This window comes from Neoarius graeffei, chromosome 16 (assembly GCF_027579695.1).
Source record: "Neoarius graeffei isolate fNeoGra1 chromosome 16, fNeoGra1.pri, whole genome shotgun sequence".
In the NCBI taxonomy this organism is placed as follows: Eukaryota; Metazoa; Chordata; class Actinopteri; order Siluriformes; family Ariidae; genus Neoarius; species Neoarius graeffei.
This window is the reverse complement of record NC_083584.1, coordinates 50,181,853-50,326,031: the sequence shown is the minus strand read 5'-3', so window position 1 is coordinate 50,326,031 and position 144,179 is coordinate 50,181,853. Positions and strand designations below refer to the sequence as shown.

The 144,179-nt window shown below is 42.5% G+C and overlaps 1 protein-coding gene across 1 annotated transcript; it reads right to left on the bottom strand.

Moving 5' to 3' along the window:
* Positions 1–38,606: 38,606 nt before the first annotated feature.
* Positions 38,607–123,912, bottom strand: baiap3 (BAI1 associated protein 3). The gene is made up of 33 exons (XM_060942258.1): positions 123,773–123,912; positions 100,910–100,997; positions 96,742–96,819; positions 96,266–96,373; positions 89,011–89,070; positions 85,564–85,630; positions 79,103–79,316; positions 78,856–78,900; positions 78,639–78,716; positions 78,440–78,545; positions 78,070–78,177; positions 70,474–70,566; positions 70,277–70,380; positions 69,959–70,076; positions 67,666–67,790; positions 67,056–67,146; positions 66,899–66,955; positions 61,390–61,487; positions 61,035–61,086; positions 60,792–60,943; positions 60,427–60,550; positions 59,979–60,122; positions 59,778–59,873; positions 57,683–57,898; positions 47,928–47,996; positions 47,736–47,815; positions 47,414–47,522; positions 41,554–41,625; positions 41,387–41,470; positions 40,978–41,098; positions 40,617–40,740; positions 40,326–40,531; positions 38,607–38,718 (listed from the first exon to the last, which is right to left on the bottom strand). Exons 1-33 carry the CDS (start codon positions 123,910–123,912, stop codon positions 38,615–38,617), a joined length of 3,531 nt encoding a protein of 1,176 aa, XP_060798241.1. The 3' UTR covers positions 38,607–38,614.
* Positions 123,913–144,179: the final 20,267 nt, after the last annotated feature.

The window sequence follows — 144,179 nt, the reverse complement described above, 5'->3', positions numbered from 1 at the left end:
CTTTCATTAAAGAGTATAAAAGTATGAAAATACTGCAAATACTGATGCAAATACTGCCCTTTGTGTAGTTATGATTGTCTTTAGGCTTGCCATCCTTCCACTTGCAAGTAGTAAGTGATATGCACTGGGATCACACACACAGCGGCTCAGTCCCGAATCATGGCTTGTGCACTTCACTCGCGCGCTGTGTGAGCTGCGCAGGGCCGGAGTGCGCACCCTCCAGAGGGCACTCGCTGTTCAGGGCGGAGTGATTTGGAGCGCAGGATGCCTGCGGAGCCGAGCGTATCCGTGTATTGGTGTTGCTGTGTGCACGGCTAACGGTTTTAGTGTAAACGTGAATCGTTTTAAGAACGTTAATCTGATGATCCGCTGATTCGACGTAATGTAAACGTAGCCTTTGTTGGTCGACCACTCCTGGGGAGGGTAACAATGGTCTTGAATTTCCTCCATTTGTACACAATCTGTCTGACTGTGGATTGGCGGAGTCCAAACTCTTTAGAGATGGTTTTGTAACCTTTTCCAGCCTGATGAGCATCAACAACACTTTTTCTGAGGTCCTCAGAAATCTCCTTTGTTCGTGCCATGATACACTTCCACAAACATGTGTTGTGAAGATCAGACTTTGATAGATCCCTGTTCTTTAAATAAAACAGGGTGCCCACTCACACCTGATTGTCATCCCATTGATTGAAAACACCTGACTCTAATTTCACCTTCAAATTAACTGCTAATCCTAGAGGTTCACATACTTTTGCCACTCACAGATATGTAATATTGGATCATTTTCCTCAAATAAATAAATGACCGAGTATAATATTTTTGTCTCATTTGTTTAACTGGGTTCTCTTTATCTACTTTTAGGACTTGTGTGAAAATCTGATGATGTTTTAGGTCATGTTTATGCAGAAATATAGAACATTCTAAAGGGTTCACAAACTTTCAAGCACCATTGTATATAATTTTTTTTATACTAATACTGTTCGGTGGTTTAGCCATATGATGAGAATGGAGGACCAACGAATACCAAAGAAATGGTTCATCTGGAAACCTACGACTAAAAGACCCATAGGATGGCCAAGAAAGAGATGGATCCAAAACATTACTGAGTCACTCACAGCAAGACTGACATCTTTGGACTCTGTAATGGAAGCTGAATTATTTAAAGATTGGGATAAATTGAAAAAGCTTATCTTCTGACAGGTGCTAGGCCTATCAGGAGCTGGGTGAGCGGAACTAATACTGTATTCATACACTCTATACTCTATTTATACTAATACTGTATATTACTGGCAGAAAACTAGATTTTTGTTAAACAAAAAAAACCTAGAATTTTAATCCGGTTTCTAGAAACCAGCTAGGGTTTTACTGCCACACATATTTATTACATTGAAATTGGATATCGAGCAATGGGTGTATGTGTAAAATGCAATGATTTAGGTTGTACAGCGGTGTATAACGTATTTTGAGCAACTAAGCATATTGTGAGTTTTTGTGTTCACAATATACAGTACATGTGGCTTCTTTATATGTGGAATCTATCTATCTATCTATCTATCTATCTATCTATCTATCTATCTATCTATCTATCTATCTATCTATCTATCTATCCATCTATCTATCTATCTATCTATGACTTCAAGCATATGTATGAAAACTACTTGTGATATGAGACTGGTGTTTTATTTGCACATGTTCTTGTGATGAGGAGTATCATATTTTGTCATGCGGTAAAAGGAAAAATAGAGAGACCAAACCTTAAAGGTAACAGAAGAATTAACAGAATACAGGAAAAGAAGGCTCCTGTGGAGAGTGAAAGAGATTTAACCAGCACATGCTGTGGAGGGGGAAAGAGAGATTTTGTAAGGGTGTGATGAGACTCTGCAGGGTATCCAGCCAGATAGTCTGCTTGCAGACATCAGGATCCAGATGCTGTCCCAGCTGTGCTCTTCATTCCAAAATATATCCTCTTTGGAATTAAAGCCAGAGGGATATGCATTTTATATATATACACACACACACACACACACACACACACACACACACACACACACACACACACACACCCCCCAATGCTTGCAAACTTTGATCCTGTGAGGTCAGCAGCTTCAACCCATAATGCCTTGGTGTGTAGGGTATGTGAGAATTCTCCCTTTTCTGTGAATATTTTTCAGACTGCATTGCAGGAGTGTAACGAGATCCTGTTAAACACAACATGATAATAAATACTGGAAGGCTGAGAGCTCCAACTGAGTGATTTCTATTTTTCCCTTATTTCTGGCCTGCAGTGATGTGAGTATTATGATTACATGATGAGTGGAGGGTCTGTGCAGCGGGGCTTCAGTTCTGTCGAGCTGGTCTGGGTTGAAGAAAGTTACATAAGGTTTACTTTTAAAAAAATGAACAGAGAAAATAAGAACACACACGACTGGATCATGCATATACAGTTAGGTCCATATATATTTGGACACTGACACAAATTTTATTTTTTTACCTGTTTACTGAAACATATTCAAGTTATAGTTATATAATGGACATGGACATAAAGTCCAGACTTTCAGCTTTTATTTGAGGGTATCCACATTAAAATTGGATGAAGGGTTTAGGAGTTTCAGCTCCTTAACATTTGCCACCCTGTTTTTAAAGGGACCAAAAGTAATTGGACAATTGACTCAAAGGCTATTTCATGGGCAGGTGTGGGAAATTCCTTCGTTATGTCATTCTCAATTAAGCAGATAAAAGGCCTGGAGTTGATTTGAGGTGTGGTGCTTGCATTTGGAAGATTTTGCTGTGAAGAAAACATGCGGTCAAAGGAGCGCTCCATGCAGGTGAAACAAGCCATCCTTAAGCTGTGAAAACAGAAAAAACTCATCTGAGAAATTGCTACAATATTAGGAGTGGCAAAATCTACAGTTTGGTACATCCTGAGAAAGAAAGAAAGCACTGGTAAACTCATCAATGCAAAAAGGCCTGAACAATCACAGAAGACAACAGTAGTGGATGATCGCAGAATAATTTCCATGGTGAAGAGAAACCCCTTCACAACAGCCAACCAAGTGAACAACACTCTCCAGGAGGTAGGCGTATCAATATCCAAATCTATCACAAAGAGAAGACTGCATGAAAGTAAATACAGAGGGTTCACTGCACGGTGCAAGCCACTCATAAGCCTCAAGAATAAAAAGGCTAGATTGGACTTTGCTAAAAAACATCTAAAATAGCCAGCACAGTTCTGGAAGAACATTCTTTGGACAGATGAAACCAAGATCAACCTCTATCAGAATGATGAAAAGAAAAAAGTATGGCGAAAGCGTGGTACAACTCATGATCCAAAGCATACCACATCATCTGTAAAACACAGCGGAGGCAGTGTGATGGCTTGGGCATGCATGGCTGCCAGTGGCACTGGGTCACTAGGGTTTATTGATGATGTGACACAGGCAGGGCCGTCGACAGGGGGGGACAACCGGGTATTTTGTCCCGGGCCCAGGCATGAGGGGGGCCCAGAACTGGTCCCTCATGAAGATGCCATTAATCATTCTGTTTCATTTCAAAATGTGTTGATTTGGGGGAGAAAAATGTGCTATATTTGCATTCAATGAATGATTTCTGGTTCTTTTGCCTTTATTGTCTTCAAAAATAGATTCAAGAACCCACCTACCACCCCTAATGCAGAAATGGTTTGGTCTTTGATTAAGGCGCCAAATAACACGGCACTATTCCATCATAACGCTTCGACAATAAGCGTGCGAGCCCGTTTGCCAACATGCACAAGTCAGGAGCAAAGAAAAGAAAAGAGAAAAAGAGATGAAGAAGCCAAGAGCCTCAGGGGTTCACTGCATAGATATTTTAGAAAAGATTCAGATGATGCAGCAGGTGGTGAAGGCAGTGGGGCAGCTGAGCCAGGTAAGACACAGATAACTTTTTTCCAGCCCCGTAATGTAACCCCAGCATGCGCGACGCGCCATTCATAATTATAAAGTAGGGGATAGCAGGGTACACTGAGTGAACACTGAAATGCACAGGGCATTGAATTATTTCATAAACATATCGGTTTAATAACACTGTATTGTATATATCTCAATGAAGCAAAGAATAGCACATTGGCCCGCAATCATATCCAAATGTTTTAGGCACGCTTGCTGAGCTGCGCTGAGCTGGACTCCGGTTAGCTGAAAGCCCGTGGAACGCTGCCTCTTGTTAATTAAACCTTATTTTGTTGGAAATCATGTAGATACCACAGATGTGCGGTCAGGGTAGGCAGGGTAGGCACTGCCTACCTTAGGTAAATTTCATTAAAATAAAAACCAACACGTGTTTTTAAAAAATATATTGTTGAGAGTTCACAATGTGCAATATGGGTTTTTGATCGGTCTTCGGAGACGTAAATGTACTTTTAACAACTCATTTGTTCCAACTCAATGTTTTGGAACAAATGAGTTGTTAAAAGTACATTTACGTCTCCGAAGACCGATCAAAAACCCAAGTTATCGCACGACGCAAAGCACCCAGGCTTTGGCAGGTTGTCGCGGGAACGCGCAATCCTCCGCTCGCATTTCGAAGACCAGGGTAGGCTCCCTTTGGGTCTGCCTGTCTTGACTTCAACGCTGCCAATATAGGGGGGTTGCGCATGCGTATTATGTATCGCATAGACAGTCTATGGGGAGCAAAAGCTCAGCTTTTGCTGCAGCGGGAATACGCGAGCCAATCACAGCGGTCAAAATGAAAAATTGTTACATTGCACATGAAGTGCCTACTGTCTGTGCTATATGCCCCACACACTGTATTTTGAGCACGTTAGTGAAAACTTCACAGGTGAATATGTCTACAATTGCACACTTAAAGTGTTTCAACAAACTTGATTACCAGCAGAAGTTGCTTACAATCAATCGAGGTAGGCCAACACCCCCTCTTAACGATTTCCATCAGCGAAAGGGGCAGAAAATTGTACGTACATTCCAGCCGGAATGGTACAACAGAAAAGAGTGGCTTTGCGGGTGTGAAGTTAGCAAGTGTCTGTTCTGCTTCCCCTGTCTGCTGTTCTCCAAACAGCGTGACAATGTGTGGGTATGTGCCGGCTACACTGATTTAAACAACCTGCCCACTGCATTGGCCAAACATGAAAGATCAAATGTACACATCCAAAATCAAATAGCATTGAAAACATTTGGGAAGGGGACTCCAATAAATTTAGCTTTGGACGAGGCCAGTTGACTGCAAATTTCCGTGCATAATGCAAAAGTTCGCGAAAACCATGAGATACTAAAGGATTTGATTCGTGCCACTTGCTACCTTGCCAGGCAGGAGCTAGCATTTAGGGGGAGGGATGAAACCACTGATTCAGCTAACAGGGGGAATTATGTGGAGTTGTTAAACGCATTTGCGGAGAAAGATGAGCGTCTGAAGATGCATCTTGAAACATCATCGGTTTTCAGTGGTACATCTACCATAGCACCATCTAGCGTCTGTCTTTGAAAATAACGATTTGATTTGCTTTGATTTTTTTCCATCATTATTTTGAGTATAGGCCTACTATCTATCTATCTATCTATCTATCTATCTATCTATCTATCTATCTATCTATCTATCTATCTATCTATCTAATCACAGCATGAAAAAGTGCACAGCATGTGTCACTGCCTACCCTGCCATAGGGCTCACTGCACGCCACTGGATATGACGGCATGTGAAATTGCCAGCTAGATAGAGTTTAATGTAACGAATGGGCTATAAATGGGGTGTTTTGAGGTTAGTCTGTTGCAAAACATTAAACTTTCGCTTAGACTGGATACTCTTCAAACAATTCCCTTGCTCAAGTGAAAAATGATAGGCCTGTATGAAAAGCGCAATTAATTAAAGTAGCCTAATAAGCCCTAAATGAATAAAACAACCTCTGTTTTATTGTTGTTGCTTACATGTTAAGATTTTGAAATCTTCTCGGTCCAGTTCTATATCCAGGGAACGTTGTAATCCTTTTGGTTTATCCATAATAAACGTGTCAGCCCCCAGGTCAGATAGGCTAATGTTACGTGGTTGGGAGGGTGTCAATTTTTTTTGTAACATTCTAAATCGAGTACGGAAAGGACGTTTATGAAAAACAAGACCAAAAAATGCACTGAAAAACTCACTGTACACATCACTAGTGGTGATGCTTCTATGTTCAGATTTTGGGAAAGCCATAACTCCGTTCTCATTGAGGCCCAGTTCCATCCCGTAAACAATCATTTTGGTTTATCAACTACCTGCGCTCAAACATGTCACAGGAGAGGCTCAATGGGCTGGCTATGCTCTCTATAGAGCGCGAACTTGCAAAGAAGCTGGACTTCAATGACCTTATTGACGACTTTGCCACAGCAAAAGTCCGGCGCATTGCATTTCGCACCTGAATAGTTGCAGACTAAGGAAATGTTCAAACTGTAAATATGTTGAAATGTTGAAATAAAATGGTTGACTGTTATAATGGGCTTGGAATACCTGTTATTTAAGGGTTGGAGTGAATGGAGACTGTGAAAAGAGGGGTTGGGTGTGGGTGGTTGCTGTGTGGCGATGTGCGTACGCGTGTGTGTGTGTGTGTGGGGGGGGGGGGGGGGCACTCAGATTATTTTGGGGGGGGGGGGGGCCCACTCAGATTATTTTGTCCCGGGCCCAGCCAAAGCTGTCAACGGCCCTGGACACAGGACAGAAGCAGCCGGATGAATTCTGAGGTATTCAGAGACATACTGTGTGCTCAAATCCAGCCAAACTGATTGGTCGGCGTTTCATAATACAGATGGACAATGACCCAAAACATAAAGCCAAAGCAACCCAGGAGTTTATTAAAGCAAAGAAGTGGAATATTCTTGAATGGCCAAGTCAGTCACCTGATCCCAACCCAATTGAGCATGCATTTCACTTGTTAAAGACTAAACTTCAGACAGAAAGGCCCACAAACAAACAGCAACTGAAAACTGCTGCAGTAAAGGCCTGGCAGAGCATTAAAAAGGAGGAAACACAGCGTCTGGTGATGTCCATGAGTTCAAGACTTCAGGCAGTCATTGCCAACAAAGGGTTTTCAACCAAGTATTAGAAATGAACATTTTATTTACAATTATTTAATTTGTCCAATTACTTTTGAGCCCCTGAAATGAAGGGATTGTGTTTAAAAAATGCTTTAGTTCCTCACATTTGTATGCAATAATTTTGTTCAACCCACTGAATTAAAGCTGAAAGTCTGAACTTCAACTGCATCTGAATTGTTTTGTTCACAATTCATTGTAGTAATGTACAGAACCAAAATTAGAAAAATGTTGCCTCTGTCCAAATATTTATGGACCTAACTGTATTTCAGTTACATGCTTTACAAAACATGATGAGGTGTGTTTTGGATGTGTGTTCAACATGGAAAATGTCCTTCAGTCTCAGTGGGAGCTGTGAAAGCTGAGCATGATCATTACTGAAACATTGTGTTTCTGTGTGTTTTGAGAGAATGCTGAAATAACATTTGGACAGCTGCTCTACTTTCATCAGAAGTCATCCACTTGCTCCCTCCAGCAACATTAATTGCATCAATGCCCCCTGGAGGCCAGCTGGAAAAGGGGCAGTTTAGAGGTGACACTCCCATCTGGCTTTGGGAAATAAAAGCAGGTCTCTTCTGTGAAAATGGATGGCAGTGTATTAGGGTTATTGTCGGGGGGAAAGCCCCCAGAATTTCTGAGATTGAAGTCAGAAAGTTGTGAGAAAAAAAATGTGAACATTCTCTGAGACTATAAATCATATATAAAATATAAATTTTTGAGGAAAAAAAATCTGACAATAGTTTTTTCTGTGCATTACAGTGATGAGGGGGTAGAAAAAAAAAACTTTTTTTCCAAGAAAAAAACAACTCTGAATTTCCCAGATTAAAGTAATACATTTATGAGAAAAAAAACTTGGATATTCTCTGAGATTATTAATTCATAAATTTGTGAGGAAAAAAAATCTGAGATTAAAAAGTCACACATTTATGAAAAAAATAGTTCAGAAGGTGGTAGGTTTTTTAAATTATTTATTTATTTATTTATTTTGTCAAGGAACCAGATACCAGATCACTTCACTTTGCAAGGTTGGATCAATGCCATCACAACACAGACGTCACAGCTGAGCCGAGAGTTATAGAAAATGCAGTCGTTCCTCTTCGATTACACAATATAAAATAAAGAGCGAAGAGATTTTCAACTATATTTCCCAGAATGCAATGCAGCCTGGAAGCCTGTGAGTGCTGTCTCAGAGAATAATGGAGTTATTTCTCATAAACTTACGACTTTAATCTTGGAAATTCTTTTTTTTTTTCTTGGAAGATTACCCCCTCCTTCAACTTTTTTTTTTTTAAATACCTACAATGGCCCTAACATACTGTCATAAAAGTGTGTGTGTGTTTATTTTTAATTTATTTATCCATTTTTGGGGGGGTCACACAGCATCTAAAATCTGAATCAGACCCCTTTGCACTTCCATTATACTCATAAGTCAGTGTAACCACTCATGAGGGCCAGGGGAAGAAAAGAAAGAAGGCATTTCTGAGACTTGTTTATGGTGTTTGTAATAAGGTTGCAAAGGATTGCTCAGATACATTTATGCTTGGCTACTGTGCCTGCACCATTAATTTAAACTTTATTGCACAAGTATATTCACGACACAAATCTTCAAACTAGAGTAAGCCCAGCCAACTAACTTGACCAAAAAAAACCAAACCACCCTCTCACAAGTACAGAGTCGATACAGAGTGTGAAGTCAAATATTAAAGAAAAAGTAGACACGGCTGCACATTTAAACCCAAGAACTACGACTCTGCAAGCAACATATTTAATAGTGCAAGCAAATACTTAGTAGGTAACACTATTTTTCTTCCACCTCTCAAAAAAAAAGTAGTAGTATGTAAATTAGCTTTAATAAATTGCCTCCATGTCTGAATGCATGTGTGTGTGTTGCCCTCTGATGGACTCCTATCCCAGCTGGTGTATTCCCAGCTCACGTCCAGTGTTCCCAGGATAAGTTTTGGATCCACCACAACCCTGACTAGGAGGAAGTGGTTCTTCTTTTTCTAAAAAGACACATCAAAAAGTGAAAAACTAGTTATGTTATTTATGCTGGGATCAAACAATAGTTTTGTCTTTCACAATGATCACCATGTCAGATCAGACATGGTGCCATAAAATCTTGCTGTGTCTGACTGGCAACACTACAAGTTTGACCCTGACCAGATCTTCATTCATGTCTTCATGCGTCATCGTTGAGGAGGGTCAAGAAATAGACCTCGAACTCAAGATCATGGGATCTGAAATGGGGAAACACAAATCCAAAATGGTGGTCACTAGTAGCTCTACTAGTGTGGCCAGTGATACAATTTGAACAACAACAACAAAAAAACTTGATTAAATGAAAAAGTGTCAATTGAAAATTATCTTTCGAAGTGTGGTAAACGAAGGTTTCGGTGCTACAGTGCACACAACTACCAAACAATGCAAATTTGTTTGTAAATAATTTCTTACCTCCTGAAGTCTTTTATCACTTGGCAAAGAATGAAATGATAGTAGTCGATCAGTTGAATTGTTATTGCAGCCAGAAGCTGCGCAATAAATGTACCATATTGAGTTAAAGCTCAGATTTTGTAGTTCATGAATACAGATAATTCATGCAAACACATGAGGCGTGTAAGCATTTGTTTACCCATTTCAAACTACATGACCACAGCACTCCAATGGATCTGAGGAGGTCTATTGCCAATCGTGTCTACAGAAGGAGCGTCAAGCAACGTCATTGGAGATGTCAAACTAGGTGAGAAAATGCAAAAGAAATTCTGACATACTAGAGCTTTCGTCAGGGTGTCGTGGGGTCCCAGACACCACATCACTGTCCTTCAGATATGTCACACTACACAGCTTGTTTGTCATTCCTGATGTTCATGTTCAGGCCCAATACAAATAGTCGGCCATCACAAAATTATGTCAAAATCAGGCTGAAATTGTGCTGTATGATCCCGGCATTAGACATACACAATGTTCACAGATTTCGGTACAATTTGTATTTGCTTTTTACAAGTGAAGAAACATCCAGCCATCCATTATCCATAACTGCTTATCCTGTGCAAGGTCACAGGCAAGCTGAAGCCTATCCCAGCTGAAGCCTATCCCAGCTGACTACGGGTGAGATACACCCTGGACAAGTCACCAAGTCATCGCAGGGCTGATACATAAACAACCATTCACACCTATGGTCAATTTAGAGCCACCAGTTAGCCTAACCTGCACGTCTTTGGACTGTGGGGGAAACCGGAGCACCCGGAGGAAACCCATACAGACACAGGGAGAACGTGCAAACTCCACACAGAAAGGCCCCCATCGAACTCAGAACCTTCTTGCTGTGAGGTGACAGCGCTAACCACTACACCACCATGCCACCCAAGTTAAGAAACAACAAATCTCTTATTGCATTTTATAATGCTAATTCTTTATATTTCATTGTAATAGCATTTTTGTTTTGTTTGCTCTATTTAATTGATAACATTCAAGTTATTTGATTTTGGCAACATTTAAAAGAAAAAGCACAGCTTGAACTTGCTTCAAAAACTTGTGACTTAATATTTATCATGCAAATTAATTCTTACTCTTAAGCTAGTAACCTTTCTATTGCCTCCTCTATTTAAGTATCTTGGGTGAGTGGGCTGCTGAAGCCCTCAATTATATAAGGTTTCATAAGCTCCATGTGTTTGCTTTTATATTATTGCAAAATAAAAAAAAAACAAGGATTGAATGTTTGCCTCTACCTCATTACATTAATGTATTAATGTAATCTGTGCACTAAGCAAAACAAAAAAAAGAAAGGAAAAGAAATGCATGTACTTTGCTTGCGTTTGGATTTTTTTTCAGACAAATATTTCTATGACCGATATATAATTAGAATGGTTTTGAAACTGACTCTGTAAATGTCTGATGCTTTTGCTTGATTAGTCACGCCTTAGCAGAGGATGTCTGCTGACCTCAGGGTGAACCAGGAAGCTGCAGCCATGGCGACCAAATGACATTCTTCTTCCTTCTGTGGTGGTGTTCATGGAGATCTTTCTGGATGGACCAAACATCAAAGGGAAGAAGCTGTGGATCTTCAGGGGTTCTGTGACTGACCACTTGACCCACAAATGCCCTGCTTGTGGATAACCAAGACAGGAAATTAATTCAAGACTACAACAGGGGTTCTGTGTACAAACTATTCAGAAGACAGGTGGTGGATGGTGGGGTGCAATTCAAGAGCCGGAGTCCTATGCATTCAATTAAGACTCGAGTGGCCCTTCGAAGAGCAAATTAAACATCACTGATCAAGTTGTTTTGGAGTTCAGTTTAAAAGACAAGCAGGCAAAATATCTCATCCATTTATTATAAATCCTGTTTTGAGCCCACAGTTTCAAAAACATCAGTGAATTAAATGTATTACCATATATATGGCTATATGATATGATGTACTATCCTGCACATTTTAATACAACCCCGATTCCAAAAAAGTTGGGACAAAGTACAAATTGTAAATAAAAACGGAATCCAATGATGTAGAAGTTTCAAAATTCCATATTTTATTCAGAATAGAACATAGATGACATATCAAATGTTTAAACTGAGAAAATGTATCATTTAAAGAGAAAAATTAGGTGATTTTAAATTTCATGACAACAACACATCTCAAAAAAGTTGGGACAAGGCCATGTTTACCATTGTGAGACATCCCCTTTTCTCTTTACAACAGTCTGTAAACGTCTGGGGACTGAGGAGACAAGTTGCTCAAGTTTAGGGATAGGAATGTTAACCCATTCTTGTCTAATGTAGGATTCTAGTTGCTCAACTGTCTTAGGTCTTTTTTGTCGTATCTTCCGTTTTATGATGCGCCAAATGTTTTCTATGGGTGAAAGATCTGGACTGCAGGCTGGCCAGTTCAGTACCCGGACCCTTCTTCTACGCAGCCATGATGCTGTAATTGATGCAGTATGTGGTTTGGCATTGTCATGTTGGAAAATGCAAGGTCTTCCCTGAAAGAGACGTCGTCTGGATGGGAGCATATGTTGCTCTAGAACCTGGATATACCTTTCAGCATTGATGGTGTCTTTCCAGATGTGTAAGCTGCCCATGCCACATGCACTAATGCAACCCCATACCGTCAGAGATGCAGGCTTCTGAACTGAGCGCTGATAACAACTTGGGTCGTCCTTCTCCTCTTTAGTCCGAATGACACGGCGTCCCTGATTTCCATAAAGAACTTCAAATTTTGATTCGTCTGACCACAGAACAGTTTTCCACTTTGCCACAGTCCATTTTAAATGAGCCTTGGCCCAGAGAAGACGTCTGCGCTTCTGGATCATGTTTAGATACGGCTTCTTCTTTGAACTATAGAGTTTTAGCTGGCAATGGCAGATGGCACGGTGAATTGTGTTCACAGATAATGTTCTCTGGAAATATTCCTGAGCCCATTTTGTGATTTCCAATACAGAAGCATGCCTGTATGTGATGCAGTGCCGTCTAAGGGCCCGAAGATCACAGGCACCCAGTATGGTTTTCCGGCCTTGACCCTTACGCACAGAGATTCTTCCAGATTCTCTGAATCTTTTGATGATATTATGCACTGTAGATGCTATGTTCAAACTCTTTGCAATTTTACACTGTCGAACTCCTTTCTGATATTGCTACACTATTTGTCGGCACAGAATTAGGGGGATTGGTGATCCTCTTCCCATCTTTACTTCTGAGAGCCGCTGCCACTCCAAGATGCTCTTTTTATACCCAGTCATGTTAATGACCTATTGCCAATTGACCTAATGAGTTGCAATTTGGTCCTCCAGCTGTTCCTTTTTTGTACCTTTAACTTTTCCAGCCTCTTATTGCCCCTGTCCCAACTTTTTTGAGATGTGTTGCTGTCATGAAATTTCAAATGAGCCAATATTTGGCATGAAATTTCAAAATGTCTCACTTTCGGCATTTGATATGTTGTCTATGTTCTATTGTGAATACAATATCAGTTTTTGAGATTTGTAAATTATTGCATTCCGTTTTTATTTACAATTTGTACTTTGTCCCAACTTTTTTGGAATCGGGGTTGTAAGAGACACTCCACCTTTACGTGGAAGTGTGAATTTGGGATAAAACTACAACTAGCATGATTTTAAGACTTCATGTTCCTAAAGAGGTTAAGCCATTTAAAGTAGAACTTTTCAGTTCAGCAGTTAAAGTCCTGAAGGCTGCTTACTGGAGCAGAAGAACAAGCATGAGTATATGATTAGGGAGAAAAAGTGTATTGTGTTACAGAGTGTACTGCATTACTGTAAACATTTATGCTCATTGTCCTCACAACAATGTGCAACAACCACCTTTGGCTCATCCTCTCACTCCATCTCTCAAAATATTAGAGGAGTTAGCTCAGACTTTACAGAGTGAGTTACTCTTGCTTTTTCCTGGATTTACCCTTCTCATTTTGAGGCTTCTTTTTCTTATGTGCATCTTTATCCACACCTGATCGGATGAAAGACCCATGTGAGAGAGGTCGCTGTTTTGAGTTAAAAAGTTACTTGACCTGAGGTAGTGGACCAGTCATGCCACCTGGCTTTCCCATTTCAGTGCCAACCGTGAAAAATCAGATCGAACTTGTCTGGCTCTCCTTGAGCATTACAGATGGGTTAGGGATAATATTTAGTCTCTTACTCCAGACCTCATGACCTTCATGTACACATGCAGAACATGTGTTGCAACAAAGTGCAGAAAATTACCATTTATTAAAACATTTTTACCTGAACTGACAATATTAAAATTATGCTTACTTTACATCGTTCTTAATTTATGTATATTAGATCATTTTATTGGAGCAGTCTACTGTTGTTGCCGGAATGATACCTTAATGACATTGTCTGGGGTATGAATGGTCATTAAATATATGGTGATGTATTTTTGATTTCCTTTATTTTGTGACGTTTGTCACTCTTAAATCACTTGATTTATTGAAGAAAAAAATATTTATCCAACACCAACCGGACCTGTGTGAAAAGGTTAGTTAACCAATTATTCTTTCATTCATTGTCTATGCTGCTTATCCATTGCAATTCGCAGGGAAGCTGGAACCAATCGCAGCTGACATTGGGTGACAAGCAGAGTACACCCTGAACAGGTCTCCAGTCTATCATAGGGCTAACACAGAGAGACAGACAGCTGTTCATACTCACATTTAAACCTATGGGCAATTAGAGCAGCCAGTTGCCTGGCTACTAATTTACATATCTTTGGACTGTGGGAGGAAACTCACACAGGCATGAGGAGAACATGCAAAATCCAGACAGAAAGGCCCCAATCAACCAGCAGGTTCAAACCTGGAACGTTCTTGCTGTGAGGCAACAGTGCTAACCACTGCACCACTGTGCTGCTGCATAAAGCAACTAAAAACTTTATTATCTCACCCAGGAGAGTGTCCACCAGGGGGTGAGGTATTGTTTTTGGTGGGGATTCTTTGTTGGCAACATTACAGGAAAATGGCTGGACCAATCTTCAGGAAACTTTCAGGATAGATGGGCATTGGTCTCAAATAGAACCTCCAACATTTTGAGGGCCATCTGGTCACCAAAAAGGTCAAAATCATTTTTGGTGCAAATGGTGTCCAAATGGCCCGAATGTGTCCCAAATCACTCCCTCCATAGTGGACTATATAGTCAGGTTGCCATTTTGTAGTGCTGTCCAAATGTATAGTGAGCATTATTACACCCTATATAGTGCACACAATGTATCTCGAAAAGTAGTGCTGTGGCAAAGAAGAAAAAAAAAGTCATGGCAAAGAAGTTATCATTTAAATCAATGAGCTCACTATATAGTCCTCTATATAGTAATTTTCTATGTAGGGTGTAGTAGTGGATGAGTGATTTAGGACACAGTGGTTGTAACCAAATCAGCACTTCTCTTGATCAAGTTCGACTACCGTTCTATTTCTTGATAAACTTCAAAACTAATCAGAACTAGAAACAATAAGAGAAACCTCATTATAACTTTGTAGCATCGGAAGATAATCAGCAGATAAAAAGATAAATGAAGTTTACCTCATGGTTCGCCAAGGCTACTGAGTTGATATCAAATAAGTGGTTATAATAATATTAAGAAAATTTATCTTTTGGTTATAACAGCTTTTGTTTGGTCCTTCTGAAAAGTTAAATAAAATTTTTGTAAGGTTTTTGGCAGATATTTAGAGTCTTTACACTACATTTATGAAACAAAATGTTCTCATTGGTATTAATAACCTTGAAAGAACAGATCACACTTATGAGATTGAATCAGTTGTTATACAGGAACACTAAAATAAGTGCTACCAGGCAAGGTTTGTTTTGCCTGGCAACACTTGTTAATAATTGGGTTTAATTAGGCTAGACACACCCAGACTTGATTACTGCCAGCCCTGTTGAATCTATATATCACTTTCCACCAATGTGAAGTACACTAAAAAGGTTGACAAGCAGCATAGTTTACCCTGATGAAAATAAATTCCAGAAGAGATGAGAAAAAAAAATCCCCCCCGACACACACCTCAGTCAAACCATAGCAAGAGCCATCATCTTCAAATGGAAAAAAATATGTAAGTGTCGAATCTTCCCAGGAGTGGCTGGTCGACCAAAATTCCTCCAAGACTCATCCAGGAAGTCACAAAAGATCTCAGATAAAGTCAGCGTTCATGATCCCATCATTGGAAAGAGACTGGGCAAAAATGGTATCCATGTGAGAGCTACAGAAAGAAAACCACTGCTAACTAAGAGGAACATGAAGGCTTAGCTTACATTCCCCCCCCCCCCCCCCCAAAAAAAAAGTGGACTGGTGGATCAAAAGTGGAACTTTTTGGAAGACTTGCATGGCATTACATCTGGTACACAAATTTCAACTGCTCAAGGAGCAAGGACCAATATTAGAGAGAGGAAAAATCTCTCATCCTCTGAGCCAGATGAGCTGTGTTTTTCTAGTAGTTTTGTCTTTACAATGACTTACAGTGGCGCTTGAAATTTTGTCAACTCTTTAGAATTTTCTACATTTCTGCATAAATATGACCTAAAACATCAGATTTTCACAGAAATCCTAAAAGTAGATAAAGAGAACCCAGTTAAACAAATGAGACAAAAAAATATACTTGGTCATTTATTTATTGAGGAAAATGATCCAATATTACATATCTGTGAGTGGCAAAAGTATGTGAACCTCTGGGATGAGCAGGTAATTTGAAGGTGAAATTAGAGTCAGGTGTTTTCAATCAATGGGATGACAATCAGGTGTGAGTGGGCACCCTGTTTTATTTAAAGAACAGGGATCTATCAAAGTCTGAGCTTCACAACACATGTTTGTGGAAGTGTATCATGGCACGAGCAAAGCAGATTTCTGAGGACCTCCGAAAAAGCGATGTTGATGCTCATCAGGCTGGAAAAGGTTACAAAACCATCTCTGAAGAGTTTGGACTCCACCAATCCACAGTCAGATTGTGTACAAATGGAGGAAATTCAAGACCATTGTTACCCTCCCCAGGAGTGGTCAACCAACAAAGATCACTCCAAGAGCAAGGCATGTAATAGTCAGCGAGGTCACAAAGGACCCCAGGGTAACTAAGCAACTGAAGGCCTCTCACATTGGCTAATGTTCATGAGTCCACCATCAGGAGAACACTGAACAACAATCGTGTGCATGGCAGGGTTCCAAGGAGAAAGCCACTGCTCTCCAAAAAGAACATTGCTGCTCATCTGCAGTTTGCTAAAGATCACATAGACAAGCCAGAAGGCTATTGGAAAAATGTTTTGTGGACAGATGAGACCAAAATTGAACTTTTTGGTTTAAATGAGAAGCGTTATGTTTGGAGAAAAGAAAACACTGCATTCCAGCATAAGAACCTTATCCCATCTGTGAAACATGGTGGTGGTAGTATCATGGTTTGGGCCTGTTTTGCTGCATCTGGGCCAGAATGGCTTGCCATTGTTGATGGAACAATGAATTCTGAATTATGCAAGCAAATTCTAAAGAAAAATGTCAGGACATCTGTCCATGAAGTGAATCTCAAGAGAAGGTGGGTCATGCAGCAAGACAATGACCCTAAGCACACAAGTTGTTCTACCAAAGAATGGTTAAAGAAGAATAAAAGTTAATGTTTTGGAATGGCCAAGTCTAATTCCTGGACCTTAATCCAATCAAAATGTTGTGGAAGGACCTGAAGCGAGCAGTTCATGTGAGGAAACCCACCAACATCCCAGAGTTGAAGGTGTTCTGTATGGAGGAATGGACTAAAATTCCTCCAAGCCAGTGTGCAGGACTGATCAACAGTTACCGGAAACGTTTAGTTGCAGTTATTGCTGCACAAGGGGGGTCACACCAGATACTGAAAGCAAAGGTTCACATACTTTTGCCACTCACAGATATGTAATGTTTGATAATTTTCCTCAATAAATAAATGGCCAAGTATAATTGTCTCATTTGTTTAACTGGGTTCTCTTTATCTACTTTTAGGACTTGTGTGAAAATCTGATTTTTAGGTCATATTTATGCAGAAATATAGAAAATTCTAAAGGGTTCACAAACTTTCAGGCACCACTGTACTGCACTGGATCTAGGAACACAAAGAGTGATGCTCTTTCACATCAGTACGATGTTTCAGTTGCCCCCAAACCTGGCACTGGAGGAGGCTGTCATTCAGGCTCAGCAAACTGACTTGTCACCTTCCATGCCCAGATCTTACATTGGCAGCATTATGTTCTTTCATTGGGACACCAAGGGCCAGACAAGACCATGAAGTACATCTGCACCACCTCAGCAACTCCGGAGGCATCCAACTTGCATCTGGCTGACCAACATACCCCTAAAAACTCTTTCCTCACATCACTATGGGTTTCATTACTGGCTTACTGATTACAGAAGGTACTGTAATGCTACAGTATATCCCGAGGGTAGTAGACAGTTTCTTCACAGCAGTACACTCAGTTCCAATGATTTACTTCCACATCCAGGGCATGGTCTGGTACCATGGCATTCAGGCAGATATTGTATCCAACAGGAAACCTCAGTTTACCGCACGTTTCTGGAAAATATTTTAACATGACTGTCAGTCTGTCCTCAGGTCATCACCTACAATCTAGGAGGTGGCAGGTAAGGGGTGTAGAAGGGGTTGGAGGAGCACTCAGTTCTCTTAGGTGGGCCTCACAGGGTGTGTTAGGCTGAATGCAGATTTTGACCTCAGTTTTTCAGTCACACAGAGATTGAAGTGTGTAATATATATATATATATATATATATATATATATATATATATATATATATATATATATATATATTTCCCCCTTCATCTAATAATTTTACACAAGTAATAAGGTGCTTTACATTATCTTGATTTCACTAGTTAAAAACACTTTAAATATTTGAGTGCATTTAAAATTAACTACTTTTGCCTTTCCCCGAGTATGTTTTTGGCTTGGATACCTCCACTTTAACAGAGTAAAAAAAAAAAAGACATTATTTATACTTTCACTTAAGTATAATTTGTCAGTACTTTTTCTTCCCCTTGGAGAGGTTATATATACAAAGTCAGCTAGGAGAAGGTGGAGTTTCATGGTCTTTCCTCTAAACTGCAGCTATTTCACACATTCATTTCTTATCACCACCTGCACTCAATAGTATAATTGGGTTACTAACATTTTTCCTTATAAAAGGCTAACCCTCCATTGCCGTCATGTTTCATGACGATGGAGTTAAGCTGCTCTCTGTAAAGAAGTTGGGGGTTTCCAGTAAGAAAAGTCCAACTTCCACTAAGCAAGTTTCAGCATGGCCTAAGTAAAGCAGCCTTGCAGTTAATGACAGTTCAGTGAGCATAAATCTCCAGAGTAAACACATCTGTTGCGATATCATGACCATAATCCTGTGCTTGATACAGGTAAGAAAAGAACAGCCTGCATTCACTGCAGGAATAATCCCACAGAAGAAAGAAAAGCAGGACCAAGTTGCATCACAAACAGCCTCTTTTAGTGTTAGATGTCTGTGGGAGGATTAGATTTGCTTCAGAGCAGAAGTAGTGCTGGAGGATCAGAGTTTCGTTAAAAGCAGGAGCCACCTCTGAGAAGGGCACTCTGCCAACATTCCTCCCTCTCCTTAGACCAATTTCTCCACAGTCAGTGTTACCTTTCCAAAGAACGTGAGGAAAAGAGCTCCCAATACAAGAAAATGTTTCAGCTATTACTTAGAAAGTAATAGCCTGCAAGTTTGAGTTTCAGAGAAAGACAACTGAATTTTAGAGAAAACTGGGCTGTTTTACTTCTCGTTAAAAGATAAAATACATGCCTGATTATACCCCACCCAGTCTTTAGAGACACCAATTCTGAGTTCTGATATCATGAAAGCAGAATATTTGGTTTGGTATATACAGTGGGGTCCAAAAGTCTGAACATACTAGTGAAAATGCTGCACTCTTTCAGTTTAATGCAAAAGGTTTTCATTATAAATTATATTATCAGCAATAACCTGATTCAAAAGTAGAATCTTAGAACTATTTTACATGAATTTCATAGTTTTATTATTTTGAACAACCCTTTTTGCTATAATAGCAGTGTGCTCTGGAGCTGACACGGACTCCACAAGTTTGTGTAAAACCTGATGATCGATTTTTACATCAAATCTGTCAGTGTTGTCTGAACTCGTGCTTCAACAGAAGGGATAAGATTCATGGAAAATCTGATCTTTTGTATAAAAGGAGTTATGCACTGCACAAAATACCACAGGATCCAGAGATGGTTTTGCCCGGATATTTCAAACTATGGCCCATATCTGATGAAATCCATGTTGGATACTCTCCAATCATGGCATTATCAAAAAGTCTCCTGATACGATCCAGATATGATCCACATTCTTGCAATAATTTAAAAGAAAAAAAGATATCTCCGGGCGGCACGGTGGTGTAGTGCTTAGCGCTGTCGCCTCACAGCAAGAAGGTCCGGGTTCGAGCCCCGTGGCCCGTGAGGGCCTTTCTGTGCGGAGTTTGCATGTTCTCCCCGTGTCCGCATGGGTTTCCTCCGGGTGCTCCGGTTTCCCCCACAGTCCAAAGACATGCAGGTTAGGTTAACTGGTGACTCTAAATTGACCGTAGGTGTGAATGTGAGTGTGAATGGTTGTCTGTGTCTATGTGTCAGCCCTGTGATGACCTGGAGACTTGTCCAGGGTGTACCCCGCCTCTCGCCCGTAGTCAGCTGGGATAGGCTCCAGCTTGCCTGCGACCCTGTAGAACAGGATAAAGCAGCTAGAGATAATGAGATGAGATGAGAAAGATATCTCCAGATTCTTGGGATTTTGGCACAGTAGTGGTCAATATCACCCTTAAAAAATCCCAGATTTTCAATATGGTGTCAGACTGTTGGACCCCACTGAACCTTCATGTCAGAGACCAGAAATATTCCATTACATCACTCATTTCACGATATCTGCATGTTGGTCCTCATTAACATTTTTCTACACTCTGTCCTGGCCTCTGCAGAGCACACAGTCACAATCAGCCTGAGCGCTACATACCAGAGTTTCTTTACAGTATCTATAAATTTCTAGAAGGCATTATGGCTCTTTTCCATCATCCAAAAACATTCATTCATAAAGCCCTTTGCACTTGTACAGTATGTTTTATTACGTAACAGGCCCTGGCCTGCTCCTACATGACTTGAAGTGTACCATATGTTAAAAGTGATTCTATACTGCGATGAACCAGGATTAAAATGCAATCATGGCTCATCATAGCTCCTCCTCAGCCAAACAGAATATGGTTATTCGAGCTATGACATCCTCGAACAAGAGAACATAACTAACCTGATATCTGGGCAATCCATAACTGTACCGCAGGCTGTTGGTCATAGTGATAGACTGCGTAAGCAGGCAAGGAGCCATATGGTGCCCTGGAAGGCCCACACACCACTCGTAATGCCTAACAGAGCCTGACCAGCAGCAGGAGTTACTTAGAAATTAATAGCCCATAGCTCGCTTTATGGGCTGCTGCCAGGCAGCACAGAAAACATGTAGAGTCTTGACAAACCATACTTCTTACACATGCCTGCTTCAGAATGTACCACACTGGACCAGCCTTGAGTTTACTGTGTGACAAGCGATGAGAGATGACCTGAAAGATTAGCAGCAATCAATCAATCCATTTAAGGCTTGTCAGCCAATGGTTTCAAGCAGTTCAACAAAACACTTTTCTGAGTGGTGCAACAGAAAAGTATTAGACCTATCATCCAGAGAGTGCTAGTTTGAATCTTGATGATACCACAGCCATCCGTGGCCAAAAGCCTAAGTAGCCTAATATTGGCCTGTGCTCTCAGGGAGGAGTAGCATTCTCTATCTCCACTGTCAATTACAGCCAATCATGGATGGCAGATGGCACTCTCCTGAGTATGTTACATGGTCTAAGCAGCAGCTGGCGTCATGTACCTTGGAGACTGTGTGGTGAATGATGAAGTCTGTCCATCTATTATTGTGGTCCATTCTGATAGATTGGTCAAGGGATCTGGAACAGGTCAATAAACTCGTCTCGTCTCATCTTCTTCCACTTATCCAGGGCCAGGTCGTGGAGGCAGCAGTCTGAGCATGGAAGCCCAAACTTCCCTCTCCCCAGATGCCTCGGCCAGCTCCTCGGGAAGAACACCGAGGTGTTCCCAGGCCAGCCGAGAGACATAGTCCCTCCAGCATGTCCTGGGTCTTCCCCGGGGCCTCTTCCCGGGGGGACATGCCTGGAACACCTCCCCAGGGAGGCGTCCAGGAGGCATCCGAAAGAGATGCCTGAGCCACCTCAGCTGATTCCTCTCGATGTGGAGGAGCTCTACTCTGAGCTCCTCCTGAGTGACTGTGCTTCTCACCCTATCTCTAAGGGAGCGCCCAGCCACCCTGTGAAGGAAACTCATTTTGGCCTCTTGTATCCGTGATCTTGTTCTTTCAGTCATTACCCAAAGCTCATGACCATAGGTGAGAGTCGGAACGTAGATCGACCGGTAAATTGAGAGCTTCACCTTTTGGCTCAGCTCCTTCTTCACCACAACGGACCAGTAAAGCGACCGCATCACTGCGGAGGCTGCACCGATCTGCCTGTCAACCTCATGCTCTATCCTTCCCTCACTCGTGAACAAGATCCCAAGATACTTAAACTCCTCCACTTGAGACAGGACTTCTCCACCAACCTGGAGAGGGCAAGCCACCCTTTTCCGGTCAAGAACCATGGCCTCGGACTTGGAGGTGCTGATTCTCATCCCAGCCGCTTCACACTCGGCTACAAACCGCCCCAGTGCATGCAGAAGGTCCTGGTTTGAAGAAGCCAACAGGACAACATCATCCACAAAAAGCAGAGATAAAATCCTGTGGTTCCCAAACAGGATTCCTTCTGGCCCCTGGCTGCACCTAGAAATTCTGTCCATAAAAATTATGAACAGAACCAGTGACAAAGGGCAGCCCTGCCGGAGTCCAACATGCACTGGGAACACGTCTGACCTACTGCTGGCAATGCAAACCAGACTCCTGCTCCGTTCGTACAGGGACCGGACAGCCCTTAGCAAAGAGCCCCGAACCCCATACTCCCGAAGCACCCCCCACAGAATACCACGAGGGACATGGTCGAATGCCTTCTCCAGATCCACAAAGCACATGTGGACTGGTTGGGCAAACTCCCATGAACCCTCGAGCACCCTATGAAGGGTATAGAGCTGGTTCAGTGTTCCGTGACCAGGACGAAAACTGCATTGTTCCTCCTGGATCCGAGGTTTGACTATTGGCCAAATTCTCCTCTCCAGTACCCTGGAATAAACCTTCCCTGGGAGGCTGAGAAGTGTGATTCCCCTATAATTGGAGCACACTCTCCGGTCCCCTTTCTTAAAAAGAGGGACCACCACCTCAGTCTGCCACTCCAGAGGCACTGTCCCCGACCACCACGCAATGTTGCAGAGGCATGTCAGCCAAGACAGCCCCACAACATCCAGAGATTTGAGATACTCTGGGTCAATCTCATCCACCCCCGGTGCCTTGCCACCGAGGAGCTTACAAACCACCTCAGTGACTTTGGCTTGGGTAATGGATGAGTCCACCTCTGAGTCATCAGCCTCCACCTCCTCAATGGAAGACATGACAGTGGGATTGAGGAGATCCTCAAAATATTCCTTCCACCACCCGACAATGTCCCCAGTCAAGGTCAACAGCTCCCCACCTGCACTGTAAACAGTGTTGGCAGAGTACTGCTTCCCCCTCCTGAGGCGCTGGACGGTTTGCCAGAATTTCTTCGAGGCCAACCGATAGTCCTTCTCCATGGCCTCCCCGAACTCCTCCCAGTTCCGAGTTTTTGCCTCCGCAACTGCCCGAGCTGCGGCACGCCTGGCCTGCCGATACCCGTCAGCTGCCTCAGGAGTCTCAGAGGTCAATATGGCCCGATAGGACTCCTTCTTCAGCTTGACGGCATCACTTACTTCCAGCGTCCACCACCGGGTTCAGGGATTGCCGCCACGACAGGCACCAGAGACCTTGCGGCCACAGCTCCGAACAGCTGCATCTACAATGGAGGTAGAGAACATGGTCCACTCAGACTCAATGTCCCCTGCCGCCCTCAGAAGCTTGGAGAAGCTCTCCCGGAGGTGGGAGTTAAAGACCTCCCCGGCAGAGTGCTCGGCCAGACATTCCCAGCAGACCCTCACCATACGTTTGGGCCTGCCAGGTCTGTCTGGCTTCCTCCTCCACCAGCGGATCCAACTCACCACCAGGTGGTGATCAGTTGACAGCTCAGCCCCTCTCTTCACCCGAGTGTCCAAGACATAGGGCCGGAGATCACATGAAACGACAACAAAGTTGATCATCGACCTCTGACCTAAGGTGTCCTGGTGCCACGTGCACTTATGGACACCCCTATGCTCGAACATGGTGTTCGTTATGGACAAACTGTGACTAGCACAGAAGTCCAATAACAAAACACCACTCGGATTCAGATCGGGGAGGCCGTTCCTCCCAACCACGCCCCTCCAGGTGTCACTGTCATCGCCCACATGAGCAGTGAAGTCCCCCAGTAGAACAATGGAGTCCCCAGTCTGAGCACCTCTCAGTACCTCTCCCAGGGACTCCAAGAAGGCCGGATACTCTATACTGCTATTCGCCCGTAGGCACAAACAACAGCAAGAGCCCTCTCCCCAATCTGAAGGTGCAGAGAGGCAACCCTCTCGTTCACTGGGGTAAACTCCAACACATGGTGGCTGAGCTGGGGAGCTATAAGCAAGCCCACACCAGCCTGCCGCCGCTCACCATGGGTGACTCCAGAGAAGTGGAGAGTCCAGCCCCTTTCGAGGAGCTGGGTTCCAGAGCCCAAGCTGTGCGTGGAGGTGAGCCCGACTATCTCTAGCCGGTACCGCTCAACCTCCCGCACAAGCTCAGGCTCTCCCCCCCCAGCAAAGTGACATTCCATGTCCCAACAGCTGGCCACTGTGTTCGGGGATCAGGTCGTTGAGGCCCCTGCCTTCGACTGCCGCCCAATCCACACTGCACCGGCCCCCTATGGCTACCTCTGTGGGTGATGAACCCACAGGAGGTCGGGCCCACGTCACCGCTTCAGGCTGAGCCCGGCCGGGCCCCATGGGCAAAGGCCCAGCCACCAAGCACTCGCATACGAGCCCCAACCCCGGGCCTGGCTCCAGGTTGGGGCCCCGGCTGCACCATATTGGGCGATGTCACGGTCCTTGATCGATTATTCTCCATAAACTCAACATTGTGAAATGTCAGACATATTGTCAAAATTTATTATGTCTTGGAATAATGTTGCTAACAATGCTACTGAATCTAACACCATAATATAATAATACAGTATATAATATAAGCACATGGACAGAACACAAACTCTCAAGCTGGTATTTTGACCATTGCTTGCTATAATTAGGGGGAAAAATGCATGTTTTAGGAAAAAAGCATGACTATAGTGCAGACATTTCAATAAAAAAAGTACAATTCACAAATATCACACTAAATATTTACATAACAAAAATAATAAATCAAGCAGTTCACCACAAAATGAGTCCAGCTGGTCAAACAAATTAAGCTGTTTTATTGGTTGTACTAAATCTACAGTTAATCATCTTTAAAATAAGGGGACATTTGTTAATTTTGGTGTGGTCAATCCAGTGAAATAAGAAGCAATTTTTAATGTAACAGAACATCAAGTTTGGAGAAAATCAGCTGTAAAAACTTTGTGATGTGCAAACTGAAATTAATGCATAGCTCGCATGCATTTGTGTCAGAGTGCAGGCATTTACAGATGTATGTGCAGAGGAGAGTGGGATGCAAACTGTAGACAAAGCCAAATCATAAGACAGGAAGCATGGTCAGGAAACAAGTGAGGGTTGGTCGATCAGCAAACAGAACAGTAGAGGCAAGACAGATCACATAAACGGAGAGAGTAAGCAACGGTCAGAATAACAAGAGGCAGACAAAGAATGAAAGGCTTGGCGTGAACTGGAGAAACACAGAACAATACTTCACATAGCAGTACAGTGAGTGAGAAGCTTAAATAGTGTGACTATTAGTGGGATGAGTGGCAGCTGTCATCAATAGGCTGGTGACGGGGTGCTGTGGTTCTTGGGAGTTGTAGTTCAAAGAGTCCATATTTGTAGTTTGATTGTTCTCAACGGGTTTACTGACAATTTGGCCAACAAAACCATGTTTATTGGATGTTTTATGGTATAATATTTTAGTGACAGATTAAATAACATATTACAGCAAAATTAGAAAAATGATGTGGATCTTAGTTTGTATGCATTTCCTGTATGGGTTTCCTCCGGATGCTCTGGTTTCCTCCCACAGTCCAAAGACATGCTGATTAGGTCAACTAGCGACTCTAAATAACCCATATATGTGAATGTGTGTGAATAGTTGTTCGTCTCTGTGTTTGCCCTGTGACAGGTTGGTGACTTGTCCAGGGTGAACCCCACCTCTCACCCGGAGTCAGCTGGGATTGGCTCCAGCTTTCCCTGCAACACTGATAGATAAGTGATGTAGATATGGATGGATGGATGGATGGATGGATGGAAGGATATATGGATCGTTTTTTTGATGTACTCAAATCATTATATCTCAGAATGAACTTTTCTGGCACTGGATTCAATTCATTGTGACACTCCCGATACATTTAACACTGATGTATCACTAACTGGTTAACTTTAATTAGCTAGATAAAAGAACTTGGTAACAGTGAATACAATTTCAACAACAAGGGCATGTTGATCGGCTCACGTTTTGTCAGGTAGCTAACCGGAGAATAAATAAAATATCTTAGCTGTACAGCACCACCCTTAAATCTATCAATCTTCTTCTTCGGAAATCATTTTGCTTGCTTGGCTCTGTAACTATAATAATCTACTAGGCTCCTGGGAGGAGAATTTGCTTTTGCCTTGGAGGGGCTTTAAAAGATATTTCAGGAGTCATGATACGATTTGTAGTGTTAGAATATTCAGAATTCCAAAATTATATTAATGATTGAATCATTAACCTTTGTTTTCACTATCTTATGCACACAATATAATTTGAAAATAAGTCTCAAAAAAGGGGCGGCACGGTGGTGTAGTGGTTAGCGCTGTCACCTCACAGCAAGAAGGTCCTGGGTTCGAGCCCCGGGGCCGGCGAGGGCCTTTCTGTGTGGAGTTTGCATGTTCTCCCCGTGTCCACGTGGGTTTCCTCCGGGTGCTCCGGTTTCCCCCACAGTCCAAAGACATGCAGGTTAGGTTAACTGGTGACTCTAAATTGACCGTAGGTGTGAATGTGAGTGTGAATGGTTGTCTGTGTCTATGTGTCAGCCCTGTGATGACCTGGCGACTTGTCCAGGGTGTACCCCGCCTTTCGCCCGTAGTCAGCTGGGATAGGCTCCAGCTTGCCTGCGACCCTGTAGAAGGATAAAGCGGCTAGAGATAATGAGATGAGTTCATTATCTCTAGCCGCTTTATCCTTCTACAGGGTCGCAGGCAAGCTGGAGCCTATCCCAGCTGACTACGGGCGAAAGGCGGGGTACACCCTGGACAAGTCGCCAGGTCATCACAGGGCTGACACATAGACACAGACAACCATTCACACCTACAGTCAATTTTAGAGTCACCAGTTAACCTAACCTTCATGTCTTTGGACTGTGGGGGAAACCGGAGCACCCGGAGGAAACCCACGCGGACAACATGCAAACTCCACACAGAAAGGCCCTCGCCGGCCCCAGGGCTCGAACCCAGGACCTTCTTGCTGTGAGGCGACAGCGCTAACCACTACACCACCGTGCCACCGAGATGAGGCTCAAAAGAAAAATATTTATTTTGTTGAGAGGATGGATGGTTGTCATCAGTCGTTAATCAAAACAATGTAGAAATAACATTTCCTGGATTTTGCTTTTGTATGTTTGTTGTTTAAAAAGCTGGGAGCCCTGTATTTAATTCAGCTCTGTAATGTAGCTTATTGTGTGTACTGCTTCTGTAAATTATATATACAGAACCAGTCAAATGTTTGGACACACCTACTCATACATAGGTTTTTCTGTATTTTTCTCACATCAAAACTATGAAATAACATATGGAAGTGGCCCTCATCCAATCCTGGTGTGGCATGGTGGTGTAGTGGTTAACGCTGTCACCTGACAGCAAGAAGGTCCTGGGTTTGAGCCCCGTGGCCGGCGAGGGCCTTTCTGTGTGGAGTTTGCATGTTCTCCCCATGTCTGCATGGGTTTACTCCGGGTGCTCCGGTTTCCCCCACAGTCCAAAGACATGCAGGTTAGGCTAATTGGTGGCTCTAAATTGACCGTGAGTGTGAATGGTTGTTTGTCACAGCCCTGCGATAACCTGGTGACTTATCCAGGGTGTACCCCACCTCTCACCCATAGTCAGCTGGGATAGGCTCCAGCTTGCCTGCGACCCTGTAGAACAGGATGGGTGGCTGCAGGTAATGGATGGATGGATATGGATATATATATATATAAGAGAGAGGATATTACATGGTGGCATGAAGATATGAAGTTTATCTTTGAGTGGTGAATGTATATATAAATGAGTGATATATTTTTCAACATAAGAAGACAAATTTCATATCTTCACACCACCGTGTAATGTTCTTTATATGATATGAGCACATCCCAAAAAAAAAACCCCGTATGTTAATCAAAAGAATTTTAATTTTGAACCATTTCACCATTTTGACAATGCATGTCTAATTAGTGAGAAAACACTGGGAGTGACATCATCGGAGTGAAATATCAGGAAATGTCACTCAGATCCATGACATATTTTCATATAAAAATGCAAGTTTTTCAACACAAGAATATAAATTTCAAGCCAATGTGTGATTTTTCTTTTTATTATATAGACACATTCACAAACAAAAAGTACCCACATTTATCAAAACAATTCATCGATTTCCTCACGAGACATATATATATATATATATATATATATATATATATATATATATATATATATACAGTGGTGCTTGAAAGTTTGTGAACCCTTTAGAATCTTCTATATTTCTGCATAAATATGACCTAAAACATCATCAGATTTTCACACAAGTCCTAAAAATAGATAAAGAGAACCCAGTTAAACAAATGAAACAAAAATATTATACTCTGTCATTTATTTATTGAGGAAACTGATCCAATATTACATATCTGTGAGTGGCAAAAGTATGTGAACCTCTAGGATTAGCAGTTAATTTGAAGGTGAAATTAGAGTCAGGTGTTTTCAATCAATGGGATGTCAATCAGGTGTGAGTGGGGACGCTGTTTTATTTAAAGAACAGGGATCTATCAAAGTCTGATCTTCACAACACGTTTGTGGAAGTGTATCATGGCACGAACAAAGGAGATTTCTGAGGACCTCAGAAAAAGCGTTGTTGATGCTCATCAGGCTGGAAAAGGTTACAAAACCATCTCTAAAGAGTTTGGACTCCACCAATCCACAGTCAGACAGATTGTGTACAAATGGAGGAAATTCAAGACCATTGTTATCCTCCCCTGGAGTGGTCGACCAGCAAAGATCACTCCAAGAGCAAGGCGTGTAATAGTTGGCGAGGTCACAAAGGACCCCAGGGTAACTTCTAAGCAACTGAAGGCCTCTCTCACATTGGCTAATGTTAATGTTCATGAGTCCACCATCAGGAGAACACTGAACAACAATGGTGTGCATGGCAGGGTTGCAAGGAGAAAGCCACCGCTCTCCAAAAAGAACATTGCTGCTCCTCTGCTGTTTGCGAAAGATCACGTGGAAGAGCCAGAAGGCTATTGGAAAAATGTTTCGTGGACGGATGAGACCAAATTAGAACTTTTTGGTTTAAATGAGAAGCATTATGTTTGGAGAAAGGAAAACACTGCATTCCAGCATAAGAACCTTATCCCATCTGTGAAACATGGTGGTGGTAGTATCATGGTTTGGGCCTGTTTTGCTGCATCTGGGCCAGGATGGCTTGCCATCATTGCTGGAACAATGAATTCTGAATTATACCAGTGAAATCTAAAGGAAAATGTCAGGACATCTGTTCATGAACTGAATCTCAAGAGAAGGTGGATCATGCAGCAAGACAATGACCCTAAGCACACAAGTCATTCTACCAAAGAATAGTTAAAGAAGAATAAAGTTAATGTTTTGGAATGGCCAAGTAAAAGTCCTGACCTTAATCCAATCGAAATGTTGTGGAAGGACCTGAAGCGAGCAGTTCATGTGAGGAAACCCACCGACATCCCAGAGTTGAAGCTGTTCTGTATGGAGGAATGGGCTAAAATTCCTCCAAGCCGGTGTGCAGGACTGATCAACAGTTACCAGAAATGTTTAGTTGCAGTTATTGCTGCACAAGGGGGTCACACCAGATACTGAAAGCTAAGGTTCACATACTTTTGCCACTCACAGATATGTAATATTTAATCATTTTCCTCAATAAATAAATAACCAAGTATAATATTTTTGTCTCATTTGTTTAACGGGGTTCTCTTTATCTACTTTTAGGACTTGTGTGAAAATCTGATGATGTTTTAGGTCATGCAAACTCCACACAGAAAGGCCCTCGCCGGCCCCGGGGCTCAAACCCAGGACCTTCCTGCTGTGAGGCGACAGCACTAACCATTACACCACCGTGCCACCCACTCATGTTCATATATATATATATATATATATACACAGTGCTCAGCGTAAATGAGTCCACCCCCTTTGAAAAGTAACATTTTAAACAATATCTCAATGAACACAAACAATTTCCAAAATGTTGACAAGACAAAGTTTAATATAACATCTGTTTAAATTATAACGTGAAAGTAAGGTTAATAATATAACTTAGACATTTTTATATAATAATATAACTTAGACATAACTTACACATTTTTTCAGTTTTACTCAAATTACGGTGGTGCAAAAATGAGTACACCCCACAACAAAAACTACTACATCTAGTACTTTGTATGGCCTCCATGATTTTTAATGACAGCACCAAGTCTTCTAGGCATGGAATGAACAAGTTGGCGACATTTTGCAACATCAATCTTTTTCCATTCTTCAACAATGATCTCTTTTAGTGACTGGATGCTGGATGGAGAGTGATGCTCAACTTGTCTCTTCAGAATTCCCCATAGGTGTTCGATTGGGTTCAGATCCGGAGACATACTTGGCCACTGAATCACTTTCACCCTGTTCTTCTTCAGAAATCCAACAGTGGCCTTAGATGTGTGTTTAGACATGTTGGAAAAGTGCACAACGACCAAGGGCACGGAGTGATGGTAGCATCTTCTCTTTCAGTACAGAGCAATACATCTGTGAATTCATGATGCCATCAGTGAAATGCAGCTCCCTGACACCAGCAGCAGTCATGCAGCCCCACATAAGGACACTGCTACCACCATGTTTCACTGTAGGCACCATGCATTTTTCTTTGTATTCCTCACCTTTGCGACGCCATACAGTTTTGAAGCCATCAGTTCCAAAAACATTTATCTTGGTCTCATCACTCCAGAGTATAGAGTCCCAGTGGTCTTCATCTTTGTCAGCATGGGCCCTGGCAAACTCGAGGTGGGCTTTTTTGTGCCTGGGCTTTAGGAGAGGCTTCTTTCATGGACGGCATCCATGCATGCCATTCCTCTGCAGTGTATGCCGTATTCTGTCATGGGAAATAGTCACCCCAGTTTGTCTTTTGACTTCTTTAGATAACTGCAGTGAACTTGCATACTGATTGTCTTCAACCCTTCTCATCAGAAGATGCTCTTGTCGAGGTGTTAACTTCCATGGACGACCTGGACGTCTCTGTGAGATGGTTGCAGTTCCATCTTTCTTAAATTTTTGTACCACTTTTGCTACACTATTCTGACTGATAAATAAAGCTTTGCTGATCTTCTTGTAGCCTTCACCTTTGTGGTGTAAAGAAATTATTTTCTTTGGGGAATTCTGAAGAGACAAGTTGAGCATCACTCTCCATCCAGCATCCAGTCACTAAAAGAGGTCATTGTTGAAGAATGGAAAAAGATTGATGTTGCAAAATGTTGCCAACTTGTTCATTCCATGCCTAAAAGACTTGGTGCTGTCATTAAAAATCATGGAGGCCATACAAAGTACTAGATGTAGTAGTTTTTGTTGTGGGGTGTACTCATTTTTGCACCACCCTAATTTGAGTAAAACTGAAAAAATGTGTAATCTCATCTCATCTCATTATCTCTAGCCGCTTTATCCTTCTACAGGGTCACTGGCAAGCTGGAGCCTATCCCAGCTGACTACAGGCGAAAGGCGGGGTACACCCTGGACAAGTCGCCAGGTCATCACAGGGCTGACACAGACACAGACAACCATTCACACTCACATCTACGGTCAATTTAGAGTCACCAGTTAACCTAACCTGGGGGAAACCGGAGCACCCAGAGGAAACCCATGCGGACACGGGGAGAACATGCAAACTCCGCACAGAAAGGCCCTCGCTGGCCATGGGGCTCGAACCCGGACCTTCTTGCTGTGAGGCGACAGCGCTAATCACTACACCACCGTGCCGCCCGTATATATATATATATATATATATATATATATATATATATATATAGTGTGTATGTACAGTATGGTGCAAAAGTCTTTGGCACCCTTTTTTCATACAAACTTTGTTATAGAGTTCTATTTTATGATTTCTACATTATGGAATCAGTATGAAAACATTTTAGAGTCCAAACATCAAACATTTGTTTTTTTCCAGCACAAAATTAAATGTTACAGAAAAAAAAAAAGTTTGTATCTGAGCAGCATGTTACATGAGACAGCACTTTTCAGATTAAAAAAGAAAACATAATGAAGGCTGCTGGGTTTTGGTGCAAAATGAAGCGAGTGTGACAGTCAAAGTGTCCAGAAGAACTGTGGCTGGTTCTGTAAGATGCTCAGTAAAACCTACAGCTCATTTCCTTATCAAACTGCACTCACTGTATCTGAGACTACTATTTATTTAAAGCAAAGGGTCGTCTCACACCAAATATTGACTTTGTTTCATTTATTATGGCTTACTGCTGTTTATAGTATTTATTTTTAAATGTTAAAACATTCATTTCATTTTTGTTTTATAGCATTTCTTTACATGTGCATATATATATATATATATATATATATATATATATATATATATATATATATATATATATATATATATATGGGTCTGTCTCAGAAACTGGGTGCTGTGGGGGTACCCCACTAAATATACTCACAGTCAATAAACTATATGGTTTTGAATGGTGATGTTGGTTTTAATTTGAAATAAAATGATGAAAGAAATAATACAGATAAAACTAAATCTTTGATGTGAATACTCTATTCAGAATTTGGCAAAAATTCAGCAAATTTGTGGAAAGATGGCGGCTTGATCTGGGACATGATAAATGGTTGACTACATCGCATTCCCTTAAAAAGGTTGTAGTCCACTGAAAAGTCTACAGTTATCACTAATTGTATTTTAAGTTGTAACTTTATCCACCTAAGGATTGGTGCGCTCACAGAATAATCATAACCGTAATAAAACATCATGCAAAATATTTGATCACCGTTGTAACTCCATTTTCTGCAGACCCAAAACCAATACGATCGTGTGTTTTGATCTAAACCGAAAGCCTCAGGGTCGAGGTCACTACCTCACCAAAAGTAGTAACTCAAAATCACTACGCCATATAAACATTTAGTAATAAATCTGCGATTTTGTTTTTTAAAACGAAAGCTGAAAGTTAGGTATAGAATATGTTTCTTACAGAATATGTTACGATGGTAGCTGGTCTTGTATGAATTTCTGAGCTATAAAATAAGTTGTGGTCTATTTTTTACCGTAGCGTGTTATTTGTGTGCGGGGAAGGACACACATTAACAATTTGCATGTGTAGAATGGAATTTTCCACTCCAACAGTTAGAAGTTGATCGTGCTTCCGTTTGCGGTCTTTCTGTTACGCGGGTGATCTGTTCGGACATTATCGCTGAAAAGGTGAGTTTTGACAGTTTTATTTTGTTTTAGTCTTGCAGTATAAGGCAATAGAATGTTTCTTTTTCATCTTACTTTCATATTTTGTAGTGTTTGTGTATTTTTGGCCAATATTTTGCAACCATGGTTAATTTAGATCGAACTTTTGATAGAATCTCCGGCCAGTCATTTTGCCCCGCCCCCGCTCCGTCCGGTGCAGTAGTGATGTCCCGTTGCTCGCGCGCCGCAGCAGAGACCCGCGCGACCTTCAGCCGGTACAGTCGCTGTTCTTTTACCGCTGCCGTTTTTCTCATCTTTCTGGTGTGTTCTTGATTTTTCCATTGTGTCCTATTTCGCCATATCAAATACCCAAAATGTATCATATTATTCATATTTAAGTGAATAATCAATTCAGTCATCATAACTTGCCATTTTTAACCCAAGCAACCAAAAAGAGGAAATTTATTCAATATTTTCACTCATCTGTGAAGGAGGGGCTTTAATTCATCATGTAGTTCTTTTATATGTAAATCAATTTTACAAAAGCATTTGAATTGTAATAAAAAAAATTTTCCACAGTGGAGGCCAGATAAAGCAAGATGCTATCTTTATTCTTATTAAACATGACAAAAGAAACATTGAGTGCTAGGTAAATGCAAAAAAAAAAAAGTAAAATTAGAAAATTTATTTTTTGACCATAATGTCCCAAATGAGAGACCAGTTTCTGAGACGAACCCATTATGGTTAGCACTGTCACCTCACAGCAAGAAGGTCCTGGGTTCGAGCAGCCAACGAGGGCCTTTCTGTGTGGAGTTTGCATGTTGTCCACGTGGGTTTCTTCTGGGTGCTCCGGTTTCCCCCAAAGACATGCAGGTTAGGCTAATTGGTGGCTCTAAATTGACCGTAGGTGTGAATGGTTGTGTCAGCCCTGCGATAACCTGGCGACTTGTCCAGGGTGTACCCCGCCTCTCGCCTATAGTCAGTTGGGATAGGCTCCAGCTTGCCTGCGACCCTGTAGAACAGGATAAGCAGCTAAGGAGGATGGATGGATGTGTGTGTGTGTGTGTGTGTGTGTGTATATATATATATATATATATATATATATATATATATATATATATATATATATACCAGTCTATGTATTTGGTCTGTATGTGTAATATGTAGTTCTGTATGTGATGGTACTTTTTTCTGCCTTAAATGTCATTCAGTGAAAAACATCAGCAGGAAGGAACAACTGAAACTGCACTGTAGCTAAAGTTCAGAGCCTAATTAAATGGTGTGTGGTAAATAAACACATCTCATTATTGTGTTGATATGCAGAGTCACTAAATTGGTGACCAAATTGAGGATAATAACTGGGTGTCTGTGCTCTGTCTTAATGAGTTTCATAATTACAATGCTGCTATGCCCATCTTATACTTAACAACTGTGTTGCAACGGCTTGCTGGAAAAATAACAAAAGGTCTGACTAGAATGTTTCTAATTGTAGTACTGTATAAAAAAAATACACAATAGTTCTGCACAGTTTCTGGAAATCCAGAAGACTTTTGTTACTGGAATCTGCTAATACCATGGTTCTACTTCTTAATACGCCACCTAGTTTCTAGCAAAATAAATTGGTGTCCGTCATTTCTGGCCCTTTGAGGACACCTGGTGGTGATGCAGTTATAATCCTCATGCTTTGCAACGTGGTGACCATTTTGCACTCGGATCACATCATGCAGTTAGAGAGTAATTGCATTAACAGCACCTCGAACAAATAAGCATGAGTGTTTTTTGTGCAATCTGCATTCAACTATGACCTCTGAAATGAGGCCTATGCCATTCTCTCAAACATATTGATGCTAATATTGACAGTCGTCATAATCAATCCAATGTGTATCCAGTACTTTTAGAATAAGGTTTTTTGGTTTTTTGATATGGCATAATTTCAACCAAGGAATTAGATGTTGGCGTTTGAGACGAGCATGGTCTGTTTGACATTGTTCATGTTCACACAGTCCTGAAGATTTTTGAGAAAAGTTATCATATTTGAGCAACTGTTAAAGTCAAAAGGCTGACGATGCCTCAGCTGGTACACTGGAGCCACTGTCAGCTCTCCTGAAGACCACATTTCTCAGAGTCTGACCTGGAGGGAGACAGCAGAACTGGGAGAAAAAGAACAGGCGAATTACCATCTCCACCTGAGCCCCATAACGTTCCTTATTTACAACAGATTTTGCTTGAAGCCTTGTCTTTTTTTTAAACCTTTTTATTGAATACACGCACACATGCGCACACATAATACAGCATTAGTCAAATCACAAGGGACACAGTGAAGTGCCGACAGTTTCAAGTACTACCAAAAGTGTTAAGCAGTGGTGCTGACGTGTGGTGAAAGCATATCTTTGCCCTTGGTTGACAGCAGGGGTGGCCTTCTAGGCTTGTTTGGTCTTCATTGTATGGAAGGGAATGCATTCTTAGGAAAAAGGAAACTGTTGAAGGAAAACAGGGATTGAGCAACAAAACGTCCAAAACAAGGGGTTTAGTATTTGGAATGAAAGGTGGGGGGATAGCAGTATAATAGTGTAACGGTATATCTTGGAAAGGAAATCTACAATCGTTTCATTGTCAATGTTGTGCGACAGATATCACAATAACTTAACCAGCCAGAAGGTTACATTATACATTCATGGTTCTACTAATGATTGGAATACCATCAGGCCTGGAATGTTTTGTAAGGAATTCCCATTTGCTTGTTTCCTTGGTGAGTACGAAGAGCAAAGCCATCACCCCATGATTTCACTTGGGTAGCTTACAAAACATCCCCACTACATCACATCTGACCTCTCATCCACTCATAAAACCACGGTTACAACCTTCTCCTGTGCTTCCTTTCTGACTTTTTTTTTAAAAGCTTAAAATATCGATACTGTTCTTCATTGAAGATAAGAAATGCCCAGAGTGCTAATACTGGTCACTATTCAGGATAAGAGTCACTCAACATTCTGATACTGCTCTCTCTTGAGCATGAAAATCACTCACTCACTCACTCTAGAGCACATGGGCTGCAAAATTAAATTAATTCTGTAACGTCTGCCAAAACAGACAGTTGATATTCATGTTGCTGCTTCACAAACGTCTGCAAGTCACAATGATATTAATGCTGCCTAGGAGCTAGCCATGATTAGCGTTTAATAAAAGAAGGTGCTCTCGACCTGCATTGCAGATTGGATCGATCATGCACCAAAGCATCCTGACCCAAAGTATTTTTCCTGCACGGTGGTGTTCTCTGTTAGCTGATCTACGTTCTCATGAATTTGCTGTGGCACAGGACTGCTACAAGATATGTAACACATACACTCCCTGACAGCATTGGGCCAATAGGTAGGCAGGTCATCTTAATTCATCTTAATATGAGCACCCGTCCACTTCCAGAGCATGCTTGGCCAACCTTGATTTGGCTTGCAATTGTGGTGGGTGATGTAAAACACTCTGCACTTTCAAGGTATAGTGTCCTGGAAGTGTGGTCATGTTTAGATCTGATATGAATATCAGAGACATTTCCATGATCATTAGCGGAAAAAACATTCAACTGAACAAAGTACTGAAATAAATAGACGGTAGACAAGATGCCTAAGGGTATCCTGCAGCTTCAAAATATCTGGTTTGTATTTCAGACAGAAAGAGACAATGATCTGGTGCCTCCTGGGTCTGTGCCCTAAAGACCTTATCAAGTACTACTGGCAGGTGACACACTGCTTTCATCAGGCTTTGGGCAATGGCGTTTGGACCAGCCAATTTATTTTCTCATCTGCATGAACAATCCAAGTAACCTACTACAAATCACTGTTGCCTTCCACTGCTTTGTTAGGATTGCCTTTAGGATTTTGTACCCACTGCACATTCATTTATGTGTATCTAATTAGGAGTCAGGAGCAACTGGATTCAACCCACATTCACCATTAGCATCATACATTTACAAACCACTGTGCCCTCTCTTTCAGTTTCACTCCAGTCACCTTAATATCAGCCTGCAGCACAAATTACTCTGCACCTGCAGTACCTGTGCTCCAATACGCTGACACAAACAGTAGGGTTGAAGCAGCATAGTGGAGACCTTTTATAGCGGTCACAAGGAGACAACTTTGCTATTTGTAGTCAGCATGGAAAGGAGCAAATGAGAATACTTCACCGGTTCCTTAGGAAAATGCCCTGGCGGTCTGGAAAAAAGGAAGTAGGTGTGGCTTGAAATGTGCTCCAAGAATAAAAAAGTACTCTACTTGATCAATCAAACTCCCAGATGAAAATAAGACAAACAAATGGTGACTGTGTTGAACATTTCAAGGTGTGAATAGTGAAAAGGGGGTTAATAGTGACTATTGTTGAAACAAGAAATAAATTACTAAGCTTAGTCACCCAAATATATATATTTGTCCTTTTCCAAAATTCAAAAAGTAAAAGGAAACCTCTTTGAACTCTAAAATTTGAAGCCCTTTTTGTAAACTCAGCTGACACCCTTTTCTCCTCTTCATGCAAAACGATGAGAAAACCGTCTGAACATTAAAACCAGTAACATTGAAGAACCACTTAGCATAAATAGACATTCTTTAGGAAAGACAAGATCTCACAAAAATGCTACAGTAAAATTGTCAACATAGTCCAGTGTGAGTCCAGAACAAATGTTCACAGTTCACAGTTTTTAAGACAGATTTGTGAAAGCATTTTGCTCACAAAGAGTTTTTCATTCATAACAAAGATCATCTCTGTGATCTTAAAAGTACCATAAACACATTACAGTGAATAATCTTTTTTATATCGTTTGAGCGTAAACCATTTGGAGCCAAACATTATAATATCTCTTAAACTTCAAGTCACAGAAAACTATACCTTAAATAACTTTAAAAACTAATTCAACAGCTTACCATCTAAACATACTTAAAAATATACTATTGTTAAATTAATATAATTCTCACAAGCTCCTTTGGTAAGCCAAATACAATAAAACACAGCACACAAAGTGCTGAACAGCGACAAAATACTGATCTTTAAATATGTTTTCATATAGCTCACTTATATTATTTTGGACAACAGTTCAAAATACACATTTAAAAGAGTTTCTTTTTAAATAGCAAACAGTACAACAGGTATAAAAGCACATAGTTGGCAATATTGTAAACCACTGATGAAAAATTACTCTTCCTCCATTGACTTCTCGATCTCTTTCAGCCTTCGCACAAACTCTTGAGCTTCTCGGTCTCCTGTCCTTGCCTCTAGCATCTTCATGATTGGTTTCTCTGGATCAGTAAAACAGATTCAGTCATCGAGTTGAACATACACAATAATTGAAAATTCATAGAAATCAAATGAGATGTTCTTAGATTTAACCATAAATAAATTGATAGAACTTCGCCGATTCTGTCTTAAGCCCTATTCGGATTGGATTAGTTTACTAGGGGGATGTAGGTGATGCATTTTTTTACACGTCTCCTCAGTGATAAAAATCTCACATTATCAGAATCCGAACGCAGGAGGAGTGAGTTTCTAGCAGGTTGTATTTTCTACAATAAATACAATAAAACAATGAACATCTATATTTTTGTTTTGTGACTTGAAAAATGTTTAATGTTTGTGGGAGAGGCATTAATACACATGCTGCAAGTCTGAATAAGGCAAGTAGCAGCAGTCAAACATCTTTTCCAATGGAAGATGACATATGCATAAAAATGATGGACATAATATGTACAGTACCAGTCAAAAGTTTGGACACACCTTCTAATTCAATGGTACTTCAACATTTTTTTAAATGAATTAAAAGACACTTCATGTCTGAAAGTAATGATGGATGTCATTTCTCTTTACTTAGTTGAGCGGCTCTTGACATAATACTGTATGGATTATTACAGTTGTGGTGTTGAACAGGGCTATTTACTGTATTTTTATTCTTTACTATTTACTGTTTGATCTCAAATGCATTAATAAGGAAAGAAACTCGTCCACTAATTAAACTTTTTTCAATTGAAAAGCATTCCATGAAGCTGGTTAAGATAATGCCAGCAGTGTGCAAAGCATCATCAAGCGAAATGTTGGCTGCTCCAAAGAATCTAAAATCTCATTTCATCTCATTATCTCTAGCCGCTTTATCCTGTTCTACAGGGTCGCAGGCAAGCTGGAGCCTATCCCAGCTGACTACGGGCGAAAGGTGGGGTACACCCTGGACAAGTCGCCAGGTCATCACAGGGCTGACACATAGACACAGACAACCATTCACACTCACATTCACACCTACGGTCAATTTAGAGTCGCCAGTTAACCTAACCTGCATGTCTTTGGACTGTGGGGGAAACCGGAGCACCCAGAGGAAACCCACGTGGACACGGGGAGAACATGCAAACTCCACACAGAAAGGCCCTCGCCGGCCACGGGGCTCAAACCCGGACCTTCTTGCTGTGAGGCGACAGCGCTAACCACTACACCACCGTGCCACCCCAGAATCTAAAATATGAAACATATTTTGTTTTTCAACACTTTTTTGTTTACCACATAATTCCATATCTGTTCTATGTGTTATTTCATAGTTTTGATGTCTTCAGTATTGTTCTACAATGTATAAAATACAAAATACAGAAAAAAGCCTATGAATGAGTAGGGGTGTACAAACTTTTGACTGATATGGTATATCCAGACTAAAATGACCAGACTAGGGAAAAACATTAGGTAAATCAGCCTGCAATCTTCTCTGAAGACGACAGAGAAAAACACCAACATGGCCAATCCAGACCCAAATAAAATCATAGTGGTAATTACCCCAGAACCCCATGTAAATATAAAACCATCCAGATAGGGCTTTAGTGTTGGCTTTTTTATTCTCATGCATCTTCTCAGAGTGGAAGGGATAGCATACCACTTGGTTTCTGACGGAACAGGTGTAGGATAAAAGGCTGCAGAGTTTTCCCTGCAGCAGTGGCATTGGGTCGGCCTGGCCAACAGAAGTCACTCAGGGGGGCCACTGCTTCTCCAGCGAAATCATTGGTTGATAACCAGTCATAATCCATCACAGTGAAGGTGAGGCAAGCACACCTGTGTCTGTACTGCTCAGGACTTACATGACTGTGAAGACAGAATCAAGATGAGCGAATGTTCCTGTGGAAGTGGATAGTTCTCCACTACCTTGTATACTACCAGTCCTACTTACAAGTAGAAGAGCTCATCAAAAACTGGGTGCAGAGTTTTGAGCTTCACTTGTGTGCGTTGACTCCTGGAGTTAGGGAAGAGGTGGTGAGGACAAAGCTCCACTATGACGAATGGATCACTTAGACCTGAAAGAGCAAAAAAAAAAAAGGGGGTGGGGAACATGATGATACAACCACAAACCAGACAACTGGTTTATCAATCCAAACTATACTTTCCTCTGGTGCTAACTGTATGATCTTGTAATCCCTAGGACTAGAACATGTGCCATTTACATTGCAGATTACAAGTAAATGTCTGAGGTTGGATTTAGCCATGCAGGTCAGGGTATGTTGGTGTAAAGGTCAGTCCAAGCACAAGCTCACCATTAGCATCCAGGGCAATGAGATCAGCTGCATGTAGTATCTCCACAGTGAGTCTTTGTTCAGGAGCATCATAGTAACATTTAACACTAATACGCCCAAATCGACTGTGCTTCAAGATTCTCTGAAAAGTAAATACATTGTAGTAATGAACGACAGATCTTATCTGACAATATATAAATATTGACTTGTTTAGGTGTACAACTAACTAGATATCACGCAAACTACTGTATATCTGTTGATAAAACAAACAACTGAGAATGTATTCATTGTGTTCAAGCTGGTACAAAAGGCTTTCTACCGAAGAGGAAATAATCATGAGAGGAAGGAAACTTTGTGATGATCCAGTTTCTAATCAACACCTTTTCTCTCTGCAGGATGGGTGACAAAGCCCAGCAGAGCTAGAGCCTACCTGCTGGGATATCTTCTCCAAGAAGTACTGCTCGATCAGTTCAAAGGAGGTGCACTTGTTCAGTCGCAGTTCTTCTTCCAGGACCTGCAATGGTAAAGGGGTTTAGTCACTCGCAAGTTAGCACCCCCTTGTCATTAAAGTTCAAACAGAGAAACTAGTTTTTGTACCTTGTAGTCCCCAGATTTGAGGTCCTCTAATAGCAGCCCATCACTGCTGGCATGGAAGAACCGCACTAAGGTCTAAAGGAAAACACCAAAGAATAGATAATGGGTTTTCTCCCTACTGCTGGGTTTGAAAAATCACGTGACTTTTCTTAGTGGTTTTACTGGAAGTGAAATAGCTGGTGGTCTAAACGGCTGCTGTAGTGCAAACAACTAGTGATAACTTATCAGAGTATGCTCGTAAGCTAGAAGCCACTGCTCGCTTTAGATATATTCAGAAGATTGCTGTGTGCAATGGAATCGACCCCTACAGTCTCAGAAAGAAAGATTTGTCATACAATCTCGAAAACTACCCTTCAGTCGAGTTCCCTGACACCTCAAACTATCTGGTGTTGCAGACTTTCTTTTACACCGCAAAACAGATGAAAGCATGGAAGAGTATGGAAGCTTACAACTTTTTTGTATGTGGCTGGGTAAAGGACCTCAATATCAAGTCGCTGCTGAATGAATCCTGTATTGTTTTTGCCCGTGTAAGTATGTTTTTTTAAGCTTTTCATTCGCATCTTTACAACGAAGCGCTGCAAGTTGAAAGTGTAAACAAACAGCAGTTTGCTTGATTCTCACTTGTGTTCGCTCTTATCTCTCAGGTAAATAATTCACAAAGATCATCAGAAACCCCTTTAAAGACCTGGATCTTAGTTAAACAAGACGGAGAAGTGATCACGGCACATTGTAACTGTATGGCTGGGTAAGAATTTTGTCGTGACCTTCATGCATATGGACTTTGTGAGGAGTAAACAAAGAAACAGCTGGGGACTTTAGCGCTTTGTGACTAAAAAAAGTACCGTAAAATAATGACACATAGCAAGACAAGTACTTGGAAAACACTAAAGACATAGCTGAGAGGGAGATACAAACCTTTCATGAAGTGATTGCTGCAAACTCGAGCATGCTTCGACTCAGCTCCAATCGATTTCAGCAAGAGGATCAAAAGCCACCTTTCTCGACATCTTTTTGTGAAATCCTGTGTTCGTTCACCCTTTTTTATTAGTTCATGGGGAACCCTGAAGAAACTTTTATCAGTTTCACGGTTTGATCGATTTGAACAACCTAAAACAATGCAAGTGTAAGGCATTTTTCATGCGAGCAATGCACCTTCTCCGTACAAACGCTTTGTCAACTGAGCTTTGGTCGACCACCAGCTAAATATTTGAATAACTAATAAGGCAGATGTGACATCACTTGAAACACAGCAATAGGGCCGGAGGTTTTAGTCAAGGTGTAACTGCTACTAAATACCACACCACCTCTCATTAGAATGCATTACAAACCATTCTGGTAGTACTTTCTAAACTGTCAGAAATAGGGGTACAGGAGGAATTCATTTCTGTCCCCCAAGGCACAATCTACACCAGGGGTCATCAAACTATGGCCCGCGGGCCGACTCCGGCCCGCCACCCCCCTTTGACCAGCCCCCCAGCCCCTCTGCCCCCCACCACTTGAACCGGCCCTATGAGGCAATCCCCAAAAGTGGTCATGGCCTATTTTTTTTTAAATTGCTTTTTGGCAAATAATAACAACATGTCTGCATCTTGTATTTTGTTGATTTTATCAATTAAAATTGATATTTAGTTATAAAATGAACTATTCATATTTTCCGAATTTTCGTCATATGCTCGCGATCAAGCAGTGACAGGCAGCGCACGCGCAGAGAACTGTCAGTGTTCAGGACAGCAAAATGGCTAGCGGTAAGCGAAAAGCTGACAGAGAGTGCAGAGTTTTTAAAGAACAGTGGACCACCGATTATTTTTTTGTTCAGTGTAAGGACCGTGCAGTTTGTCTTGTATGTAAAGAAAGTGTGTCGGTTTTCAAAGAATATAATCTGCGTCGTCACTACGAAACCCGCCACAAAGAGTATGCTAGTTTGCGAGGGCAAACAAGAGAAGACAGGATTCGGAGGATGAAATGCAGACTGGCTGCACAACAGAATGTATTCCTTCGCCAAACCCAGATCAACCAGGCTGCTGTCCGAGCTAGCTATAAGGTAGCTCACCTACTAGCTACCCATGGAAAGCCGTTTACTGATGGGGACTTTGTTAAAGTATGCATGCTTGCTGTGGCCGAGGAGGTGTGTCCCGACAAGAAGGATGCGCTCAACGCGGTGAGTCTCTCCGCACCTACTATGACCAGGCGAACCGAAGATTTGGGGGACAGCGTGTATGACCAGCTTGAATGAGAGAGCATCAGAATTAGAGTTTTTTGCTTTGGCCATGGATGAGAGCAATGACGTGCAGGACACAGCACAACTGCTGTGATCTATTGATCTATTGCTCATATTATTATAATTTCACTGTTTTTTTTAAATGTATTTATTTTATAGGCCTATTTATTTGACCTTTATTAAGTGCTGCACACAATTATTATTATTATTATTATTATTATTATTATTATTATTATTATTATTATTATTATCATCAACAGAACAGGCCTACCTACAATTTATAATTTCCCACTCACCTTTGCCAGTGTCAATCACCTCAACTAGGCAGATGTTTCTTACCTTGACAGCTTTGATGTTATTTTTATTAGAAAATAAATAAATGGAATATCTGTGGTATTTCAAATTAAAACAAAGTGTGAAGACTTGATTACTACTTTTGCAAACCACTAGTAAAGATAAACAAATATGTGCCAGGAATCAAGTGTTGATATAGTAGTGGGGATATAGTAGTGGGGATGGCTGTGCCAGGCTAGTAATCTCTACGACACAATGAGGCCTGCTGGTGGTCATATTTGTCTGGGTCACACAATTCTATGTTATATAGCTGACCTGACCCCGGCCCCCCATCACAGTCAGGAACGACAATGTGGCCCTCAGAGAAAAAAGTTTGGTGATCCCTGATCTACACTCATGTACCCCCTAGGGCTCATTATTGGACCTCAAGGTAACTATGTGTACCTTTTTAGGGCTAAAAAGGTACATTTGTTCCCAAGCAGTATATAAAGGGTACAAATAAGTACCTTAGAGGGTACTGCCCCAGTGACAAGCCATTGTACCCCGAAAGGTACAATAACGTACTTTATTTTCTGAGAGTGTATCAGACCTGCACACGCACTTGTAACAGCATGGGATTCCTGCTATGCTAATAGACCAACTATATGGAGCGCAGCATGTTCACCCACGCAACCTAGCAACTCATGACTTTTCATACAAATCTGTCCTGCATTTCTGCCAATTCCCGTCACTTGGAATAGTACGACTCGCACATTGTCATTCTTGTGGGTTCTCCCTTTAATAACTGGACAAGTGCTTGCCAGGATGACTGATGGGATGCCACGATGCTAAGAGTGGAAACAGTGAGTATTAAAGGAATAGTTTAGTCAATTATAAGTTAAAGGAGCAAAAATTAATGGACGCGAAAGATGCTTTGAAATGAAACCCTACACTTGAGAGCACTAAGAGGTTTTGCCACCATTTTGCTGCATGCCTCCAATCAACTGTTAGTTCAGTCTTTCTAGTTTTGATCTTGTTTTCCTGTTCCTGACCCCAACTTCCAAATTCATACTCAAGACCCAATTGGGGTAATCTGTAAATACAAATGAGTTGTGCAGCAGTACATAATTAATAATCATGTTTTTACCAGCCAAATCATTGTTTATACTCATCATACAAGTTGAAAAATTTCTTTAGCTCTATTTCTTGCCCTATCTCAACCCATAACTCAATAGGGGGATTTCATTCTATAATAAATGGACTGAAACTTTTCTATGGTTGATGCCCCCAAGCATGGAATCAGATGCATAGCTCTGTGCAGCAATTACTCATATGGATCCCCCTGTTTAGCTGGCTCATTTGAACTTCAGTGCTGAGAAGATACTCTCACAATTTTATGACTTACATTTTTTTTTGTTTATTGACAGAGTTATAGTTTATTTCTTTATTTATTTTTTATTTTTTTATCCCGATACAGAGGAGAGATCAAGGGTATATTAGGAAAAGAATGCTGGAGATGGAGTTGCCAGGTAGAAGGAAAAGAGGAAGACCAGAGATGAGATTTATGGATGTGGTGAAGGAGGACATGAGGATGGTTGGTGTGACAGAAAAAGATACAGAGGACAGGAGGAGATGGAGGGACATTATCTGCTGTGGCGACCCCTAACGGGAACAGCCGAAAGATTTTTTTTTTTTTATCCAGGCCAATTGGCCTGTCAGTTGCCAGCCTCTTATGAGGTTGTCTGCATCTATCGAGGGCACAATTTATCTACTGCCAGCTTGCTAGGCCTGTCACAGCTTCCCAGAAAAACAACCATTCACACCTAACTGCATGTCTTTGGGGGAAACTGGAGCACCCGGAGGAAACCCACACAGACACAGGGAGAACATCAAAACTCCACACAGAAAGACCCCCACCAGCCTCTGGGCTCAAACCCAGAACCTTCTTGCTGGGAGGCAACAGTGCTAACCACTGTACCACCGTTCACAGTCCAGGCCACTGAATTGTCGGCACCTGACATACGAATCAAGCGTCGTACCATAGAGCCTCAGCATGTTGCTGGTGTCCTTTGAAAATGTGTTGCCTAGTTGTTTATTTAATTTTTGCACTGACATATGTCAAAATTGGTGGCATCCAGTGAGCAGAAGAGCATATTCAGTATTACTGTTTGAATAACAGAATCTACTCTGTCCAGTGCTGTTTCATGGCTGGTCTCGATCCTGCCAGTTGTGTCTGTGAGCTGGCGAATGCTAATCCAGAGCTTTCCCTGAACACTATGGAGTCTGGAGCCAAGCAAAGCTTGCCTACCAATGCTCTGTATGGAAAAGTCACCTGGACATGGTCACAAACATCCAGTTTTGGTGCTTCAGGAAGGCTCGAACCCTGAGCTATCAGGAAGGTTCCACTGAAGGTTGTGAGCCATAGTGTGTGGCTTCAGCCCTAAAATTAGTGATTTCAAAGTTAGTGATGCCATCCATACGCTTGGAGAGAACCTTGAAGTGTTTGTAGTTTTTTTTTAGCACCGTTAACTGCAGTATGTGAGGGAGACAATTGCACATGCATGCTCCTGTCCCATCATCTGAAGCCAAGCTCTAGCATTGAGAGAACAGCTCGGCAAAGAGAATGACTTGGCAAAGATGCAATTCAGCAGCACAATGCAATGGAGGGACAGATAAAGGAAAATGAATGGACACACACTCCTATCCTGTAAACCAGAGTGAGCCACTAAACAAGGATAACAGCACTCTAGCTACCTATCTCAGACACTGTAGCGTATAAGCTAACAGGCTAAGCTAGTAACTACAGCACCATAGCTTGCAATTGACAGTCAAATGCTCTGACAGAAAATGAAATGGATCCACTCACTGCGGTGGAGAAAGAAGACAGTAAAATCCTATCTGTCACAGCTTTGGAGGACAGAAAACTGTAATACTGACTGAAATCACAAGCTGCACTTGATAGCTCTAAACTCTATATGTGGTCCACAATGGGTTTTGTTAAATAGAAGAAAGGAGTAGAAGTGTCAGGGTAAAAGGTATTTATAGCAAATACTGCGTCACTATCACTACGGCTTTTTGTCTCTGCATGGTGCACATGAGCACGAGAACATATTCAGGGGTTTAATATAAACAAAGCAACACCAGCAATAGCAATATGCCAATTTAGTTTGCCTCTCAAACCAGTACAAAAAAAATGGGCCACTTCCTAAAAAGGAGAACTAAACCAGCACAGTGCCAGTTTAAAGGGAGTAGGTCTTGCACACGGAGACCTCGGCACTGTCTACACCTTCTTGTCATCACTAACTTCTACACCGTGCAAGCGGCTTGGATTGAATAATCTCTATTTCTGCTTTATTTCAAACGATCACTAACCTCTATAGTATATTGGAACCGTGTGTAGAACTCAACCTGGACACCTCTGTTTTCTGCCACTGAGTCCAGGATCATCCTCAGCAGTAGCTCCCAGAGAGTCCAGAGAACTCTGTGAGGGCAGCAGAAAACCCACATTCATCACAACAAACAACCATGCAAGCAGTGCTCAAACACCCACACTGCATTCACTTACAACAGTCACTAATAGATTAAACACAATTCCTAAGTCTTACTGTTGTTTACAATTACTACATGCCAAAGTATTATGACATTTTTTTTTCCTTCAGGGGCTGCAATTATATGTCATGAAAGGGGTAATTACCTTGTCAGGTTCTCCTTCACCAATGAATCAGTGAGAATGTCTAAGGTGGAATCGAGGAATTTCATCAATGGAGACACGGCCTGAAAGAGTTCACAGCACAAGAGGTCACCAATGTGTGTGTTCCTGAAACTTACAGTATATTCACACACACAAATCAACCAGAGAGAGAGAAAAAAAACACATTCTACTCACATCGTCATTATTTATGGTGTCTGGAGAGAGGCTGATGTGCTGAATGTATCTCCTAAGCTCAGGAAGCATCTGCCATAGTCAACCAAAAAATAGAGAATGTCATCAAGACCTGACAAACCTCTACACCATTGATTCTCAACCACTGGGCCACAGGCCATTAGTGGGCCACGACGCGCCATCTAGTGGGCTGCAAATTTTTTTTCAAGTTGAAGCTAATTTTTACTCGTAGTCGGGTACAGTTGCTGGGTTGCATCTGACATCACATCCACCTCATTAAGCTATGGTCACACTACAGCTCACAATGCTTTGCGATGGGTTATCAAAGAAAATGAGGCATTTTGATGGCAAGATACACATGAGCTAAAAGTTGTGGTCACACAGTAGGTGAACCCTTGACTGTCATGCCTTTGCATGCTTGAGTCTGGTGCAGCTTGAGCGGCTGCACGTGTTCACGGTCCCAGCCGTTATGGGAAACACCTGACAGTGATTTGAGTGCAGATACGGAAACTTTCACAGAGGCTTTGCAAAGTATCGTCATTATCACTGTCATGTTTGTTTCTAGCCATGTTTATAATGCTGTTTAAATACAACCCCGATTCCAAAAAAGTTGGGACAAAGTACAAATTGTAAATAAAAATGGAATGCAATGATGTGGAAGTTTCAAAATTCCATATTTTATTCAGAATAGAACATAGATGACATATCAAATGTTTAAACTGAGAAAATGCATCATTTAAAGAGAAAAATTAGGTGATTTTAAATTTCATGACAACAACACATCTCAAAAAAGTTGGGACAAGGCCATGTTTACCACTGTGAGACATCCCCCTTTCTCTTTACAACAGTCTGTAAATGTCTGGGGACTGAGGAGACAAGTTGCTCAAGTTTAGGGATAGGAATGTTAACCCATTCTTGTCTAATGTAGGATTCTAGTTGCTCAACTGTCTTAGGTCTTTTTTGTCGTATCTTCCATTTTATGATGCGCCAAATGTTTTCTGTGGGTGAAAGATCTGGACTGCAGGCTGGCCAGTTCAGTACCCGGACCCTTCTTCTACGCAGCCATGATGCTGTAATTGATGCAGTATGTGGTTTGGCATTGTCATGCTGGAAAATCCAAGGTCTTCAAATGAGCCAATATTTGGCATGAAATTTCAAAATGTCTCACTTTCGACATTTGATATGTTGTCTATGTTCTATTGTGAATACAATATCAGTTTTTGAGATTTGTAAATTATTGCATTCCGTTTTTATTTACAATTTGTACTTTGTCCCAACTTTTTTGGAATCAGGTTTGTACTCTGCTTTCTATTTTGCTTTTGTAAAAAAAAAAAAACCACACACTTAGATGATGCTCTGAGCACTTATAGTAATGCATTTATGTCTGAGCACTACAGTTAACATGCTAACTTTAGGACTGCAGTTGTCATGAACAGTTTTGCACTCAAGTTTCCATCAATGAACAGTTTATAACTTCAACAAAACAGACTTCATGTTAAAACTATAATGAATTTCCTGATTACACAGTTATATTTTGTGACTCCATAGGACACTGTAATAGAAGCAAGTTATTTATAATCACGCTATCTGTCATCACCCAAATGAGGATGGGTTCCCTTTTGAGTCTGGTTTCTCTCGAGGTTTCTTCCTCATGTTGTCTGAGGGAGATTTTCCTTGCCACTGTCACCACAGGCTTACTCATTGAGGATAAATTAGGGATAAAATTAGCTCATGTTTAAAGTCTAATTCTCTGTAAAGCTGCTTTGCTACATTGTTAAAAGCACTATAAAAATAAACTTGTCTGAAATATCATGCCTGCTAATAAACAGTCTTCCTGCACTTAGATCCATCTACCGCTGTCTATCTTGTACAACCCCGATTCCAAAAAAGTTGGGACAAAGTACAAATTGTAAATAAAAACAGAATGCAATAATTTACAAGTCTCAAAAACTGATATTGTGTTCACAATAGAACATAGACAACATATCAAATGTCAAAAGTGAGACATTTTGAGATTTCATGCCAAATATTGGCTCATTTGAAATTTCATGACAGCAACACATCTCAAAAAAGTTGGGACAGGGGCAATAAGAGGCTGGAAAAGTTAAAGCTACAAAAAAGGAACAGCTGGAGGACCAAATTGCAACTCATTAGGTCAATTGGCAATAGGTCATTAATATGACTGGGTATAAAAAGAGCATCTTAGAGTGGCAGCGGCTCTCAGAAGTAAAGATGGGAAGAGGATCACCAATCCCCCTATTTCTGCCCCGACAAATAGTGGAGCAATATCAGAAAGGAGTTCAACAGTGTAAAATTGCATAGAGTTTGAACATATCATCATCTACAGTGCATAATATCATCAAAAGATTCAGAGAATCTGGAAGAATCTCTGTGCGTAAGGGTCAAGGCCGGAAAACCATACTGGGTGCCCGTGATCTTCGGGCCCTTAGACGGCACTGCATCACATACTGCATGCTTCTGTATTGGAAATCACAAAATGGGCTCAGGAATATTTTCAGAGAACATTATCTGTGAACACAATTCACCGTGCCATCCGCCGTTGCCAGCTAAAACTCTATAGTTCAAAGAAGAAGCCGTATCTAAACATGATCCAGAAGCGCAGACGTCTTCTCTGGGCCAAGGCTCATTTAAAATGGACTGTGGCAAAGTGGAAAACTGTTCTGTGGTCAGACGAATCAAAATTTGAAGTTCTTTATGGAAATCAGGGACGTCGTATCATTCGGACTAAAGAGGAGAAGGACGACCCAAGTTGTTATCGGCGCTCAGTTCAGAACCCTGCATCTCTGATGGTATGGGGTTGCATTAGTGCATGTGGCATGGGCAGCTTACACATCTGGAAAGACACCATCAATGCTGAAAGGTATATCCAGGTTCTAGAGCAACATATGCTCCCATCCAGATGACGTCTCTTTCAGGGAAGACCTTGCATTTTCCAACATGACAATGCCAAACCACATACTGCATCAATTACAGCATCATGGCTGCGTAGAAGAAGGGTCCGGGTACTGAACTGGCCAGCCTGCAGTCCAGATCTTTCACCCATAGAAAACATTTGGCGCATCATAAAACGGAAGATACGACAAAAAAGACCTAAGACAGTTGAGCAACTAGAATCCTACATTAGACAAGAATGGGTTAACATTCCTATCCCTAAACTTGAGCAACTTGTCTCCTCAGTCCCCAGACATTTACAGACTGTTGGAAAGAGAAAAGGGGATGTCTCACAGTGGTAAACATGGCCTTGTCCCAACTTTTTTGAGATGTGGTGTTGTCATGAAATTTAAAATCATCTAGTTTTTCTCTTTAAATGATACATTTTCTCAGTTTAAACATTTGATATGTCATCTATGTTCTATTCTGAATAAAATATGGAATTTTGAAACTTTCACATCATTGCATTCCGTTTTTATTTACAATTTGTACTTTGTCCCAACTTTTTTGGAATCGGGGTTGTAGTGTCCTGACCCCCAGATCTTTAACCTAGCGACATATGAAAAGTTCTTTGCCTCCATGATCTTCCAGGTTTGTCCCTGTAGAACGATGTCTGCAGCACCAGGTAGTTTGAGATGTTGGGGAACTCAATGGATGGATAATTTTTCAACTCATAGGAAAAATCCTTCTTTGTTAGTGTGTAAGGATCTAATCCCATTGAGTGGTTTCTATATCCACTTCTTTTGAGTGAACTTCTTGGTTTTAATAACTTGCTTGTTTGCTGGACACAAACATGGCAATAAGTTCTTGTGTTAATGGACCAGACTCCACTTTCGGATCTTTAATCCCTTTTTAACTGAGAATGCCCTGCATGCATGGTTTTATGTTGGCTTCTGGCACATCCATACAGTTTTAAATACAATAAAAACAATTTTAAAAACAATTAAAAACAGTTTGTTTTATTGCACTTATTTAATTCCTGGGCTCCCATCTGTAACAGGGAGTGATGTTGCATCCCATTAACACACTTTACAATGGATTATTAGATTCTAATAGAATAGATGAGCCAAAATAATTGGGGATCTTTTTTAATGAGCCCCGACTCATTACAAGTATGAATAGGTGGGCCTTAAAGCAGAAAAGTTTGAGAACCCCTGCTCTAGGCCATGGATGATGCTAGAGGTGGGCTTATATTTCTCACTGGAACATTTCAGACAGTTTTTTAGTCACTTTACTCACATTAGGGTGGATGTCCCTGTCTTGAGTTACTGCCTGTTGCCATGGCATCATATTTAGGGTCTGGCTGGTGCAATGTGAGGACATGAACTACATAGTTACTTACAGAACATATTCCAAACCACCCATTTTGACCACAAACCAGTTGTCTTCCTGCTTTACAAATAATAAATAGAAATGCTTATGTATAAATTGCATCATTATTGTGCATTATTATCTACTAGTGTCAGAATTAACTGGAAACACTTGCTGTTTGCGGCAGTGGGCCCCATGCTGATGTATTTTAGGAACATCCAACACTTCAGGTCCTTGGCACCAGCATCTCTCACATCCACTGGTAGCTGATTTGCTTTTTTATTTTTATTTTTACACACAGGCAGTGGTTGCTTTTCCTACTGTCACAGGAATGAAGTATGCATTATTTTTGATAGACATATGAACTTGTTTTATTTGTCCAAGTCATTATGAATGAAAGGCAAGTGAAACAACAACGAAGAGAGCAGAGAGAAAGAAACATCATGAGCTAGATGACAATAGCGACAGATGGGATAAAGATGCACAAGGTGAGTGACAGACCTGTTATACAGTCAGAAACACATTGCATGAGGCAAGAGGAAGGATGAAATCTGTGCATATGCAAAAGTGTTTTTCATAATTTTTAGTAAATCTTTGTTTTCTTAAACTTGTCTGGAGAGTCTGAAAAGCATCAGGAGTTAGTGCAGGGGTTAAACTGGAGTGTAGAAAGTGGGGAAATCCTACTTATTTCATGGTGGCCAAAAACAAATTAGAGTAGTTTAATATTTGGTTTTCTCAACATCGATATCATGGAAATATGATTAAATAGGCTATATACAGCTATGAAAAAAAATTAAGTGACCACTTAAAATGGCATGTATAGGCACAGTACCCTCTACCATTATTGCCCCCCTTGTAAAAATGAGTAAAAAGCATGAAAAAATCCACCTTTTGGTGAAGTTGCTTCATCTAACACTGAAAAAAATGAGAAAAATCCAAACTTTAATTGAAAAATTTATTCAGAGGAAAACAAATCCCTCATGAAGAAATAATTATTTTCAACAAAAACACATGTGCCACTATTATTGGCACCCCTGGAAATGATAGTGAACACAATGTAACTGAAGCATGTTTCCCATTTATATTGTACATGTTTGAGTTGATTGGAGTGTGTAGGAACTTTCAAGCTGTAATCCATGACTTCCTGATTAACTGGGGAACAGAGAGGTGACAGAGAGGCCAAATTCCTGTAGTCATCCATCAACGTCAGAAAGATCAGAGAACACATAAACCAAACGAGGGAGAAGTGTGTTGATCTTCATAAGTCAGGGAATGGTTAGAAAAAATAGCTACTCACCTGAAAATGTCCATTTCTACTGTTAGGGCAATAATAATGAAGTGGACACCAACTGGAACTGTTACAAAACTTGCCTGGAAGAGGACCCAAGTTTATTTTGCCCCCATGTACAGTGAGAAGGGTGGTAACAAAGGCAAACAACAACAACAAAAAATCCTCAAAAATCACTGCTGATGAATTACAAGAAAAAGTAAAATCTTGGGGTTTCCAAGTCTCCAAAATCACCATTAGACTCCACCTCCATGCCAACAGGTTATTTGGAAGGTTTGCCAGAAAAAAAAGCCTTTTCTGTCAGTTAACCACAAATGTAAGCACCTGAAGTTTGCGAAATGCTACTACAACTTTGACTGGAACAATGTTCTCTGGTCTGATGAAACAAAAATGGAGCTTTTTGGCAATAAACACTCAAGGTGGGTTTGGTGTAAAAAGAAGGATGGTTATAATGAAAATAACCCGATCCCAACTGTAAAATATGCTGGAAGTTCTATGATCTTTTGGGGCTTTTTTTCCTCCAAAGACCCTGGAAACCTTGTTAAGGTACATGGCATCATGGACTCCATGAAATACCAGGACATTTTAAACCAGAATCTGGCCGCCTCTGCCAGGAATCTAAAACTGGGTCATCATTGGATCTTCCAGCAGAACAATGATCCAAAGCATATGTCCAAATCAACACAAAAATGGTTCACTGAGCACAGAATCAAGGTTCTGCCATGGCCATCTCAGTCCCCTGACCTGAAACCAGGGACAGATCCAGGCCAATGCAACTGATGCACATGCATCAGTCAGAAATATATGTGCACCACTTGGCATCCATCACGGAGCGTTTGTTTACTTTACTGCTAGCCGGCTACATAGGTAGCTAAATCCATGATACTTAACCAACAGACCAATGGTTCAGGATCCAACCACCTGTGGTAAGCGGTGATGCTTACCTGACCTAATTACCTGTATTATCATGATGCTTTGTATAGCGTTACCTGAAACAAAGAATCTAGGTCAAACCAATAAAATGCTCCAAAAAGAGGTTGAAATTCGCCATGAATAACAGGCCAAGCTGTGATCATAGCAGCCATACCTGGGCTGTTTCAAAAGGTCTTGAAGAGAGGGAGGTGCCTGTAAAGTTTGGCGGTGCTAGGACTTTCGGTTACTGAGTTATGAATTTTTAAATCCCTGCACGCACGTGCGGCTGAAGCCAGGGCTCAGATTAAAATTTTCAGCGAGTTGCACTCGCACGGGGCTTCGGGGTCAAATAACAAGCTGCGCCGCAGTCATAGTGAGCCGTGGCTGCCCTCTTCGGAAAGGGCTCGGTGTGATCTACACCCCTGTGAAAATCCATAGCGATCTGATAAAATTAGTAAAATATTTCTGCAAATGTGCATCTGTCAGATTCTTGGGCTGGATCTGTCCCTGGAACCCCAGTGAAAACCTGTGGGGTAAGCTGAAGAGGAGAGAGCACAAGAGAGGGCCGAGGACCCTGGATGATCTGGAGAGATTGTGTAAAGAGGAATGGTCTCGGATGCCCTGCTGTGTGTCTCCAATCTTATAAAATGTTATAGGAGAGACTTGGTGCTGTTTTACTGGCAAAGGGAGGCTGTACAAAGTATTAAATTCAGGGGGGCAATAATAGTGGCACATGTGTTTTTCTTGAAAATAATTATTTCTTGATGAGGGATTTGTTTTTCTCTGAATAAATTTATTTCAATTAAAGGTTGTATTTTTCTCACTTTTTCAGTGTGAGATGAAGCGACTTCACCAAAAGGTGGATTTTTTTCTAACCCTTTTTACTAACCTTTACAAGAGGTGCCAATAATTGTGGAGGGCACTGTGTACATACAGTATTTCTGAGTTATTAGAAATTAAAACGGTATAATACAGTGTGAAACTGTATATTATTATTATTATTATTATTATTATTATTTCAATCTCAATCAAATTAGATGTTCATTAACTCATTAACAGTAACACACTAAGGTTCTTAATTACACATTTGGTAAGTCAAGTCAAGTCAACTTTATTGTCAAATATGCTATACATGCTCAACATACAGCACAGATGAAATATCAGTCCTCTCTGACCCACGGTGCAAACTGGCAATGCAATAAATAAAAATAGAATAATTGAAAAAACAAACAATATAAACACTCTAGATAGGAACGAGACAGACTAAACACTCAAACAATATAAACAGAATAAATAAACAGTATAAACACTAGATAAGAACAAGACAGACTAAACACTCAGACAATATAAACAGAATAAAACACTCTGGATATGAACTAGACTAAACACTCAAACAATATAAACAGTATAAATAAACAGTATAAACACTAGATAACAACAAGACAGACTAAACACTCAAACAGACAATATACAGTAAACAGTATAAACACTCTAGATATGAACTAAACACACACACACATAAATTGGTACAAATAACCAAACAGTCAAGGGCACTTGAGGTATAGCAGGTAAACATGAAACATGAAATAAGCAGAATAAACAAACTAGCAGCTGTTAAGGTGAGGTAGTGCGGAATAGTGCAAATGGGCGAGGTCACTGGCGTAACGCAAGTACTTGGGGCCCCCCTGCAGCTACTAAAAGTTGCCCCCCCCCAAGGCCACCCTACCACGGCCTCCTCTCTCTTTCCCTCTCACTCTCTGTATATCTCTCTTTTGATTGCTGAAAAGTGTGAAAAAAGTGCCAGGGCTCAGCCCCTGACAGCCCAGGCCCATTTAAACACGTATAGGACTGCCTAACCCACAGGCCTAGATGTTTTGTTAATTCATTCATATTCAGTACACCAGCAGAGTAGGCTATCCATTTATTACAAATAAATCCAACAATAAAAATGGTGTATGACGTGACAAAGCTTACAGTTCATACAGCTCAGTAAGCAGTAACGATAATAGTAACATTAATAATGATAATTACATAAGGTTCAATAAGGCTTAGGAAAATAAAAATAAAACTGTTTTAAAAGCCAGAGTATGATTAAATAAAATACATCATAAGTTTAAGTAAAAGTTTGCATAAAGAATAAATCTGTCAAACACAGGGGTGCAAGCAACTAACATTTACTCACGTTACTGTTATGAGAAGTTTTATGAGTAATATAAAAATGAGTAATTTTAATTTTACTCAAGTAAATTTTGACCCAGGTATCTTATTCAATTACAATGGAACCAGGCCTGAAAAGGCCTACTGAGTAAAAATGAAATGCAGCACAATAATAAAACAATCTGGCGGAAATTAAAGAAAATTACACTACCTTGTGTGCAGTTTTTTTTTAACTATTTTACATAACCAACCTATTTGGATCAATGTGTTGGATGATGGCTGGTGGTCATGGAGAACAATATTCAAGAAAAAGAAACATTGAATTATTGAGAAGAAAGATAATAAAAAGTAACTTTTATTCTAATCCCATTTTAAATCAGGTACTTTTTCACTCATTAGCCTCGTTTTAACTGCACTAGTCCCCCCCCATGGCCCTACCTGTTAGCGCATCATGAACTGGAGGATAAGGCCTAACTCTCTCAAAAACGGATGAAATTTTGGGCAGTGTGGATGTAAATTCTTCTTTTTTCTTTTTGATTTGCCGCTTTTGAGCACCACTTTTTTCTCTGGTACGCTTCATTGTTGTGTTTATTATTTTCATGTTTCATCGGACTTTTTCGTGCATTGAATCACATCGGGCGACGGGCCCCCCCTAGCGGTCGGCCCCCCCGCCTGGCGGGGGCTGCGGGGGTATACTTTACGCCAGTGGGCGAGGTAAAGTGAGATGTGCGGTCCCTGAGTTCAGTGTGTTAATGAACGATGAGATGTATGTATATATGTGTGTGTGTGTGTGTGTGTGTTGGGGGGGGACTGTGAGGATGACATGTCAGATGCTGAAGGGGTGTGTGCGAGCAGAATCTGTGGCAGGGGGCAGAGGGGAGAGGAGGGGCAGAACAGGGAGGGAGTTGAGCCTCCTGACCGCCTGGTGAAAGAAACTAAGTTTGGTAAGCTAAATCGCCTGGTAAACCCAGTACTCAGTCTGTCACATTTTAATATAATCTTGTATCATAGTGTATTATTGCATTATTAAGGATAATTGATTTTGGCATGAGCTGCCCCCAGGCTTATAGTTCTTAAGCCATGGATATCCACCCATCATAGCACTGTCTGATGGTGTCTGATGGTGCAGTTGAAGTACCTTATCAGTGAGGTGTGTGATTAGCCTCTTAGCCTCTCTCTGCAGATCCAAGTCAGCATTGTACAGCTGGCCATTTAGGGCCTTGTTCACTTGTTCCTTGCCTTCAGCACCGCATGACTCCTCCATAGCCTGCTCCACGGCCCGCCAGTTCAGCTCCCGTGGCAAGCTGGACAGATATCCGCGCACATGTTCAATGTTGTTAAGTGCCACAGAAAGCTGCACAAAACCAGGTAGGGGGAGAAAAAAGAGGAAGAGGAGGAAAAAGTGGAAGTAAGAAGAGTGAAAATTTAAAAAGACAATAAGCAGAGTTACAGTGACTTGCAAAAGTATTCAACCCCCTTGGTGTTTGTCCTGTTTTGTCACATTACAAGCTGGAATTAAAATGGATTTTTGGAGGGTTAGCACCATTTGATTTACACAACATGCCTACCACTTTAAAGGTCCAAATTGTTGTTTTATTGTGACACAAACAATAATTAAGATGAAAAAACAGAAAGCTGAAGTGTGTATCGGTATTCATCCCCCAAAGTCAATACTTTTTAGAGCCACCTTTTGCTGCAATTACAGCTGCAAGTCTCTTGGGGTATGTCTCTATTAGCTTAGCACATCTAGCCACTGGGATTGTTGCCCATTCCTCAAGGCAAAACTGCTCCAACTCCTTCAAGTTAGATGGGTTGTGTTGGTGTACAGCAATCTTCAAGTTATGCCACAGATTCTCAATTGGATTGAGGTCTGGGCTTTGATTAGGCCATTCCAAGACATTTAAATGTTTCCCTTTAAACCACTCCAGTGTAGCTTTAGCAGTATGTTTAGGGTCATTGTCCTGCTAGATCGTGAACCTTCGACCCAGTCTCAAACCTTTGGCCAACTCAAATAAGTTTTCCTCCAAAATTGCCCTGTATTTAGTGCCATCCATCTTTCCTTCAATCCTGACCAGCTTTCCTGTCCATGCAGATGAAAAACATCCCCACAGCATGATGTTGCCACCACCATGCTTCACTATAGTCATGGTATTCTCAGGGTGTTGGGTTTGCACCACACATGGCATTTCCCATGATGGCCAAAAAGTTAAATTTTAGTCTCATCTGACCAGAGAATCTTCTTTCATGTGTTTGGAGAGTCTGCCACATGCTGTTGGGCAAACTCCAAACATGTTTTCTTAAGCAATGGCTTTCTTCTGGCCACTCTTCCATAAAGCCCTGCTCTGTGGAGTGTATGGCTTAAAGTGGTCCTATGGACAGATACTTCCATCTCCGCTGTGGATCTTTGCAGCTCCTTCAGTGTTATCTTTGGTGTTTTTGTTGCATCTCTGATTAATGCCCTCCTTGCCCGGTCTGTGAGTTTTGGTGGGCGGCCTTCTCTTGTCAGGTTTGTAGTGGTGCCATACGGTATTACTTCCATTGTGCTATAATGAATTTAATGGTGCTCTGTGGGATATTCAAAGTTTGGGATATTTTTTATAACACAACCCTGATCTATACTTCTCCACAACTTTGTCTCTGACCTGTTTGGAGGCTCCTTGGTTTTCATGTTGCTTGCTTAGTAGTGTTGCAGAGTCAGGGTCCTTCCAGAACAGGTTGATTTATACAGACATCATGTGACAGATCATGTGACACTCTGATTACACACAGGTGGATCTTAATCAACTAATTATGTGACTTATGAAGTGAATTGGTTGGAGCAGCTCTTATTTAGGGGTTTCATACAAAAGGGGGTGAATACTTATGCACACTCCAGATTTCTGGGGTTTTTTTCATCTTAATTATTGTTTGTGTCACAATAAAACAACAATTTGCACCTTTAAAGTGGTAAGCATGTTGTGTAAATCAAATGGCGCTAACCCTCCAAAAATCCATTTTAATTCCAGCTTGTAATGTGACAAAACAGGACAAACACCAAGGGGGATGAATACTTTTGCAAGACACTATAGAAAGGACTGAGAGAATAGCAAAAGGATCAGTCAGAAAAAAAAGTACAAGCATCACAGCGCAAGAAATCCATCAAGAAAGTGGTGTTGCCAAGGGAGAATCTGTACTGATACTTACTCCCTGTGAAATGAAAACCTATTTCCCTCTCTAGTACTTAGAGGCAATACCTGCATGATGAAGGTCCGGTGGTCCTGACCCAGCTGGTTCCTCTCAATTTTGCGCTTCAGGAGCTCTGCATAGCACACTGCCTCGTTGCACAAATTCTGTATTCACAAATACAAACCACCATCCAGAGATCATTTCTGCACTCCTAATATGATTCAAATAAATGCCATTTTACCTGAAATTTCCAGAAGATATGAGCTTACATCTGTCAAGCGGGTGATGAAGATGAATGCCCCTGCTGAGTCAGGCCAAGCTAGCTGGGTCCAGAACTCTTGTACCTGATTGAAGCATGTGGTGACATCCACAGCCGACACACTGTGCTTGGCATGCTGCTGGACTGGCTCGAACTGTGCCATTCACACAAACATATATAGCTTTATAATGGAGCTCTTGCACTCTCACACTCTCCCACACACAGTGAAAGTGCACATAAGACTACACAAGATTGCATATAAATACTTAAGGTTCACTTGAATTTGATATTTATGGCTTGATGAGAAGAAAACTATTCAATTTTCATGCCAAAGGAAGTAGAAATCAGAGTGATTACAGCTTTCCAATGTCGTTATGTATGTAGATATAAACTATGTTTACGTGATAAATATATGGACGATATTCATCTTAAAGCTTGTGCAATTTTCTCCAACTTGCCTGGTCCATCTCCACAGACTTGTGGATCCTGTCAGTAGACTTCTCGTGCACAATCTGCAGCCATTTATGAATGGAGGATTTGAACCAATTGTGAAAACCTGTTAGTGCCAGCATCTTAGTGTCTCTATAAAGCAGACACACACACACACACATGCGCACACCCACATAAAAGAGATGCCAGTGTCTGAATCACCACTTATAAATAGAACTTAAGAATCGTGACAGAACATCCATCATCAATTCAGAACGTTCCATCTATCAGTCACATATGGTCACGATGACTCACGTTCTTTCATCTAGTCTAGTTTATGGGCCAGCAATCATCTAATCCTTAGAGATGGATCTGAAGGGCTGCAGTGACTTACCTGAGAGGCAGGAACTCCCTGAATCGTTTGAGGGTCTTCAAAGATATGAAGACTTCGAACAAGGTTTCCCCCATCGTCTGGGAGAGTCGATAATTCTCTTGTTCCAAAGTCCCACAAACACGCTCCATTGCAACACTGACGTCATCAGCCACCTGGATAGATGGCACAATCTCTCTGTTAAGTCCATCAAACCATGTTCATCAATTGGAAGAGAACTGCTTTTATTCATGTTTTCGTACGCACCAGCTTCTCTAACTGCCGATAGGAGATGCTGAAGAAGTCCACCTTCACTGAGCTGAAAGAAACAATAAACACCGTTTCTCTCTGACAGGAAGATTGAGAGGATGCTGAAGTATTTAACCTTAGCTCTTAAGCAGTACTCTCCTGCTTCTCAAGATCTACCCATGGAACAGTTTAATTCCAAGCCTAATCAAGCATGCATGACATGCATCCAATGAGGCAAGACCTTTACGAGTGGATTAATACCCAAATACAAGTGCTAAATTAAGGTTGCAATTAAACTCTGTAAAAGGATTGAGCTCCAGAAACCATAGCAGTGTACTGTTGGTTTCTAGAGCATTAGAATGTGAAATGTTACTTATGAAAGAGCTTGTTGTAGACATTCTGCCCTTGTTGGACATCAACACACACTGCATCCACCACCAGAACCAGTCTCTTCAGCTGCTCTTCCACAGTCTGCATCAAAACATGCATCACCACAATGACATTTTTACAGCAAAACATCCAGGTTTCTGAATTTAAAATACATTTCAATGATACTGGTTGAATCATTTCTAGCAAAATGCTGGAGATTGGCTTTCCTTGAAGAACTGACAAACAAGTAATGATAGGAGCAACAGCAAAATATAATTACAGAGGAAAGATGACTGTCTCGAGGTTTACTGTTTAGGTAGGATATGCTGTAGGAAGTGCTTCTAACACTCAGTGAATTAAAATAAATCTATGAAGCTATTCTATTAAAGAAAATGTTTTCTTCAATCTGTTGATTGAGCTTCTGAAGTGTTCATGGAAATATGCTTCAGAATTTTTTCTTATGTTGTTGACTAGGTTCAGGAGACAGGAGCCATGCTTTTCTATTTGTCTTTAATTAAACCAGTGAGGATGCTAGTGAGGGTTAGCACTGTCGCCTCACAGCAAGAAGGTCCTGGGTTCGAGCCCAGTGGCCGGCGAGGGCCTTTCTGTGTGGAGTTTGCATGTTCTCCCCGTGTCTGTGTGGGTTTCCTCCGGGTGCTCCAGTTTCCCCCACAGTCCAAAGACATGCATGTTAGGCTAATTGGTGGCTCTAAATTGACCATATGTGTGAATGTGAATGGTTGTGTGTCTCTCCGTGTCAGCCCTGTGATGACTTGTCCAGGGTGTACCCTGCCTCTCACCCATAGTCAGCTGGGATAGGCTCCAGCTTGCCTGCGACCCTGTAGAACAGGATAAGCGGCTACAGATAATGGATGGATGGATACTAGTGAGAACATTTCCGTATTCAGCGTAGTTGCCAGATCCAGCTTTTAACTGCAGAATTTAGGAACTTTGGGACTGTTGGTGAGGCATGCTTAACCTGCTGGTTGAAGGTAAGGCATTTAGCATACTTGGATAGATTAATGGAGTATTAGTGGCATGGTATTTATGATTTTGTTATTGTCAGGAATGCAGGTGACAGATGGACGTAAAAGCGGCAGAGAGTTTATTCAAGGCAAAGCTGACAGACATCCAAATCATAGCGCAAAGGCAGAGTCAACAAACAGGCAATGGTCAGGCGAGGTACAAACCGGATGTCACAGGTGAAGACAGAGAGCGTAAACCAAAAATACCATTATATCATTAAAGGAGAATTGAAGGCAAATTTTTATTATCAAAATTCTATTTCTCATTTTATTAAATATAGGAATGCATTTTTGATAGCTATTTGATAGCTATTGTCACTGCTATAGCAAGTTATGAGTGTTTGAAATATGCTCTGTAATATATCAGTCCATATGTCAAAGCAATGGCTGTAAACAAAATTCGTTGAGACCTCTGCGAGACATCGTAGGACGGAAGTAAAACGTACAGCGGAAATCAAAGTCACCAACATCTGCCAACGTTGTCAAAAGACGCGCGCGCGCCCTCTTTCGAATGCTGATGTAATCCAGCTGGAAGTTTTGTTTGTTTTGATACAATCAGGAAAGTTTGAAAAAAGTAGGCAGTAATCGTCATTTAAACTCGTTTTTGTGCAATATTTCATTTGGAAAACAGTTTTTGAAATGGCGGCACTGACATCTGGCTGACACTTCACATTTCGAAGTCTCACACAAGTCTCGTGAAGATCGCGTGGATAAGTGACGTCTGCCGTGGACCAAACGAACTAAATTCAACGTGGCTAAAAACCGAATAGGCCGATAAGTATACAACCCTGATTCCAAAAAAGTTGGGACAAAGTACAAATTGTAAATAAAAACAGAATGCAATAATTTATAAATCTCAAAAACTGATATTGTATTCACAATAGAACATAGACAACATATCAAATGTCGAAAGTGAGACATTTTGAAATTTCATGCCAAATATTGGCTCATTTGAAATTTCGTGACAGCAACACATCTCAAAAAAGTTGGGACAGGGGCAATAAGAGGCTGGAAAAGTTAAAGGTACAAAAAAGGAACAGCTGGAGGACCAAATTGCAACTCATTAGGTCAATTGGCAATAGGTCATTAACATGACTGGGTATAAAAAGAGCATCTTGGAGTGGCAGTGGCTCTCAGAAGTAAAGATGAGAAGAGGATCACCAATCCCCCTAATTCTGCGCCGATAAATAGTGGAGCAATATCAGAAAGGAGTTCGACAGTGTAAAATTGCAAAGAGTTTGAACATATCATCATCTACAGTGCATAATATCATCAAAAGAGTCAGAGAATCTGGAAGAATCTCTGTGCGTAAGGGTCAAGGCCGGAAAACCATACTGGGTGCCCGTGATCTTCAGGCCCTTAGACGGCACTGCATCACATACAGGCATGCTTCTGTATTGGAAATCACAAAATGGGCTCAGGAATATTTCCAGAGAACATTATCTGTGAATACAATTCACCGTGCCATCCGCCGTTGCCAGCTAAAACTCGATAGTTCAAAGAAGAAGCCATATCTAAACATGATCCAGAAGCGCAGACGTCTTCCCTGGGCCAAGGCTCATTTAAAATGGACTGTGGCAAAGTGGAAAACTGTTCTGTGGTCAGACAAATCAAAATTTGAAGTTCTTTATGGAAATCAGGGACGCCGTGTCATTCGGACTAAAGAGGAGAAGGACGACCCAAGTTGTTATCGGTGCTCAGTTCAGAAGCCTGCATCTCTGATGGTATGGGGTTGCATTAGTGCGTGTGGCATGGGCAGCTTACACATCTGGAAAGACACCATCAATGTTGAAAGGTATATCCAGGTTCTAGAGCAACATATGCTCCCATCCAGACGACGTCTCTTTCAGGGAAGACCTTGCATTTTTCAACATGACAATGCCAAACCACATACTGCATCAATTACAGCATCATGGCTGCGTAGAAGAAGGGTCCGGGTACTGAACTGGCCAGCCTGCAGTCCAGATCTTTCACCCATAGAAAACATTTGGCGCATCATAAAACGGAAGATACGACAAAAAAGACCTAAGACAGTTGAGCAACTAGAATCCTACATTAGACAAGAATGGGTTAACATTCCTATCCCTAAACTTGAGCAACTTGTCTCCTCAGTCCCCAGATGTTTACAGACTGTTGTAAAGAGAAAAGGGGATGTCTCACAGTGGTAAACATGGCCTTGTCCCAACTTTTTTGAGATGTGTTGTTGTCATGAAATTTAAAATCACCTAATTTTTCTCTTTAAATGATACATTTTCTCAGTTTAAACATTTGATATGTCATCTATGTTCTATTCTGAATAAAATATGGAATTTTGAAACTTCCACATCATTAAATTCCATTTTTATTTACAATTTGTACTTTGTCCCAACTTTTTTGGAATCGGGGTTGTAATATTTAATTGCAATTAGTTGCCAATACGAGTCATGATATACAGTAAGGTTACTAAAACTGAAAACGTAATTGAATAACACGTTAATTAAGAAATAAAGCAAGCTTAAAAATGACTTCAGTTCTCCTTTAACCAGAATATCAGCATGAGAAATAAGGCTTGGTAAAATCAGGTAAGGGAACACGGAGTGTTTACTTTGCAAAGTAACCGTGAACCTGAGAGTCCTTATATACACACAGAGGTGATGAGGTGTGATTGAGAACTTAGCGATAATCAGTATTCTGGAGATTGAAAGCAGAGCAGTGCAGGTCAGTTATCATAGTCCACAGCAGCCATATTTGGAGGCCGCTGTGAACTCTGGGAAGTGGAGTCTTGAGTGTGAGCAGGTGCCGATGTGAGAGTTATGTATTCAGGCGTATGTAAAAAAGTACTAGACAAACTGGTCGTCACTCAGCTGACTTTTTATTTTATATTGCTTTTATATTATTAGGTTTTATATTTTGTTATTTAAATCTGCTACATTCAGTGTGGCCCTGTGATGACCTGGCGACTTGTCCAGGGTGTACCCCGCCTTTCACCCGTAGTCAGCTGGGATAGGCTCCAGCTTGCCTGCGACCCTGTAGAACAGGATAAAGCGGCTACAGATAATGAGATGAGATGAGATGAGTAGTAAAATATATCTAGCATTTCTTATTATAAGATTATTAACCCCTTCAGTGCCCTTGGACGAATCACGTACATCATGAAATCTTTTACCGCTGTGCCTTATGATGTAAGTTACTTGTCATAAACACCTCCTTTTATGTACCTTACATGGCACATTACTTTTATTTCACAGTCGCACATATGAATTACAGTCAATGCCTAAAACATTCTTCCGTCATAAGGCACAGCGGTAAAAGATTTCATGACGTATGTGACTCATCCAAGGGCACTGAAGGGGTTAAACATATTTCTAGGCATTCTCTTCCTAATTTCAAGCTTTCTTATTCAACTGGCAGATAGTTTTGCTTCTTTCTAGAAATAAATGCTAAAAATGAACAGGATTATCTACCAATCAAAGTCCTTCCCATGCCATGTGGCACATAGGGTGGCACTGATCCCCGTTTCTGCAGCCCTTGGCCTCTTACCTAGCTAGGGTTAGAGTGGGGGGCTAGTCCTCTGGTAACCATGAAAGTTTGACTCCCGACTTGCATCTGTATTGCAGCGTGCCTTGCCAGACGGCAGTAGGTACCATTTTTACAGTATGGTGGTCTTTGGTATGACCCGACTGTAAGTAGAACTCGCGATCTCCCAGTCGAGAGGCAAACACGCTAACCACTAGGCCAACTTGCGGTATTATCTACCACCAGAACAGTACTATTTCAAGCTTGAAATGAGTAAAATGCTTAGAAATAGGTTTAAAAAATCTTATATTTGGTTTATACTCAAAATCTTTGGCTATATTCAAGGTGTTTTCACTTGTTAAATTGACATATTTTACAGTGTACAACTGTACTTGTCTTGAACTGGGAAAATTACAGTATTTCACTGCAAATAATGATATCTTGTTAAGAGAAAACATCTTTAATATGGTGGTGCAGTGGTTAGCACTGTTGCCTCACAGCAAGAAGGTTCTGGGTTCAAACCCAGCGGCCAATGGGGGCCTTTCTGTGTGGAGTTTGCATGTTCTCCCCGTGTCTGCGTGGGTTTCCTCTGGGTGCTCCGGTTTCCCCCACAGTTCAAAAACATGCGGTTAAGTTAATATGGGACGGCCTTGGGCTGAGGTGCCCTTGAGTGAGGCACCTACGGTAACTCCCCACTGCTCCCTGGGCGCTGTTAGCATGGCTTCCCACTGCTCTGGGTATGTGTGTGTGCTCATTGCTCATGTGTGTGTGCATGTGTGTGTTCGCTGCTTCAGATGGGTTAAATGCAGAGAGGAATTTCACAAGCGTGTGATGAATAAAGTTGTTGCTCTTCTTATTAACAAGATATAATTTTTATGTTGTGTTTACAGTAAGAAAAGCTGAGGCTTGTAATATTTACAAGGGTACAGTGGAAAGTAATATAAAAAAAATTCAATGGAGAATAATATATTACATGGTACAATTGACACTTACCCCTTCGTCTGGTTTAAAGTGTGAAATTGTGGCCTCATACCACTCCACCGTGCCTTTCTGTAGTGAGAGGGACAAATGCAAATATTTCTGAAAATTTCCACAAGCAATCAATGCTTGATAAAGATTACTTATGATAATTAGCGTAGGTTAATTATACCTTTATGACAGTTGCTATTTCCAGATGTAGCTCATTGCGGTTAGGACAAACTGCCTTAAATGCTTGCATCAGCTGCATCTGTCCGACAGTCCTGAATCAAACGCGGGCAAAATCAGTATAAAGATGCATAACGCAAAGACTTTTATTAATGCAGAAACTCTAACCATACTTTTCGAACACACACTTGTGAATTACACTGAGCATGCAATACTATTCACATGTGCACTCTGTCACAGATCACACAGACCCGAGGGATCCAGCTGCTATTTTTATCAGTTTATTTAATCAGACTGTAGAACACTGGCATCTGTATGCCACAGTCTGTGTGTGCTTGTAGTATTGACTTGTTAACTGAGACTAGTGCGCAATACTACATTTAAGAGCAACTCTGGAAAAAGCTCCACAGGATATCAATTCTTCCTAACCCATTTAGCCGATACAGACCCCCTAGAGAATACAGAGCCAGAAAGGGCACAGCAGCACAAACTTCCACACAGACAGCTACCTTATTGACAGCTGGGAAAAAAATATTTGAATTTGAATAGACTCCCCAGTTCAGACCTTTCAAAACTCTCTCTCTCTGGGTGTGTGTGTGTGTGTGTGTGTTTACCTCAGCATTATCTCACATCGCGTGATGGCAGCAGGGTTGGTGCACGGGAACACGTGCCTCATGCTCTTCATAAGAGACAGGCAGTAATCACAGTAGAGTTTAAAGCTCTCAGCAAGGAGGTTCTCCTGCGCACACAATAATAACCACTATTAGCTAATGCTCACAAGAAATGTAAGAAATGCATTCACAGTGGTGCTTGAAAGTTTGTGAACCCTTTAGAATGTTCTATATTTCTGCATAAATATGACCTAAAACATCATCAGATTTTCACACAAGTCCTAAAAGTAGATAAAGAGAGCCCAGTTAAACAAATGAGAGAAAAATATTATACTTGGTCATTTATTTATTGAGGAAAATGATCCAATATTACATATCTGTGAGTGGCAAAAGTATGTGAACCTCTGGGATTAGCAGTTAATTTGAAGGTGAAATTAGAGTCAGGCGTTTTCAATCAATGGGATGACAATCAGGTGTGAGTGGGCACTGTGGCAGTGGGGGCGTGGTCAAGCGTCGCTCTGTGTCCGGAGGGCGGAGTCAGGGAAGGTAAGTGGCAGAATCACTACACCTGATGTGAATTAACCTGTGTTTGTGTGTCTTCCCAGCAACCACGCCTCATATAAGGAGAGAGAGGGCAGAGGAAGGGAGCTCTGTCCCGCACACACACACACAAGTCTTCTGGTGCGGGAGAGAGCTCCCTTCCTCTGCCCTCTCTCTCCTTATATAGGGCGTGGTTGCTGGGAAGACACACAAACACAGGTTAATTCACATCAGGTGTAGTGATTCTGCCACTTACCTTCCCTGACTCCGCCCTCCGGTCACAGACCGACACTTGACCATGCCCCCACTGCCACAGGCACCCTGTTTTATTTAAAGAACAGGGATCTATCAAAGTCTGATCTTCACAACACATGTTTGTGGAAGTGTATCATGGCACACACAAAGGAGATTTCTGAGGACCTCAGAAAAAGCATTGTTGATGCTCATCAGGCTGGAAAAGGTTACAAAACCATCTCTAAAGAGTTTGGACTCCACCAATCCACAGTCAGACAGATTGTGTACAAATGGAAGAAATTCAAGACCATTGTTACCCTCCCCAGGCGTGGTCGACCAACAAAGATCACTCCAAGAGCAAGGTGTGTAATAGTCAGCGAGGTCACAAAGGACCCCAGAGTAACTTCTAAGCAACTGAAGGCCTCTCTCACACTGGCTAATGTTATTGTTCATGAGTCCACCATCAGGAGAACACTGAACAACAATGGTGTGCATGTCAAGGTTGCAAGAAGAAAGCCACTGCTCTCCAAAAAGAACATTGCTGCTCGTCTGCAGTTTGCTAAAGATCACGTAGACAAGCCAGAAGGCTATTGGAAAAATGTTTTGTGGATGGATGAGACCAAAATATAACTTTTTGGTTTAAATGAGAAGCATTATGTTTGGAGAAAGGAAAACACAGCATTCCAGCATAAGAACCTTATCCCATCTGTGAACCATGGTGGTGGTAGTATCATGGTTTGGGCTTGTTTTGTTGCATCTGAGCCAGGACGGCTTGCCATCATTGATGGAACAATGAATTCTGAATTATACCAGCCAATTCTAAAGGAAAATGTCAGGACATCTGTCCATGAACTGAATCTCAAGAGAAGGTGGGTCATGCAGCAAGACAATGACCCTAAGCACACAAGTCGTTCTACCAAAAAATGGTTAAAGAAGAATAAAGTTAATGTTTTGGAATGGCCAAGCCAAAGTCCTGACCTTAATCCAATCGAAATGTTGTGGAAGGACCTGAAGCAAGCAGTTCATGTGAGGAAACCCACCAACATCCCAGAGTTGAAGCTGTTCTGTACAGAGGAATGGGCTAAAATTCCTCCAAGCCGGTGTGCAGGACTGATCAACAGTTACCGGAAACATTTAGTTGCAGTTATTGCTGCACAAGGGGGTCACACCAGATACTGAAAGCAAAGGTTCACATACTTTTGCCACTCACAGATATGTAATATTGGATCATTTTCCTCAATAAATAAATGACCAAGTATAATATTTTTGTCTAATTTGTTTAACTGGGTTCTCTTTATCTACTTTTAGGACTTCTGTGAAAATATGATAATGTTTTAGGTCATATTTATCCAGAAACATAGAAAATTCTAAAGGGTATGCAAACTTTCAAGCACCAATGTAGGTCAAAGTTAGCGCAAAGCACTCAAGGTTCGATAGCAAGAGCACCCAAGTCTTTTTCGCTTCTTTGAAAGAACATTCCCTACCGTTCCAGATCAATGACTTTTTGTGAAAGAGGACCTACCAGCTCCTTATTCACATCTCCAGCCTCCCACTCTGCCTCCACGGCCCTCAGCAGCCTGAGCAGTAGTGCATAACACATCCTCTGAGAGCGATGATGGCCACTGTAGCAGTGCCAGCGACTACAAATACACACCGAATACAGAACAACTAGCAGTTTGCTCATCCACTAAGCCATCATGTGGTTATGTTCAGGACATCTTTCCTACTTATTATCTCCAAAGAACAAACCAATATTTGCTGTCAGTAAACATCAATATATGGATTATGGAGAGGTGAAATGGCTATGGTTATCAGTAAAGGATCAACATTTAATACACACATGACTGCCTGTTGCAGTGGAGTAAGATCGGCCTGCACAGCATGATGGGAGAGCACAGTCCATGCTGCTGGGCACACCTGTCCATTCCAGTTATAGGGTTCTTTCTGAAAAGGTTTTGAGAAAATAGTATAGTATGCAGTGACATCTTTTCCCTACCAATATGTTCATGTGTGAATGCTGTATAAATAAATCCAAACCTGAACTTTCTTGTGCTCATAGTCCAGAATCTGACTTAACATCTTCTGATGAATGATCACATTTGAAACCATTTTGCTCAAAGCAGTGTCCCTCTGTAGGACAAAGTAGATTTTAGGAAGAAAGCGTAAATGTAATCGACAGTCAGTGTATGCATAAATATGATGCTTTTGACTTGAGTACTGTACATTGTACAGATATAATTCTTGACTTCTGGCCAGGAAAAGCCAAAGAAAACACTTCCTCAACTCCTCCCTCAATTCTTGGGAATTTGGGAATTCTCAGGAACTCGAGGAAATCTTCTCAACTAGCTACAAGTTCCTCCAAGGTCAGGAAGTGATGTCAAAATCAATATGGCTGCTCACAGCATGAACAATAAATAAAGTAGTACAGTACTTCTTCCCTTCATCACTGTTAGCTGGCTAGCTTTTCGCTAACAAAAGATGAACATGGAGGTGTCCATGTTTTTCCACTTTGCAACTCGAATGCATGGAGGTCGGAAATGACGTCGAAAATTAGAATAATTTTCAACTTGTATAAATTCAACGGTGAAGAGGGTGGGAGAAGTGGGAGAGGTACACAGTGGAAGCAATTTAATTAAAGGTTTGGTAATCCACTCCAGTATTTATGAGCAAGTAAGACCGAGTCTAATACTATTTTAATAAACAGATATCATCTAAGTTATTTAACAGTTATTCACCGAAGGTGAAGTGAATATCAGTGAATAATAACAGAGATGAAGTTGAGAATATTATTTAAATAATATTGGTTGGCTTTTTTTCATGGTATTACAGATATATTCCATTCAGCTAGCATGATATTGAACGAGTCGAAGACTCGTTCAATATCATGCTAGCTGAATGGAATATATCTGATATACCATGAAAAAAAGCCAGCCAATATAATTATTATTATACATACACACAGGGCCGGCTCTAGGTCTTTGGCTGCCCTAGGCGAGATTGAGTTTTGCCCCCCCCAAGAAAAAAACCCTCTAATAACATCTAAAATAACACTTTAATCTAATCACTCTATTCTATTACTATTAAACAATGTACGGTGCATGGACAATAAACAAGAAGTCATTTTTATCTTTTTCATTATTGTTATTATTATTCACATAAAGTGTCACAAAGTAAAATGACCACACAAATTCAATACATATCTCCATATAATGGGCAAAAACTCTTCCGCACCCTGTTCAAAGTGTAGTGCATGGATAATAAACAAGAAATTATTTTTAGTTTCTTTTTTGCTATTAAAAGTTAAGTCATCTCTGAAGAATTAACAAATTAAATGAATAAAAAATTCTACAATTCTAAATTGTGCAAACTTAAGCACCCTGTTAGGACATCAATGGGCTGTATTTTCAAACAAAAGTGCTATTATGGGTACTTTGTTATTGAAGTAACATTACAATGGGACTCGTCTGGTCTTCCTAATGGCAAATTCCTTGATAATATCATCAAATGATATTTCTCTTGAGATCTCTTGGTTGATGCTCATCAGAGCAAGCCCATTCAGACGTTCTTGACTCATTGTTGACCTTAAGTATGTCTTCAGCAGTTTTAATTTTGAAAAGCTTCTTTCAGCAGAAGCTACTGTCACAGGTAGTGTAACAACAGAGGTAAGGAGCGCGTATTTCTACATCCCCAGCCGCATCAGAGGTGTTGTAAAAAAGGTTTTCAACCTTTCATGAGCCAGGGTGCACTTTTTTCAATGAAAAAATCTCAAGGCACATCACCAATAGAAAATGTTGACTGAAACTAAAACGCTGTTGCCAATATTTACAATATACAGTCATTCTATAATTTTCCACGGTACACTTGGTGATCTCTCACGGCACACTAGTGTTCCGCGGTACTAGAGTTCGGCAGCACAGTGGTTGAAAACACTGTACACCACTGATGCACTTGGTAACATCTCCATTCAGTAACTCCATCCCTCCTTTTTGGTGGGGTTTTGGTCGCCCTTGGCGCCCCTGGGCACACTTTGCGCTCTAGGCAATTGCCTAGGTCGCCAATAGCAATCGCCGGCGCTGCATACACATTCCTTTTGGGTGTTCAACATGCCTTTCTCTTTCAAAATTCTCTCAAAATCTTCCGTATTTAATGAAGCAAACTTGGTGGCCATGTTTGTTTACACGTTGTCAAAGTCGCTCGCTAACGTGGAAGTTTTATGTCTCTGATGTGTGATGTCATGTCGTCTTGACAACCATGCAATATCATAAACCGTATTCAACGCTCATCCTCCATTGGGTAGAGTGACGTAATACACATAGGATAAGCGATATGATAACAATATTGCATGCTATCAAACCAAATGAATGAAACCCGCTAGAAGGGAATAGAAGACATGTTTTTATTCCATTGAAAAGTGTCCTGTATGTATAATAATCACCGATATTCACTGAGCCTGAGGCAGATAATTGTTTTAGTATAAATACGGAGGTGATCATTTTTTTTTAAATGTTAAAATTGTATAAAAAATTATTTATTTCAAACTTCAAAAGCAGCATGCAAATGTAATAAAGGTGCTGCGCAGACTTGTCATTTATCTACACTGAGTTACATAAAATACTTTTGAAATCGATAAAATAAATCACAATTCCACGTTAGCTTTGAATAGTTTTAGACCAAACTTCGTAGCATCTTCAGTGCTTTTAGGAACAGCATTTTCTTTCATCATTAGTAATTCTTCCTCACTTACGGTGACCGAGCGATTGACCGCCATTTTGCTAAGTCACTCGAGGTGATTATCGAGAAAGTATCCGAATCGCTCAACCGGTCAGCATGCACGATTTCCTATAATCACCTCCGTATTTATACTAAAATAGTATATAATAAACATTTTATTTAATAATTCCAACACTGTACAGCATAATACTTTTTAAAACGATTTATTTATGACTATTTTATTTTTTATTTAATTATTTTACACTGCGTTCCAAATTATTATGCAAATTGGATTTAAGGGTCATAAAGATTTAATTTTTTGCTTTTCAGTTAACTCATGGATGGTATCAGGGCTCTTTGGATCACTGGAATCAATCTCAGACACCTGTGATAATTAGTTTGCCAGGTCAGCCCAATTAAAGGAAAACTACTTAAGAAAGACGTTACACATTATTAAGCAGGCCACAGGTTTCAAGCAATATGGGAAAGAAAAAGGATCTCTCTGCTGCCAAAAAGCATCAGATAGTGCAATGCCTTGGACAAGGTATGAAAACATTAGATATTTCATGAAAACTTAAGCGTGATCATCATACTGCGAAGAGATTTGTGGCTGATTCAGAGCACAGACGGGTTTGTGCAGATAAAGGCATAATGAGGAAGGTTTCTACCAGACAAATTCATCGGATTAAGAGAGCAGCTGCTAAAATGCCATTACAAAGCAGAAAACAGGTATTTGAAGCTGCTGGTGCCTCTGGAGTCCCGCAAACCTCAAGGTGTAGGATCCTCCAGAGGCTTACAGTTGTGCATAAATCTACTATTCGGCCACCCCTAACCAATGCTCACAAGCAGAAACGGTTGCAGTGGGCCCAGAAATACATGAAGACTAATTTTCAAACACTCTTGTTTACTGATGAGTGCCGTGCAACCCTGGATGGTCCAGATGGATGGAGTAGTGGATGGTTGGTGGATGGCCACCATGTCCCAACAAGGCAAGGAGGTGGCAGAGTCATGTTTTGGGCCAGAATCATGGGGAGAGAGCTGGTAGGCCCCTTTAGGGTCCCTGAAGGTGTGAAAATGACCTTGGCAAAGTATATACCATAGAGTTTCTGACTGACCACTTTCTCCCATGGTACAAAAAGAAGAACCGTGCCTTCTGTAGCAAAATCATCTTCATGCATGACAATGTACCATCTCATGCTCCAAAGAATACCTCTGTGTCATTGCCTGCTATGGGCATAAATGGAGAGAAACTCATGGTGTGGACCCCATCCTCCCCTGACCTCAACCCTATTGAGAACCTTTGGAGTATCCTCAAGCAAAAGATCTGTGAGGGTGGGAGGCAGTTCACATCAAAACAGCAGGTCTGGGAGGCTATTCTGACATCCTGCAAAGAAATTCAAGCGGAAACTCTCCAAAAACTCACAAGTTCAATGGATGCAAGAATTGTGAAGGTGATATCAAAGAAGGGGTCCTATGTTAACATGTAACTTGGCCTGTGTGGCAGCGGGGGCGTGGTCAAGCACCGGTCTGTGACAGGAGGGCGGAGTTGGGGAAGGTAAGTGGCAGAATCGCTTCACCTGAGTGTGATTAATCTATGTTTTGTGTGTGTTCTCCCCAGTAAACCGGGCTATTTAAGGAGGGAGAGCGAGAGCAGAGGAGCTCTACAACCCGAGCACCGGAATGTGTGTGTGTGTGTGTGTCTGAGAGAGAAAACCGCTTCCGCTGAAAAGTGAGAATAAAACTGTTTTGCGAACTCAGTCTTTGTCCTGCCGTCCTCTGTGCTCCACCCACATCCAGCGAACATTTACAGTGGTGCCGAAACCCGGGAGATGACGTGGAAGAGGGCCTCTGCAATACTACGTGCGGAGATATTGCGAAGAGGCACCGCTTCCGGGTATCGCGTTGCATAGTCCACCAGAACCAATATAAAGCGGTACCCTCGTGTTGACCGATCTAATGGCCCGACGAGATCCATCCCAATTCTTTCAAACGGGGTCTCGATTAATGGTAGGGGGCGCAAAGGCGCTTTTGGAATGGCCGCGGGATTAACTAACTGGCATTCGCGGCACGCCGTACACCACTTACGGACGTCGCCGCGAATCCCCGGCCAATAGAACCGGGCCATTATCCGGGCGAGTGTTTTATCCTGCCCGAGGTGTCCCGCCATGGGATTAAAGTGAGCCGCCTGGAATACCAATTCCCGGCGGCTCCTTGGAATTAACAACTGGGTGACACGCTCCTTCGTCTGAGTGTCCTGCGTCACTCGGTACAACCTATCCTTTAAAATGGAAAAATAGGGGAAGGTCGGGGTGGCGTTCGGCTGGAGCGTTTGACCATCGATTACTCTCACTTGGTCAAACGCGTGTCGCAGAGTTTCGTCTCGCGATTGTTCCAGTGGGAAATCCGCGAGGGATTCCCCAATAGAAAGAGGAGGGGCCGGGGGCTCCTCACTCTGTCGCGGAGATGACGTAGACGGCTCTGCGACCGCAGCTCCAGCCAAAACGACACCGGGACCCCCACCCGCTAACCGGCAGGACCCACTCTTTACTAGGTGTGCCATCAACCCCCGGAATCCCGGCCAATCAGTCCCCAAGATCAAAGAGTGGGTAAGGCGAGGATTAACCGCCGCCTTTACTATGGATTTGTCCCCTCTGAAATATATGTGGACCGACACCAACGGGTAGCAGTGAACATCCCCGTGCACACACAACACCTTCACCCCTTGTGCTCCCCCCAATGCCTCGTCTTGCACCAGGCTTTGGCGGATCGAGGTCTGGTTGCAACCCGAATCCACCAACGCCTGATATGTCGCCCCTTGTACACTTACCGGTATGCGATATGCTCCGGCCTGATCGAGGGCAGCCTCTGGCGCGTCGGGGATCCGCACCACCGCCCCCACCTCCATCGCGACACACTGTTGCTGCAGGTGGCCCGGTTCCCCGCAGCGCCAGCAAACCGGCCCGGGCCTCCCCTCTGCAGCTGTGGTTTGAGGGTCACTCACCTGAGGGGGGGGAGAGACACACACAGAAGGGAGAAACGGGAGGGCACCACGGGTGCGGTGGGCCGGCTGGGGTGGAGCCGGCCCCCGCCTCCGTGGTGGGGGAATGGGGCGAGGACGGGACACGGGAGGAGGGGGAAGAGAGAGAGAGAGAGAAGAGGAGAGAGAAGATGACAGCCGTTGTCCTGCCGCCGGGACAGCCGCCAGATGATCCTCCGCCAGTCCTACGGCCTGATCCAGCGACGCCGGGCGGTGGCACTGGACCCACTCCGCGGTTCCGGCGGGTAGGCGGGCGATGAATTGTTCCAGCGCCACCTGGTCGATGATCCCCTCGGCGTCGCGATCTTCGGCCCTCAGCCACCGCCAGCAGGCGTCCCGGAGCTGCTGGCCGAACGCGAATGGGCTGCCGACTTCCTCCATTCGCAGCGCGCGGAAGCGCTGGCGCTGCTGCTCCGGCGTGCGCCCCACGCGCTGGAGGACAGCCCGGCGAAGGTCGGCGTAGGCCAGCCGGTGGTCGGCGGGGAGCTGTAGTGCGGCTAACTGCGCCTCTCCCGTCAGGAGGGGGAGGAGGCGCGCCGCGCGCTGCTCCACCGGCCACCCCGAGGCTTCGGCGACCTGTTCGAACAACGCGATGAATGCCTCGGGGTCGTCCTGCGGGCCCATCTTAGTCAAGGTGATGGGAGACGGGCCCGCGGCCGGTGCGCTGGTGGACCCCGCCGACGCGAGGAGGCGCCGGAACGCCTCTCGGTCTTCCTGTTGAGCCAGCACCAGGGCTTCGAAGCGCTGCTCCTGCTCCTTCCGGAGCGTGACGAGTGCCTGGTGCTGGCTCTGCTGAGCCGTGGCGAGGGCGTGGATCAAGTCCGCGAACGGGGAGGATTCCATGGGGCTGCAGGACAGGTGCTCCACGATCCCGGGTTTCGGCACCACTGTAAATGTTCGCTGGATGTGGGTGGAGCACAGAGGACGGCAGGACAAAGACTGAGTTCGCAAAACAGTTTTATTCTCACTTTTCAGCGGAAGCGGTTTTCTCTCTCAGACACACACACACACATTCCGGTGCTCGGGTTGTAGAGCTCCTCTGCTCTCGCTCTCCCTCCTTAAATAGCCCGGTTTACTGGGGAGAACACACACAAAACATAGATTAATCACACTCAGGTGAAGCGATTCTGCCACTTACCTTCCCCAACTCCGCCCTCCTGTCACAGACCGGTGCTTGACCACGCCCCCGCTGCCACAGCCTGTTAAGATGTTTTTGATTGAAATAGCTTTTGATTTCAGTAAATATGACCTCCTAATGCTGCAAATTCAACAAATGACCAGTTTCAGTTCTTTACAGCCCATAAAACGTTTTGAAACTCTGTTGTGCATAATAATTTGGAACAGTGCATTTTGAGTTTTTTTATTTTTGAAAAAATACTCATCATTGGGAGGTTTGTTCGATAAAATTAGATTTATACTCTAACAGTTGATGACTTGAAAATTATACTGACTGTCATTTGCATCGACCATTTAGGAAAATCAGAGAAAAATATTATTTGCATAATATTTTGGAACGCAGTGTAATGTTAATAAATCCTTAAAACCAAGAGACCTGAACCCAGGTCCTTGGGACCCACTACACAGGTTCAAACGTTTTCTTCTGCTGCCAAAATCTTTATAATAAGCGAAGGAGCCCATCATGAACCACATCACATCAGGTGGAAAATCTTTGCAAGGCAGTAGAGTTGGAGTTAAGAAGTGCCGCTGATTAATATTTGTTTTAATAATTGCTTATTTCATAGTTAGCATTTAATAATGTTTACTAATATATGAACTATATGAAGATTTGCAATCACTCTGTATTACTTGCTTAGAAATAGTTTATTAACAAACCTCAGTGTGATTCATGGATGTTTTTCAGAAAGGGAATAGACAGAGATCGCTACCTGGTTGGTGAAGAGTCTTAAAATGAGGTGACATTCTCCCTGCACTTTAGATGCACTGGATCGTGGCTCTAGCTTGAACCACTTATCATAGCCAATAACTGGGATCTCCTGTTGAGAGATATATAGCAATCTGTTGGGTTTTTTTTCTCCTGTAACCAAAACCTTTGGGTTAAAAAAAAGGGGAAAAAACCATATGCATTTACTGTGCTTAATTGTTGTATTACTGTAGTGGGTTCTAAGCTGGTTCCTTGAACATGCAGAACATTTCCTTAAAATAAACATGATATTTTTAAATGGTTATTAAAAGGTAGACATCTATAGTTTTCTGGTTTCTAAAATAGATTAGTCTGTTGTATTCATTTCAACTTACACTTAATGGGATGTTCAGGCAACCGAGAAAGTCATCGGCATTCTCTTCGCTCCCTGATGCTGACGCTCCGTTGGCTCTCACAGATTTGGCAATTTGCTTGAAGTACCTGTTATTATAATGCCTTAATCCATTTGAATATCAGTAAATTAAAGTTAGGTATTGTGTTTTTAATTGACCATGTAATGCTGACATGTTATACCTGCCCATTCCTCTGAACCCACTGATCTCGTTCAGCTTACGGCACGCTTCAGCGACCGACACGTCATCGTCGTGATCCCTAGGGAAAGTGGGATTTGTGGCTTATCTCACACTCCCAGCTAACATCTCTGGCATGCTGGGGTGAGGTCGATTATTTGCTGGCACTTGATCCTTCATGAGCAATGGTTTGAGAAGAGCATGCATAATAAATATCTTACCATATATCCAGATGAAGAAGATCATTCTGGACGTCATCAATGTCACTGCGTGAAGATAAGCATTAAACTTGTAAACTCTCCATGTACGAGATTACAGCTTTTAAAAACCATAATACTTGCAAACATCTGATCATCATGTCCTGGAAGCAATTAAACGATTATCCTCAGCAGCCTGTTCATCATTGCACATCTCATGCTTTGTTAAGCAGACCAGAAAGAACGTACTTAATTCGAATTTTCTACTCACAAAACAAAATGTTCGTTCCACACAGGGTTGAGCGTCTCAGGTTTCACTTCAGTCACTTGGATGTCTCTGGCAGACAGCACTTCCTTGACGCTGGAACGCTTCTCTAACTTTTCCTTCCTCTTACGGAAGCTGAACTTCCTTTCTTTTCTTTCTTCAGTCTCGCGTGGGCTTTGTCCCACAAGAATACCCAGCATGCAATAGGGGTCACTGTAACCTACCGAATACAGACAGTGCAATATAGTAATGTGTCAAATTTATCAAAATCTTACTCAGTTAAAGCAAGACGCATCCAGCCAAAAATTAACTCGAGTGAAAGGAAAATTGTTATTTTTAAATGTACTCAAGTAATTTTTTTCTATAGCAAATACCGTATGTTATTTTTCCTGAAAGCATCATTTAATCTCTGTAAATGCCTTTACACACTGGATACGACATGAAATTTCGATGTGAAAAATCCATTCATCCATCCATTATCTGTAACCGCTTATCCTGTAAAGGTAAAACTACAAGCTGGAGCCTATCCCAGCTGACTATGGGTGAGAGGCGGGGTACATCCTGGACAAGTCGCCAGGTCATCACAGGGCTGACACATAGCCCATGTTTACATTAGACCGTATCAGCGGATCATCAGATTAACGTTTTTAAAACGATTAGTGTGCACACAGCAACACCAATACACGATTTGCGTGCAGGCATCCTGCGCTCCAAATCACTCCGCCCTGAACAGCGAGTGCCCTCTGGAGGGTGCGCACTCCGGCCCTGCGCAGCTCACACAGCGCGCGAGTGAAGTGCACAAGCTACGATTCGGGACTGAGCCGCTGTGTGTGTGATCCCAGCGCATATCACTTACCACTTGCAAGTGGAAGGATGGCAAGCCTAAAGACAATCATAACTACACAATTTGCATCAGTATTTGCAGTATTTTCATACTTTTATACTCTTTAATGAAAGGTGATACAAGGCGGAAGTCTGCGCCGTTTTTCAGCAGTCGCGTCACATGACCAACACCAGCGAATCAGGAAGGTGGATGTCACAGTGACATTGTCCAATGAGACGCCAGCTAGAGCTCAGCTCAGCGTATCCGCGTATTCTGAATGTTTACACAGCACCGGAGCTGACACGATCTAGATTGAATACGTGGACGCTGGCGGATTCCTGTTTCCCGGCGTTTCCAGGCGGTTTAATGTAAACGAACAGTGCATCCACAAAGAAAACGAGACAGATACGGTCTAATGTAAACGTAGCCATAGAGACACACAACCATTCACACTCACATTCACACCTATGGTCAATTTAGAGTCACCAGTTAACCTAACCTGCATGTCTTTGGACTGTGGGGGAAACCGGAGCACTCGGAGGAAACCCACGCGGACACGGGGAGAACATGCAAACTCTGCACAGAAAGGTCCTCGTCAGCCACTGGGCTCGAACCCAGAACCTTCACTGCAAAAAACTGAAAACTGAATTTGAGGAGAAAATTCCTTAATACTAGTGAAATTATCTTGCTGCATGGACAGATAATTTTACTTGACAAGACATCTTGGAATAAGTTGGTTACAATCTAGAACTAATTTTCATAATCTTGTTGGTGTCTTGTATTCTTCTACACTGCAAAAATAATATCTTAACAAGTTAGAATATCTTGAATATAGTTGAAACGCTCTAGCATTTCCTATTAGAAGAATAGAAGAAGGAATTTTCTCCTCAAATTCAGTTTTCAGTTTTTTGCAGCGTTCATACTGTGAGATGACAGTGCTCACCACTACACCACCATGCCTCCTCGATGTGAAAAATTTGTACGCAAAATTTTCACACACTGAGTGCGATGCACTTTTTTTTTAACATGTCACTTTCTATTTTGTGCTCCTTTCATACTGGTTTTGCACTGCAACTGTCATGCTCTCAAGAAAGTAAAATATTTGGGTACACCAATTGTTGGGACAGAGACAACAATGAAAGTTTCATCATTTCGTTCAAGAGTTGAAGCTGTACCACGACACAATATTTTAGGATGACTGTGGTGGTGTTTGAGGCACTCTTGAGTATCCTAACTCCTCACCTGTGGAGACTACACAAGAACTACAGAGAGCCCATGGATCCTGAACAATGCCTGGTAGTGTGTTTAAGAGAAGACAATTTTCTATATTTTGGTCCCATTATTATGAAAATCTGGTGTGACTTCAATACATAAATTATGCAGACACTCTTATCCAGAGCAGCCTGAGGGGCAGTTGGGGGTTAGGTGCCTTGCTCAAGGGCACTTCAGCCATTCCTGCTAGTCCAGAGAATTGAACCAGAGACCTTTGGGTCCCAAAGCTGCTTCTCTAACCTTTAGTCCATAAATACCCTTCTTTCATATTTACTGCTTTCTGATAAATGTCCCTCTGTTCATTTCAGCACCAGAAATGAACATCAGGTTATGGTAATCATATGTAGAGTTTGAATGGCGTTTCTCAGGAACCCTCATTTGATCAGTCAGGTAATCATTTTCAGATGCAAAATTTCACAACAAACAAGATGGATCAGAATTTATTTTTCATCATACTGAATTTCTTTCTTGGTGTATAAAGACTAGTAACAACACATGTATTTAATGATCTGCATGATTCCGTGAGAATATTTCATCTGAAAATTTGGACTTGGCCTGTAAGGCTTATAAGTCTGGATTATTTACCATTAGCTAGAATTCTGCATAGCCAATTATCTTAGCTACTGGAATCAATGCTAGTCTGACATTAAGGCCCGGTCCCACTGGCCGATGGACACAAAACGTATACAAAAAGGACACAGCGGACGAGCAAAATTTCGGGGGTGGCTCTATCCGTTTTCATCTGCTCCAGAAATGGACAAAATTGGTGAAAATTTGCGAAAACAGAACGGAAAAGAACGGACGTGGGTAGTATATAGCGGGGATGTTAAACGCATGTTCATAGGAAGCCTAGCGGATGAAAGCGGATGGAAGTGGATGACAGCTCCGAAGGGGTTACCGGTGATAACTGAGAAGCGGACGCATAGCAGAAAGAGCGGATGCATAGCGGATGAAGGGGATGCATCACGTACGCCTAACGGACACAAAGGGGATGTTGCGCGGATGTATATCGGATGCAGACCGATTGTCCGCTAGTTGTCCTTCTACATACTCTAGACATACTCCAGACATCCTCAATATACGAGATACATCCCAGATATAAACGCTTTGTCCGTTTTGAATACTTTATATACGAGATGCATACGCTTACATCCTTTCCATTTCCGTGCTACTAACGATGAATAGACGTTTCATGTACCTTATCTTTCCTCCCTCTTTCCGTTTTCAGCTGCAGCGGATGTGAGTTGCGAGGATGCCCAGAGGATGCAGAGAGGATACAGCAGATGTTTAACGGATGATAACGGACATAGAACGTTTGTTGCTCGTATATGTCGCGGATTTACATCGTACACAGCGGAAAGTTCATCCGTTCTAAAAGTTTTGTGCAGCTCAAAACTTTTTGCGCGGATGAAATCACAGAGGACGGATGCTCGATGGATAGAGCGTATGAAGCACGTATGCAATGAGTACACAACGGATGCATAGCGTTTTCCAACGGATGGCAAAGATTTTTTTACGTTTTACATCCTCTTTGCATCCGTAAGTGCAGTGGGACCGGGCCTTTAGCAAAGAAAACAGGCTAATGAATTTAAACACAGCTAGTTAATATTAGCAAATTGCTAAATTTACCTCAACATGCTTTTAGATGATTAGATGGAGTTCATATTTTCTAGACAGATAAAAGATAAGCCTCATTTTATATGAGCTTTTTCTTACTTCAGCATACTGAAGCATATACTGATAGGTATAGCACTAGCAACATGGAGCATCATGAGAAGGTCATGGCTGGCGACAAATTCTTACGAAGAAAAAAAAACATACTTAATTCGACGCTAAACTAAGCCATAGATGTATAGCATGCAGTCCTTAGCTGGATAAAAGAAGACGTGTTTGTGATTTGTAACAAGTACTTTGAAGGTCTCAAAAAATGTAAGGAGTAAAAAGTGTGGGGCTTTTTTCTTGGAAATGTAACTAAGTAAGAGTACAACTATTCGTATTTAATAATTATTCAAGCAAAGTACACTCACTGGCCACTTTATTAGGAACACCCATGCAGCCACCTGCTGTTTTACGCAGTTATAGAATCAGCCGATCCCTTGACAGCAGCACAACGCAAAAAAAAAAAAAATCATGCAGATACAAATCAAGAGTTTCAGTTAATGTTCACTTCAAACATCAGAATGGGAAAAATTGTGATCTCAAAGTGTGACTTTCTTTCACTGTGGCATGGGTGTTGGTTTGAGCCAGATGGACTGGTTTGAGTATTTCAGAAACTGCTGATCTCCTGGGGGGTTTTCACACACAACAGTCTCTAGAGTTTACACAGAATGGTGCGAAAAACAAAAAACATTGAGTGAGTAAGAGACAGTTCTGTGGGTGGAAACAAACACCTTGTTGATAAGAGAGGTCAGAGGAACATGGCCAGATTGGTTTGAGCTGCCAGGAAGGATATAGCAACTCATATAATCACTCTTTACAACCGTGGTGAGCAGAAAAGCATCTCAGCATGCAACAGCAGAACAGCACATTGGGTTCCACTCCTGCAGAATCTTACAACCCCGATTCCAAAAAAGTTGGGACAAAGTACAAATTGTAAATAAAAACGGAATGCAATAATTTACAAATCTCAAAAACTGATATTGTATTCATAATAGAACATAGACAACATATCAAATGTCGAAAGTGGGACATTTTGAAATTTCATGCCAAATATTGGCTCATTTGAAATTTCATGACAGCAACACATCTCAAAAAAGTTGGGACAGGGGCAATAAGAGGCTGGAAAAGTTAAAGGTACAAAAAAGGAACAGCTGGAGGACCAAATTGCAACTCATTAGGTCAATTGGCAATAGGTCATTAACATGACTGGGTATAAAAAGAGCATCTTGGAGTGGCAGCGGCTCTCAGAAGTAAAGATGGGAAGAGGATCACCAATCCCCCTAATTCTGCACTGACAAATAGTGGAGCAATATCAGAAAGGAGTTCGACAGTGTAAAACTGCAAAGAGTTTGAACATATCATCTACAGTGCATAATATCATCAAAAGATTCAGAGAATCTGGAAGAATCTCTGTGCATAAGGGTCAAGGCCGGAAAACCATACTGGGTGCCCGTGATCTTCGGGCCCTTAGACGGCACTGCATCACATACAGGCATGCTTCTGTATTGGATATCACAAAATGGGCTCAGGAATATTTCCAGAGAACATTATCTGTGAACACAATTCACTGTGCCATCCGCCGTTGCCAGCTAAAACTCTATAGTTCAAAGAAGAAGCCGTATCTAAACATGATCCAGAAGCACAGACGTCTTCTCTGGGCCAAGGCTCATTTAAAATGGACTGTGGCAAAGTGGAAAACTGTTCTGTGGTCAGACGAATCAAAATTTGAAGTTCTTTATGGAAATCAGGGACGCCATGTCATTCGGACTAAAGAGGAGAAGGACGACCCAAGTTGTTATCAGCACTCAGTTCAGAAGCCTGCATCTCTGATGGTATGGGGTTGCATTAGTGCATGTGGCATGGGCAGCTTACACATCTGGAAAGACACCATCAATGCTGAAAGGTATATCCAGGTTCTAGAGCAACATATGCTCCCATCCAGACGACGTCTCTTTCAGGGAAGACCTTGCATTTTCCAACATGACAATGCCAAACCACATACTGCATCAATTACAGCATCATGGCTGCGTAGAAGAAGAGTCCGGGTACTGAACTGGCCAGCCTGCAGTCCAGATCTTTCACCCATAGAAAACATTTGGCGCATCATAAAACGGAAGATACGACAAAAAAGACCTAAGACAGTTGAGCAACTAGAATCCTACATTAGACAAGAATGGTTTAACATTCCTATCCCTAAACTTGAGCAACTTGTCTCCTCAGTCCCCAGACGTTTACAGACTGTTGTAAAGAGAAAAGGGGATGTCTCACAGTGGTAAACATGGCCTTGTCTCAACTTTTTTGAGATGTGTTGTTGTCACGAAATTTAAAATCACCTAATTCTTCTCTTTAAATGATACATTTTCACATTTTAAACACTTGATATGTCATCTATGTTCTATTCTGAATAAAATATGGAATTTTGAAACTTCCACATCATTGCATTCTGTTTTTATTTACAGTTTGTACTTTGTCCCAACTTTTTTGGAATCAGGGTTGTAGAATCAAGAACAAGTTCCTATTAAAGTGGCTGGTGAGTGTATAACTGTGCTAAAGTAACACATAAGTATAATCACGAAGTACAACTCCTCGGGTATTGCCCACTCCTGGACCTATGCTTGTACTCTGGTGAAATTTGATGGCATGTTCTAGTATATTACCCTCCTAAAAGTACAGCAGTAATTAGAGATGGCAAAATCCAACAAAAGTCTCTCACCGTTGGCATCTTTTGCCATGAGATTCTTTCCTTTCATGACAGAGACTCTTAGAGAGAAGCCTGGTCTCTGTAAAAGAAAGGGTCAGACATGTGAGTTACAAAAGAGTTGGAAGAGAAACTAAAGCTCTCATTAGTAACTTTTGTGCTTCAAGTGAGTCAAGTGAGTTAAACAACTAACTGGGTCCAAAAACCAAAAGAAAAAGAAGAAGCACAAAAAGCAAAACACCACAAGCATTTCAATATACAACTGTCTCTGGTATACCCCCTTCAGACATAATGTGTACAATTGTACACATGAAGTTCCATAGCATTTTTCCTTGTGTCCGAAGGGGTTACTGTGCATATAACAAACAAAATGACTTTGAAAATGAATAGGTAATGAAAATGAATTAGCATTAACACTTTTTTTGAAGCCACACAAAATCTTCACACTTCGTATTTCTTTATGGCAGCCCTACCCGATTGTCCTCCCTCATGGCAGTCTCTAATTTATTTTGTATTTTTAACACCTTTAGCCATGTGTCACAACCTACTTATCCCATTCTGTGGGTTATACAATGAAGTCATAGAGACTCGGTTGTTTTAACTTCACACTGGTGTGGATATAAGCATCCCATGAACACAGCTATTCATTTGCAGAGGAAAAATCTCCGACATGTCTCAGTTTCTCTGCTCTGTGTATCAGCCAGGCAGTAGAAACACATCTTCACTTTCTCCAATAGTATGGATTGGTGTTTCCTTAGAATATATAACAAGAGTCAAAAAAGTTTGCAGTCCTGCAACCGTGACCTTTCAGGAGATCAGGGCTAGGTGCTCTGCCAGTGTCAGATGCAGAGATGCGGATTGGTTTTTGATGAGATTCAGAGCAAAGGTTTGGATAATTGTGAGAAGTATAACGGCATGATATTTCCCTGTTCCTTTCACTCAGTTTGTCTCAGACTTGTGGTACTTGAGTCTGGCTTGTGCCCTAATTTTAAGGACTCGTGACTTGACTTGGACTTGAGCACTGATGGCTCGGACTTGGACTCAGACTCATGCATTAACTGCATTCAGACTCATAAATTGGAGACGAGGACTCGGATTTATTTATTTTTTTTTTTGTAACATGCCGTAATAATTTGGCATAAGATATTTCTATCTACATTAATTTTTACCCTAATTTTGTGTAAGAGAATGCACATTCACCTGTTCATGCGTCATGTTCAGGAACAAACTAACGTTAATGGCGCTAAAATGCCTGGAGAGAAGCTCCTAGGATTGTCTGCTTTGCTTATACAGACTTCTCATGCAGTGGGGAAAAATGCACTGCTGTGTGTTCCATATGTAGAAGAACTATCGAGGAGACGACGGGGACAACCTCGAACTTCAATCGTCATTTGGCAAGACTCCACCCAGAGAAGGAAGTGACATGCTATGTTCATTGCTCTGTTGATAGCGGGGCTTGCTTGCTGGCCGATGAACTACCTAGTGTTAACCCTCTCTCATGTTATTTGCCTTGTTGATAGTGGGCGGGGCTTGCTAAGCAATGAACAAGCATTTTATCTGTAGCCTAGTAACTAAAACATGGCAGTCGAGCAGTAACGTTAGTCCAACACAGTAGCAGAGACGCTTTCACATAAAGGCAGCAACAGCCACCGTCAAATGGTGCTGTTGGAGTCTTGTTCTTGGACTCGACTCGGATCAACAGTGGACTCGACTCAAAATTTTCTTTAATGACTTGAACTTGAGGTGGCATGGTGGTGTAGTGGTTAGCGGTGTCGCCTCACAGCAAGAAGGTCCGGGTTCGAGCCCCGTGGCCGGCGAGGGCCTTTCTGTGCGGAGTTTGCATGTTCTCCCCGTGTCCGCGTGGGTTTCCTCCGGGTGCTCCGGTTTCCCCCACAGTCCAAAGGCATGTAGGTTAGGTTAACTGGTGACTCTAAATTGACCGTAGGTGTGAATGTGAGTGTGAATGGTTGTCTGTGTCTATGTGTCATCCCTGTGATGACCTGGCGACTTGTCCAGGGTGTACCCTGCCTTTCGCCCGTAGTCAGCTGGGATAGGCTCCAGCTTGCCTGCGACCCTGTAGAACAGGATAAAGCGGCTAGAGATAATGAGATGAGATGAGACTTGGATTTGACTCGGACTTGAACGCTGGGGACTTGAGACTGGACTCGGACTTGAGGTTTAGTGACTCGATTACAACTCTGGTTTGTCTGACCAAAGAGCCTGGGCCTGGTTCATAGCGACATTTGAAATCTCCCTCCCTCTATGATTTCTACAAACAGGGATTCAGATGCTATTTCTACCTCCACTGTAATATAACTTACAACTAAGTCTACCAATTTTTGCTGAAGGTGCCAGATTTGGCTATGAGGATGGTCATTGTGTTGTGTGCTGTAAATTGTGTTGAATGTATTATGTTGTAGCCAAACACCAAAAAAAAGTTTCTTCACACATGTATATGTATATGGTGAAAGAAAATAATTCTGATTGTGATGTAAACTCAAGAGATGAAGACAAAGATTGATGGAACATACACACCGATCAGCCATAACATTATGACCACTGAGAGGTGAAGTGAATAACATTGATTATATCATTACAGTGGCACCTGTCAATGGGTGGGATATATTAGTATTAGGCAGCAAGAGAACAGTCAGTTCTTGAAGTTGATGTGTTGGAAGCAGGAAAAATGGGCAACCGTAAGGATCTGAGTGACTTTGACAAGGGCCAAATTGTAATGGCTAGATGACTGGGGCTGAACATCTCCAAAATGGCACATCTTGTAGGGTGTCGAAGGCTCATCGATTCGCATGGGACATGAAGGCTAGGCCATATGGTCCAATCCTACAGAAAAGCTACTGTAGCACAAACTGCTGAAAAAGTTCATGCTGACACCTTTCTGTTTTAGCCAGCATTAACTTTTTCAGCAGTTTGTGCTACAGTAGCTCTTCTGTGGTATTTGGACCATATGGGCTAGCCTCTGTGCCTCATGTCCATTGTCAACACTGGTTGTCCATCCTTGGACCACTTTTGGTAGGTACTAACCAATGTATACTGGAAACACCCCACAAGATGTGCCATTTTGGAGATGCTCAGACCCAGTCATCTCGCCATCACAATTCCTTGTCAAAGTCGCTCAGATCCTTACACTTGCCCATTTTTCCTGCTTCCAACACATCACCTTCAACAACTGACTGTTCTCTTGCTGCCTCATATATCCCACTCCTTGACAGGTGCCACTGTAATGAGATAATCAATGTAATCAATCACTTCACCTGTCACTGGTTTTAATGTTGTGGCTGATCGGTGTATATGTGATGTTATGACGCTTACAAATGACAGAATAAACCAAAAGAATGCAAAGGTGTGACTGTCTACATTGTGCTGATGGAAAAGAAGGAGGTGGCTGAGGCTGAGAAAAACAGCAGAAATGTCTGTTGAAGAACAATTCACCAAACACCTCACCTTAGATTCTCTCACTCTCTGGAGAATGATTTCGTGCTCCTCTTGGCTCATATCAAACACCTGGGGTAAACAGGAAAGATATGGTTATCGAGAGCATACACGTAAACAATTGTCCCACATCTGAGATGCTGCTTTTGACCAAATCTGGAATACAGATGCAACCTTAATTTTTATACAGTAATTAGTTTATTTCCGCTGCTACATGAATGTAATTGTGGATGATTTATGTTCTATGACATTTCACTCTGAAATGTCAGATCATCAGTCTTCAACACGTTGGAGGAATAAATTTATAGACCATTAGGTTAGTGTTTAAAGTGTTTGTCACCCCTGTGTGAAAGAAGATGGAGACTTGGTGTGTCAGCACCTGAGTGAGTATCATAGCATCATCAAGCAGCATCAGAGAGAGGAGGCGCTGAAATTTAATCATGTCTTACAGCATTTGATCCAATTCATAAACCAAAACAGAAAAGACAAATGAATCATCCCCGTACAGTGTGTGTGTGTGTGTGTTTTAATATTACATTTTGACTTTTTGCTTTTAGTATTTTTTTACATGCCTCTGAATACCTGTCCATACAAACGACAGTATGCCTAACACTGTAATATTTTTAATAGAAATATTGTTTGTTGCTTGTTTCACATTGTGGCAGCAGGGGCGTGGTCAAGCGTCAGTCTGTGACTGGAGGGCGGAGTCAGGGAAGGTAAGTGGCAGAATCACTGCATCTGATGTTGGTTAATCTGTGTTTGTGTGTCTTCCCCAGTGACCGGGCCCTATATAAGGAGAGAGAGAGCAGAGGAAGGAAGCTCTCTCCCCAACCAGACGACTGGTGTGTGTGTGAGTTTGTCTCAAGTCTGAAAAGACTCAAAATAAAGAGTTTCTCTGTGGAACTTAATCCTGGCCTGCTGTCTTTCTGTGCTCCACCCATACGAACTACTACAGTGGTGCTGAAACCCGGGATATTCGAGCAAGTCACGCAGCTTTTGATTCCAAAGAGCCACCGGGAATTGGTATTCCAGCTGGCTCACTTTAATCCCATGGCTGGACACTTAGGGCAGGATAAGACACTAGCCCGGCTAATGGCCCAGTTCTATTGGCCAGGGATTCGCGGCGATGTCCGTAGGTGGTGTATGGCGTGCCACGAATGCCAGTTAGTAAATCCAGCGGCCATTCCAAAAGCGCCTTTGCACCCTTTCCCATTAATCGAGACCCCATTCGAAAGAATTGAGATGGATCTCGTCGGGCCATTAGATTGGTCAACACGAGGGTACCGCTTTATTTTAGTTCTGGTGGACTATGCAACGCGATACCCGGAAGCAGTGCCTCTTCACAATATCTCAGCACACAGTACTGCGGAAGCGCTCTTCCGCATCATCTCCAGAGTTGGAATACCGAAAGAGATTCTGACTGACCAAGGCACCTCGTTTATGTCACGTACACTGAACGAACTGTATGGGTTATTGGGTATTAAGCCGACCCGCACCAGCGTTTATCACCCACAAACGGACAGTTTAGTTGAACGGTTCAATCGCACCCTCAAAAATATAATTAAAAATTTTTTAAGTGAGGACGCATGTAATTGGGATAAATGGCTCGAACCCTTGTTATTTGCAGTGCGAGAGGTCCCCCAAGCCTCCACAGGGTTCTCCCCATTCGAATTGTTATATGGGCGTAAGCCGTGCGGCATTCTAGATGTGCTGCGAGAAAATTGGGAGGCGGGACCTTCGCCCAGTAAAAATCTAATTCAATACGTTATGGACCTGCACGCAAAACTCCACACACTCACACACCTAACCCAGGAGAATTTGCGACAGGCCCAAGAACGGCAAACCCGCCTGTACGACAGGGGTACGCACCTTAGGGAGTTCGCACCAGGAGATAAAGTTCTCGTACTGTTGCCCACATCGAGCTCCAAATTAATCACCAAGTGGCAAGGACCCTTTGAGGTTACACAGCGAATCGGGGACATCGACTACGAGGTGAGGCGAACGAACAGGGGTGGGGCGCTACAGGTTTACCACCTCGATCTGCTCAAACTCTGGAACGAGGAGGTCCCCGTGGCGTTGGTGTCGGTGGTTCCGGAGAAGGCGGAGCTGGGGCTGGAGGTTCAAAAGGGAACATTGGCATTGCGTACCTCTCCGGTCCCCTGTGGAGACCACCTCTCCCCGACCCAACTCGCGGAGGTCGCCCAGTTGCAGACCGAGTTTTCGGACGTGTTCTCGCCCCTGCCCGGCCGCACTGACCTCATAGAGCACCACATTGAGACGCCCCCAGGGGTGGTAGTGCGCAGCCGCCCTTACAGGCTACCCGAACACAAGAAAAAAGTGGTTCGGGAAGAACTCGAGGCCATGCTCAAAATGGGCATCGTCGAGGAGTCCCACAGTGACTGGAGCAGCCTGGTGGTCTTGGTACCCAAGACCGACGGGTCGGTCCGGTTCTGTGTAGACTATAGAAAAGTCAACGCGGTGTCTAAATTCAATGCGTACCCAATGCCTCGTATTGATGAGTTGCTCGATCGACTAGGCACGGCTCGCTTTTACTCGACACTGGATTTGACAAAGGGTTATTGACAGATCCCCTTGACTCCATTATCCCAAGAAAAAATGGCCTTTTCCACACCGTTCGGCTTACACCAGTTTGTCACACTTCCTTTTGGGCTGTTTGGGGTGCCCGCTACGTTCCCGCGACTGATGGATAGGGTCCTCTGCCCCCACGCCACCTATGTGGTCGCGTACCTAGACGATATCATTATTTATAGTAATGACTGGCAGCGGCACCTACAACACCTGAGGGCCGTCCTTAGGTCGCTGAGGCGGGCGGGTCTCACAGCCAACCTGAAGAAGTGTGCGATTGGGCGGGTGGAAGTACGGTATCTGGGCTTCCACTTGGGCAACGGGCAGGTGCGTCCCCAAATTAACAAGACGGCAGCAATTGCGGCCTGCCCGAGGCCCAAGACCAAAAAGGGGGTGAGACAATTCCTGGGGTTGGCTGGCTACTATCGTAGGTTTATACCTAATTATTCGGATGTCACCAGCCCGCTGACTGATCTGACTTATAAGGGGGCACCAGATCCGGTCCAGTGGATGGAGAAATGCCAGCGGGCTTTCTCTGAGGTGAAGGCTGCACTGTGCGGGGGGCCACTGTTACACTCCCCTGACTTTTCTCTCCCCTTTATGTTGCAGATGGACGCGTCGGACAGAGGGCTGGGGGCCGTTCTGTCCCAGGAGGTGGAGGGGGAGGACCGCCCTGTCCTGTACATAAGCAGAAAGCTGTCGGTGTGTGAGGGGCACTACAGCACCATCGAAAAGGAGTGCCTGGCGATCAAGTGGGTGGTCCTCACCCTCCGCTACTACCTCCTGGGGCACTCTTTCACCCTCTGTTCGGACCACGCGCCCCTCCAGTGGCTCCACCGCATGAAGGATGCCAATGCGTGGATCACCCGTTGGTATCTGGCACTCCAGCCCTTTAATTTCAAGGTGGTCCACAGGCCAGGGGCGCAGATGGTCGTGGCAGACTTCCTCTCCCGTCAAGGGGGGGGGGGGGGGGGGGGGGGGAGTCAGCTGCAGGCCAGACGGCTGCCCGGCCTGAGTCGGGCGGCGGGGGTATGTGGCAGCGGGGGCGTGGTCAAGCATCGGTCTGTGACCGGAGGGTGGAGTCAGGGAAGGTAAGTGGCAGAATCACTGCACCTGATGTTGGTTAATATGTGTTTGTGTTTTTTCCCCAGTGACCGCGCCCTATATAAGGAGAGAGAGAGCAGAGGAAGGAAGCTCTCTCCCCAACCAGACGACTGGTGTGTGTGTGTGTGTGTGTGTGTGTGTGTGTGTGTGTGTGTGTGTGTGTGTGTGTGTGTGTGTGTGAGTTTGTCTCAAGTCTGAAAAGACCCAAAATAAAGAGTTTCTCTGTGGAACTTAATCCTGGCCTGTCGTCTTTCTGTGCTCCACCCATACGAACTACTACACACATCTTCTGCATTTGCGCATACAATAAGTAGAAAAGTGTTTTCATTCATTTCTAAAAAAAAGAAAGAAAAGAAAGAAAGTTTATGTGTTTTGTGTAAATTACAGAAACCTTGAACTGCAAGATGTGATTTGTTTTATTGCAACCTCATTATTTTGACTTCGTATCACGGTATTCTCACTTAGTTATTATTATTACATGGCTTATTTGAATACTCGATTCTGATTGGTCAGTTACCCCATTCTACAGTCTGTTATTTCTGTACAACAGACTATTGCTATGGACCATGTCATTAGCAGAAGCAATAAAATAATAAAATTATTTTTAAATCAATATTGTGTGTCAAATTGTTGATTTCTTTAGTAAGTAGCTGTGTAATAAGCAGGATAATATACAGCGAGCTGGTCATTATCAAGAAATAAACCTTTTATGGGTCGTACATCACTCTATCAGGGTTTATCTCATAATAATGACCGGCTCACTGTACATTATCCCTTATTTAGGGTCTCATTATTTACACCCACTAAGTCAAAATTATGACTTTTAAAATCAATATAAGGAAAAAATTTAACATCTTGTGCTTCAGGGCTTCCATAGTATAGGAAGCAAAGGACCACTGAGAAGATAAAAACACCAAAGAGTGTTGCATTTTACAGAAACACACAGAAGCGAGTGAAACAGTCTGGAGAACTGTGACACACTCTGACAGATGATTTCTATATAAAACTGCACAACAATGTCCCTCAGACTCCTGCAGTTTTAAATGCAAAGGGTAACACACCAACTACACAGTTTACTACAGTTTACTTGATAAACGAACTACTCTTTATACAAAGATTTTGCTATTTAGAAACTTTTCATTAGTTTTGAAAGCAACATTGGTTTATATATGTGACAACTTGCACAGTACCACACAAGTGTGTGTGTAGATAGTGTTTTAAAATATAAAAAAATGTTAAAAAGTTACTGATTTGAGCTTATGTAGCACACTATATATATATATATATATATATATATATATATACACACACACACACACACACACACACACACACACACACAGAGTACCAGTCAAAAGTTTGTACACTCCTACTCATTCATAGGTTTTTCTGTATTGTGATTATTTTCTGCATTGTAGAACCATCAAAACTATGAAATAAAATATGGAACAGATATGGAATTATGTGGCAAACATAAAAGTGTTAAAAAACAAAATATGCTTCATATTTTAAATTGTTCAAAGTATCCAGCGTATACCTTGATGACGCTTTACGCACTATCCGCATTATCTTAACCAGCTTCATGAGGTAGTCATCTGGAATGCTTTTCAATTAGCGGGTGTGTCTCGTCAAAAGTTAATTAGTGGACGAGTTTCCCGCCTTCTGAATGCGTTCGAGATCAAACAGTAAATAATAAATAATAAAAATACAGTAAATAGCCCTATTCCACAAATGTAATAATCCATATAGTATTACTGTATGTCAAGAATCGCTCAACTAAGTAAAGAGAAATGGCATCCATCATTACTTTAAGACATGAAGTGACTTTTAATTAATGAAAATAAAGAAAAAACACTGAATTAGAAGGTGTAAGCTATTTTATAACACACACACACACACACACACACACACACACACACACACACACACACACACACACACACCATTTCTGTTTGATGGTAATGAAAGTCTATTAATTGTTTATATTCAGGAGTGGACAATACTTGAGTATTTGTACTTAGTACACTTACTATACTTAATACTTAATTACTATACTTAACTATGTCAGCATGTATGAACTTATACACACGCCCGGCCCTACCTCAGTAAAATGTTTCAATTTGCAGAAGTAAACAACAGCTCGTATAAAATGAGCCCTTTTTTTTTTACGGTACCTCTCTAGAAAGCATGAGCTCCGTCTATTTTGAAAAGGCATGTTGCGATAATTTTCACTAATTTGTGCACATTAACTGGCTAAATTTAAATAAGTTTCTTTTGTTAATGACTAACATTGATTCCAATAGCTAATATAATTGTCTGGGCAGCAACCTTCTAACAGTTTTAGATATGTAATGTAACATGACAACGTAATGACAAAGTTACTTTTCACATCAACTCATGGCATTAATTTCACTTCATCAGTTAAAAAACATTTGCTTTTTACTATTAATACTTAAAGCTAGACGGCCTTTCAATTTCATAAAATTGGTGAAATTTAGTTCCCTCTGAAATTTGGTCATTGTGATATATGTTTATTTCGGTAATATCTCAAAAAAACAAACAAACAGGCTATTCTGTGGCTGGGAAGTTATTTAATTTGAGGAGATTCCTGAGCAAATAATGTGCATGAAATTGCTTGCTTCGCACAGTCAAACAGACAGAGGAAGTCCATGTACGCATGTGCAGGTTGACCTTCTTCAGCTTCTTTTTCTTCTTCTTTTGGGTTTTACGGCAGCTGGCATCCACAGTGTTGCATTACTGCCATCTACAGGTTTGCCTTTGACCATGCACTGGCAGTTTCAGCATTCTGTCACTAAACGAACAGCTGATCACACCGAGGTGCTCGCTGACCGCCAATATTTATTAATTTGGTCCTGCGTTTCCTTTCCTTTGCAACATAACGTCTTTTCTTCTCACCTTCCATTACTGTAGTTGGCCTTTCACGTTTCATTTGCACACTCACGTCCTTCATTTTTCTCTCCTGTTTCAAATTTGTATCCCACAATGCCTTGCACGAACAGGGAAAGCCCACCACGTGATGCATGATGTAGTATCTTGAATTGGGTCATGGTGAAGCAGGAAAAAATAGCAGAGAATTTAGGGCCATGTGGCCCTAAATTCATTAATTGTTCTATTTAAAAAAAACTCAGAAAATTGGAAGTCTGTGATTCGAATTTAGTAGCTTTCGGTCCACTAAACAAAAATAATTGGGTGTCGGGGAAAATTCTTTTTATGACCTACACTTGAAAAATCTGAAAGGCAGTCTACCTTTAAGTACATTTGAAAATAGCACCTTTTTTTAACTTTCACTTGAGTGCATGTTTTTAACTGGATACTTCTACATTTAATATACAGTACTTAGAAATTATACTTAAGTGAAACTATACTTTTTACTGAAGTATAATGTCTCATTACGTTTCCCATCCTTAGATGATTTTGGCAAACTGAAGAAATAGCATATCAACACAGTGTTTTATTGCTTTGTTGTAAAAATAATAATAATAATAAAATAATGATTTCCATCACAGGATGCATGTGGTGCTCTCTCGCTTTGTGAAAAAGGAAAGGAGGTCTCTACCTTCTTTAAGTAGCTGAACAAATCCTCTTCATTGGTCACATATTCAGGTGATGGCACCCCGACTCGATTAACGACAGTGTAGACCACCTCCTCGTACAATAAATCAAGCTGAAGAAAAACAATTTCTATTATTTCTATTTCATTTAATATGTATAAGGTTTAAAGTCAACACTAAAATGCAAAACAAATTCAGTTACTAAAAGGGCAATTATAACAATTAAACCCCTGGTAATATCAAAGGTTATTTCGATTTTATTCAAGTCTCATTAGTGTATTTTGAAACACTGAAATATATCAGACGTACAGCATGGTGTATGTATGCATGGCTTTTAAACTGTCAAGACATTCACCAAATTTCACACTGAGGTTTAAACAAACCATGCAAACATTTTGTTTAAAACCACTGAACAAGGATGAAGGTGCTTTGTGTATAATAATATAATGATATTTTTCAGAGGTAGATTAAGACGACTCACTTCATTCCTCGTGGTTTTCTCCGGTACAAGCAGATAGTCCGTACACTCTGGCGGCAGCGGACCGACAATAATGTCCTCCTTGTAAAATGTGAGAAAGAAAAGCAAAGAAATAATGATTTGAAAAAAACCTGAGGCTGTGAATGATTAAAGGTTTACATGTTAAAAGTTTGCATTGATTAAAAGTTTGCAAATCCTGCAAACTTGACAGTGCTCACATAAAACGTGCACACTGATTCACTTCACCAAAGTCTACAGAGGATTGGGTTTTTTCACATGAGCAAAATAATTCATGTTTTAGATTTTGCTGTTTCCGTAGTTCCCTTTCTGAAGCTTCCAAACTCACCTCTTAGCACAAGGAACTGAAAGAAATCCAACAAGTTCAAAATGCATTCGAAGTTCAAAATGGACCTCAATGTTTACATGGAGGACATTCTCCATATTCAGACTAGTTGCAGGTACAACCCCAACTCCAAAAAAAAAAAAAAAATTGGGATGCTGTGTAAACTGTAAATAAAAAACAGAATGCAATAATTTGCAAATAATTGAAACCCTATATTTCATTGAAAATAGTACAAAGACAACATATCAAATGTTGAAACTGAGAAATTTTTATTGTTTTTTTTTTAAAATACATGCTCATTTTGAATTTGATATCAGCAACACATTTCAAAAATGCTGGGACAGGGGCATGTTTACCACTGTGTTGCATCACCTCTACTTTTAACAACACTCTGTAAACGTTTGGGAACTGAGGAGACCAATTGCTGTGGTTTTGAAAGAGAAATGTTGTCCCATTCTTGCCTGACATGCAATTTCAGTTGCTCAACAGTTCAGGGTCTCCTTTGTCGTATTTTGTACTTCATAATGTGCCAAATGTTTTAAATGGGAGACAGGTTTGGACTGCAGGCAGGCCAGTTTAGCACCCTGACTCTTAATACGGAGCTATGTAGTTTTAATATGTGCAGAAAGTAGTTTGGCATCGTCTTGCTGAAAGAAGGAAGGCCTTCCCTGAAAAAGATTTTGTCTGGATGGCAGCCTATTGCTCTGAAACATGTTTATACAGTATATCATTGAGCATTAATGATGCCTTCCCAGATGTAAAAGCTACCCATGTCATGTGCACTAATGCACCCTCATACCATCACAGATACTGGCTTTTGAATTGTGCACTGATAACAAGCCGGATGGTCCCTCTCCTCTTTAGCCTGGGGGACGTGGTGTTCATGATTTCTAAAAAATTTCGATTCCTCAGACATCGGGACAATTTTCCACTTTGCCTCAGTCCATTGTAAAAGAGCTCGGGCCCAGAGAAGATGGCAGTGTTTCTGGATATTGTTTATATCTGGTTTTAACTTGCATTTGTGGATGCAGTAATGAACTGTTTTCACAGAAGATGGTTTTCTGAAGTGTTCCTGAGCCCATACAGTGATTTCCACTACAGACACGTGTCTGCTTTTAATGCAGCGTCTCCTGAGGGCCTGAAGATCATAGGCATCCACTGTCAGTTTTCAGCCTTGTCTCTTGCATGCAAAGATTTCTCTAGATTCTCTGAATCTTTTCATGATATTATGTACCATAGATGATGTGACCCCCAAATTCTTCGCAATTTTACATTGAGGAACATTATTCTTAAATTGTTGCACTGTTTGCCCATGTAGTCTTTCACAGAGCGGTGAACCCCTCCCCATCTTTACTTCTGAGAGACTCCACCTCTCTGGGATGTTCTTTTATACTCAATCATATTATTGGCCTGTTGCTAATTAACTAAATTAGGGTTTTTTTTGCATTACACAACTTTTTGAGTCTTTTGTTGCCCCGTACCAACTTTTCTGAAACATGTTGCTGACATCAAATTCAAAATGAGCATACATTTTTCAAGAAACAATAACATTTCTCAGGTTCAACACTGGATATGTTGTCTTTGTACTATTTTCAGTGAAATATAGGGTTTCCATAAATTATCATATTCTGTTTTTATTTACAGTTTATACAGCGTCCCAACTTTTTTGGGAATTGTTGTACTTACCGTAACTTGAATTTTTGAGCTCCACATTCATATTAATGAAATTAAAAACATTAAAGAATAGTACTTTCCTTTCATGAACCAGATCCTATATTTCCCCTTTGCTATCAATTGCAATATGTATAAAAGCCAGACATGACATGAATACAGTTTTGTACAATATACTGTATATGACAAAGCAGAAATATGATAATGTATAAATAAGATTTACATAAAGATTCAAATAAACTTCTTATAATTATTGTCTAATATGTCCAAAGGAATCTTATGATTATCAGATTAATCATATGTATGATCGCTGCAAACTTCTCATTACTTTTACTAATACTTTATACTGATGTAATGTACGAAGCATTATTATTACACTGTAAAAAATGATTTGTTGTTTTAACTTAAAAAAGTTAGTACCTGGGCTGCCTTAAAATTTTGAGTTCATTGAAATTCATATAGTAAGTTAAATTGTTCACCTCGTTGTGTTAACTTACTATATTAATTTCAATGAACTCAAAATTTTAAGGCAGCCCGGACACTAACTTTTTTAAGTTAAAACAACAAACACAGATGTGACCAAAATAACTTAATGTCACAATTAAGTCAGGAAATCTTGACATGTGCACACAATGTACTTTTGTTATGGTTTCATTGTGCTATTACAAACTTTAGATGTAACGAATTGTGCCCGTGTTTTGGTTAATTTGCACTCTGACCAAGCAGTCATATACTTACAGCTCTTTTTAAGTAGGCCTTGGTGGAGGTCTTACTCTTACTGTCATTATATGCCCAAAAATTTGTGGACACCTGATCATCAGACCCATATGGACTTGTTGAACATCTCATTCCAGATGAAGTCCCCGCTTAGCCATTATAATAAGCTCCACTCTTCTAGGAAGGCTTTTCACTAGATTTTGGGGCGTGACTGTGGGGATTTGTGTTCATTCAGCTACAAGAGCATTAGTGATGTTGGGTGAGGAGGCCTGGGGTGCAGTCAGTGTTCCAGTTCATCCCAAAGGTGTTCAGGTCAGGGCTCTGTGTAGGACATTTGAGCTCTTCTTCTTCAATCTTAACACACCATGTCTTCATGGAGCTCCTGTGCTTTGTGCACAGGTGCACTGTCATGCTGGAACAGGTTTGCGCCTCTTAGTTCCATCCATCCATCCATCCATCCATCCATTATCTGTAGCCGCTTATCCTGTCCTACAGGGTCGCAGGCAAGCTGGAGCCTATCCCAGCTGACTATGGGTGAGAGGCGGGGTACACCCTGGACAAGTCGCCAAGTCATCACAGGGCTGACACATAGACACAGACAACCATTCACACTCACATTCACACCTATGGTCAATTTAGAGTCACCAATTAACCTAACCTACATGTCTTTGGACTGTGGGGGAAACCGGAGCACCCGGAGGAAACCCACGCGGACACGGGGAGAACATGCAAACTCCACACAGAAAGGCCCTCGCCGGCCATGGGGCTCGAACCCGGACCTTCTTGCTGTGAGGTGACAGTGCTAACCACTACACTACCGTGCCGCTCCTCTTAGTTCCAGTGAAGGGAAATTGTAATACTACAGCATATAAAGACATTCCAGACAACTCTGTGCTCCCAAATTTGTGGCAGCAGTTTGGGGAAGAACCACATATGGGTGTGATGGTCAGTTGTCCACAAACTTTAGGCCATAAAGTCTCTCCAATTAATAAGCCAACTTTGACAATCACTGTCATGTTATTAATTCATTCACAATATCATATCTATATATTTACTATTGTACTTACATTTACATACGTATGTAACACGCCTCTGAATAGAGGCTTTTGTTCCTGTCCATACATTATCTTCCTTTCAGCACTTGAGAACTGGAATAGTGAGTGAAGAGTAACACGCCTTGAACCTCTCAATAAAACAGATTAAAGCAGACGCTTGCTTTGTGCGTAGGTGGCACAAAGGCCACCAAGAGCAGCGTGTCATAGCTGATCCTGCCACAACAACCAGCCTTCTGATTCTTTCCACACACAATGCTATGTTCAGCTCTATGAGCCATCTCTTCACTGATGTGCCTTGCTCTAGTAAGACTGGGAGTGGGTGGAAGAGAAAGCGTCTTACTGGGTCTCAGGAGTGTGTGCGGTGTCCTGTGAATCGTATACTCACCTCAGCTTGAGTGGAAGTCAAGAGACTGTCTTGCTTCTGGACAATTTTGTTCATTCGCTCAAAAAAGTCCCCATTCCCCTTGGCACCCCTGCAACATGTAAATGGATCTGTTCAGTGAAAAAGCATCTCACACTTGTTAAAAAGACCTTCCCTTCAGAATGCAATATAGGAGGGCAGGAAGGCACTTAGAGATACCAGTCGGCAATTGTTAGCAGGATTTTCCATGCGGCTGATTTGGGACTGCCAAGCTGTCAGTCATGTGCAGTAATAAAGCAAGCCAGAACTGGGGGATTTATACAAGGTGCTGTTTTTTTTGGTAACTGCAATCCCTGTGGTATTTCAGCATTGACCAGGAGGATCAGATGGAGTTCAGATATAAAACAAATAAGAGCACACAGCCTCCCTATCGCAAGAACTGTCTCAGTCAGATTGATTTATCTAATTTATCTAGTCTTCTCCTTCTCCTTTACTGGGGAGACAAAAAGGGTCCTCGCCTCTCTTCTACACCTGAAAAAAAAAACAACACACAGAAGTGAATCTTGCAGAAACTGTTTCCATGAAAAGAGACAAGAAGATGGACATCTTGTAAATTCCTGTCACTGCCTCTCTAAAAAGACCACAGGTAGGTTTTCACCTCATAATGGAAAGAACCTTGCGCTATCCAACTCAGTTCATTTTATTAGATAGCGATCCACAAGAGAGGGGGCTGATGCATTTCTCCTGCGAAGCAGGATGAACTCCTGGACCCCTGCCACTTGCTAATTTCCCAGCCTCCGTCGCCATGGTGATGATAGCATGTTCATGGCAAGATCGGTTGGCATCACGGAGAACCTTGGGAGTACCCCCCACCCCACCCCCATCGCCTCCAGCTAACCCCCCACTCCTCATCAACCATCCAAACACCCACCCCACCCCTAGCATCATCCAATCTGCTCTGCCCTTCTGACTCCAAAAGGAAGTGCAGGAATGAACATTTCTCTTATTCTCACTGCATCCTTCTTTCTCATTATTTACCTAGACTGTCCACAGAGGCCTGGTGATGCTTTATTAATGTCGTCACAGCAGGTGTTTGACTTCACTCCCAGTTCATTATGGGAAGGTGGTGCTGAAAGAAACCTTAAGATGCTGAAAAGAGTTGGGTTATTAGCCATTTTTAATGTATCTACTTGCCTGTCTTAACATTGGAAAGAAAAACAACAAGGAAATAAAGCAACACTAATGGAATATTACATTTTAAAGGAAAATCATATGATTTTAGAAATATTTACTGATATGACTTGATACTTGAGACCTGATATGAGGATTCTGAATGCAGATTAAATTTTGCCCTGGAAGTCTCTGTACTTTTATTCACAGCAGTCTAAACTGTTAGATTGATCAGCCATCAGCAGGCGTACTTTTAAACCTGCCTTTCTTCAGATTTAATATTCACATCCGTTATACTTTCTGCACTAACATGTAACCCTTATTGCTTAAACAATCGATATCATTGAACCATTGCTCTCAGTTCCCAGAGGAATTTTTGGAAAAATCGTTTTGGAAAGAAAGTACAAGAAAAGGTCTTGATGATTACTGATAATCCTGATGATCCCATGAGGTCTACCAATCAATTTAGCATTGTCATTTAAAAATGCAATGGTTTAACCAACAGAAGGAAAAAAACCAACCAACAAGTCTTTCTGTGTGAAGTTCATAACACCCCAAGAGCATTTGAGCAGTAGCACCCTGCTTTTAATGATGACTGAGTTTGGATGACATACACATACATTTTAATGCTATGGCTGATCAGTGTGTGTGTATGTTCTATCCGCAGTCACTGGATTTGAGCAATCACGCGCTCTGATTGGCTACTCTACTACTAGGCTATCAGCTCATATACTGTGAGTAGAGAAAAACAAAATGGCAGAGTGTGTCGCTGAACAAACTGAGGACGAAATAAAAACTCTACTCGAAAACAAAACCCTCAAAAATTACAAAAAGCAACAAAATATGGAATAAAAGTATTTGATGGTAAAAACGTATCTTTTTTTATTTTCAAGAATTATTATTACAGCATTTTTCACAAATTGCTACTGTCATTTTGCCAGTTTGTTTACATTCTAAGTGGAAATGATTTTGTTGAACATTTTGTACAAAGTTTTTATTTATCAAATTTGCAAAAAATAAAAATAAAAATGCTCTGTTTCTCAAAATCCAGTGAATGTGGATAGAATAAAACAGTTATTCCACTCAATCTCATTGTACATGGCTTATAGCCAACTCCATGCTATGCACCTCGTCGGCTAGCAGCTCATGCATGACTCGATTTCGTGGAATAACTGTTTTTTATATATATATACACAGTACAGCAACAGTAATCATGGAGATGCTTGGACACAAGGTGGGCTCAGGACATAACAAACAGTATCCACCATGGAAGAGACGATTAGAGGCCAAGATAAAGGCAGCAAGGAGAGAAGTTAGCCAGCTAGCTGAACTACAGAAAGGGAACATGGTGAATAAAGGGGCGCCCAGGAAGTACAACTCACTCTCCATACCAGAGGCACTCGAAACTGCCAAACAGCGACTAACAGCTCTGGCCACCCGGTTGAGGAGATACACCAAGGAAGGAGAGGCCAGGAGAATAAACAAGCTGTTCTCCACTGAACCAGCCAAGGTGTACTCTCAATGGCAGGGGAACAACAACCGGTCAGACCCACCAAGAGCTGAGGTGGAAAAATACTGGAAAGACATATGGGAAAGAAAGGCATCACACAACACCGATGCCCAATGGTTAGTGGACCTAAGAGCTGACCACAGCAACCTCCCAGAACAAGAACCAGTAACCATCTCAATGGCAGACGTCCAAGAAAGAGTGTCAAAGATGAAGAGCTGGACAGCACCAGGCCCCGATATGATCCATACGTACTGGCTGAAGAAGCTAACTGCACTCCATGAACGCCTAGCAGCACAGATGAACCAGCTGCTGAGGGATGGAACCCACCCAGAATGGCTAACCCAAGGCAGGACAGTCCTAATCATGAAGGACCCCCAGAAGGGACCCATCCCATCCAACTACCGGCCAATTACCTGTCTCTGCACAACATGGAAGGCCCTGTCAGGCATCATTGCGGCAAAAATGAGTAAGCATGTGGCTCAATACATGAGCGAGGCACAGAAAGGAATTGGCAGTAACACCAGAGGAGCCAAGCACCAGCTACTGGCCGATAGAACAGTCGCCCGAGACTGTAAGAAGAGACAGACCAACCTGTGCACTGCCTGGATTGACTACAAGAAAGCCTACGACTCAATGCCACACACATGGATACTGGAATGTCTGGAACTGTATAAGATCAACAGGAACCTAAGGACCTTCATACAGAACTCAATGGAAATGTGGAAGACAACCCTAGAGGCCAACTCAAAACCCATTGCCCAAGTCAACATCAAGTGCGGCATATACCAAGGAGATGCGCTATCACCACTGCTGTTCTGCATAGGCCTGAACCCCCTCAGTCAGATCATCACGAAGAGCGGCTACGGGTACCGATTCCGTAGTGGGGCAACAATCAGCCACCTGCTCTACATGGATGACATCAAGCTGTATGCCAGGAACGAGCGAGAAATAGACTCGCTGATCCACACCACCCGGATCTACAGCGATGACATAGGGATGTCATTCGGATTGGACAAGTGTGGCCGGATGGTCTCAAAGAGAGGCAAGATGATCCGGACTGAAGGGATTGACCTACCAGAGGGCAACATAGGTGATATCCAAGACAGCTACAAGTACCTTGGCATCCCACAGGCTAATGGAAACCATGAAGAGGCCACAAGGAAGTCAACCACAGCCAAATACCTCCAGAGAGTAAGGCAGGTCCTGAAAAGTCAGCTGAATGGTAAAAACAAGGTCCAAGCCATCAACATGTACGCACTACCAGTCATCAGATACCCTGCTGGTATCATAAACTGGCCAAAGGAGGAGATAGAAGCCACAGATATCAAGACTAGAAAGCTCCTCACCATGCATGGAGGGTTCCACCCCAAGTCCAGCACCCTGAGACTATACACTAAGCGGAAAGAGGGAGGCCGAGGGCTAGTGAGCGTCAAGACCACGGTCCAGGATGAAACATCGAAAATCCGAGAATACATCAGAAAGATGGCCCCAAAGGATGAACTGCTAAGTGAATGTCTCAGGCAGCAGAACCCTGATGAGAGTGCAGAGGAGGAGGAGGAACAGACAACCTGGAGAGACAAACCCCTACATGGCATGTACCACCGTCAGATAGAGGAAGTGGCTGATATCAAGAAATCCTACCAGTGGCTGGATAATGCAGGACTGACAGACAGCACAGAGGCACTAATCATGGCAGCACAAGAACAGGCCATAAGCACAAGAGCCATAGAGGCCAGGATCTACCAGAGTAGATCAGACCCAAGATGCAGACTGTGCAAAGAAGCCCCTGAAACAGTCCAGCACATAGTAGCAGGGTGTAAGATGCTAGCTGGATCAGCATACATGGAGAGGCACAACCAAGTGGCTGGGATAGTATACAGGAACATCTGCAACCAGTATGGAATAGAAATACCCAAGTCCCAATGGGCCATACCACAGAAGGTGGCTGAGAACAACAGGGCCAAGATTCTGTGGGACTTCAGCTTCCAGACTGACAAACAGATCCTGGCTAACCAACCGGACATAGTGGTGGTGGACAAAGAGCAGAAGAGGGTGGTGGTGATAGATGTGGCGATCCCAGCTGACGCCAACATCAGGAAGAAGGAACATGAGAAACTTGAGAAGTATCAAGGGTTGAAAGAGCAGCTGGAACGGATGTGGAAGGTCAAGGGTTGCGTGGTCCCCGTGGTAGTGGGGGCACTTGGGGCAGTAACCCCCAAACTGGGAGAGTGGCTCCAGCAAATCCCAGGAACAACATCTGAAGCCTCAGTCCAGAAGAGCGCAGTCCTAGGAACATCGAAGATACTGCGCAGAACCCTCAAACTCCCAGGCCTCTGGTAGAGGACCTGAGCTTGAGGATGACATGGATACCACCCCCCCGCCGGGGGTGAGAAGGAGATTTTTTTTTTATATATATATACACAACCCCGATTCCAAAAAAGTTGGGACAAAGTACAAATTGTAAATAAAAACAGAATGCAATGATGTGAAAGTTTCAAAATTCCATATTTTATTCAGAATAGAACATAGATGACATATCAAATGTTTAAACTGAGAAAATGTATCATTCAAAGAGAAAAATTACGTGATTTTTAAATTTCATGACAACAACACATCTCAAAAAAGTTGGGACAAGGCCATGTTTACCACTGTGAGACATCCCCTTTTCTCTTTACAACAGTCTGTAAACGTCTGGGGACTGAGGAGACAAGTTGCTCAAGTTTAGGGATAGGAATGTTAACCCATTCTAGTCTAATGTAGGATTCTAGTTGCTCAACTGTCTTAGATCTTTTTTGTCGTATCTTCCGTTTTATGATGCGCCAAATGTTTTCTATGGGTGAAAGATCTGGACTGCAGGCTGGCCAGTTCAGTACCCAGACCCTTCTTCTACGCAGCCATGATGCTGTAATTGATGCAGTATGTGGTTTGGCATTGTCATGTTGGAAAATGCAAGGTCTTCCCTGAAAGAGACGTCGTCTGGATGGGAGCATATGTTGCTCTAGAACCTGGATATACCTTTCAGCATTGATGGTGTCTTTCCAGATGTGTAAGCTGCCCATGCCACACGCACTAATGCAACCCCATACCATCAGAGATGCAGGCTTCTGAACTGAGCGCTGATAACAACTTGGGTCGTCCTTCTCCTCTTTAGTCCGAATGACACGGCGTCCCTGATTTCCATAAAGAACTTCAAATTTTGATTCGTCTGACCACAGAACAGTTTTCCACTTTGCCACAGTCCATTTTAAATGAGCCTTGGCCCAGAGAAGACGTCTGCGCTTCTGGATCATGTTTAGATACGGCTTCTTCTTTGAACTATAGAGTTTTAGCTGGCAACGGCGGATGGCACAGTGAATTGTGTTCACAGATAATGTTCTCTGGAAATATTCCTGAGCCCATTTTGTGATTTCCAATACAGAAGCATGCCTGTATGTGATGCAGTGCCGTCTAAGGGCCCGAAGATCACGGGCACCCAGTATGGTTTTCCGGCCTTGACCCTTACGCACAGAGATTCTTCCAGATTCTCTGAATCTTTTGATGATATTATGCACTGTAGATGATGATATGTTCGAACTCTTTGCAATTTTACACTGTCAAACTCCTTTCTGATATTGCTCCACTATTTGTCGGTGCAGAATTAGGGGGATTGGTGATCCTCTTCCCATCTTTACTTCAGAGAGCCGCTGCCACTCCAAGATGCTCTTTTTATACCCAGTCATGTTAATGACCTATTGCCAATTGACCTAATGAGTTGCAATTTGGTCCTCCAGCTGTTCCTTTTTTGTACCTTTAACTTTTCCAGCCTCTTATTGCCCCTGTCCCAACTTTTTTGAGATGTGTTGCTGTCATGAAATTTCAAATGAGCCAATATTTGGCATGAAATTTCAAAATGTCTCACTTTTGACATTTGATATGTTGTCTATGTTCTATTGTGAATACAATATCAGTTTTTGAGATTTGTAAATTATTGCATTCCGTTTTTATTTACAATTTGTACTTTGACCCAACTTTTTTGGAATTGGGGTTGTATATATATATATATATATATATATATATATATATATATATATATATATATATATATATCCCCTCCTAGAACTGCCACCTTATTGTGGTGGAGGGGTTTGTGTGCTTGAATGATCCTAGGAGCTATGTTGTCGGGGGCATTATGCCCCTGTTAGGGTTTCCCAAGGCAGACAGGTCCTAGGTGACAGGCCAGACCAAGAGCAGTTCACCAAAAACCCCCTATGGAGAAAAAATCCAGGACCGTGACGTCGCCTGGTAGGACGCAGCCGGGGCCCCACCCTGGAGCCAGGCCCGGGGTTGGGGCTCGTATGCGAGCGCTTGGTGGCCGGGCCTTTGCCCATGGGGCCCGGCCGGGCTCAGCCCGAAGAGGTGACGTGGGCCCGACCTCCTGTGGGTTCACCACCCACAGAGGTAGCAGTAGGGGTTTGGTGCAGTGTGGATTGGGTGGCAGTCGAAGGCAGGGGCCTCGACGACCTGATCCCCGGACACAGCGGCTGGCTGTTGGGATATGGAATGTCACTTCGCTGGGGGGGAAAGAGCCTGAGCTTGTGCGGGAGGTTGAGAGGTACCGGCTAGAGATAGTTGGGCTCACCTCCACGCACAGCTTGGGCTCTGGAACCCAGCTCCTCGAGAGGGGCTGGACTTTCCACTTCTCTGGAGTCGCCCGTGGTGAGCGGCGGCGGGCTGGTGTGGGCTTGCTTATAGCTCCCCAGCTCAGCCGCCATGTGTTGGAGTTTACCCCAGTGAACGAGAGGGTCGCCTCTCTGCGCCTTCGGATTGGGGAGAGGGCTCTTGCTGTTGTTTGTGCCTACGGGCCAAATAGCAGTATAGAGTATCCAGCCTTCTTGGAGTCCCTGGGAGAGGTACTGAGGGGTGCTCAGACTGGGGACTCCATTGTGCTACTGGGGGACTTCAATGCTCACATGGGCGACGACAGTGACACCTGGAGGGGCGTGGTTGGGAGGAACGGCCTCCCCGATCTGAACCCGAGTGGTGTTTTGTTATTGGACTTCTGTGCTAGTCACGGTTTGTCCATAACGAACACCATGTTCGAGCATAGGGGTGTCCATAAGTGCACGTGGCACCAGGACACCTTAGGTCGGAGGTCGATGATCGACTTTGTAGTCGTTTCATCTGATCTCCGGCCCTATGTCTTGGACACTCGGGTGAAGAGAGGGGCTGAGCTGTCAACTGATCACCACCTGGTGGTGAGTTGGATCCGCTGGTGGAGGAGGAAGCTGGACAGACTTGGCAGGCCCAAACGTATGGTGAGGGTCTGCTGGGAACGTCTGGCCGAGCACTCTGTTGGGGAGGTCTTTAACTCCCACCTCCGGGAGAGCTTTTCCCAGCTTCCGAGGGAGGCGGGGGACATTGAGTCTGAGTGGACCATGTTCTCTACCTCCATTGTGGACGCAGCTGTTTGGAGCTGTGGCCGCAAGGTCTCCGGTGCCTGTCGTGGCGGCAATCCCCGAACCCGATGGTGGACACCGGAAGTAAGGGATGCCGTCAAGCTGAAGAAGGAGTCCTATCGGGCCATGTTGACCTCCGGGACTCCTGAGGCAGCCGACGGGTATCGGCAGGCCAGGCGTGCTGCAGCTCGGGCAGTTGCGGAGGCAAAAACTCGGAACTGGGAGGAGTTCGGGGAGGCCATGGAGAAGGACTATTGGTCGGCCTCGAAGAAATTCTGGCAAACCGTCCGGCGCCTCAGGAGGGGGAAGCAGTACTCTGCCAACACTGTTTACAGTGCGGGTGGGGAGCTGTTGACCTCGACTGGGGACATTGCACAGGCAGGCAAATGGTTTTGAACCACATACATATATAACGACACCACATGCAATTTGCATGTGATTTTATTTTTTATTTTTTGGTAAAACTCATTTTTTTCATAATGCAACATTTTCATATATTTTTAATATAGTGTACTAATACTTTTATCCCAAGCAATTTAAAAAAATAATTAACATATTTGTTTATGCTTATGAATATATGGTTTTTCTAAATATGTATAAGTACAAAGCAAAAAAACACATGATCTGTGTAAATATAAAGTGGATATATGTCCTGGATGTACAGTACTGTCTTAGCAAAAATCTTAAGCACCCTACATTTTTTTCATACAATCTTTGTTATAGATTTCTGTTTTATGACTTCTATATTATCGAGTCAGTACAAAAACATTTTAGAGTCCAAACATTCGGGGGGGTCCAGCACAAAATTAAATGTTACAGGGGAAAAAAAAAAAAAGTTTGTATCTGAGCAGCATATTACATAATAATATGTATGCCACTTAGCCACTTTTCAGATGAAAAAAGAAAACATAATGAAGGCTGCTGGGTTTTGGCACAAAATGAAGAAGCGAGTGTGACAGTCAAAGTGTCCAGAAGAACTGTGGCTGGTTCTGTAAGATGCTCAGTAAAACCTACAGCTCATTTCCTTATCAAACTGCACTCACTGTACCTGAGACTACTATTTTCTTTAAGCAAAGGGTCGTCTCACACCAAATATTCACTTTGTTTCATTTATTATGGCTTACTGATTACTGTTTATAGTATTTTTTTAATGTTGAAACATTTCATTTCATTATTATTTAAGCCATTTTTGGTCTACAGCATTTCTTTACATGTGCCTAAGACTTTTGCACAGTACTATACATTAAATAACCAATAATAATTATAATAACCCTGGGGCGGCACGGTGGTGTAGCGGTTAGCACTGTCGCCTCACAGCAAGAAGGTCCGGGTTCGAGCCCCGTGGCCGGCGAGGGCCTTTCTGTGTGGAGTTTGCATGTTCTCCCCGTGTCCGCGTGGGTTTCCTCCGGGTGCTCTGGTTTCCCTCACAGTCCAAAGACATGCAGGTTAGGTTAACTGGTGACTCTAAATTGACCATAGGTGTGAATGTGAGTGTGAATGGTTGTCTGTGTCTATGTGTCAGCCCTGTGATGACCTGGCGACTTGTCCAGGGTGTACCCCGCCTTTCGCCCGTAGTCAGCTGGGATAGGCTCCAGCTTGCCTGTGACCCTGTAGAACAGGATAAAGCGGCTAGAGATAATGAGATGAGATAATAACCCTTTGATGCAAAACATATGCACACCCCTTCTAATGCACAACATGGGTCAAAAATGACCCGCATTCATTTTCCAGGTTATTTCATGCTGACTGAGTTTTTCTTTGCTCTATCTTTTGAAATCAATTTATTTTATGATTGAATATTCCAAGTATTCTTTAAATATCTTGTTTTTAATTACCACAAATCATTAATTTAATTTTTTCTTTCCTACTTTATGAACAAAAATACTTTTTATATTACTACACATAGGTCATCCAAGTGTGATTTAAAATTAAATGTCTTAATACTATAATAATAATTTGTTTCAAGTAATTACTTTAGCAGTGAATGGGGCCAGTTATTTATTTATTAACTATGTAGTTAGCTAAGCCAACTACAATAAAATTAGCTAACTAAAGTAGAATATGTCAACAGCTAGGTACCGTAGCTAATAGTAATTACTTGTAACTTTCTGACAAGTAATCTACTCACTCTCAAGGTAACCTAAACATAATCAATTTTTTTCTAAGGTAATGTTAGAACAATTGAAAAACATTACTTACGTGTATTAGATGGGCAAAGGGCGCTGTGCTGAGCTGCGAAATGTCTGACACAAGCACAATTCACAGTTCCCACCAAACGCTGTAGTAAATGCATGCGGGTCGGTTCTGACCCATGTGTGTAAACTTGATGTAGAATTACAAAAGCTGTGCTTGTTCATAACTTAAGAAAGGAAAAATAAAAATGATGATTTGTGCTAAACAAAAACAAGATATTTACTGCATATTTGGAAAAGTAAATGACAAAATGAATTTTTTTTCAAAAGTATATCATAGAAACACTCAGCCACACATGAAATAACCTGGAAAATGAATGCAGGTCGTTTTTGACCCATGTTGTGCATTAGAAGGGTAGTGATACAAAAAGGATTTTTATCCAAAAAGTAAGAAAGGAAAAAATAAAATAAGGATGTATGATGATCAAAAACAAGTTAATTGAGGAATACCTTGAATACTGAATGATGGAATTAATTTATTGCAAAGATATAGAAGATAAAAACTCAGCCGGGTCACTTTTGACCCATGTTTTGCATCAAAGGGTTAAGTGTCTGAACTTTTATTTTTTTCTTGATCCCATATTGAGGAGAGTTTCTTTACAAATGATTACATGAGGGCTCTATGGATTATTGTTGTTCTTCAGGATGGAACAAGTCACACAAGTGACCAGAACACATGCACACGCATCCACACTTTAGAGCTCAGGCCCCTTGCATGTTGCTAGGAAACAGACTCTCCCCATGAAGCCAATTCATTCTTATTATGTGTTTTGATTTATATATTTTGATTATTCAGTAGATATTACGTGTGTGTGTGTGTGTGTGTGTGTGTGTGTGTGTGTGTGTGTGTAGAGTGTAAATGTGTAATGTAGGTGATTATTAATATAAGCTATGCGTGAGCTCTCGAGCTCTCTCCCTCACACACACACACACACACACACACACACACACACACACACACACACACACACACACACACACACAAATCTGTGTGTGTAAAAGCAGGGCTGAGCTTCAGATGGAGTGCACAAATTGAGGTTTGTACTTATAAGTGTACCTTCTGATATTAAATGTTAAGTGTGCACTAACCATTCTTTGATCTGGGCAACATTTGGAGAAAATTATTTATGTCGGTTATTACAGAAAATTAAATACTTGCCCAAACAACAGGAAATAAAATTTCAAAGGAATTAATTTCCTGTGGATCCTGTAGAGCTGCACCGCACACTGTCTGTGATTTAAATTATTTCTAAGTCTGGGCTCAAGCCGCTTGTCACATCGTCATCATCTCTCCATACAGATCGACTTAAAACCATAAATATGCTGACTTTTCCCTTTCACTGGGTTTATATCTTGTCTTGCATCACAGATCTAAGAGCTCACTTTCCTGAGGCCAGGTCTGAGATCTGACTTTATTATACGGTTCTTGTACGGTATTTATATTATAGGAAACCATCAGGTCAGCTCTCACATGCACACATGAATTAACTCTAAATACAGCACTTTGTTCCAGCACATACAATATCTTAGCCTTTATTCAGCTTTGTGCTTATTCTAGTGAAGAAACAGGAATGCCGTGTGTAAATTAGTTTTATTCTGAAATGGCCGTCCCAATTCATCCAGCATGCAGAACCGAAGAAAGATGGCTTGCTATTTTAGGAAGCAATAAAAAGGCACAAATGCTGTTAAGGGCTGTTTAATTAAACTGTAATTAGGGACACATGAACTGATTCTAAAAAAAAAAAAAAAACAACCAAAAACTAACCAGTCCTGGGGCTTCCAATGAGATTTACCCTTTATGTAAGCCCATTAATTATCAGCCCTACATGAATTAAATAAGGTGTTTAAAGCAGAGCAAAGTACAACAGCATATTAGGAGCACTGTAGGCAAAAATAAATAAATTCATTCATTTATTCATTAAAATACAAAGCTGAGGGATGGGGCAATATTCCAAGGGGAAAAAAAAACTCAGATTTTCCAAGATTAAAGTCATGAATTTATTAGAAAAACCTCGGATATTCTCTGAGATTATAAAGTCTTAAATTTGTGAGGGAAAAAAATGTATAAAAAAAGTTACAAATTTACAAGAAAAAAACTTGGATATTCTCTAAGACAACAATCACATGCTTCCTGGCTGCAGTGCATTCTGGGAAATGTAGTTGAAAATCTCTTTGCAATTTACTCTTTTATATTGCGCAATCGAGGAGGAAACACTGCATTTCCTATTCTTGGATTTCAGTCACGGGACTTTTCTTAGCGATTTCACTTCTGATAAAACAGCTGGTGGTCTAGCAAAGCAAAACGGCTGCCGTAGTGCAAACAACTATCGATAATTTATCAGAGTATGCTCGTAATCTAGAAGCCACTTTTCGCTTTATATATATTCAGAAGATTGCTATGTGCAATGGAGTAGCCCCCTACAGTCTGGGAAAGAAGAATTTGTCATACGATTTCAAAAACTACCCTTCAGTCGAGTTCCCCGACATCTCGAACTATCTGGTGTTACAGACATCCTTCTACACCGCAAAACAGATGAAAGTGTGGAAGAGTATGGAAGCTTACAACTTTTTTGTATGTGGCTGGGTAAAGGACCTCAGTATCAAGTCACTGCCGAATGAATCCTGTATTGTTTTTGCCCGTGTAAGTATGGGGTTTTTTAAGCTTTTCGTTCACGTCTTTACAACGAAGCACTGCAAACAACAGTTTGCTTGATTCTGACTTGTGTTGGCTCTTATCTCTCAGGTAAATCATTCACAAAGATCATCAGAAACCCTTTTAAAGACCTGGATCTTAGTTAAGCGAGACGGAGAAGTGATCACGGCGCATTGTAACTGTACGGCTGGGGAAGAATTTTGTCGCGACTTTCATGCATATGGACTTTGTGAGGAGTAAACAAAGAAACAGCTGGGGACTTTAGCGCTCCGTGACTAAAAAAAGTACTATAAAATAACGACACATAGCAAGAAAAGTACTTGGAAAACACTAAGGCCATAGCTGAGAGGGAAATACAAACCTTTCACCAAGTGATCGCTGCAAACTCGAGCATGCTTCGACTCGGCTCCCTTCAATTTCAGTGAGGGGTTCAAAAGCCACCTTTCTCGACGTCTTTTTGTGAAATCCTGTGTTCGGTCACCCTTTTTTATTAGTTCACGGGGAACCCTGAAGAAACTTTTATCAGTTTCACAGTTTGATGATTCAAATGACCTAAAACAACACAAGCGTAAGGCATTTTTCATGCGAGCAATGCACCTTCTCCGTACAAACGCTTTGTCAACTGAGCTTTGGTAGACCACCAGCTAAAGTTTTGAATAACTAATGAGGCGGATGTGACGTCACGTGAAACCCAGCAATAACTCTCGGCTCAGCTCTTTCACAGTAACAGAGATTTGGGCAAATAAGAAAAATACACACAATCAAAGTAACGGAAAATTTCTCCTGCACAATAATTATGCATTTATAAACAGCTGAGACAAAAAAAGAAAGGACATGGATTTTTTTTTTAAAGAAAAAAAATACCTGTGCAGTTTATACATTCATCTCCTATTACATCCAGGAAGTCCAACAATCACATGTTTACTGGCTTCCTGGCTGCAGTGCATTCTAGGAAATGTAGCTGAACATTCCTTTCTTTTATATTCAGCGATCAAGGAGGAAAGACTGCATGTCCTATCCCTCTCAGCTCAGCTATGGCATCTGTTGTGTGATGACATTGAGCCAAACTTGCATCTGACCTTTAGTCAGTTTTTTTCTTCTCACAATGTAAATCCCTCCTTCAGTTATGTAATGCACAAAATCCACTATATTTCCAAGTTGTTGTTTTTTTCTCATAAATTTGTGGGGTTTTAATCAGAATTTCTGAGTTGTTGTTTTTTTTTCCTTGGAAATGTATGACTTTATTATCTTGGGCAATATCCAAGTTTTTTTTTCTCACACATTTACAACTCATAAATTTTATCTTTTTATTTTATTTATTTATTTATTTATTATTTTTTTTTTTACCTACAATGGCCATAACACAGCATCACAGAAAAGAGATCCCTAGGACTGGGATTGAAAACAAGTTCAGTAAGGTCAAATTTTCATTAGCATAACTTCCTGTCTCTTATTATTAAAGGGAAATGCAACATAAATCATGGAGGTATCATCATCATCATCATCATCATCATCATCATCATTTATGATTGCCTACTTGTGTCTATACCTAATGAGGTGCTTTCCACATTTTAAAGCGGACATTTTATGAAAAACTCACTTTTTCAGTGCTTGTGCACATACATTTGGGTATCTGGATTGTCCACCAAACCACACACTCTTCTTCTTCTTCTTCTTCTTCTTCTTCCAATACAGTTCAGACCACTTTCTGGTGTATTATCAAACTGATACGTGGTGCGGGCAAGCCCTCCTTGTGCGGTAACAGAAAAAAAATCATAAAATCATTTATATTTACAATTAAAACATGTTGGCTTAGATGTTTAGCAGATTTTTATGCTGTGCAACTCATTCTTGAAGGTGGTGTTTGAGTTGCCTGCCATGACATGAGCTGGTAGACTGTTCCATGCAAGAACGGATGGTATCAGGGAAGAAGGAGTGTTGACATGCCTACGTTCTTGCATAGGGAACGAGGAATTACTGGTTATGTCCTCTCACTCTGAAATAAGACAACCAGTCATTCTTTTGTTCCACCTTTTTCAGAAAACCTCAGCTTCAACAACACGTTCAGATTTGTCTCCACTGACACAATGTCACAAGGAGAGTTCATTAGAATGATCCCGCCCCCTCATCTGAGTATCTCCACTCATGGCTGGAGAACTGTCTTTGTGAATGAATATTCATAAGGAAAGTGCGACCTGATTGGCTTCAGGAAGAGGAGGGTGGGGTGAGCAGTGTCTCATTATCATTTAAAGGAACAGAGAGTCAAATCAGCCGTTTAGACAGGGTGAGACGGGAGCTGTGGTGCTTTATCCTTATGGTATTTTGAGCAAAACATGTCACAGACATTTCATTAAGACCTCAGGGAACTGTGTCGACTTGTGAAAAAGGGATTTGATATATCACCTTTAATAATCCCTATATACTGTAATGTAGGAAACCTGTTCTCACTCTGATATGACAACCTGTTGACTTGTGTTTGTGGCAGCAGGGGTGTGGTCAAGTGCCGGTCTGTGACAGGAGGGCGGAGTCAGGGAAGGTAAGTGGCAGAATCACTACACCTGAGAGCAATTAACCTGTTTGTGTGTCTTCCCAGTGACCGCGCCCTATATAAGAAGGGAGACCGAGAGCGGAGGAGAGCTCTTCCTGACCCAGACGTGGAGAGTGTGTGTCTGAAAAGTCCACATTGATTGCTAGACTGAAAAGTGTAGAAATAAAAACATTCTGTCAAACCTTATCTCTGTCCTGCCGTCCTCTGTGCTCCACCCACCAACTCCGAACTGCCACAGTGGTGCCGAAACCTGGGATCTGGAGCACAGCAGCCTCACAGCCCCATGGAGTCCTCCCCGTTCGTGGAACTGGTCCACGCCCTCACCACGGCCCAGCAAAGCCAGCACCAGGCGCTCCTCACCCTCCGAAAGGAGCAAGAACAGCGGTTCAAGGCCCTGGTGTTGGCCCAACAAGAAGATCGACAGGCGTTCCGGCACCTCCTCGCGTCGGCGGGGTCCACCAGCGCTCCTACCGCGGGCCCGTCTCCCCTCACCGTCACCAAGATGGGCCTGCAGGACGACCCCAAGGCGTTCATCACGCTCTTCGAGCAAGTCGCCGAAGCCTCGGGGTGGCCGATGGAGCAGCGCGCGGCGCGCCTCCTCCCCCTGCTCATGGGAGAGGCACAGCTGGCCGCGCTACAGCTCCCCGCCGACCGCTGGCTGGCCTACGTGGACCTCCACCAGGCCGTCCTCCAGCGTGTGGGGCGCACCTCAGAACAGCAGCACCAGCGCTTCCGCGCGCTGCGCTTGGAGGAAGTCGGCCGGCCGTTCGCGTTTGGCCAGCAGCCCCGGGACGCCTGCTGGCGGTGGCTGAGGGCCAACAACCGCGACACCAAGGGAATCATCGACCAGGTGGTGCTGGAACAGTTCGTCGCTCGCTTGCCAGCAGGAACTGCGGAGTGGGTCCGGTGCCACTGCCCAGCGTCGCTGGATCAGGCAGTCGAGCTGGCGGAGGACCATTTGGCGGCTGTCCCGGCGGCAGGACAGCAGATGGCATCTTCTCTTCTCTCCTCTTCTCTCTCTCCCTCCTCCTGTGTCCCGTCCTCGCCCCATTCCCCTACCGCGGAGGCGGGGGCCGGCACCAGCCCAGCCGGCCTGCCGCACCCGCGGTGCCCTCCCATTTCTCCCTTCTGTGTCTGTCTCTCCCCCACCTCAGGTGAGTGAGCCCCAGATCACCAGTGCAGAGGGAAAGCCCGGGCCGGTTTGCTGGCGCTGCGGGGAGCCGGGCCACCTTCAACAGCAGTGCACGGCAATGGAAGTGGGCACGGTGGTTCGGATCCCTGACGCGCCAGGGCCGCCCTCGATCGGGCCGGAGCATATCGCATACCGGTGAGTATCCAAGGGGATACATATCAGGTGTTGGTGGATTCTGGTTGTAACCAGACCTCAATTCACCAAAGCCTGGTTCAAAACGAGGCATTGGGGGGAGCACAGGGGGTGAAGGTGTTGTGTGTGCACGGGGATGTTCACCACTACCCTTTGGTGTTGGTCCACATTATTTTCAGAGGGGAAAAATTTATAGTGAAGGTGGCGGTTAATCCTCGCCTTACCCACTCTTTAATTTTGGGGACTGATTGGCCGGGATTTCGGGGTTTAATGACACGCCTAGTAAAGAGTGGGTCCTGCCATTTGACAGGGGGAGGTCCCGGTGTCGCTTGGCGGGAGCAGCTGTCACAGAGCCATCTACGTCATCTCAGCGTCAGAGCGAGGAGCCGCCGGCTCCTCCTCTCTCTATTGGGGAATCCCTCGCGGATTTCCCATTAGAACAATCGTGAGACGAGACTCTGCGAAATGCGTTTGACCAAGTGAGAGTAATCGATGGTCAAATGCTCCAGCCGAACGCCACCCCGTCCTTCCCCTACTTCGCAATTATGAAGGATAGGTTATACCGAGTGACGCAGGACACTCAAACTAAAGAGCGAGTCACGCAGCTTTTAATTCCGAAGAGCCGCCGGGAATTGGTATTCCAGGCGGCTCACTTTAATCCCATGGCTGGACACTTAGGGCAGGATAAAACACTAGCCCGAATAATGGCCCGATTCTATTGGCCGGGGATTCACGGCGATGTTCATAGGTGGTGTACGGCATGCCGCAAATGCCAGTTAGTGAATCCAGCGGCCATTCCAAAAGCGCCTTTGCGCCCCCTTCCATTAATTGAGACCCCGTTTGAGAGAATTGGGATGGATCTCGTCGGGCCATTAGATCGGTCAGCATGAGGGTACCGCTTTATATTAGTTCTGGTGGACTATGCAACGCGATACCCGGAAGCAGTGCTTCTGCGCAATATCTCAGCATGCAGTATTGCAGAGGCGCTCTTCCGCGTCATCTCCCGAGTTGGAATCCCGAAAGAGATTCTGACTGATCAAGGCACTACGTTTATGTCACGGACACTGCGCAAACTGTATGGGTTATTGGGGATTAAGCCGATCCGCACCAGCGTGTATCACCCACAAACGGACGGTTTAGTGGAACGGTTCAACCGCACCCTCAAAAATATTATTAAAAAATTTGTAAGTGAGGACGCACATAATTGGGATAAGTGGCTCAAGCCCTTGTTGTTCTCAGTGCGAGAGGTCCCCCAAGCCTCCATGGGGTTCTCCCCATTCGAATTATTATATGGGCGTAAGCCGCGCGGCATCCTAGACGTGCTGTGGGAAAATTGAGAGAAGGGACCTTCACAAAGCAAAAACGAAATTCAATACGTTATGGACCTGCGCGCAAAACTCCACACGCTCACCCACCTAACTCAGGAGAATTTGCGGCAGGCCCAGGAATGGCAAGCCCGCCTGTACAACAAGGGTACGCGCCTTAGAGAGTTCACTCCAGGAGATAAGGTACTCGTACTGCTGCCCACGTCGAGCTCCAAATTGATCGCCAAGTGGCAAGGACCCTTTGAGGTCGCATGGCGAGTCAGGGACGTCGACTATGAGGTGAGGCGAACGGACAGGGGTGGGGCGCTACAGATTTACCACCTCAATCTGCTTAAACTCTGGAACGAGGAGGTCCCTGTGGCATTGGTGTCGGTAGTTCAGGAGAAGGCGGAGCTGGGGCCGGAGGTTCAAAAAGGGGCATTGGCATCACGTACCTCTCCGGTCCCCTGTGGAGACCACCTCTCCCTGACCCAACTCATGGAGGTCGCCCAGTTGCAGACCGAGTTTTCGGATGTGTTCTCGCCCCTGCCCGGTCGCACTAACCTCATAGAGCACCACATAGAGACGCCCCCGGGGGTGGTAGTGCGTAGCCGCCCTTACAGGCTACCCGAACACAAAAAAAAGGTGATTCGGGAAGAACTTCAGACCATGCTCGAAATGGGCAGTGACTGGAGCAGCCCGGTGGTCTTGGTACCCAAGGCTGACGGGTCGGTCCGGTTCTGTGTGGACTATAGAAAAGTCAACGCGGTGTCTAAATTCGACACGTACCCAATGCCTCGTATTGACGAGCTGCTCGATCGACTAGGCACGGCTCGCTTTTATTCGACACTGGATTTAACGAAGGGATATTGGCAGATCCCCTTGACTCCACTATCCCGAGAAAAAAACGGTCTTTTCCACACCGTTTGGTTTACACCAATTCGTCACACTTCCGTTTGGGCTGTTTGGGGCGCCCGCTATGTTTCAGCGGCTGATGGACCGGGTCCTCCGCCCCCACGCCACCTATGCAGCCGCCTATCTTGATGACATCATCATATATAGTAATGACTGGCCGAGGCACCTTGAACACCTAAGGGCCGTCCTTAGGTCGCTGAGGCGAGCGGGTCTCACAGCCAACCCAAAGAAGTGTGCGATTGGGTGGGTGGAAGTACGGTATCTGGGCTTCCACTTGGGCAACAGGCAGGTGCGTCCCCAAATTAACAAGACCTCAGCAATTGTGGCCTGCCCGAGGCCCAAGACCAAAAAGGGGGTGAGACAGTTCCTGGGGCTGGCTGGCTATTATCATAGGTTTATACCTAATTATTCAGACGTCACCAGCCCGCTGACTGATCTCACTAAAAAGGGGGCACCAGATCTGGTCCAGTGGACGGAGCAATGCCAGCGGGCTTTTTCTGAGGTAAAGGCTGCACTGTGTGGGGGGCCACTATTACACTCCCCTGACTTTTCTCTCCCTTTTATGTTGCAGACCGATGCGTCGGACAGAGGGCTGGGGGCAGTTTTGTCCCAGGAGGTGGAGGGGGAGGACCGCCCCATCCTGTACATTAGCAGGAAGCTGTCAGTGCGTGAGGGGCGCTACAGCACTATCGAGAAAGAGTGTCTGGCGATCAAGTGGGCAGTCCTCGCCCTCCACTACTACCTGCTGGGGCGCCCTTTCACCCTCTGTTCGGACCATGCGCCCCTCCAGTGGCTCCACCGCATGAAGGATGCCAACGCGCGGATCACCCGTTGGTATCTGGCACTCCAACCCTTCAATTTTAAGGTGGTCCACAGGCCGGGGGCGCAGATGGTCATGGTGGACTTCCTCTCCCGTCAAGGGGGGGGGGGAGTCGGCTGCAGCCCAGACGGCCACCCGGCCTGAGTCGGGCGGTGGGGGTATGTGGCAGCGGAGACGTGGTCAAGCGCCGGTCTGTGACAGGAGGGCAGAGTCAGGGAAGGTAAGTGGCAGAATCACTACACCTGAGAGCAATTAACCTGTTTGTGTATCTTCCCAGTGACCGCGCCCTATATAAGAAGGGAGAGCGAGAGCGGAGGAGAGCTCTTTCTGACCCAGACGCGGAGAGTGTGTGTCTGAAAAGTCCACATTGATTGCTAGACTGAAAAGTGTAGAAATACAAACATTCTGTCAAACCTTATCTCTGTCCTGCTGTCCTCTGTGCTCCACCCACCAACTCTGAACTGCCACAGTGTTCCAGTGCTAGAAATTTCAAAAGGTGTAACAACTGACCAGCAACTGCCCTCACCCACTCCCTAACCACACACACCACACACTACACACATACACACACACACACTCACACCACCACCAATCGACCAGATGGCAAATTGCCCAGTCAGGTTCTCGAGGTAAGTAATTTACTGTTGTGAAAGAAAAAATGATCAAAGCAAAACTTAAACAGGAGGGAAGAGAGAGAGAGAGCAAGAGAGAGAAGATAATGAATCTCCCTTACAATTTGCATACTACAGCCACTCTTCCTCCTGCCAGTGGTAAACATCTACATATAATCATTCCAAACATGGCTGCCAGGGCTCTGCACCTTCCCTAAGCTCAGCTCGGGGTCTTCCAGGCTGCACATTCTCTTAATTACATAATGTTAATATGCAAGCATCTGGGTCAGGACATTAAATTTCACTGGCACTAATGAAGGATGCAAGCAACCTTCTGAAAGTATAATGAAGACAATGATGTCACCTGCATCCTAATACCCTCGACTCTCCTTTGGTATAGGTTGCAACTTAAAAACAAAGTTAATCGATGTAAGAATAACCAATTTCAGCGTGATCTGCAGGAGGAATAATGATCCCTCGAATGAAAAATGAGGTTACGATAATCGCTGAATATCTGCAGTATTTAAAGGAGAACTGAAGTCGTTTTTAAACTTGCTTTATTTCTTAATTAACGTGTTATTCAATTACGTTTTCGGTTTTAGTAACCTTATATCGTGACTCGTATTGGCAACTAATTGCAATTAAATATTATACTTATCGGCCTATTCGGTTTTTAGCCATGTTGAATTTAGTTCGTTTGGCCCATGGCAGGCGTCGCTTATCCGCGCGATCTTCACGAGACTTGTGCAAGACTTCGAAACGTTAAGTGTCAGCCAGGTGTCAGTGCCGCCATTTAGAAAACTGTTTTCCAAACGAAATATTGCACAAAAACGAGTTTAAATGACGATTACTGCCTACTTTTTTTCAAACTTTCCTGATTGCTATCAAAACAAACAAAACTTCCGGCTTGATTATATCAGCATTCGAAAGAGGGCGCGCGCGTCTTTTGACAATGTTGGCAGATGTTGGTGACTTTGATTTCCGCTGTACGTTTTACTTCTGTCCTACGATGTCTCGCACAGGTCTCAACGAATCTCGTTTACAGCCATCGCTTTGACATATGGACTGATATATTACAGAGCATATTTCAAACACTCATAACTTGCTATAGCAGTGATAAAATAGCGATCAAAAATGCATTCCTATATTTAATAAAATGAGAGTAATAGAATTTTGATAATAAAAAATTTGCCTTCAGTTCCCCTTTAAGAGGACTACTTTTAAGACTCTAAAACATTTTTCAAAAGAAAAAGACTGTACACATATGCTGTACAAAAGAACTGCACCAAGGCAGAAGAGCAGTCATGCCAAACTCACAGACAGGAACAGACATTCACTACACATTTCTGCCAAGGTTTTAGAGCACGGAGCCAAGGTGAATGAAAATACACAAAATTAAACATGAAGTAATCACTTTTTTTTTTATTTGTAGTGAGCGTAATTCCTCCTTAACACACATAACAGGCATCATTAAAAAAAACAGATATCTTGTTTATAGGAGCACTTGCAATAAACAGGAAAAAAAAACATTCTTGGTTGCTATAGAAACCTCAAGGTTAATTTCACTTTACTTTCAGTACTGACACCAGCTGTGTTGAAAATGAAATAAATCAAGGCAGACGCAGACTGAGAGTGGCTGGAAATAAATAAATAAATAAATAAATAAATAAGAAATTGTTCCACCTGTTTGCTCAACAAATTGTTCTCATTTGCTGAAATGAACATAATCTCACCCAGATCCGGATTAGATTAATTATTTGTGTCTCTTTAAAAAAAAAAAACCTGAGAAATGTGTAACAGTGTCCACAACATGGTCCTGAGCCATTCACATCTTCACTTCTGCCCACAGAATAATGACGGTGTACGTTGTTTTGAATCGTAATGTCTCCGTAGGGAGAGCAAACTAAGGTGTGATGTTTTAAACTTCTTCCACTTTTTTGTTCCACTCAAACCCCGATGTGTTACGACTGTCTGCCCGAGCCTCCTGCAGCACATTTTCTTTTCTCCTCCATTTGTGCTATCTCGAAATGATCTGAAGATGAAAGATTAAAAAGATGTTGCTCACTCTCCCAACTTCTCCCTTAACAAGCTGCAAAACCAAATGTTATTTAATCTCTGCGAAAGCCTGTTTCTGCACGGTATTCAAAACATGAGTTCCTTTGAAATGTGCAACAGCGAGGTGTTGAAATTGAGTCACTCCCAGAGCATGAATACAGTCGAGGCCCAGTGGGCGTCTGTGAGGTCTGTGATTCACTGTCCGGCTCGCTGACAGTCATCCTGCCATCTGTTTTGATAGGTGGGGTAAAGTAAATACATCAGCGCAAACCCTGGCTATCAACAACAGTACGGTTTTGGGGAACTAGTGGATCGTCCTCTCTGTATGCATATGTATGGTGCAGACTCACCCGAAAGCGACCCTGTCAGATTTGTGTGGGAGTGTCGACGGGCCCGCGCTGGCAGGTGGAGGCTCCCTCCGGCTCCTCAGGGACTGGCTCCTCTGCACCTGCCTCAGCACACTGCTCTTTAGCTCCAGCAGCGTCGACATTTCTCATTCACCACCTGTGACAGAGACGGAGTCATATGAGTAGTATTTCTTTCTGCTTTTTTTTTTGTTGTTGTTGTTTTTGCTCATTTTGTTTCTTTCTCCAAATTGGAGGGAAACAAAAGCAATTAACCCAGTGTCCACCTCGCTGACCAACCTTTGGCTGTGCACGCAGAGAGTATAATGAATAATTACTGTAATCACAGCCTGCATCCAGTTCTGCATGCATTGTGTGCAGAGCTCGAGGAGAAATCCTGTGTGGTGTTAATTGACATTCGTGTGCCAGGCACATTTGTCTGTGCCACAGCGAGTGATCAGTGGTGTAAAGTTCAAAAGGCAGCAATTACGCACCACCTCCATTATGCTTGCAGATTTCTGACTAACCATTTCCAAATGTGGAGAGATGGAGTACGACACCAGTACACTCTTGTAACTCTGTGAATGTGTACACTTAGAAAAAAATATACTGAACTGTACCTTTCTATATCTACCTCAATAGAGTACACCATTTGTACCTGGACTATGTGAATGCAGTGAAGCTTTATAAATGATTTTCCTTGATAAATGATACACTTCCCTGGTGGGCGGCACGGTGGTGTAGTGGTTAGTGCTGTCGCCTCACAGCAAGAAGGTCCGGGTTCGAGTCCCGTGGCCGGCGAGGGCCTTTCTGTGCGGAGTTTGCATGTTGTCCGCGTGGGTTTCCTCCGGGTGCTCCGGTTTCCCCCACAGTCCAAAGACATGCAGGTTAGGTTAACTGGCAACTCTAAATTGACCGTAGGTGTGAATGTGAGTGTGAATGGTTGTCTGTGTCTATGTGTCAGCCCTGTGATGACATGGCGACTTGTCCAGGGTGTACCCCGCCTTTCTCCCGTAGTCAGCTGGGATAGGCTCCAGCTTGCCTGCGACCCTGTAGAACAGGATAAAGCGGCTAGAGATAATGAGATGAGATGAGACACTTCCCTGGTGAAACACACACACTACATGTACAAAAGCTGTACCTTCGAAGGTGACAAGCAAAGGTATAGCGGTGGGTTTCCCAAAAGCCTCTTAATGCTAAGAGCATCTTCACTAGGAGAGAGAGTGTTCATTGTGATGCTCACGCTACCATTTAACAATGATCTTCGTGCTACGATGCTTTTGGGAAACCCACCCCAGCTTAGTACCTGATTTTTCTGCATGTATTCATTTTCCTTCAGTGTGTGAGCGCTGTGAAGAGCAATGCCTCCTCCTCCAGTCTGTGCCAGGGCATGGCAACAGAGAGAAGAAAGAACATAAAAAAACCCAGCAATGAAACAAATGCTTGAAAGAAACCGAGAAAAGAGGACGATGACAATTACAATGCGAAGGGTTTGGATGAACCGAGACGTCTCTAACAGACACACAAACACCCCTTTCACAAAACTGACAGCAAATGTTCTCTTCTGTTAAACCTCGAAAGGTTACGAGGAGGAGCTCTGAAGCCTACTCACGCTTCATCATCTGTGAATATATGAAGACTGCGTAAGAAATAGAAATGGAAATGGAGAAAAAGCACAAAAGTGATAGCACAAAAGATTGCAAGCACTTCAATTCAATTCTATCCAATCATTTCAACATGGACCAGAATCTGACCCAGTATTAGTCTGATGTATCTAATAAAGTTTGTGGTTGTGTGTTTTTGTGGTGAATATTACCCCTAAAGTTATAAAATCTCGAGCTGGACTCAAGATCAGGAGGTTTTTAGAAATCAATTCAATTTTGAGCTGCTGTACGGTGATAACATTTTCCTCGTGTTCCTCATGGCCAACCGGAAATGATGTCAACTTTAATTTGTTCATTCTAGACAAACCCCAGAAATGGCATTATTTATCCAGGGGTTCGTTCTGACCTTCAGTTTCAGCACCATTTGCCGGCTGTATTGATATCTATAAATTTGAGCAGATTGGCATCTTTTATTTAATTATTCATTTATTCATTCATTTACAAAGCCCTGAAAGCTTGCCTGACCCAAGATTTTATTCCAGAGCAGGACGAGCAGTTGAACGTTGAAGCAAATGTGAAGCTCTAAGCCTCAATGCCATTAATTCAGCGAGACAAAGTCCAAAGGCGACAGCATGCCACACCACCCTAATAGAAATGGACATGCATTAAGAAAGGTCAGGTTCCCAGAGTGAGGTGCACAGTTTCTTCTCACCTAATAGCGAGAGAGAGAGAGAGAGAGAGAGAGAGAGAGAGAGAGAGAGAGAGAGGGGGAGAGAGAGAGAGAGAGAGAGAGAGAGGCAAGCAGTGCATAAGACTCCTATAGCTACTCGGAGCCTTTGAGATCATGACTGTTACCGGTGGCAATTAGCAAAGGAACTGTAAGCAGCTGCCTCCAAGGCAAACAGGTTTCAATTAGGCATCGCTCAGTCCAGACCGGGTGTCATTCTATCTCAGCCGTCAGCCCCCGTGAAAGCTGCCATGCCACCCAACACATGGCACCAACTGCCAAGGGAGTGCTGGCACAAACCAAAAGCACAAACAGTGGCGTCAAAAGCCTTTGCACGTGGACATACATATACACTCCTGGACCATGTGGATGACAGTTTTGCTTCACAGAGTGTATCTTCGATGAGAGACAGCCAGGCAGCCCCAGCTTCATCTGCTAGGGATGGAGGGGTCTCTATGGTAACGGCTGAGCCAGACACAGGTACACAGGAATCCACAAAGAACAGACTTCATGCTATTATATCAGTATTTCCAAGCTAGTTAAACCAAAAAGAAGAAACAGTGGACCTTGACTGGTATTCGGCACAATTTCTGTTTTTGAAGCCTGAAAGAATTTCTGACAAGTCCTTCTTATCAAGCATGTCAGTGAAGCTGCTTTTTTGGGGGGGTTGGTTTAACACTATACTTCCAAATCTTCTCTCACAGTAGTCAAATTGATACGTGGCATGGACTGGCAAGATAGAGGCGGTCATTCTCATCATGGGAAAACCCACCATCCCCTGCCATGTTGATCATTCAGATTAACCATACAGATTAACCTACTGGTCTCTGTCAAATGAAATCAGCCAAGGCTCGTGCATAATCCCCTCAGCGTTCTGACAAGCTAGAGTCAGCAGCATATATTTCTTCAGTCTTGTGTGTTTACAGTCTGAAGCGAATTCTTCTTGACATGATGTGACATCTAAAGTAGGAACCCTTTCACACAGTCAGTGCGTTTACATGCACATCCAAATCGAGCTACTGTCAGTAATCGAGCTAAGGGTCCCAGCAGGGGTGCCAGAGAAATCCAATCCTACATGCACACAAGGAAATCGAGCTATTGTGTGAGGTACATTGTGCACCCGAGCCACAGGTGGCGCTACACGCCCCATCGTGTTGGTACACTTCCGGTTGTCGTCATGAAGAAGAGCTATTCAAGAGTATAAACAAAGTTGTCAGTTCCGTGTTCACAAGAAGAACGACGACGAGGACAGCAACATCGAGATATCTCATCTCATTATCTGTAGCTGCTTTATCCTGTTCTACAGGGTCACAGGCAAGCTGGAGCCTATCCCAGCTGACTACGGGCGAAAGGCGGGGTACACCCTGGACAAGTCGCCAGGTCATCACAGGGCTGACACATAGACACAGACAACCATTCACACTCACATTCACACCTACGGTCAATTTAGAGTCACCAGTTAACCTAACCTGCATGTCTTTGGACTGTGGGGGAAACCGGAGCACCCGGAGGAAACCCACGCGGACACGGGGAGAACGTGCAAACTCAACACAGAAAGGCCCTCGCCGGCCCCGGGGCTCGAACCCGGACCTTCTTGCTGTGAGGCGACAGCGCTAACCACTACACCACCGTGCCACCCACACATCGATATATATATATATATATATATATATATATATATATATATATTTTTTTAACTCCTTAAGCTGAATGAGCATGAACTCTATCTCCTCATTGCTCCAGAAGTGCACGTTTCTACTACTGTTGTCATGCCGACTGAGGCTGTTGTGTTTCCCGCTTGTGGTCTCGTCACTCGTCACTTCCAGAAGGGGCAGTGCTGAAGTAAGTAGCTCGACTACGTAGCTCAATAGGGTTTACATGCACTAAGTAGCTCGGCTCCAATCGCATAATCTAGGTTGCGTAGCTCAATTACGAGAAATCCAGTTCGGTTCGATTTCAGCCGAGCTAAGGTGTTTCCATGGCATTTAGAACTTCGATTTCAGTCGAGCTACGGCAGAAATTCGATTTTCTCTATGTGCATGTAAACACACTGAATGAATCTTTTTGATTTGCTTTTTGTCTTTGACGATGCAAAAGTGCTGATCGATGTGCTGTTCAAAAAAAAAAAAAACTAGAGAGCTTTCTAATCCTGGCACAATCACAGATATTGTGCATTAATAAAATCACACAAAGCTAAACATACATATTATAAATGCCTTTAGAGTGGAGATGTCTACCTTCTCTTCTGTGTAGCCCTGATTTCATTATCTTTCTGTATCGCAGCTGTTTGTGCAGTTCTTTACAACCTAATTCAACAGGTATATAATCTTCACCAATTGTTTATAACAGCGAGGGAGGCCTGTGATTGTTGTTACCAATTCTGAAGTCAAGTCCGTGTTTCTAGAATTTGAAAAACAGTCCAAATGTCAGAGCCTTTTTAATTCTGAGCCACTAAACAGTGGCACAAAAAGGTCAGCAGTGAGGTGATGATTTAGCCCAAGCCTTAACCAAATGGTATGTGCAAACATTTTAACCTTCAAGCCACTCACCAGGTAACCTAATCAAATCTAGTCTTGAAAACACAACACCTTAATCAGACCACACAAAAGCTTTTACAAGTGCTCGAAGGCCTGACACACTTTGCTCAGTGTGAGGGACCAGGCTGTGTGTTTTTGATCCCCCTGATGACACCATTGTGTGCAAGAATGGGTCGGTGCCACCATCTGCTTTGCAACCTGAGTGGCACTTAATAAACATACTCATCAGCATGCAATTCTCAGATTAGAGAGAAAGGTTGGATGATGGATAGTGTCTCTCACACTCATATAAAGCTCTACATGCCAAAGATGAAGCCATATTTATGTGGCACTGTTTGGTTCCAATGCTAAAGTGCCAGTCAAAACTCTGGACACACCTTCTAATTCAATGGGTTTTTTTCTTTATTTTTATTAATTAAAGTCACTTCATGTCTTAAAGTAATGATGGATGTTGTTTCTCTTTACTTAGTCGAGCGGTTCTTGACATAATATGGATTACTACAGTTGTGGAACAGGGCTATTTACTGTATTTTTATTATTTGCTATTTATTGTTTGATCTCAAACGCATTAATTAGGAAAGAAATACATCCACTAATTAACTTTTGACGAGGCACACGTGTTAATTGAAAAGCATTCCAGGTGACGACCTCATAAAGCTGGTTAAGGTAATGCTGATAATGTGCAAAAAGTCAGCAACAGTGGCTACTTTGAAGAATCTAAAATATCAAACATATATTGTTTTTTAACACTTTTTTGTTGACCACATAATTCCATATATGTTCCATATGTTATTTCATAGTTTTTATGTCTTCAGTATTGTTCTACAATGTAGAAAATAGTCAAAATACAGAAAAACACACACCTGTGAATGGAGTAGGGGTGTACAAACTTTTGACTGGTACTTTATATATATATATATATATATATATATATATATATATATATATATATAAAATAGTCTTATAAAAGTATTCATCCCCCTTGGTGTTTGTCCTGTTTTGTCGCATTACAAGTTGGAATTAAAATGGATTTTGGGGGGATTAGCACCATATGATTCACACAACATTCCAAACACTTTAAAGGTGCAAATTGTTGTTTTATTGTGACACAAACAATAATTAAGATGAAAAAAAAACAGAAATCTGGAGTGTGTATAGGTATTCACCCCCACCCAAAGTCAATACTTTTCAGAGCCACCTTTTGTTGCAATTACAGCTGCAAGTCTCTTGGGGTATGTCTCTATTAGCTTAGCACATCTAGCCACTGGGATTGTTGCCCATTCCTCAAGGCAAAACTGCTCCAACTCCTTAAAGTTAGGTGTACAGCAATCTTCAAGTTATGCCACAGATTCTCAATTGGATTGACGTCTGGGCTTTAATTAAGCCATTCCAAGACATTTAAATGTTTCCCTTTAAACCACTCCAGTGTAGCTTTAGCAGTATGTTTAGGGTCATTGTCCTGCTGGAACGTGAACCTTCATCCCAGTCTCAAACCTCTGGCCGACTCAAACAGGTTTTCCTCCAGAATTGCCCTGTATTTAGTGCCATCCATCTTTCCTTCAGTCCTGACCAGCTTTCCTGTCCCTGCAGATGAAAAACATCCCCACAGCATGATGCTGCCACCACCAGGCTTCACTATAGGAATGGTGTTCTCAGGGTGTTGGGTTTGCACCACACATGGCATTTCCCATGATGGCCAAAAATATCCATTTTAGTCTCATTTGACCAGAGAATCTTCTTCCATGTGTTTGGGGAGTCTGCCACATGCTGTTGGGCAAACTCCAAACGTGTTTTCTTAAGCAATGACTTTTTTCTGGCCCCACTATGTGGAGTGTATGGCTTAAAGTGGTCCTATGGACAGATACTCCCATCTCTGCTGTGGATCTTTGCAGCTCCTTCAGTGTTCTCTTTGGTGTCTTTGTTGCATCTCTGATTAATGCCCTCCTTGCCTGGTCTGTGAGTTTTGGTGGGCGGCCTTCTCTTGTTAGGTTCGTAGTGGTGCCATATTCTTTCCATTTTGCTATAATGGATTCAATGGTGCTCCCTGGGATATTCAAAGCTTGGGATATTTTTTATAACCCAACCCTGATTTATACTTCTCCGCAGCTTTGTCTCTGACCTGTTTGGAGGCTCCTTGGTTTTCATGTTGCTTGCTTAGTAGTGTTGCAGAGTCAGGGTCCTTCCAAAACAGGTTGATTTTATACAGACATCATGTGACAGATCATGTGACACTCTGATTGCACACAGGTGGATCTTAATCAACTAATTATGTGACTTATGAAGTGAATTGGTTGGACCAGCTCTTATTTAGGAGTTTCATATGAAAAGGGGTGAATACCTATGCACACTCCAGATTTCTGTTTTTTATCTTAATTTTTGTTTGTGTCACAATAAAACAACAATCTGCACCTTTAAAATGGTAGGCATGTTATGTAAATCAAATGGTGTTCACCTTCTAAAAATCTGTTTTAATTCTAGCTTGTAATGTGACAAAACATGACAAACACCAAGGGGGATGAATACTTTTGCAAGACACTATATATATATATATATATATATATATATATATATATATATATATATATATATATATATATATGGAGAAAAACACTGTCTCAGAAATTCTCTCAGGCTTGTTGTGCAGGCAATAGGAACCACAGGACTTATCATTAAGATCAATAATCAGATAAAGACTATAATCCCCCGGGCTGTGATAAAAGTTCTGAAAGAGCATTTGGGATTTGGTGCTCTGTTAAATCCTCGCTGGCCATTTCCTAAGAGACTATCTCCGACCACGATCAAGCCAAACGTCAGGCATGATACCACTCACACTCTGCAATGGAGATCGATCTACAAAACAAGTACTGTCAGTCTCAGCAGGAGAGAACAAAAAGTAAGAATACTCATACTAGCTGTTAAGATTTACTTCCATTCCAGTCATGAGGGAGAAAATGCTGAAGGGCAGCAGTGTGTAGTGTCACAAATTAGGGTGGCATTTGACGCTCATCTTTCTGAAAGCCCAGTGTAACTGATTTTGATATTAATAGACACTCAGTGGAACTTGCATTTCCAGTGTTTCTTACCTGCAACTGTCGTGAGACGGGAGCAGTACAGCTTTCAAAGAGACTCAAAGCCCACAGCGACTGGCGACTGCTATTGTCTGCCTCTGCTGATTTGAATTTTACTCATTCATAGTGCCAGGAAGACACAAATTGTGTAATGAACTATGTTACTGGAAGGATTATGACTTAACAGTTGCTGACAGAATGAAATGTAATATAAAAGTGTTTTGGTTTCAAGTATTCATTTTAATTCATTTTCAGTTGATTTTGATTGTTTTTCCTAGATCTTCAACAATTTGACAATTTTTTAATTTCATTTTTAATAAAATGAATATTGTATGCCAACCTGGGTAAATAATAACTATTGAAACAAAAGCTAGTAGCAACATTACTTCCCAGCTGTTCCATTGCCAGATGTGTGCCATTCCCTCATTATTTCACTTACAAGTAAGCAGATAAAAAGTTTAGGGTTGATTTCTAGTGTGGCTTTGCATTTGGAATCTGTTGCGCTTAACTTTCAACATGATGTCCAACAAGCTGTCAGTGAAGGATTATCACAAACAATCAAAACAAACCTATTAAAGAGATAGCAAAAACATTCGGTGTGGCCAAATCAAATATTTGGTACATTTTCAAAAAGAAAGAACACACTGCCGAGCTCAGGAACAAAATGCCAAAAAGCCTGGGAAGACCACAGAAAACAACTGTGGTGGATGACAGAAAATTATTTCCCAGGTGAAGAAAAACCCAATCACAATACCTCACCAGATCACAAACACCCTCCATGAGGTAAACATATCTGTGCCAAAGTCAGCAATCAAGAGACGACTTCACCAGAATAAATACAGAGGATTTACGTCCTGGAAACAGGAAGACCGGATTAGAGTGAGCCAAAAAATACAGTTGGAAAGCCTGGAACAATATCCTTTGGACAGATGAGACCATGAGTACCAGAAGTACATACAGTTAGGTCCATAAATATTTGGACAGAGACAACATTTTTCTAATTTTGGTTCTGTACATTACCACAATGAATTTTGAACAAAACAATTCTGATGCAGTTGAAGTTCAGACTTTCAGCTTTAATTCAGTGGGTTGAACAAAATGATTGCATACAAATGTGAGGAACTAAAGCACTTTTTAAACACAATCCCTTCATTTCAGGGGCTCAAAAGTAATTGGACAAATTAAATAATTGTAAATAAAATGTTCATTTCTAATACTTGGTTGAAAACCCTTTGTTGGCAATGACTGCCTGAAGTCTTGAACTCATGGACATCACCAGACGCTGTTTCCTCCTTTTTAATGCTCTGCCAGGCCTTTACTGCAGCGGTTTTCAGTTATTGTTTGTTTGTGGGTCTTTCTGACTGAAGTTTAGTCTTTAACAAGTGAAATGCATGCTCAATTGGGTTGAGATCAGGTGACTGACTTGGCCATTCAAGAATATTCCACTTCTTTGCTTTAATAAACTCCTGGGTTGCTTTGGCTTTATGTTTTGGGTCATTGTCCATCTGTATTATGAAACGCCGACCAATCAGTTTGGCTGGATTTGGCTGGATTTGAGCACACAGTATGTCTCTGAATACCTCAGAATTCATCCGGCTGCTTCTGTCCTGTGTCACATCATCAATAAACACTAGTGACCCAGTGCCACTGGCAGCCATGCATCCCCAAGCCATCACACTGTCTCCGCCGTGTTTTACAGATGATGTAGTATGCTTTGGATCATGAGCTGTACCACGCCTTCGCCATACTTTTTTCTTTCCATCATTCTCGTCAAGGTTGATCTTGGTTTCATCTGTCCAAAGAATGTTCTTCCAGAACTGTGCTGGCGTTTTTAGATGTTTTTTTAGCAAAGTCCAATCTAGCCTTTTTATTCTTGAGGCTTATGAGTGGCTTGCACCATGCAGTGAACCCTCTGTATTTACTTTCATGCAGTCTTCTCTTTATGGTAGATTTGGATATTGATACGCCTACCTCCTGGAGAGTGATGTTCACTTGGTTGGCTGTTGTGAAGGGGTTTCTCTTCACCATGGAAATTATTCTGTGATCATCCACCACTGTTGTCTTCTGTGGGTGTCCAGGTCATTTTTGCACTGATGAGTTCACCAGTGCTTTCTTTCTTTCTCAGGATGTACCAAACTGTAGATTTTGCCACTCTTAATATTGTAGCAATTTCTCGAATGGGTTTTTTCTGTTTTCGCAGCTTAAGGATGGCTTGTTTCACCTGCATAGAGAGTTCCTTTGACCGCACGTTTTCTTCACAGCAAAATCTTCCAAATGCAAGCACCACACTTCAAATCAACTCCAGGCCTTTTATCTGCTTAATTGAGAATGACATTACGAAGGAATTGCCCACACCTGCCCATGAAATAGCCTTTGAGTCAACTGTCCAATTACTTTTGGTCCCTTTAAAAACAGGGTGGCACATGTTAAGGAGCTGAAACTCCTAAACCCTTCATCCAATTTTAATGTGGATACCCTCAAATGAAAGCTGAAAGTCTGGACTTTATGTCCATGTCCATTATATAACTATAATTTGAATATGTTTCAGTAAACATAAAAAAAAACAATTATGTCAGTGTCCAAATATATATGGACCTAACTGTAGAAGTCCCTTTCATCACCTGAAACCATTTTTGAAAGACAAATCCTGGAATAATTTATGTAAAACAAATTAAAAATGTGGTTCCTCAATGATATAATTACAGTCTTTGGTCTCAGCATGTCTAGACCTTCTTTAGTTAATCAAAAAAATGCACAAAAAACAAGCTGTAAAAATATTATGGTTTCCTGTTGTCTTCTCAGATCCTGGAGAATCATCCAGCCATTATCTTGTACAGGGTTGCGGGCAAGCTGGAGCCTATCCCAAATGACTATGGGTGAGAGTTGGGGTACACCCTGGACAAGACTGTATGTCTTTGGACTGTGGGGGAAACCGGAGCACCCGGAGGAAACCCACGCAGACACGGGGAGAACGTGCAAACTCCACACAGAAAGGCCCTTGCTGGGCTCGAACCCAGGACCTTCTTGCTGTGAGGCGACAGCGCTAACCACTACACCACCGTGCCGCCCCTGGAGAATCTCATCTCATCTCATCTCATCTCATTATCTCTAGCCACTTTATCCTGTTCTACAGGGTCGCAGGCAAGCTGGAGCCTATCCCAGCTGACTACGGGCGAAAGGCGGGGTACACCCTGGACAAGTCGCCAGGTCATCACAGGGCTGACACACACAACCATTCACACCTACGGTCAATTTAGAGCCACCAATTAACCTAACCTGCATGTCTTTGGACTGTGGGGGAAACTGGAGGAAACCCACGCAGACTCAGGGAGAACATGCAAACTCCACACAGAAAGGCCCTTGCTGGGCTCGAACCCAGGACCTTCTTGCTGTGAGGCGACAGTGCTAACCACTACACCACCCTGCCATCCCTGGAGAATCACTAGAGGATAAATACCTGGAACTCCCCACTAGTCAGGCAGAACTGAAGAAAGCTTTCGGTTGAGAGGTGAAACATTTTCAAGAATTTCAAGCAAGTCCAGTTGCCTTTTTTAACACCTATGGTTTACTATGACCTGGATGACTGAGAACCTTCACAGACATATGTCTTCGCAAATGTATCATCTTCTGATATCATACTCAAGAAGCCACAGAGAGAATGTTGAGTGAATTGAACAGTGCTTTTAGCCATGAGCAAAGCTCTGTTTAGTTTTCCTGACCAATTTCTCACTACGCCAAGCATACATTTAACATGTCAGGGCTGGATTTGAGGGAGTATGCCCAGCTTTCACGTTACAGTACAGTCAGACACAGTCTGAAGCCTTTCAGACTGTCACCCACTCACTTTTATTCAGCCGTGTGAACACAGTTCACCTCTCCAATAAATATTCTCCCACATATCCCCCATGTGGTTCGCTGTAATTCTCCACTCAAACAGCGTCTTCTGGGAAACTGGCTCCTGAACATCCATCCACGCAGACTTGGGGAAAAAAAAATCCTGACACTTTGGTTGACACATATTGCGAATCTCACCGATGCTTGACAACATTTTCTGATTTATTCATTAAATCTGTCAGTCTTGCCGTAAAATTGGCAACCTCGAGATCTCTGAAGAAAGGTAAGTTTCTGAAGCTTTAGTGTTTAATTTCAAAGATTCCTTCAGGATGTAAAATCACAAAACAATCAACAAGCATCAAATACACTGATTAAATGTTAAACATACAGCACTGTGCAAAAGTCTTTGGCACCCTATTTTTTTCATACAAACTTTGTTATAGATTTCTATTTTATGATTTCTACATTATCGAGTCAGTATAAAAACATTTTAGAGTCGAAACGTTCGTTTTCCAGCACAAAGTTAAATTTTACAAGAAAAAAAAAGTTTGTATCTGAGCAGAATATTACATAAGAGAGCACTTTTCAGATTAAAAAAAGAAAACATAATGAAGGCTGCTGGGTTTTGCTGCAAAATTTAGAAGCGAGTGTGATAGTCAAAGTGTCCAGAAGAACTGTGGCTGGTTCTGTAAGATGCTCAGTAAAACCTACAGCTCGTTTCCTTATAAAACTGCACTCACTGTACCTGAGACTACTATTTTTTTTAAAGCAAAGGGTCGTCTCACACCAAATATTGACTTTGTTTCATTTATTATGGCTTACAGTTTATCGTATTTTTTAATGTTGAAACATTTTCAATTCATTATTTTTAAGCCAGCGGCACGGTGGTGTAGTGGTTAGCAGTGTTGCCTCACAGCAAGAAGGTTCTGGGTTCAAGCCCAGTGGCCGGTGAGGGCCTTTCTGTGTGGAGTTTGCATGTTCTCCCCATGTCCGCGTGGGTTTCCTCCGGGTGCTCCGGTTTCCCCCACAGTCCAAAGACATGCAGGTTAGGTTAACTGGTGACTCTAAATTGACTGTAGGTGTGAATGTGAGCATGAATGGTTGTCTGTGTCTATGTGTCAGCCCTACAATGATCTGGTGACTTGTTCAGGGTGTACCCCGCCTCTCGCCCGTAATCAGCTGGGATAGGCTCCAGCTTGCCCGTGACCCTGTACAGAATAAGTGGCTACAGATAATGGATGGATTTTTAAGCCATTTTTGGTCAACAGCATTTCTTTACATGTGCCTCAGCCATTTGCGCAGTACCGTACATTTATTATTTACGTCTGTATAGCACAAAACTGCATGCATATAGTAGAAAATGTGCTAAAATGATAAACCTTAACATTGTATCACACTTATAGTAACCTACAGTGTGCTTTTTGAACTAGTTTGTATGACAGATTACAGATTCAGATGTAGCCTGAGTCTTATGTAGGGTTAACACATGTAGAAATATGGTTGGCTTGGCAACAAACCCTCCTGAACATTCTCTGATGCCCCTTTTCTATCAGTCAAAGTGAATGTGCATTGACACTACATTTTCCTCCCCAATAAACAATTCTGAGCCCCAAGTTGTAGTAAAATATTGCTAATGAAAATTAACAGGAATGTCTAAATGATAGGTCATAGAATTTTTTTTTCACAGTATTAGTAGGACACAAAGTATATTTTATGAGGTTTGTTTTAAATACCTGTCTGTATTCCTAAGGTAATTTTCCATGGTGTGGTATCTCAAAATGAGCTACAGTGGTGCTTGAAAGTTTGTGAACCCTTTAGAATTTTCTATATTTCTGCATAAATATGACCTAAAACATCATCAGATTTTCACACAAGTCCTAAAAGTAGATAAAGAGAACCCAGTTAAACAAATGAGACAAAAATATTATACTTGGCCATTTATTTATTGAGGAAAATGATCCAATATTACATATCTGTGAGTGGCAAAAGTATGTGAACCTCTAGGATTAGCAGTTAATTTGAAGGTGAAATTAGAGTCAGGTGTTTTCAACCAACGGGATGACAATCAGGTGTGAGTGGGCACCCTGTTTTATTTAAAGAACAGGGATCTATCAAAGTCTGATTTTCACAACACACGTTTGTGGAAGTGTATCATGGCACGAACAAAGGAGATTTCTGAGGACCTCAGAAAAAGCGTTGTTGATGCTCATCAGGCTGGAAAAGGTTACAAAACCATCTCTAAAGAGTTTGGACTCCACCAATCCACAGTCAGACAGATTGTGTACAAATGGAGGAAATTCAAGACCATTGTTACCCTCCCCAGGAGTGGTTGACCAACAAAGATCACTCCAAGAGCGAGGCGTGTAATAGTCGGTGAGGTCACAAAGGACCCCATGAGAACTTCTAAGCAACTGAAGGCCTCTCTCACATTGGCTAATGTTAATGCTCATGAGTCCACCATCAGGAGAACACTGAACAACAATGGTGTGCATGGCAGGGTTGCAAGGAGAAAGCCACTGCTCTCCAAAAAGAACATTGCTGCTCGTCTGCAGTTTGCTAAAGATCATGTGGACAAGCCAGAAAGCTATTGGAAAAATGTTTTGTGGATGGATGAGACCAAAATATAACTTTTTGGTTTAAATGAGAAGCATTATGTTTGGAGAAAAGAAAACACTGCGTTCCAGCATAAGAACCTTATCCCATCTGTGCACCATGGTGGTGGTAGTATCATGGTTTGGGCCTGTTTTGCTGCATCTGGGCCAGGACGGCTTGCCATCATTGATGGAACAATGAATTCTGAATTATGCCAGCGAATTCTAAAGGAAAATGTCAGGACATCTGTCCATGAACTGAATCTCAAGAGAAGGTGGGTCATGCAGCAAGACAACGACCCTAAGCACACAAGTCGTTCTACCAAAGAATGGTTAAAGAAGAATAAAGTTAATGTTTTGGAATGGTCAAGTCAAAGTCCTGACCTTAATCCAATCGAAATGTTGTGGAAGAACCTGAAGCGAGCAGTTCATGTGAGGAAACCCACCAACATCCCAGAGTTGAAGCTGTTCTGTACGGAGGAATGGGCTAAAATTCCTCCAAGCCGGTGTGCAGGACTGATCAACAGTTACCAGAAACATTTAGTTGCAGTTATTGCTGCACAAGGGGGTCACACCAGATACTGAAAGCAAAGGTTCACATACTTTTGCCACTCACAGATATGTAATATTGGATCATTTCCTCAATAAATAAATGACCAAGTATAATATTTTTAGGCGGCACGGTGGTGTAGTGGTTAGCGCTGTCGCCTCACAGCAAGAAGGTTCTGGGTTTGAGCCCCGTGGCCGGCGAGGGCCTTTCTGTGCGGAGTTTGCATGTTCTCCCCGTGTCCGCGTGGGTTTCCTCCGGGTGCTCCGGTTTCCCCCACAGTCCAAAGACATGCAGGTTAGGTTAACTGGTGACTCTAAATTGACCGTAGGTGTGAATGTGAGTGTGAATGGTTGTCTGTGTCTATGTGTCAGCCCTGTGATGACCTGGCGACTTGTCCAGGGTGTGCCCCGCCTTTCACCCGTAGTCAGCTGGGATAGGCTCCAGCTTGCCTGCGACCCTGTAGAAGGATAAAGCGGCTAGAGATAATGAGATGAGATTAATTTTATTTTATTATAATAAGCAGTGAATTTTCTTTATTTTCACATCCCTACAATTAACATTTATTGAAACCTCAGTTAGAAAAGAATAATAGGACTGAATTTCCGTCTGTCAAGTATAAAAAGTTTTGTTTTTGTTTTTTTAAAAAAAAGATGGAACATTGACTGGTGTATTGATGTTGATCACCTTCTTCAATTTAGATCACACTGCAAAACACACATTATGTTCCGACAAACATGTGTATGTCCAAATGTGTTGCTTTGGAAGTGTTGTATGGTTGGGATTATTGTTCAGGATTTATCGAGTCTTAACCTTCTGGCAGAGGCAACCTAAGCAGAATCCATTCAATCGTCAATGTTCCTTTATAAACACCCCGGACCACCAGCTCCAAAACATGCATGATCAATCATTAGCCTATATTTTACAGTATCAGTACATCAGGTGCTTGTTTGTAGGTAGACATTTCCAGTGAGCATTTCCAACAAAAATGACACTCATCCGACCACAACACATGATTCCATTTGGAGTCATAATGACCCTTGATGTTCAGGCACTGCTTTTTGTGCGATGTTCTCTCAAGCATCCCTTCCAAACCACTTCCTGTTTAACAGCTGATTATGAACTTTTGAGAATCAAACCTGACCATTGTACTGTTTTTGCTCTCACACAGCATCCTCCTCATTTTGCATTCATACATCGACAGGTTCCTGGAACATTTTCAACAGTTCCACATCTGCAAGACTTTTATTATGGTTGTGATTGTGATTAATCATATTTTAATATTGAAATGCCTGTGTATCTTATGTCTATTACCTTACTTTATACAGGTCAACAACTAATCTGTCTCTTTATATGCTGAAAGCTCTTTTGTTGGCATCATTTTGAAGGATGGCAAAGGATTGCTTTCATGTGCATTTTCAGAAGATAAAGTGCGTTATTGTACCTTTCGGGGTACAATGGCTTGTCACTGGAACAGTACCCTTTATATACTGCAAGGTATATGTACCTTTCTGGTTCTAAAAAGGTACACATTGTTACCTTGAGGTCCAATAATGAGCCCTGTACCTTATATCATATCCTAGGGAAACAGTGGAACGTAAGTTATGAGAAATGAAGAAAAAATACAATCACGTCCTGAAAGGTGCCAATTATTCTGGAACTGACTGAGGCTTAATGTGAGAAACAAACGTTGAGAGCAAAAATGGGTTGTTGTTTTGTGTACTGCAATTCTTTCAATAATATCAATGATCTTTTAGCTTGCTTATTTATTGATAAGCAAGCCTTTGGAATGGGAAAACGTCCTGAGTAGAACACCATCTTACTTCAACAGCAAAGACACAAAACACATACACACAAAAAAAAGAGCACAGAAAAGTGTTTTTAACCTCCATTTAAGCTTTCGTAACTGCAGTTATGTTCCTTTCCTTTTCTTCATCATTTTCTTTTTTTTGTCACTCACCTGCTGTTTTGACATTCATTTGCTTTTGTTTACTTTTCACTGTCAGAAACAGAGCAACAGGTTTAGAAAGATTTATTTTCTTTTCTGTTCATCATCATCATCATCATTGGGTTATTTTAACCCAACAACAACAAAAACCCAACAAGGAAACAAACTTTAAAACCAAATTCTTTTCAGTGTAAACTCATCTTATCATCTCTAGACGCTTTATCCTGTTCTACAGGGTCGCAGGCAAGCTGGAGCCTATCCCAGCTGACTACGGGCGAAAGGCGGGGTACACCCTGGACAAGTCGCCAGGTCATCACAGGGCTGACACATAGACACAGACAACCATTCACACTCACATTCACACCTACGGTCAATTTAGAGTCACCAGTTAACCTAACCTGCATGTCTTTGGACTGTGGGGGAAACCGGAGCACCCGGAGGAAACCCACGCGGACACGGGGAGAACATGCAAACTCCACACAGAAAGGCCCTCACCGGCCACTGGGCTCGAACCCGGACCTTCTTGCTGTGAGGTGACAGCGCTAACCACTACACTACCGTGCTGCCCTCAGTGTAAACTATTATTCACAATTATTAGACTCCTGAACAGACAAAAGTCGACTTCATACTGCTGAGAAAAGAAGAAGAAGAAGAACAAGAAGAGGAAGTAAAAACCTCGCCCTTGGTCCTCTATCCTCCTCCTTCTGCTACACTAAACATCTGGAACAGAGCTACAGGTGATGCAATGGAAATGAAAATCCAGTGCAAACCTCAGCGACAACAACAAACCAATACAGAGCAGTAACATCTCTAGATCTAAAGCTGTTAAATGTCTGTGAGAGTGGACCAGGACGCAATTCCCAGTAAGACGCAGCGCACATCTGGAACCAGCGTGAGCTGAAAGATCAGTGTGAACTAAAGCGCACGACACAGCTTCATCCACTCAGAGCAGGAATAAGAATAACGCACGACTCAAACTTGTGTTTGGAGCCGATCAGAGTCGGAATGAATGTGTGAGAGCTGCCTGGAGCTGCTGTGAGATGCGTAATGAGGGAAAAGCGCTCACCTGTGCGCGGCTCATGCGGTGCTGTCTGGTGCTGATGTGCGCGCCAAGCACTTTAATGCGCGCAGGGGGAATGTGCGCCACTAGCTGGCGACGCTGCTTTAAGATGATGATGATGATGATGATGGGGAAGTAGGTGGGGTGGAGTTTGAGGGGGGAGACGAGACGCTCAACGAAGCAAAAGCCTTAATTTGCCTTTATTCGATGGAAAAAAGAAAAGCCTCATTCCCCACGGCAGCTTTGTCTCTTCCCACTCTCACCAAGTCCCCGCGGATCCATATATGGTCAAAGGAAGTGCAGCCAGACTTGGCACAATTTGGTCTGTTGCTGTGGGGATGTCAGTTCTGCGCTCCGGCCAAATTAGACACGTGTGCGTGCGTAAATATCCGTTTAGCCCGCACAATGTTCTCAACGGTGTAACAAAAGTATTCGGACACCATCTACACCCCTACACATTGTGTTCCTTCAGCTCAATTTGATTCCTGCACTCATACACCGATATCAGTCAGCACTGAAAGGTGCCTCACAGCAAGAAGGTTCTGGGTTCGAGGGCCTTTCTGCGTAGAGTTTGTATGTTCTCGCCGTGTCTGCATGGGTTTCCTCCGGGTGCTCCAGTTTTCCCGACAGTCCAAAGACATGCAGGTTCGGCTAATTGGTGGCTCTAAGTTGACCGTAGGTGTGAATGTGTGTGTGAATTGTTTGTGTCTATGTGTCAGCCCTGTGATGCGATGACCTGGCGACTTGTCCAGGGTGTACCCCGCCTCTCACCCATAGTCAGCTGGGATAGGCTCCAGTTTGCCTGCAACCCTGTAGAACAGGATAAAGCGGCTACAGATAATGGATGGATGGATGTTTTCAAAGCTGTACTACACGGTGTAACCAAAAGTATTCGGACACCCGGGCACCATCTACACCCCTACACATTGTGTTCCTTCAGCTGAATTTGATTCCTGCACTCATACACCGATGTCAGTCAGGACTGAAATTCATCCCAAAGGTCTTCAGTGGGGGACGACACGGTGGTGTAGTGGTTAGCACTGTTGCCTCACAGCAAGAAGGTTCTGGGTTCGAGCCCAGTGGCCGGTGAGGGCCTTTCTGTGCGGAGTTTGCATGTTCTCCCCGTGTCCGCGTGGGTTTCCTCCGGGTGCTCCAGTTTCCCCCACAGTCCAAAGACATGCAGGTTAGGTTAACTGGTGACTCTAAATTGACCGTAGGTGTGAATGTGAGTGTGAATGGTTGTCTGTGTCTATGTGTCAGCCCTGTGATAACCTGGCGACTTGTCCAGGGTGTACCCTGCCTCTCAGCCATAGTCAGCTGGGATAGGCTCCAGCTTGCCCCTGACCCTGTAGAACAGGATAAGCGGCTACAGATAATGGATGGATGGATGGTCTTCAGTAGGGTTGAGTTCAGTCAGGGATCTGTCCAGGACACTCAAGTTCTTCTGCTCCAACCTTCACACACCATGTGTTCATGGAGCTCCTGTGCTTTGTGCACAGGGGCACTGTCATGCTGGAACAGGTTTGGGCCTCTTAGTTCCAGTGAAGAGAAACTGTCATGCCACAGCAAACAGAGACATTCTTTACAATTGTGTTCATCCAACTTTGTGGCAGCAGTTTGCAGAAGAATCGCATATGGATGTGATGGTCCGGTGTCCACATACTTTTGGCCATATAATTCAGGTTACCCCAAAAATTTAACCAACATAGTGCTCTCCTTGTGGTCCTGAATTAAAATCAGAAATGATCCGATTTTACATATCAGTGAGTGGCAAAAGTATGTGAACCAAAAGTACACTCACCAGCCACTTTATTAGGAATACCCCTACATCCACCTGCTGTTTGATGCGGTTCTCTAATCAGCCGATCCCTTGACAGCAGCACAATGCATAAAATCATGCAGATACAAATCAAGAGCTTCAGTTAATGTTCACGTCAAACATCAGAATGTTTATACTGTCTATACTGGCTGCAAACATCTTTCCTCAATTCTGACCAATCTCCTTGTCCCTGTCACTGTGAAACACTCCCACAGAAAGATGCTGCCACCACCATGCTTCACTGTAGGGATGGTATTAACAGTTCATGAGCATGTTTGCAACAGAAGTAACACTTGGAGTTCCAATCAAAAAGTGATTTTTTTTTTTGCCAGATCTGACCATCCATCCATTATCTGTAGCCGCTTATCCTGTGCAGGGTCGCAGGCAAGCTGGAGCCTATCCCAGCTGACTATGGGCAAGAGGCGGGGTACACCCTGGACAAGTCGCCAGGTCATCACAGGGCTGACACATAGACACAGACAACCATTCACACTCACATTCACACCTACGGTCAATTTAGAGTCACCAGTTAACCTAACCTGCATGTCTTTGGACTGTGGGGGAAACCGGAGCACCTGGAGGAAACCCACGCGGACACGGGGAGAACATGCAAACTCCACACAGAAAGGCCCTCACCGGCCACTGGGCTTGAAGAACCTTCTTGCTGTGAGGTGACAG

Coding starts and splice junctions, on each gene's coding strand:
- baiap3 (XM_060942258.1), bottom strand. CDS start 123,912: ATGTCGACGCTGCTGGAGCTAAAGAGCAGTGTGCTGAGGCAGGTGCAG. Junction 78,901..79,102: donor TGGAACGAACATTTTGTTTT/GTGAGTAGAAAA, acceptor ATCTTCACGCAG/TGACATTGATGACGTCCAGA. Junction 47,523..47,735: donor GTGAAGGAGAACCTGACAAG/GTAATTACCCCT, acceptor CTGCCCTCACAG/AGTTCTCTGGACTCTCTGGG.